Raw genomic sequence first — 144179 nt, forward strand, 5'->3', positions numbered from 1 at the left:
AGGTTCAAATCATAAAAAGTTAGAGTGTCAGTCCTCTTGTACTTAAGTCGGCATTGTGCCTTTTGAAATTAATTCCGATGCTATTTCTGTGTTTCATTGTCAATAAGAAGGTCCAAGGGATACAGTAAACCTGAAGTGAAGCATTGGAACCTAAACCTGGACTCACAGGAGAGATTCAAATCATAGAAAGTGAGAGTGTCAGTCCTCTTTTACTTAAGTCGGCATTGTCCGTTTTAAATTTAATTCCGATGCAATATCTGTGTTTCATCGCCAATAAGAAGGTCCAAGGGATACAGTAAACCTGAAGTGAAGCATCGGAATCTAGAACTGGACTCACAGGAGAAATTCAAATCATAGATAGTGAGGGTGTCAGTTCTCTTTTACTTAAGTCGGAATTGTGCCTTTCGTATTAAATTCGGTTGCAATTTCTGTGTTTCATCGTCAATAAGAAGGTGCAAGGTATACAGTAAACTAGAAGTGAAGCGTCGGAATCTAAAACTTGACTCACAGGAGAGGTTCAAATCATAGAAACTTGGAGTGTCAGTCCTCTTGTACTTAAGTCGGCATTGTGCCATTTGTATTAAATTCGGATGCAAACTCTGTGTTTCATCGTCATTAAGAAGAACCAAGGGATACAGTAAACCTGAAGTAAAGCATCGGAATCTAAAACTAGACTCACAGTAGAGGTTCAAATCATTGAAAGTGAGAGTGTCAGTACTCTTGTACTTAAGTCGGCATTGTGCCGTTTGTATTAAATTCGGATGCAATTTCTGTGTTTCATCGTCAATAAGAAGGTCCAAGGTATACAGTAAACCTGAAGTGAAGCATCGGAATCTAAAACTGGACTCACAGGAGAGGTTCAAATCATAGAAAGAGAGAGTGTCAGTCCTCTTTTACTTAAGTCGGCATTGTGCATTTTAAATTTAATTCCGATGCAATATCTGTGTTTCATCGTCAATACGAAGGTCCAAGGGATACAGTAAACCTGAAGTGAAGCATCGGAATCTAAAACTGGACTCACAGGAGATGTTCAAATCATAGAAATTGAGATTGTCAGTCCTGTTGTTCTAAAGTCGCCATTGTGATTTATGTATTAACTTCGGATGCAATTTCTGTGTTTCATCGTCAATAAGAAGGTCCAAGGGATACAGTAAACCTGAAGCGAAGCATCGGATTCTAAAACTGGACTCACAGGGGAGGTTCAAATCATAGAAAGTGAGAGTGTCAGTCCTCTTGTACTTAAGTCGACATTGTGCCTTTTGTATTAAATTCGGATGCAATTTCTGTTTTCATCGTCAATATGAAGGTCCAAGGGATGCAGTAAACCTGAAGTAAAGCATCGGAATCTAAAACTGGAATCACAAGAGAGGTTCAAATCATAAAAAGTTAGAGTGTCAGTCCTCTTGTACTTAAGTCGGCATTGTGCCTTTTGAATTTAATTCCGATGCTATTTCTGTGTTTCATTGTCAATAAGAAGGTCCAAGGGATACAGTAAACCTGAAGTGAAGCATCTGAACCTAAAACTGGACTCACAGGAGAGATTCAAATCATAGAAAGTGAGAGTGTCAGTCCTCTTTTACTTAAGTCGGCATTGTCCGTTTTAAATTTAATTCCGATGCAATATCTGTGTTTCATCGTCAATAAGAAGGTCCAAGGGATACAGTAAACCTGAAGTGAAGCATCGGAATCTAGAACTGGACTCACAGGAGAAATTCAAATCATAGATAGTGAGAGTGTCAGTCCTCTTTTACTTAAGTCGGCATTGTGCCTTTTGTATTAAATTCGGATGCAAACTCTGTGTTTCTTCGTCAATAAGAAGAACCAAGGGATACAGTAAACCTGAAGTGAAGCATCGGAATCTAAAACTAGACTCACAGTAGAGGTTCAAATCATAGAAAGTGAGAGTGTCAGTCCTCTTGTACTTAAGTCGGCATTGTGCCGTTTGTATTAAAGTCGGATGGAATTTCTGTGTTTCATCGTCAATAAGAAGGTCCAAGGTATACAGTAAACCTGAAGTGAAGCATCGGAATCTAAAACTGGACTCACAGGAGAGGTTCAAATCATTGAAAGTGAGAGTGTTAGTCCTCTTCTACTTAGGTCGGCACTGTGCCTTTTGAATTTAATTCCGATGCAATTTCTGTGTTTCATCGTCAATAAGAACGTCCAAGGGAAACAGTAAACCTGAAGTGAAGCATCGGAATCTAAAACTGGACTCACAGGAGAGGTTCGAATCATAGAAAGTGAGAGTGTCAGTCCTCTTGTACTTAAGTCGGCATTGTGCCATTTGTATTAATTCGGATGCAATTTCTGTGTTTCATCGTCAATAAGAAGGTCCAAGGGATACAGTAAACCTGAAGTGAAGCTTCGGAATCTAAAACTGGACTCACAAGGGGGGTTCAAATCATAGAAAGTGAGAGTGTCAGTCCTCTTCTACTTAAGTCGTCATTGTGCCTTTTGTATTAAATTCGGATGCAATTTCTGTTTTCATCGTCAATAAGAAGGTCCAAGGGATACAGTAAACCTGAAGTAAAGCATCGGAATCTAAAACTGGAATCACAGGAGAGGTTCAAATCATAAAAAGTTAGAGTGTCAGTCCTCTTGTACTTAAGTCGGCATTGTGCCTTTTGAAATTAATTCCGATGCTATTTCTGTGTTTCATTGTCAATAAGAAGGTCCAAGGGATACAGTAAACCTGAAGTGAAGCATTGGAACCTAAACCTGGACTCACAGGAGGGATTCAAATCATAGAAAGTGAGAGTGTCAGTCCTCTTTTACTTAAGTCGGCATTGTCCGTTTTAAATTTAATTCCGATGCAATATCTGTGTTTCATCGCCAATAAGAAGGTCCAAGGGATACAGTAAACCTGAAGTGAAGCATCGGAATCTAGAACTGGACTCACAGGAGAAATTCAAATCATAGATAGTGAGGGTGTCAGTTCTCTTTTACTTAAGTCGGAATTGTGCCTTTCGTATTAAATTCGGTTGCAATTTCTGTGTTTCATCGTCAATAAGAAGGTGCAAGGTATACAGTAAACTAGAAGTGAAGCGTCGGAATCTAAAACTTGACTCACAGGAGAGGTTCAAATCATAGAAACTTGGAGTGTCAGTCCTCTTGTACTTAAGTCGGCATTGTGCCTTTTGTATTAAATTCGGATGCAAACTCTGTGTTTCATCGTCATTAAGAAGAACCAAGGGATACAGTAAACCTGAAGTGAAGCATCGGAATCTAAAACTAGACTCACAGTAGAGGTTCAAATCATTGAAAGTGAGAGTGTCAGTACTCTTGTACTTAAGTCGGCATTGTGCCGTTTGTATTAATTCGGATGCAATTTCTTTGTTTCATTGTCAATAAGAAGGTCCAAGGGATACAGTAAACCTGAGGTGAAGCATCGGAATCTAAAACTGGACTCACAGGAGAGGTTCAAATCATAGAAAGTGAGAGTGTCAGTCCTCTTGTACTTAAGTCACCATTGTGACTTTTGTATTAATTTCGGATGCAATTTCTGTGTTTCATCGTCAATAAGAAGGTCCAAGGGATACAGTAAACCTGAAGTGAAGCATCGGAATCTAAAACTGGACTCACAAGGAGAGGTTCGAATCATAGAAAGTGAGAGTGTCAGTCCTCTTGTACTTAAGTCGGCATTGTGCCATTTGTATTAATTCGGATGCAATTTCTTTGTTTCATTGTCAATAAGAAGGTCCAAGGGATACAGTAAACCTGAGGTGAAGCATCGGAATCTAAAACTGGACTCACAGGAGAGGTTCAAATCATAGAAAGTGAGAGTGTCAGTCCTCTTGTACTTAAGTCACCATTGTGACTTTTGTATTAATTTCGGATGCAATTTCTGTGTTTCATCGTCAATAAGAAGGTCCAAGGGATACAGTAAACCTGAAGTGAAGCATCGGAATCTAAAACTGGACTCACAGGAGAGGTGCAAATCATAGAAAGTGAGAGTGTCAGTCCTCTTGTACTTAGGTCGCCATTGTGCCTTTTGTATTAAATTCAGATTCAATTTCTGTGTTTCATCGTCAATCAGAAGGTCCAAGGGATACAGTAAACCTGAAGTAAAGCATCGGAATCTAAAACTGGACTCACAGAAGAGGTTCAAATCATAGAAAGAGAGAGTGTCAGTCCTCTTTTACTTAAGTCGGCATTGTGCATTTTAAATTTAATTCCGATGCAATATCTGTGTTTCATCGTCAATACGAAGGTCCAAGGGATACAGTAAACCTGAAGTGAAGCATCGGAATCTAAAACTGGACTCACAGGAGATGTTCAAATCATAGAAATTGAGATTGTCAGTCCTGTTGTTCTAAAGTCGCCATTGTGATTTATGTATTAACTTCGGATGCAATTTCTGTGTTTCATCGTCAATAAGAAGGTCCAAGGGATACAGTAAACCTGAAGTGAAGCATCGGAATCTAGAACTGGACTCACAGGAGAAGTTCAAATCATAGATAGTGAGAGTGTCAGTCCTCTTTTACTTAAGTCGGCATTGTGCCTTTTGTATTAAATTCGGATGCAAACTCTGTGTTTCTTCGTCAATAAGTAGAACCAAGGGATACAGTAAACCTGAAGTGAAGCATCGGAATCTAAAACTAGACTCACAGTAGAGGTTCAAATCATAGAAAGTGAGAGTGTCAGTCCTCTTGTACTTAAGTCGGCATTGTGCCGTTTGTATTAAAGTCGGATGGAATTTCTGTGTTTCATCGTCAATAAGAAGGTCCAAGGTATACAGTAAACCTGAAGTGAAGCATCGGAATCTAAAACTGGACTCACAGGAGAGGTTCAAATCATAGAAAGTGAGAGTGTTAGTCCTCTTCTACTTAGGTCGGCACTGTGCCTTTTGAATTTAATTCCGATGCAATTTCTGTGTTTCATCGTCAATAAGAACGTCCAAGGGAAACAGTAAACCTGAAGTGAAGCATCGGAATCTAAAACTGGACTCACAGGAGAGGTTCGAATCATAGAAAGTGAGAGTGTCAGTCCTCTTGTACTTAAGTCGGCATTGTGCCATTTGTATTAATTCGGATGCAATTTCTGTGTTTCATCGTCAATAAGAAGGTCCAAGGGATACAGTAAACCTGAAGTGAAGCATCGGAATCTAAAACTGGACTCACAGGAGAGGTTCAAATCATAGAAAGTGAGAGTGTCAGTCCTCTTGTACTTAAGTCGCGATTGTGAATTTTGTATTAAATTCGGATGCTAATTCTGTGTTTCATCGTCAATAAGAAAGTCCAAGGGATACAGTAAACCTGAAGTGAAGCATCGGAATCGAAAACTGGACTCACAGGAGAGGTTCAAATCATAGAAAATTAGAGTATCAGTCCTCCTGTACTTAAGCCGGCATTGTACCTTTTGTATTAAATTCGGATGCAAACTCTGTGTTTCATCGTCAATTAGAAGGTCCTAGGGATACAGTAAACCTTAAGTGAAGCATCGGAATCTAAAACTGGACTCACAGGAGAGGTTCAAATCATAGAAAGTTAGAGTGTCAATCCTCTTGTCCTTCCGTCAGCATTGTACCTTTTGTATTAAATTCGGATGCCAACTCTGTGTTTCATCGTCAATTAGACGGTCCAAGGGATACAGTAAACCTGATGTGAAGCATCGGAATCTAAAACTGGACTCACAGGAGAGGTTCAAATCATAGAAAGTGAGAGTGTCAGTCCTCTTGTACTCAAGACGGCATTGTGCCTTTTGAATTTAATTCCGATGCAATTTCTGTGTTTCATCGTCAATAAGAAGGTGCAAGGTATACAGTAAACCTGAAGTGAAGCATCGGAATCTAAATCTGACCTCACAGGAGAGGTTCGGATCACAGAAAGTGAGAGTGTCAGTCCTCTTGTACTTATGTCGCAATTGTGCCATTTGTATTAAATTCGGATGCAATTTCTGTGTTTCGTCGTCAATAAGAAGGTCCAAGAGATACAGTAAACCTGAAGTGAAGCATCGGAATCTAAAACTGGACTCACAGGGGAGGTTCAAATCATAGAAAGTGAGGGTGTCAGTCCTCTTGTACTTAAGTCGACATTGTGCCTTTTGTATTAAATTCGGATGCAATTTCTGTTTTCATCGTCAATAAGAGCGTCCAAGGGATACAGTAAACCTGAAGTAAAGCATCGGAATCTAAAACTGGAATCACAGGAGAGGTTCAAATCATAAAAAGTTAGAGTGTCAGTCCTCTTGTACTTAAGTCGGCATTGTGCCTTTTGAATTTAATTAAGATGCTATTTCTGTGTTTCATTGTCAATAAGAAGGTCCAAGGGGTACAGTAAACCTGAAGTGAAGCATCGGAACCTAAAACTGGACTCACAGGAGAGATTGAAATCATAGAAAGTGAGAGTGTCAGTCCTCTTTTACTTAAGTCGGCATTGTGCGTTTTAAATTTAATTCCGATGCAATATCTGTGTTTCATCGTCAATAAGAAGGTCCAAGGGATACAGTAAACCTGAAGTGAAGCATCGGAATCTAGAACTGGACTCACAGGAGAAATTCAAATCATGGATAGTGAGAGTGTCAGTCCTCTTTTACTTAAGTCGACATTGTGCCTTTTGTATTAAATTCGGTTGCAATTTCTGTGTTTCATCGTCAATAAGAAGGTGCAAGGTATGCAGTAAGTCTGAAGTGAAGCATCGGAATCTAAAACTGGACTCACAGGAGAGGTTCAAATCATAGAATCTTAGAGTGTCAGTCCTGTTGTACTTAAGTCGGCATTGTGCCTTTTGTATTAAATTCGGATGCAAACTCTGTGTTTCATCGTCAATAAGAAGATCCAAGGGATACAGTAAACCTGAAGTGAAGCATCGGAATCTAAAACTGGACTCACTGGAGAGGTTCAAATCATAGAAAGTTAGAGTGTCAGTCCCCTTGTACTTAAGTCGGCATTGTGCCTTTTGAATTTAATTCCGATGCTATTTCTGTGTTTCATTGTCAATAAGAGGGTCCAAGGGATACCGTAAACCTGAAGTGAAGCATCGGAATCTAAAACGTGACTCACAAGAGAGGTTCAAATCATAGAAAGTGAGAGTGTCAGTCCTCTTTCACTTAAGTCGGCATTGTGCATTTTAAATTTAATTCCGATGCAATATCTGTGTTTCATCGTCAATACGAAGGTCCAAGGGATACAGTAAACCTGAAGTGAAGCATCGGAAACTAAAACTGGACTCACAGGAGATGTTAAAATCATAGAAAGTGAGATTTTCAGTCCTCTTGTACTAAAGTCGCCATTGTGATTTTTGTATTAACTTCGGATGCAATTTCTGTGTTTCATCGTCAACAAGAAGGTCCAAGGGATACAGTAAACCTGAAGTGAAGCATCGGAATCTAAAACTGGACTCACAGGAGAGGTTCAAATCATAGAAAGTTAGAGTGTCAGTCCTCTTGTACTTAAGTCGGCATTGTGCCTTTTGTATTACATTCGGTTGCAATTTCTGTGTTTTATCGTCAACAAGAAGGTCCAAGGGATACAGTAAACCTGAAGTGAGGCATCGGAATCTAAACCTGACCTCACAGGAGAGGTTCGAATCATAGAAAGTGAGAGTGGCAGTCCTCTTGTACTTAAGTCTGCATTGTGACATTTGTACTAAATTCGGATGCAATTTCTGTGTTTCATCGTCAATAAGAAGGTCCAAGAGATACAGTAAACCTGAAGTGAAGCATCGGAATCTAAAACTGGACTCACAGGAGAGATTCAAATCATAGAAAGTGAGAGTGTCAGTCCTCTTTTACTTAAGTCGGCATTGTGCGTTTTAAATTTAATACCGTTGCACTGTCTGTGTTTCATCGTCAATAAGAAGGTCAAAGGGATAAAGTAAACCTGAAGTGAAGCATCGGAATCTAGAACTGGACTCACAGGAGATGTTCAAATCATAGTAAGTGAGAGTGTCAGTCCTCTTGTACTTAAGCCGCCATTGTGATTTTTGTGTTATATTCGGATGCAATTTCTGTGTTTCATCGTCAATAAGAAGGTCCAAGGGATACAGTAAATCTGAAGTGAAGCATCGGAATCTAAAACTGGACTCACAGGAGAGGTGCAATTCATAGAAAGTTAGAGTGTCAGTCCTCTTGTACTTAAGTCGGCATTGTACCTTTTGTATTAAATTCGGAAGCAAACTCTGTGTTTCATCGTCAATTGGAAGGTCCAAGGGATACAGTAAACCTGAAGTGAAGCATCGGAATGTAAAACTGGACTCACAGGAGAGGTTCAAATCATAGAAAGTGAGAGTGTTAGTCCTCTTCTACTTAGGTCGGCACTGTGCCTTTTGAATTTAATTCCGATGCGATTTCTGTGTTTCATCTTCAATAAGAAGGTGCAAGGTATACAGTAAACCTGATGTGAAGCATCGGAATCTAAATCTGACCTCACAGGAGAGGTTCGAATCATAGAAAGTAAGAGTGTCAGTCCTCTTGTACTTAAGTCGGCATTGTGCCATTTGTATTAAATTCGGATGCAATTTCTGTGTTTCGTCGTCAATAAGAAGGTCCAAGGGATACAGTAAACCTGAAGTGAAGCATCGGAATCTAAAACTGGACTCACAGGAGAGATTCAAATCATAGAAAGTGAGAGTGTCAGTCCTCTTTTACTTAAGTCGGCATTGTGCGTTTTAAATTTAATACCGTTGCACTGTCTGTGTTTCATCGTCAATAAGAAGGTCAAAGGGATACAGTAAATCTGAAGTGAAGCATCGGAATCTAAAACTGGACTCACAGGAGAGGTGCAAATCATAGAAAGTTAGAGTGTCAGTCCTCTTGTACTTAAGTCGGCATTGTACCTTTTGTATTAAATTCGGAAGCAAACTCTGTGTTTCATCGTCAATTGGAAGGTCCAAGGGATACAGTAAACCTGAAGTGAAGCATCGGAATGTAAAACTGGACTCACAGGAGAGGTTCAAATCATAGAAAGTGAGAGTGTTAGTCCTCTTCTACTTAGGTCGGCACTGTGCCTTTTGAATTTAATTCCGATGCGATTTCTGTGTTTCATCTTCAATAAGAAGGTGCAAGGTATACAGTAAACCTGAAGTGAAGCATCGGAATCTAAAACTGGACTCACAGGAGAGGTGCAAATCATAGAAAGTTAGAGTGTCAGTCCTCTTGTACTTAAGTCGGCATTGTACCTTTTGTATTAAATTCGGAAGCAAACTCTGTGTTTCATCGTCAATTGGAAGGTCCAAGGGATACAGTAAACCTGAAGTGAAGCATCGGAATGTAAAACTGGACTCACAGGAGAGGTTCAAATCATAGAAAGTGAGAGTGTTAGTCCTCTTCTACTTAGGTCGGCACTGTGCCTTTTGAATTTAATTCCGATGCAATTTCTGTGTTTCATCGTCAATAAGAACGTCCAAGGGATACACTAAACCTGAAGTGAAGCATCTTAATCTAAAGCTGGACTCACAGGAGAGGTACAAATCATAGAAAGTTAGAGTGTCAGTCCTCTTGTACTTAAGTCGGCATTGTGCCTTTTGAATTTAATTCCGGTGATATTTCTGTGGTTCATTGTCAATAAGAAGGTTCAAAGGATACAGTAAACCTGAAGTGAAGCATCGGAATCTAAAACTGGACTCACAGGAGAGGTGCAAATCATAGGAAGTGAGAGTGTCAGTCCTCTTGTACTTAAGTCGCCATTGTGCCTTTTGTATTTAATTTGGATGCAATTTCTGTGTTTCATCGTCAATTAGAAGGTCCAAGGGATTGAGTAAACCTGAAGTAAAGCATCGGAATCTAAAACTGGACTCACAGGAGAGGTTCAAATCATAGAAAGTTAGAGTGTCAGTCCTCTTGTACTTAAGTCGGCATTGTGCCTTTTGTATTAAATTCGGATGCATACTCTGTGTTTCATCGTCAATAAGAAGGTCAAAGGGATACAGTAAACCTGAAGTGAAGCATCGGAATCTAAAACTGGACTCACAGGAGAGGTTCAAATCATAGAAAGTTAGAGTGTCAGTCCTCTTGTCCGTCCGTCAGCATTGTACCTTTTGTATTAAATTCGGATGCCAACTCTGTGTTTCATCGTCAATTAGACGGTCCAAGGGATACAGTAAACCTGAAGCGAAGCATCGGAATCTAAAACTGGACTCACAGGAGAGGTTCAAATCATAGAAAGTGAGAGTGTCAGTCCTCTTGTACTTAAGACGGCATTGTGCCTTTTGAATTTAATTCCGATGCTATTTCTGTGTTTCATCGTCAATAAGAAGGTGCAAGGTATACAGTAAACCTGAAGTGAAGCATCGGAATCTAAATCTGACCTCACAGGAGAGGTTCGGATCACAGAAAGTGGGAGTGTCAGTCCTCTTGTACTTATGTCGCAATTGTGCCATTTGTATTAAATTCGGATGCAATTTCTGTGTTTCGTCGTCAATAAGAAGGTCCAAGTGATACAGTAAACCTGAAGTGAAGCATCGGAATCTAAAACTGGACTCTCAGGGGAGGTTCAAATCATAGAAAGTGAGAGAGTCAGTCCTCTTGTACTTAAGTCGACATTGTGCCTTTTGTATTAAATTCGGATGCAATTTCTGTTTTCATCGTCAATAAGAGCGTCCAAGGGATACAGTAAACCTGAAGTAAAGCATCGGAATCTAAAACTGGAATCACAGGAGTGGTTCAAATCATAAAAAGTTAAAGTGTCAGTCCTCTTGTACTTAAGTCGGCATTGTGCCTTTTGAATTTAATTCCGATGCTATTTCTGTGTTTCATTGTCAATAAGAAGGTCCAAGGGATACAGTAAACCTGAAGTGAAGCATCGGAACCTAAAACTGGACTCACAGGAGAGATTGAAATCATAGAAAGTGAGAGTGTCAGTCCTCTTTTACTTAAGTCGGCATTGTGCGTTTTAAATTTAATTCCGATGCAATATCTGTGTTTCATCGTCAATAAGAAGGTCCAAGGGATACAGTAAACCTGAAGTGAAGCATCGGAATCTAGAACTGGACTCACAGGAGAAATTCAAATCATGGATAGTGAGAGTGTCAGTCCTCTTGTACTTAAGTCGGCATTGTGCCTTTTGTATTAAATTCGGATGCAAACTCTGTGTTTCATCGACAATAAGAAGAACCAAGGGGTTACAGTAAACCTGAAGTGAAGCATCGGAATCTAAAACTAGACTCACAGTAGGGGTTCAAATCATAGAAAGTGAGAGTGTCAGTCCTCTTGTACTTAAGTCGGCATTGTGCCGTTTGTATTAAATTCGGATGCAATTTCTGTGTTTCATCGTCAATAAGAAGGTCCAAGGTATACAGTAAACCTGAAGTGAAGCATGGGAATCTAAAACTGGACTCACAGGAGAGGTTCAAATCATAGAAAGTGAGAGTGTTAGTCCTCTTCTACTTTGGTCGGCACTGTTCCTTTTGAATTTAATTCCGATGCAATTTCTGTGTTTCATCGTCAATAAGAAGGTCCAAGGGATACAGTAAACCTGAAGTGAAGCATCGGAATCTAAAACTGGACTCACAGGAGAGGTGCAAATCATAGAAAGTGAGTGTGTCAATCCACTTGTACTTAAGTCGCCATTGTGCCTTTTGTATTAAATTCAGATGCAATTTCTGTGTTTCATCGTCAATCAGAAGGTCCAAGGGATACAGTAAACCTGAAGTAAAGCATCGGAATCTAAAACTGGACTCACAGGAGAGGTTCAAATCATAGAAAGTTAGAGTGTCAGTCCTGTTGTACTTAAGTCGGCATTGTGCCTTTTGTATTAAATTCGGATGCAAACTCTGTGTTTCATCGTCAATAAGAAGATCCAAGGGATACAGTAAACCCGAAGTGAAGCATCGGAATCTAAAACTGGACTCACAGGAGAGGTTCAAATCATAGAAAGTTAGAGTGTCAGTCCCCTTGTACTTAAGTCGGCATTGTGCCTTTTGAATTTAATTCCGATGCTATTTCTGTGTTTCATTGTCAATAAGAGGGTCCAAGGGATACCGTAAACCTGAAGTGAAGCATCGGAATCTAAAACTTGACTCACAAGAGAGGTTCAAATCATAGAAAGTGAGAGTGTGAGTCCTCTTTCACTTAAGTTGGCATTGTGCATTTTAAATTTAATTCTGATGCAATATCTGTGTTTCATCGTCAATACGAAGGTCCAAGGGATACAGTAAACCTGAAGTGAAGCATCGAAAACTAAAACTGGACTCACAGGAGATGTTAAAATCATTGAAAGTGAGATTTTCAGTCCTCTTGTACTAAAGTCGCCATTGTGATTTTTGTATTAACTTCGGATGCAATTTCTGTGTTTCATCGTCAACAAGAAGGTCCAAGGGATAACGTAAACCTGAAGTGAAGCATCGGAATCTAAAACTGGACTCACAGGAGAGGTTCAAATCATAGAAAGTTAGAGTGTCAGTCCTCTTGTACTTAAGTCGGCATTGTGCCTTTTGTATTAAATTCGGTTGCAATTTCTGTGTTTTATCGTCAACAAGAAGGTCCAAGGGATACAGTAAACCTGAAGTGGGGCATCGGAATCTAAATCTGACCTCACAGGAGAGGTTCGAATCATAGAAAGTGAGAGTGGCAGTCCTCTTGTACTTAAGTCGGCATTGTGCCATTTGTTTTAAATTCGGATGCAATTTCTGTGTTTCATCGTCAATAAGAAGGTCCAAGAGATACAGTAAACCTGAAGTGAAGCATCGGAATCTGAAACTGGACTCACAGGATAGGTTCAAAACAGTGAAAGTGAGAGTGTCTGTATTCTTGTACTTAAGACGGCATTGTGCCTTTTGAATTTAATTCCGATGCGATTTCTGTGTTTCATCTTCAATAAGAGGGTGCAAGGTATACAGTAAACCTGAAGTGAAGCATGGGAATCTAAATCTGACCTCACAGGAGAGGTTCGAATCATAGAAAGAAAGTGTGTCAGTCCTCTTGTATTTAAGTCGGCATTGTGCCATTTGTATTAAATTCGGATGCAATTTCTGTGTTTCGTCGTCAATAAGAAGGTCCAAGGGATACAGTAAACCTGAAGTGAAGCATCGGAATCTAAAACTGGACTCACAGGAGAGATTCAAATCATAGAAAGTGAGAGTGTCAGTCCTCTTTTACTTAAGTCGGCATTGTGCGTTTTAAATTTAATTCCGATGCACTGTCTGTGTTTCATCGTCAATAAGAAGGTCCAAGGGATAAAGTAAACCTGAAGTGAAGCATCGGAATCTAGAACTGGACTCACAGGAGATGTTCAAATCATAGAAAGTGAGAGTGTCAGTCCTCTTGTACTTAAGCCGCCATTGTGTTTTTTGTGTTATATTCGGATGCAATTTCTGTGTTTCATCGTCAATAAGAAGGTCCAAGGGATACAGTAAATCTGAAGTGAAGCATCGGAATCTAAAACTGGACTCACAGGAGAGGTGCAAATCATAGAAAGTTAGAGTGTCAGTCCTCTTGTACTTAAGTCGGCATTGTACCTTTTGTATTAAATTCGGATGCAATTTCTGTGTTTCATCGTCAATAAGAACGTCCAAGGGATACACTAAACCTGAAGTGAAGCATCGGAATCTAAAGCTGGACTCACAGGAGAGGTACAAATCATAGAAAGTTAGAGTGTCAGTCCTCTTGTACTTAAGTCGGCATTGTGCATTTTGAATTTAATTCCGGTGATATTTCTGTGGTTCATTGTCAATAAGAAGGTTCAAGGGATACAGTAAACCTGAAGGGAAGCATCGGAATCTAAAACTGGACTCACAGGAGAGGTTCAAATCATAGAAAGTGAGAGTGTCAGTCCTCTTGTACTTAAGTCGGCATTGTGCCATTTGTATCAAATTCGGATGCAATTTCTGTATTTCATCGTCAATAAGAAGGTCCAAGGGATACAGTAAACCTGAGGTGAAGCATCGGAATCTAATACTGGACTCACAGGAGAGGTGCAAATCATAGAAAGTTAGAGTGTCAGTCCTCTTGTACTTAAGTCGGCATTGTACCTTTTGTATTAAATTCGGATGCAAACTCTGTGTTTCATCGTCAATTGGAAGGTCCAAGGGATACAGTAAACCTGAAGTGAAGCATCGGAATGTAAAACTGGACTCACAGGAGAGGTTCAAATCATAGAAAGTGAGAGTGTTAGTCCTCTTCTACTTAGGTCGGCACTGTGCCTTTTGAATTTAATTCCGATGCAATTTCTGTGTTTCATCGTCAATAAGAACGTCCAAGGGATACACTAAACCTGAAGTGAAGCATCGGAATCTAAAGCTGGACTCACAGGAGAGGTACAAATCATAGAAAGTTAGAGTGTCAGTCCTCTTGTACTTAAGTCGGCATTGTGCCTTTTGAATTTAATTCCGGTGATATTTCTGTGGTTCATTGTCAATAAGAAGGTTCAAAGGATACAGTAAACCTGAAGTGAAGCATCGGAATCTAAAACTGGACTCACAGGAGAGGTGCAAATCATAGAAAGTGAGAGTGTCAGTCCTCTTGTACTTAAGTCGCCATTGTGCCTTTTGTATTTAATTTGGATGCAATTTCTGTGTTTCATCGTCAATTAGATGGTCCAAGGGATTGAGTAAACCTGAAGTAAAGCATCGGAATCTAAAACTGGACTCACAGGAGAGGTTCAAATCATAGGAAGTTAGAGTGTCAGTCCTCTTGTACTTAAGTCGGCATTGTGCCTTTTGTATTAAATTCGGATGCATACTCTGTGTTTCATCGTCAATAAGAAGGTCAAAGGGATACAGTAAACCTGAAGTGAAGCATCGGAATCTAAAACTGGACTCACAGGAGAGGTTCAAATCATAGAAAGTTAGAGTGTCAGTCCTCCCGTCCTTCCGTCAGCATTGTACCTTTTGTATTAAATTCGGATGCCAACTCTGTGTTTCATCGTCAATTAGACGGTCCAAGGGATACAGTAAACCTGAAGCGAAGCATCGGAATCTAAAACTGGACTCACAGGAGAGGTTCAAATCATAGAAAGTGAGAGTGTCAGTCCTCTTGTACTTAAGACGGCATTGTGCCTTTTGAATTTAATTCCGATGCTATTTCTGTGTTTCATCGTCAATAAGAAGGTGCAAGGTATACAGTAAACCTGAAGTGAAGCATCGGAATCTAAATCTGACCTCACAGGAGAGGTTCGGATCACAGAAAGTGAGAGTGTCAGTCCTCTTGTACTTATGTCGCAATTGTGCCATTTGTATTAAATTCGATTGCAATTTCTGTGTTTCGTCGTCAATAAGAAGGTCCAAGTGATACAGTAAACCTGAAGTGAAGCATCGGAATCTAAAACTGGACTCTCAGGGGAAGTTCAAATCATAGAAAGTGAGAGAGTCAGTCCTCTTGTACTTAAGTCGACATTGTGCCTTTTGTATTAAATTCGGATGCAATTTCTGTTTTCATCGTCAATAAGAGCGTCCAAGGGATACAGTAAACCTGAAGTAAAGCATCGGAATCCAAAACTGGAATCACAGGAGAGGTTCAAATCATAAAAAGTTAGAGTGTCAGTCCTCTTGTACTTAAGTCGGCATTGTGCCTTTTGAATTTAATTCCGATGCTATTTCTGTGTTTCATTGTCAATAAGAAGGTCCAAGGGATACAGTAAACCTGAAGTGAAGCATCGGAACCTAAAACTGGACTCACAGGAGAGATTGAAATCATAGAAAGTGAGAGTGTCAGTCCTCTTTTACTTAAGTCGGCATTGTGCGTTTTAAATTTAATTCCGATGCAATATCTGTGTTTCATCGTCAATAAGAAGGTCCAAGGGATACAGTAAACCTGAAGTGAAGCATCGGAATCTAGAACTGGACTCACAGGAGAAATTCAAATCATGGATAGTGAGAGTGTCAGTCCTCCTGTACTTAAGTCGGCATTGTGCCTTTTGTATTAAATTCGGATGCAAACTCTGTGTTTCATCGTCAATAAGAAGAACCAAGGGATACAGTAAACCTGAAGTGAAGCATCGGAATCTAAAACTAGACTCACAGTAGGGGTTCAAATCATAGAAAGTGAGAGTGTCAGTCCTCTTGTACTTATGTCGGCATTGTGCCGTTTGTATTAAATTCGGATGCAATTTCTGTGTTTCATCGTCAATAAGAAGGTCCAAGGTATACAGTAAACCTGAAGTGAAGCATGGGAATCTAAAACTGGACTCACAGGAGAGGTTCAAATCATAGAAAGTGAGAGTGTTAGTCCTCTTCTACTTAGGTCGGCACTGTTCCTTTTGAATTTAATTCCGATGCAATTTCTGTGTTTCATCGTCAATAAGAAGGTCCAAGGGATACAGTAAACCTGAAGTGAAGCATCGGAATCTAAAACTGGACTCACAGGAGAGGTGCAAATCATAGAAAGTGAGTGTGTCAATCCACTTGTACTTAAGTCGCCATTGTGCCTTTTGTATTAAACTCAGATGCAATTTCTGTGTTTCATCGTCAATCAGAAGGTCCAAGGGATACAGTAAACCTGAAGTAAAGCATCGGAATCTAAAACTGGACTCACAGGAGAGGTTCAAATCATAGAAAGTTAGAGTGTCAGTCCTGTTGTACTTAAGTCGGCATTGTGCCTTTTGTATTAAATTCGGATGCAAACTCTGTGTTTCATCGTCAATAAGAAGATCCAAGGGATACAGTAAACCTGAAGTGAAGCATCGGAATCTAAAACTGGACTCACAGGAGAGGTTCAAATCATAGAAAATTAGAGTGTCAGTCCCCTTGTACTTAAGTCGGCATTGTGCCTTTTGAATTTAATTCCGATGCTATTTCTGTGTTTCATTGTCAATAAGAGGGTCCAAGGGATACCGTAAACCTGAAGTGAAGCATCGGAATCTAAAACTTGACTCACAAGAGAGGTTCAAATCATAGAAAGTGAGAGTGTGAGTCCTCTTTCACTTAAGTTGGCATTGTGCATTTTAAATTTAATTCTGATGCAATATCTGTGTTTCATCGTCAATACGAAGGTCCAAGGGATACAGTAAACCTGAAGTGAAGCATCGGAAACTAAAACTGGACTCACAGGAGATGTTAAAATCATTGAAAGTGAGATTTTCAGTCCTCTTGTACTAAAGTCGCCATTGTGATTTTTGTATTAACTTCGGATGCAATTTCTGTGTTTCATCGTCAACAAGAAGGTCCAAGGGATAACGTAAACCTGAAGTGAAGCATCGGAATCTAAAACTGGACTCACAGGAGAGGTTCAAATCATAGAAAGTTAGAGTGTCAGTCCTCTTGTACTTAAGTCGGCATTGTGCCTTTTGTATTAAATTCGGTTGCAATTTCTGTGTTTTATCGTCAACAAGAAGGTCCAAGGGATACAGTAAACCTGAAGTGGGGCATCGGAATCTAAATCTGACCTCACAGGAGAGGTTCGAATCATAGAAAGTGAGAGTGGCAGTCCTCTTGTACTTAAGTCGGCATTGTGCCATTTGTTTTAAATTCGGATGCAATTTCTGTGTTTCATCGTCAATAAGAAGGTCCAAGAGATACAGTAAACCTGAAGTGAAGCATCGGAATCTGAAACTGGACTCACAGGATAGGTTCAAAACAGTGAAAGTGAGAGTGTCTGTATTCTTGTACTTAAGACGGCATTGTGCCTTTTGAATTTAATTCCGATGCGATTTCTGTGTTTCATCTTCAATAAGAGGGTGCAAGGTATACAGCAAACCTGAAGTGAAGCATGGGAATCTAAATCTGACCTCACAGGAGAGGTTCGAATCATAGAAAGAAAGAGTGTCAGTCCTCTTGTATTTAAGTCGGCATTGTGCCATTTGTATTAAATTCGGATGCAATTTCTGTGTTTCGTCGTCAATAAGAAGGTCCAAGGGATACAGTAAACCTGAAGTGAAGCATCGGAATCTAAAACTGGACTCACAGGAGAGATTCAAATCATAGAAAGTGAGAGTGTCAGTCCTCTTTTACTTAAGTCGGCATTGTGCGTTTTAAATTTAATTCCGATGCACTGTCTGTGTTTCATCGTCAATAAGAAGGTCCAAGGGATAAAGTAAACCTGAAGTGAAGCATCGGAATCTAGAACTGGACTCACAGGAGATGTTCAAATCATAGAAAGTGAGAGTGTCAGTCCTCTTGTACTTAAGCCGCCATTGTGATTTTTGTGTTATATTCGGATGCAATTTCTGTGTTTCATCGTCAATAAGAAGGTCCAAGGGATACAGTAAATCTGAAGTGAAGCATCGGAATCTAAAACTGGACTCACAGGAGAGGTGCAAATCATAGAAAGTTAGAGTGTCAGTCCTCTTGTACTTAAGTCGGCATTGTACCTTTTGTATTAAATTCGGATGCAAACTCTGTGTTTCATCGTCAATTGGAAGGTCCAAGGGATACAGTAAACCTGAAGTGAAGCATCGGAATGTAAAACCGCACTCACAGGAGAGGTTCAAATCATAGAAAGTGAGAGTGTTAGTCCTCTTCTACTTAGGTCGGCACTGTGCCTTTTGAATTTAATTCCGATGCGATTTCTGTGTTTAATCGTCAATAAGAACGTCCAAGGGATACACTAAACCTGAAGTGAAGCATCGGAATCTAAAGCTGGACTCACAGGAGAGGTACAAATCATAGAAAGTTAGAGTGTCAGTCCTCTTGTACTTAAGTCGGCATTGTGCATTTTGAATTTAATTCCGGTGATATTTCTGTGGTTCATTGTCAATAAGAAGGTTCAAGGGATACAGTAAACCTGAAGGGAAGCATCGGAATCTAAAACTGGACTCACAGGAGAGGTTCAAATCATAGAAAGTGAGAGTGTCAGTCCTCTTGTACTTAAGTCGGCATTGTGCCATTTGTATCAAATTCGGATGCAATTTCTGTATTTCATCGTCAATAAGAAGGTCCAAGGGATACAGTAAACCTGAGGTGAAGCATCGGAATATAAAACTTGACTCACAGGAGAGGTTCAAATCATAGAAAGTGAGAGTGTCAGTCCTCTTGTACTTAAGTCACCATTGTGACTTTTGTATTAAATTCGGATGCAATTTCTGTGTTTCATCGTCAATAAGAAGGTCCAACGGATACAGTAAACCTGAAGTGAAGCATCGGAATCTAAAGGTGGACTCACAGGAGAGGTTCAAATCATAGAAAGTGAGAGTGTCATTCGTCTTGTACTTAAGTCGCCATTGTGCCTTTTGTATTAAATTCGGATGCAGTATCTGTGTTTAATCGTCAATAAGAAGGTCCAAGGAATACAGTAAATCTGAAGTAAAGCATCGGAATCTAAAACTGGACTAACAGGAGAGGTTAAAATCATAGAAAGTGAGAGTGTCAGTCCTCTTGTACTTAAGTCGGCATTGTGCCTTTTGAATTTAATTCCGGTGATATTTCTGTGGTTCATTGTCAATAAGAAGGTTCAAGGGATACAGTAAACCTGAATTGAAGCATCGGAATCTAAAACTGGACTCACAGGAGAGGTTCAAATCATAGAAAGTGAGAGTGTCAGTCCTCTTTTACTTAGGTCGGCATTGTGCGTTTTAAATTTAATTCCGATGCAAAATCTGTGTTTCATCGTCTATAAGAAGGTCCAAGGGATACAGTAAACCTGAAGTGAAGCATCGTAATCTAAAACTGGACTCACAGGAGATGTTCAAATCATAGAAAGTGAGATTGTCGGTCCTCTTGTACTAAAGTCGCCATTGTGATTTTTGTATTAAATTCGGATGCAATTTCTGTGTTTCATCGTCAATAAGAAGGTCCAAGGGATACAGTAAACCTGAAGTGAAGCATCGGAATCTAAAACTGGACCCACAGGAGAGGTGCAAATCATAGAAAGTTAGAGTGTCAGTCCTCTTGTACTTAAGTCGGCATTGTACCTTTTGTATTAAATTCGGATGCAATTTCTGTGTTTCATCGTCAATAAGAAGGTCCAAGGGATACAGTAAACCTGAAGTGAAGCATCGGAATGTAAAACTGGACTCACAGGAGAGGTTCAAATCATAGAAAGTGAGAGTGTCAGTCCCCTTGTACATAAGTCGGCATTGTGCCTTTTGAATTTAATTCCGATGCAATTTCTGTGTTTAATCGTCGATAAGACGGTGCAAGGTATACAGTAACCCTGAAGTGAAGCATCGGAATCTAAAACTGGACTCACAGGAGAGGTTCAAATAATAGAAAGTGAGAGTGTTAGTCGTCTTCTACTTAGGTCGGCACTGTGCCTTTTGAATTTAATTCCGAAGCAGTTTCTGTGTTTCATCGTCAATAAGAACGTCCAAGGGATACAGTAAACGTGAAGTGAAGCATCGGAACCTAAAACTGGACTCACAGGAGAGATTCAAATCATAGAAAGTTAGAGTGTCGCTCCGCTTGTACTTAAGTCGGTAATGTGCCTTTTGTATTAAATTCGGATGCAATTTCTGTGTTTCATCGTCAATAAGAAGGTCCAAGGGGTACAGTAAACCTTAGGTGAAGCATCGGAATCTAAAACTGGACTCGCAGGAGAGGTTCACATCACAGTATGTTAGAGCGTCAGTCCTCTTTTACTTAAGACGGCATTGTGCTATTTGTATTAATTTCGGATACGATTTCTGTGTTTTATCGTCAACAAGAAGGTCCAAGGGATACAGTAAACCTGAAGTGAAGCATCGGAAACTAAATCTGACTTCACAGGAGAGGTTCGAATCATAGAAAGTGAGAGTGTCAGTCCTCTTGTACTTAAGTCGGCATTGTGCCATTTGTATTAAATTCGGATGCAATTTCTGTGTTTCATCGTCAATAAGAAGGTCCAACAGATACAGTAAACCTGAGGTGAAGCATCGGAATCTAAAACTGGACTCACAGGAGAGGTTCAAATCATAGAAAGTGAGAGTGTCAGTCGTCTTGTAATTAAGTCGGCATTGTGCCTTTTGTATTAAATTCGGATGCAATTTCTGTGTTTCTTCGTCAATAAGAAGGTCCAACAGATACAGTAAACCTGGGGTGAAGCATCGGAATCTAAAACTGGACTCACAGGAGAGGTTCAAATCATAGAAAGTGAGAGTGTCAGTCCTCTTGTACTTAAGTCACCACTGTGACTTTTGTGTTAATTTCGGATGCAATTTCTGTGTTTCATCGTCAATAAGAAGGTCCAAGGGATACAGTAAACCTGAAGTGAAGCATCGGAATCTAAAACTGGACTCACAGGAGAGGTGCATATCATAGAAAGTTAGAGTGTCAGTATTCTTGTACTTAAGACGGCATTGTGCCTTTTGAATTTAATTCCGATGCAATTTCAGTGTTTCATCGTCAATAAGAAGGTGCAAGGTATACAGTAAACCTGAACTGAAGCATCGGAATCTAAATCTGACCTCACAGGAGAGGTTCGAATCATAGAAATTAAGAGTGTCATTCCTCTTGTACTTAAGTCGGCATTGTGCTATTTGTATTAAATTCGGATGCAATTTCTTTGTTTCGTCGTCAATTAGAAGGTCCAACAGATACAGTAAACCTGAGGTGAAGCGTCGGAATCTAAAACTGGACTCACAGGAGAGGTTCAAATCATAGAAAGTGAGAGTGTCAGTCGTCTTGTAATTAAGTCGGCATTGTGCCTTTTGTATTAAATTCGGATGCAATTTCTGTGTTTCTTCGTCAATAAGAAGGTCCAACAGATACAGTAAACCTGGGGTGAAGCATCGGAATCTAAAACTGGACTCACAGGAGAGGTTCAAATCATAGAAAGTGAGAGTGTCAGTCCTCTTGTACTTAAGTCACCACTGTGACTTTTGTGTTAATTTCGGATGCAATTTCTGTGTTTCATCGTCAATAAGAAGGTCCAAGGGATACAGTAAACCTGAAGTGAAGCATCGGAATCTAAAACTGGACTCACAGGAGAGGTGCATATCATAGAAAGTTAGAGTGTCAGTATTCTTGTACTTAAGACGGCATTGTGCCTTTTGAATTTAATTCCGATGCAATTTCAGTGTTTCATCGACAATAAGAAGGTGCAAGGTATACAGTAAACCTGAACTGAAGCATCGGAATCTAAATCTGACCTCACAGGAGAGGTTCGAATCATAGAAAGTGAGAGTGTCAGTCCTCTTGTACTTAAGCCGCCATTGTGATTTTTGTGTTATATTCGGATGCAATTTCTGTGTTACATCGTCAATAAGATGGTCCAAGGGATACAGTAAACGTGAAGTGAAGCATCGGAATCTAAAACTGGAATCACAGGAGAGGTGCAAATCATAGAAAGTTAGAGTGTCAGTCCTCTTGTACTTAAGTTGGCATTGTACCTTTTGTAATAAATTCGGATGCAAACTCTGTGTTTCATCGTCAATTAGAAGGTCCAAGGGATACAGTAAACCTGAAGTGAAGCATCGGAATGTAAAACTGGACTCTTAGGAGAGGTTCAAATCATAGAAAGTGAGAGTGTCAGTCCTCTTGTACTTAAGTCGGCATTGTGCCTTTTGAATTTAATTCCGATTCAATTTCTGTGTTTAATCGCCAATAAGATGCTGCAAGGTATACAGTAAACCTGAAGTGAAGCATCGGAATCTGAAACTGGACTCACAGGAGAGGTTCAAATCATAGAAAGTGAGAGTGTTAGTCCTCTTCTACTTAGGTCGGCACTGTGCCTTTTGAATTTAATTCCGATGCAATTTCTGTGTTTCATCGTCAATAAGAACGTCCAAGGGATACACTAAACCTGAAATGAAGCGTCGGAATCTAAAACTGGACTCACAGGAGAGGTTCGAATCATAGAAAGTGAGAGTGTAAGTCCTCTTGTACTTAAGTCGGCATTGTGCCTTTTGTATTAAATTCGGATGCAATTTCTGTGTTTCATCGTCAATAAGAAGGTCCAAGGGATACAGTAAACCTGAGGTGAAGCATCGGAATCTAAAACTGGACTCACAGGAGAGGTTCAAATCATAGAAAGTGAGAGTGTCAGTCCTCTTGTACTTAAGTCACCATTGTGACTTTTGTATTAATTTCGGATGCAATTTCTGTGTTTCATCGTCAATAAGAAGGTCCAACGGATACAGTAAACCTGAAATGAAGCATCGGAATCTAAAACTGGACTCACAGGAGAGGTTCAAATCATAGAAAGTGAGAGTGTCAGTCCTCTTGTACTTAAGTCGCCATTGTGCCTTTTGTATTAAATTCGGATGCAGTTTCTGTGTTTAATCGTCAATAAGAAGGTCCAAGGAATACAGTAAACCTGAAGTAAAGCATCGGAATCTAAAACTGGACTAACAGGAGAGGTTCTAATCATAGAAAGTTAGAGAGTCAGTCCTCTTGTACTTTAGTCGGCATTGTGCTTTTTGTATTAAATTCGGATGCAAACTCTGTGTTGCATCGTCAATAAGAAGGTCCACGGGATACAGTAAACCTGAAGTGAAGCATCGGAATCTAAAACTGGACTCACAGGAGAGGTACAAATCATAGAAAGTTAGAGTGTCAGTCCTCTTGTACTTAAGTCGGCATTGTGCCTTTTGAATTTAATTCCGGTGACATTTCTGTGGTTCATTGTCATTAAGAAGGTTCAAGGGATACATTAAACCTGAAGTGAAGCATCGGAATCTAAAACTGGACTCACAGGAGAGGTGCAAATCATAGAAATTTAGAGTGTCAGTCCTCTTGTTCTTAAGTCGGCATTGTACCTTTAGTATTAAATCCGGATGCAATTTCTGTGTTTCATCGTCAATAAGAAGGTCCGAGGGATACAGTAAACCTGAAGTGACGCATCGGAATCTAGAACTGGACTCACAGGAGATGTTCAAATCATAGAAAGTGAGAGTGTCAGTCCTCTTGTACTTAAGCCGCCATTGTGATTTTTGTGTTATATTCGTATGCAATTTCTGTGTTTCATCGTGAATAAGAAGGTCCAAGGGATACAGTAAACCTGAAGTGAAGCATCGGAATCTAAAACAGGACTCACAGGAGAGCTGCAAATCATAGAAAGTTAGAGTGTCAGTCCTCTTGTACTTAAGTCGGCACTGTACCTTTTGTATTAAATTCGGATGCAAACTCTGTGTTTCATCGTCAATTAGAAGGTCCAAGGGATACAGTAAACCTGAAGTGATGCATCGGAATGTAAAACTGGACTCACAGGAGAGGTTCAAATCATAGAAAGTGAGAGTGTCAGTCCTCTTGTACTTAAGTTGGCATTGTGCCTTTTGAATTTAATTCCGATTCAATTTCCGTGTTTCATCGTCAATAAGATGCTGCAAGGTATACACTAAACCTGAAGTGAAGCATCGGAATCTAAAACTGGACTCACAGGAGAGGTTCAAATCATAGAAAGTGAGAGTGTTAGTCCTCTTCTACTTAGGTCGGCACTGTGCCTTTTGAATTTAATTCCGATGCAATTTCTGTGTTTCATCGTCAATTAAAACGTCCAAGGGATACACTAAACCTGAAGTGAAGCGTCGGAATCTAAAACTGGACTCACAGGAGAGGTTCGAATCATAGAAAGTGAGAGTGTAAGTCCTCTTGTACTTAAGTCGGCATTGTGCCATTTGTATTAAATTCGGATGCAATTTCTGTGTTTCATCGTCAATAAGAAGGTCCAAGGGATACAGTAAACCTGAGGTGAAGCATCGGAATCTAAAACTGGACTCACAGTAGAGGTTCAAATCATAGAAAGTGAGAGTGTCAGTCCTCTTGTACTTAAGTCACCATTGTGACTTTTGTATTAATTTCGCATGCAATTTCTGTGTTTCATCGTCAATAAGAAGGTCCAACGGATACAGTAAACCTGAAGTGAAGCATCGGAATCTAAAACTGGACTAACAGGAGAGGTTCAAATCATAGAAAGTTAGAGTGTCAGTCCTCTTGTACTTTAGTCGGCATTGTGCCCTTTGTATTAAATTCGGATGCAAACTCTGTGTTTCATCGTCAATAAGAAGGTCCAAGGGATACAGTAAACCTGAAGTGAAGCATCGGAATCAAAAACTGGACTCACAGGAGAGGTACAAATCATAGAATGTTAGAGTGTCAGTCCTCTTTTACTTAAGTCGGCATTGTGCGTTTTAAATTTAATTCCGATGCAAAATCTGTGTTTCATCGTCTATAAGAAGGTCCGAGGGATACAGTAAACCTGAAGTGAAGCATCGGAATCTAAAACTGGACTCACAGGAGATGTTCAAATCATAGAAAGTGAGAGTGTCAGTCCTCTTTTACTTAAGTCGGCATTGTGCGTTTTAAATTTAATTACGATGCAAAATCTGTGTTTCATCGTTTATAAGAAGGTCCGAGGGATACAGTAAACCTGAAGTGAAGCATCGGAATCTAAAACTGGACTCACAGGAGATGTTCAAATCATAGAAAGTGAGATTGTCGGTCCTCTTGTACTAAAGTCGCCATTGTGATTTTTGTATTAAATTCGGATGCAATTTCTGTGTTTCATCGTAAATAAGAAGGTCCAAGGGATACAGTAAACCTGAAGTGAAGCATCGGAATCTAAAACTGGACTCACAGGAGAGGTGCAAATCATAGAAATTTAGAGTGTCAGTCCTCTTGTTCTTAAGTCGGCATTGTACCTTTTGTATTAAATCCGGATGCAATTTCTGTGTTTCATCGTCAATAAGAAGGTCCGAGGGATACAGTAAACCTGAAGTGAAGCATCGGAATCTAGAACTGGACTCACAGGAGATGTTCAAATCATAGAAAGTGAGAGTGTCAGTCCTCTTGTACTTAAGCCGCCATTGTGATTTTTCTGTTATATTCGGATGCAATTTCTGTGTTTCATCGTCAATAAGAAGGTCCAAGGGATACAGTAAACGTGAAGTGAAGCATCGGAATCTAAAACTGGACTCACAGGAGAGGTGCAAATCATAGAAATTTAGAGTGTCAGTCCTCTTGTACTTAAGTCGGCATTGTACCTTTTGTATTAAATTCGGATGCAAACTCTGTGTTTCATCGTCAATTAGAAGGTCCAAGGGATACACTAAACCTGAAGTGAAGCATCGGAATGTAAAACTGGACTCACAGGAGAGGTTGAAATCATAGAAAGTGAGAGTGTCAGTCCTCTTGTACTTAAGTCGGCATTGTGCCTTTTGAATTTAATTCCGATTCAATTTCTGTGTTTCATCGTCAATAAGATGCTGCAAGGTATACAGTAAACCTGAAGTGAAGCATCGGAATCTGAAACTGGACTCACAGGAGAGGTTCAAATCATAGAAAGTGAGAGTGTTAGTCCTCTTCTACTTAGGTCGGCACTGTGCCTTTTGAATTTAATTCCGATGCAATTTCTGTGTTTCATCGTCAATAAGAACGTCCAAGGGATACACTAAACCTGAAGTGAAGCGTCGGAATCTACAACTGGACTCACAGGAGAGGTTCGAATCATAGAAAGTGAGAGTGTAAGTCCTCTTGTACTTAAGTCGGCATTGTGCCATTTGTATTAAATTCGCATGCAATTTCTGTGTTTCATCGTCAATAAGAAGGTCCACGGGATACAGTAAACCTGAGGTGAAGCATCGGAATCTAAAACTGGACTCACAGGAGAGGTTCAAATCATAGAATGTGAGAGTGTCAGTCCTCTTGTACTTAAGTCACCATTGTGACTTTTGTATTAGTTTCGCATGCAATTTCTGTGTTTCATCGTCAATAAGAAGGTCCAACGGATACAGTAAACCTGAAGTGAAGCATCGGAATCTAAAACTGGACTCACAGGAGAGGTTCAAATCATAGAAAGTGAGAGTGTCAGTCCTCCTGTACTTAAGTCGCCATTGTGCCTTTTGTATTAAATTCGGATGCAGTTTCTGTGTTTAATCGTCAATAAGAAGGTCCAAGGAATACAGTAAACCTGAAGTAAAGCATCGGAATCTAAAACTGGACTAACAGGAGAGGTTCAAATCATAGAAAGTTAGAGTGTCAGTCCTCTTGTACTTTAGTCGGCATTGTGCCTTTTGTATTAAATTCGGATGCAAACTCAGTGTTGCAGCGTCAATAAGAAGGTCCAAGGGATACAGTAAACCTGAAGTGAAGCATCGGAATCTAAAACTGGACTCACAGGAGAGGTACAAATCATAGAAAGTTAGAGTGTCAGTCCTCTTGTACTTAAGGCGGCATTGTGCCTTTTGAATTTAATTCCGGTGATATTTCTGTGGTTCATTGTCAATAAGAAGGTTCAAGGGATACATTAAACCTGAAGTGAAGCATCGGAATCTAAAACTGGACTCACAGGAGAGTTTCAAATCATAGAAAGTGAGAGTGTCAGTCCTCTTTTACTTAAGTCGGCATTGTGCGTTTTAAATTTAATTCCGATGCAAAATCTGTGTTTCATCGTCTATAAGAAGGTCCGAGGGATACAGTAAACCTGAAGTGAAGCATCGGAATCTAAAACTGGACTCACAGGAGATGTTCAAATCATAGAAAGTGAGATTGTCGGTATTCTTGTACTGAAGTCGACATTGCGATTTTTGTATTAAATTCGGATGCAATTTCTGTGTTTCATCGTCAATAAGGAGGTCCACGGGATACAGTAAACCTGAAGTGAAGCATCGGAATCTAAAACTGGACTCACAGGAGAGGTTCAAATCATAGAAAGTTAGAGTGTCAGTCCTCTTGTACTTAAGTCGGCATTGTGCCTTTTGAATTTAATTCCGGTGATATTTCTGTGGTTCATTGTCAATAAGAAGGTTCAAGGGATACATTAAACCTGAAGTGAAGCATCGGAATCTAAAACTGGACTCACAGGAGAGTTTCAAATCATAGAAAGTGAGAGTGTCAGTCCTCTTTTACTTAAGTCGGCATTGTGCGTTTTAAATTTAATTCCGATGCAAAATCTGTGTTTCATCGTCTATAAGAAGGTCCGAGGGATACAGTAAACGTGAAGTGAAGCATCGGAATCTAAAACTGGACTCACAGGAGATGTTCAAATCATAGAAAGTGAGATTGTCGGTCCTCTTGTACTGAAGTCGCCATTGTGATTTTTGTATTAAATTCGGATGCAATTTCTGTGTTTCATCGTCAATAAGAAGGTCCAAGGGATTCAGTAAACCTGAAGTGAAGCATCGGAATCTAAAACGGGACTCACAGGAGAGGTGCAAATCATAGAAGATTAGAGTGTCAGTCCTCTTGTACTTAAGTCGGCATTGTACCTTTTGTATTAAATCCGGATGAAATTTCTGTGTTTCATCATCAATAAGAAGGTCCCAGGGATACAGTAAACCTGAAGTGAAGCATCGGAATCTAAAACTGGACTCACAGGGGAGGTCCAAATCATAGAAAGTGAGAGTGTCAGTCCTCTTGTACTTAAGTCGCCATTGTGCCTGTTGTATTAAATTCGGATGCAATTTCTGTTTTCATCGTCAATAAGAAAGTCCAAGGGATACAGTAAACCTGATGTAAAGCATCGGAATCTAAAACTGGACTCACAGGAGAGGTTCAAATCATAGAAAGTTAGAGTGTCCGTCCTCTTGTACTTAAGTCGGCATTGTGCCTTTTGTATTAAATCCGGATGCAAACTCTGTGTTTCATCGTCAATAAGAAGGTCCAAGGGATACAGTAAACCTGAAGTGAAGCATCGGAATCTAACACAGGACTCACTGGAGAAGTTCAAATCATAGAAAGTTAGAGTGTCAATCCTCTTGTACTTAAGTCGGCATTGTGCCTTTTGAATTTAATTCTAATGCAATTTCTGTGTTTCATCGACAATAAGAAGGTCCAAGGGATACAGTAATCCTGAAGTGAAGCATCGGAATCTAAAACTGGACTCAAAGAAAGGTTCAAAGCAAAGAAAGTGAGAGTGGTAGTCATCTTTTGCTTAAGTCGGCATTGTGCGTTTTCAATTTAATTCCGATGCAATTTCTGTGTTTCATCGTCAATAAGAAGGTCCAAGGGATACAGTAAACCTGAAGTGAAGCATCGGAATCTAAAACTGGACTCACAGGAGAGGTGCAAATCATAGAAAGTTAGAGTGTCAGTATTCTTGTACTTAAGACGGCATTGTGCCTTTTCAATTTAATTCCGATGCAATTTCTGTGTTTCATCGTCAATAAGAAGGTGCAAGGTATACAGTAAACATGAAGTGAAGCATCAGAATCTAAATCTGACCTCACAGGAGAAGTTCGGTTCATGGAAAGTGAGAGTGTCAGTGCCCTTGTACTTAAGTCGGCATTGTGCCATTTGTATTAAATTCGGATGCAATTTCTGTGTTTCTTCGTCAATAAGAAGGTCCAAGGGATACAGTAGACCCGAAGTGAAGCATCGGAATCTAAAACTGGACTCACAGGAGAGGTTCAAATCATAGTAAGTTAGAGTGTCAGTCCTCTTGTAATTAAGTCGGCATTGTGCCTTTTGTATTAAATTCGGATGCAAACTCTGTGTTTCATCGTCAATAAGAAGGTCCAAGGGAAACAGTAAACCTGAAGTGAAGCATCGGAATCTAAAACTGGACTCACTGGAGAAGTTCAAATCATAGAAAGTTAGAGTGTCAGTCCTCTTGTACTTAAGTCGGCATTGTGCCTATTGAATTTCATTCCGATGCAATTTCTGTGTTTCATCGTCAATAAGAAGGTCCAAGGGATACAGTAAACCTGAAGTGAAGCATCGGATTCTAAAACTGGACTCACAGGAGAGGTTCAAAGCAAAGAAAGTGAGAGCGTCAGTCCTCTTTTGCTTTAGTCGGCATTGTGCGTTTTGAATTTAATTCCGATGCAATTTCTGTGTTTCATCGTCAATAAGAAGGTCCAAGGGATACAGTAAACCTGAAGTGAAGCATCGGAATCTAAAACTGGACTCACAGGAGAGGTGCAAATCATAGAAAGTTAGAGTGTCAGTATTCTTGTACTTAAGACGGCATTGTGCCCTTTGAATTTAATTCCGATGCAATTTCTGTGTTTCATCGTCAATAAGAAGGTGCAAGGTATACAGTAAACCTGAAGTGAAGCATCGGAATATAAATCTGACCTCACAGGAGAGGTTCGAATCATAGAAAGTGAGAGTGTCAGTCCTCTTGTACTTAAGTCGGCATTGTGCCATTTGTATTAAATTCGGATGAAATTTCTGTGTTTCGTCGTCAATAAGAAGGTCCAAGGGATACAGTTAACCTGAAGTGAAGCATCGGAATCCAAAACTGGACTCACAGGGGAGGTTCAAATCATAGAAAGTGAGAGTGTCAGTCCTCTTGTACTTAAGTCGCCATTGTGCCATTTGTATTAAATTCGGATGCAATTTCTGTTTTCATCGTCAATAAGAAGGTCCAAGGGATACAGTAAACATGAAGTAAAGCATTGGAATCTAAAACTGAACTCACAGGAGAGGTTCAAATCATAGAAAGTTAGAGTGTCAGTCCTCTTGTACTTAAGTCGGCATTGTGCCTTTTGAATTTAATTCCGATTCAATATCTGTGTTTCATCGTCAATAAGATGCTGCAAGGTATACAGTAAACCTGAAGTGAAGCATCGGAATCTAAAACTGGACTCACAGGAGAGGTTCAAATCATAGAAAGTGAGAGTTTTAGTCCTCTTCTACTTAGGTTGGCACTGTGCCTTTTGAATTTAATTCCGATGCAATTTCTGTGTTTCATCGTCAATAAGAACGTCCAAGGGATACACTAAACCTGAAGTGAAGCGTCGGAATCTAAAACTGGACTCACAGGAGAGGTTCGAATCATAGAAAGTGAGAGTGTAAGTCCTCTTGTACTTAAGTCGGCATTGTGCCATTTGTATTAAATTCGGATGCAATTTCTGTGTTTCATCGTCAATAAGAAGGTCCAAGGGATACAGTAAACCTGAGGTGAAGCATCGGAATCTAAAACTGGGCTCACAGGAGAGGTTCAAACCATAGAAAGTGAGAGTGTCAGTCCTCTTGTACTTAAGTCACCATTGTGACTTTTGTATTAATTTCGCATGCAATTTCTGTGTTTCATCGTCAATAAGAAGGTCCAACGGATACAGTAAACCTGAAGTGAAGCATCGGAATGTAAAACTGGACTCACAGGAGAGGTTCAATTCATAGAAAGTGAGAGTGTCAGTCCTCTTGTACTTAAGTCGCCATTGTGCCTTTTGTATTAAATTCGGATGCAGTTTCTGTGTTTAATCGTCAATAAGAAGGTCCAAGGAATACAGTAAACCTGAAGTAAAGCATCGGAATCTAAAACTGGACTAACAGGAGAGGTTCAAATCATAGAAAGTTAGAGTGTCAGTCCTCTTGTACTTTAGTCGGTATTGTGCCTTTTTTATTAAATTCAGATGCAAACTCTGCGTTTCATCGTCAATAAGAAGGTCCAAGGGATACAGTAAACCTGAAGTGAAGCATCGGAATCTAAAACTGGACTCACAGGAGAGGTACAAATCATAGAAAGTTAGAGTGTCAGTCCTCTTGTACTTAAGTCGGCATTGTGCCTTTTGAATTTAATTCCGGTGATATTTCTGTGGTTCATTGTCAATAAGAAGGTTCAAGGGATACATTAAACCTGAAGTGAAGCATCGGAATCTAAAACTGGACTCACAGGAGAGGTTCAAATCATAGAATGTGAGAGTGTCAGTCCTCTTGTACTTAAGTCACCATTGTGACTTTTGTATTAGTTTCGCATGCAATTTCTGTGTTTCATCGTCAATAAGAAGGTCCAACGGATACAGTAAACCTGAAGTGAAGCATCGGAATCTAAAACTGGACTCACAGGAGAGGTTCAAATCATAGAAAGTGAGAGTGTCAGTCCTCTTGTACTTAAGTCGCCATTGTGCCTTTTGTATTAAATTCGGATGCAGTTTCTGTGTTTAATCGTCAATAAGAAGGTCCAAGGAATACAGTAAACCTGAAGTAAAGCATCGGAATCTAAAACTGGACTAACAGGAGAGGTTCAAATCATAGAAAGTTAGAGTGTCAGTCCTCTTGTACTTTAGTCGGCATTGTGCCTTTTGTATTAAATTCGGATGCAAACTCAGTGTTGCAGCGTCAATAAGAAGGTCCAAGGGATACAGTAAACCTGAAGTGAAGCATCGGAATCTAAAACTGGACTCACAGGAGAGGTACAAATCATAGAAAGTTAGAGTGTCAGTCCTCTTGTACTTAAGGCGGCATTGTGCCTTTTGAATTTAATTCCGGTGATATTTCTGTGGTTCATTGTCAATAAGAAGGTTCAAGGGATACATTAAACCTGAAGTGAAGCATCGGAATCTAAAACTGGACTCACAGGAGAGTTTCAAATCATAGAAAGTGAGAGTGTCAGTCCTCTTTTACTTAAGTCGGCATTGTGCGTTTTAAATTTAATTCCGATGCAAAATCTGTGTTTCATCGTCTATAAGAAGGTCCGAGGGATACAGTAAACCTGAAGTGAAGCATCGGAATCTAAAACTGGACTCACAGGAGATGTTCAAATCATAGAAAGTGAGATTGTCGGTATTCTTGTACTGAAGTCGACATTGCGATTTTTGTATTAAATTCGGATGCAATTTCTGTGTTTCATCGTCAATAAGGAGGTCCACGGGATACAGTAAACCTGAAGTGAAGCATCGGAATCTAAAACTGGACTCACAGGAGAGGTTCAAATCATAGAAAGTTAGAGTGTCAGTCCTCTTGTACTTAAGTCGGCATTGTGCCTTTTGAATTTAATTCCGGTGATATTTCTGTGGTTCATTGTCAATAAGAAGGTTCAAGGGATACATTAAACCTGAAGTGAAGCATCGGAATCTAAAACTGGACTCACAGGAGAGTTTCAAATCATAGAAAGTGAGAGTGTCAGTCCTCTTTTACTTAAGTCGCCATTGTGCCTGTTGTATTAAATTCGGATGCAATTTCTGTTTTCATCGTCAATAAGAAAGTCCAAGGGATACAGTAGACCCGAATTGAAGCATCGGAATCTAAAACTGGACTCACAGGAGAGGTTCAAATCATAGTAAGTTAGAGTGTCAGTCCTCTTGTAATTAAGTCGGCATTGTGCCTTTTGTATTAAATTCGGATGCAAACTCTGTGTTTCATCGTCAATAAGAAGGTCCAAGGGAAACAGTAAACCTGAAGTGAAGCATCGGAATCTAAAACTGGACTCACTGGAGAAGTTCAAATCATAGAAAGTTAGAGTGTCAGTCCTCTTGTACTTAAGTCGGCATTGTGCCTTTTGAATTTCATTCCGATGCAATTTCTGTGTTTCATCGTCAATAAGAAGGTCCAAGGGATACAGTAAACCTGAAGTGAAGCATCGGATTCTAAAACTGGACTCACAGGAGAGGTTCAAAGCAAAGAAAGTGAGAGCGTCAGTCCTCTTTTGCTTTAGTCGGCATTGTGCGTTTTGAATTTAATTCCGATGCAATTTCTGTGTTTCATCGTCAATAAGAAGGTCCAAGGGATACAGTAAACCTGAAGTGAAGCATCGGAATCTAAAACTGGACTCACAGGAGAGGTGCAAATCATAGAAAGTTAGAGTGTCAGTATTCTTGTACTTAAGACGGCATTGTGCCCTTTGAATTTAATTCCGATGCAATTTCTGTGTTTCATCGTCAATAAGAAGGTGCAAGGTATACAGTTAACCTGAAGTGAAGCATCGGAATCCAAAACTGGACTCACAGGGGAGGTTCAAATCATAGAAAGTGAGAGTGTCAGTCCTCTTGTACTTAAGTCGCCATTGTGCCATTTGTATTAAATTCGGATGCAATTTCTGTTTTCATCGTCAATAAGAAGGTCCAAGGGATACAGTAAACATGAAGTAAAGCATTGGAATCTAAAACTGAACTCACAGGAGAGGTTCAAATCATAGAAAGTTAGAGTGTCAGTCCTCTTGTACTTAAGTCGGCATTGTGCCTTTTGAATTTAATTCCGATTCAATATCTGTGTTTCATCGTCAATAAGATGCTGCAAGGTATACAGTAAACCTGAAGTGAAGCATCGGAATCTAAAACTGGACTCACAGGAGAGGTTCAAATCATAGAAAGTGAGAGTTTTAGTCCTCTTCTACTTAGGTCGGCACTGTGCCTTTTGAATTTAATTCCGATGCAATTTCTGTGTTTCATCGTCAATAAGAACGTCCAAGGGATACACTAAACCTGAAGTGAAGCGTCGGAATCTAAAACTGGACTCACAGGAGAGGTTCGAATCATAGAAAGTGAGAGTGTAAGTCCTCTTGTACTTAAGTCGGCATTGTGCCATTTGTATTAAATTCGGATGCAATTTCTGTGTTTCATCGTCAATAAGAAGGTCCAAGGGATACAGTAAACCTGAGGTGAAGCATCGGAATCTAAAACTGGGCTCACAGGAGAGGTTCAAACCATAGAAAGTAAGAGTGTCAGTCCTCTTGTACTTAAGTCACCATTGTGACTTTTGTATTAATTTCGCATGCAATTTCTGTGTTTCATCGTCAATAAGAAGGTCCAACGGATACAGTAAACCTGAAGTGAAGCATCGGAATGTAAAACTGGACTCACAGGAGAGGTTCAATTCATAGAAAGTGAGAGTGTCAGTCCTCTTGTACTTAAGTCGCCATTGTGCCTTTTGTATTAAATTCGGATGCAGTTTCTGTGTTTAATCGTCAATAAGAAGGTCCAAGGAATACAGTAAACCTGAAGTAAAGCATCGGAATCTAAAACTGGACTAACAGGAGAGGTTCAAATCATAGAAAGTTAGAGTGTCAGTCCTCTTGTACTTTAGTCGGTATTGTGCCTTTTGTATTAAATTCAGATGCAAACTCTGCGTTTCATCGTCAATAAGAAGGTCCAAGGGATACAGTAAACCTGAAGTGAAGCATCGGAATCTAAAACTGGACTCACAGGAGAGGTACAAATCATAGAAAGTTAGAGTGTCAGTCCTCTTGTACTTAAGTCGGCATTGTGCCTTTTGAATTTAATTCCGGTGATATTTCTGTGGTTCATTGTCAATAAGAAGGTTCAAGGGATACATTAAACCTGAAGTGAAGCATCGGAATCTAAAACTGGACTCACAGGAGAGTTTCAAAGCATAGAAAGTGAGAGTGTCAGTCCTCTTTTACTTAAGTCGGCATTGTGCGTTTTAAATTTAATTCCGATGCAAAATCTGTGTTTCATCGTCTATAAGAAGGTCCGAGGGATACAGTAAACGTGAAGTGAAGCATCGGAATCTAAAACTGGACTCACAGGAGATGTTCAAATCATAGAAAGTGAGATTGTCGGTCCTCTTGTACTGTAGTCGCCATTGTGATTTTTGTATTAAATTCGGATGCAATTTCTGTGTTTCATCGTCAATAAGAAGGTCCAAGGGATTCAGTAAACCTGAAGTGAAGCATCGGAATCTAAAACGGGACTCACAGGAGAGGTGCAAATCATAGAAGATTAGAGTGTCAGTCCTCTTGTACTTAAGTCGGCATTGTACCTTTTGTATTAAATCCGGATGAAATTTCTGTGTTTCATCATCAATAAGAAGGTCCCAGGGATACAGTAAACCTGAAGTGAAGCATCGGAATCTAAAACTGGACTCACAGGGGAGGTCCAAATCATAGAAAGTGAGAGTGTCAGTCCTCTTGTACTTAAGTCGCCATTGTGCCTGTTGTATTAAATTCGGATGCAATTTCTGTTTTCATCGTCAATAAGAAAGTCCAAGGGATACAGTAGACCCGAATTGAAGCATCGGAATCTAAAACTGGACTCACAGGAGAGGTTCAAATCATAGTAAGTTAGAGTGTCAGTCCTCTTGTAATTAAGTCGGCATTGTGCCTTTTGTATTAAATTCGGATGCAAACTCTGTGTTTCATCGTCAATAAGAAGGTCCAAGGGAAACAGTAAACCTGAAGTGAAGCATCGGAATCTAAAACTGGACTCACTGGAGAAGTTCAAATCATAGAAAGTTAGAGTGTCAGTCCTCTTGTACTTAAGTCGGCATTGTGCCTTTTGAATTTCATTCCGATGCAATTTCTGTGTTTCATCGTCAATAAGAAGGTCCAAGGGATACAGTAAACCTGAAGTGAAGCATCGGATTCTAAAACTGGACTCACAGGAGAGGTTCAAAGCAAAGAAAGTGAGAGCGTCAGTCCTCTTTTGCTTTAGTCGGCATTGTGCGTTTTGAATTTAATTCCGATGCAATTTCTGTGTTTCATCGTCAATAAGAAGGTCCAAGGGATACAGTAAACCTGAAGTGAAGCATCGGAATCTAAAACTGGACTCACAGGAGAGGTGTAAATCATAGAAAGTTAGAGTGTCAGTATTCTTGTACTTAAGACGGCATTGTGCCCTTTGAATTTAATTCCGATGCAATTTCTGTGTTTCATCGTCAATAAGAAGGTGCAAGGTATACAGTTAACCTGAAGTGAAGCATCGGAATCCAAAACTGGACTCACAGGGGAGGTTCAAATCATAGAAAGTGAGAGTGTCAGTCCTCTTGTACTTAAGTCGCCATTGTGCCATTTGTATTAAATTCGGATGCAATTTCTGTTTTCATCGTCAATAAGAAGGTCCAAGGGATACAGTAAACATGAAGTAAAGCATTGGAATCTAAAACTGAACTCACAGGAGAGGTTCAAATCATAGAAAGTTAGAGTGTCAGTCCTCTTGTACTTAAGTCGGCATTGTGCCTTTTGAATTTAATTCCGATTCAATATCTGTGTTTCATCGTCAATAAGATGCTGCAAGGTATACAGTAAACCTGAAGTGAAGCATCGGAATCTAAAACTGGACTCACAGGAGAGGTTCAAATCATAGAAAGTGAGAGTTTTAGTCCTCTTCTACTTAGGTCGGCACTGTGCCTTTTGAATTTAATTCCGATGCAATTTCTGTGTTTCATCGTCAATAAGAACGTCCAAGGGATACACTAAACCTGAAGTGAAGCGTCGGAATCTAAAACTGGACTCACAGGAGAGGTTCGAATCATAGAAAGTGAGAGTGTAAGTCCTCTTGTACTTAAGTCGGCATTGTGCCATTTGTATTAAATTCGGATGCAATTTCTGTGTTTCATCGTCAATAAGAAGGTCCAAGGGATACAGTAAACCTGAGGTGAAGCATCGGAATCTAAAACTGGGCTCACAGGAGAGGTTCAAACCATAGAAAGTAAGAGTGTCAGTCCTCTTGTACTTAAGTCACCATTGTGACTTTTGTATTAATTTCGCATGCAATTTCTGTGTTTCATCGTCAATAAGAAGGTCCAACGGATACAGTAAACCTGAAGTGAAGCATCGGAATGTAAAACTGGACTCACAGGAGAGGTTCAATTCATAGAAAGTGAGAGTGTCAGTCCTCTTGTACTTAAGTCGCCATTGTGCCTTTTGTATTAAATTCGGATGCAGTTTCTGTGTTTAATCGTCAATAAGAAGGTCCAAGGAATACAGTAAACCTGAAGTAAAGCATCGGAATCTAAAACTGGACTAACAGGAGAGGTTCAAATCATAGAAAGTTAGAGTGTCAGTCCTCTTGTACTTTAGTCGGTATTGTGCCTTTTGTATTAAATTCAGATGCAAACTCTGCGTTTCATCGTCAATAAGAAGGTCCAAGGGATACAGTAAACCTGAAGTGAAGCATCGGAATCTAAAACTGGACTCACAGGAGAGGTACAAATCATAGAAAGTTAGAGTGTCAGTCCTCTTGTACTTAAGTCGGCATTGTGCCTTTTGAATTTAATTCCGGTGATATTTCTGTGGTTCATTGTCAATAAGAAGGTTCAAGGGATACATTAAACCTGAAGTGAAGCATCGGAATCTAAAACTGGACTCACAGGAGAGTTTCAAAGCATAGAAAGTGAGAGTGTCAGTCCTCTTTTACTTAAGTCGGCATTGTGCGTTTTAAATTTAATTCCGATGCAAAATCTGTGTTTCATCGTCTATAAGAAGGTCCGAGGGATACAGTAAACCTGAAGTGAAGCATCGGAATCTAAAACTGGACTCACAGGAGATGTTCAAATCATAGAAAGTGAGAGTGTCAGTCCTCTTTTACTTAAGTCGGCATTGTGCGTTTTAAATTTAATTCCGATGCAAAATCTGTGTTTCATCGTCTATAAGAAGGTCCGAGGGATACAGTAAACCTGAAGTGAAGCATCGGAATCTAAAACTGGACTCACAGGAGATGTTCAAATCATAGAAAGTGTGATTGTCGGTCCTCTTGTACTAAAGTCGCCATTGTGATTTTTGTATTAAATTGGAATGCAATTTCTGTGTTTCATCGTCAATAAGAAGGTCCAAGGGATACAGTAAACCTGATGTGAAGCATCGGAATCTAAAACTGGACTCACAGGAGAGGTGCAAATCATAGAAATTTAGAGTGTCAGTCCTCTTGTTCTTAAGTCGGCATTGTACCTTTTGTATTAAATCCGGATGCAATTTCTGTGTTTCATCGTCAATAAGAAGGTCCGAGGGATACAGCAAGACTGAAGTGAAGCATCGGAATCTAGAACTGGACTCACAGGAGATGTTCAAATCATAGAAAGTGAGAGTGTCAGTCCTCTTGTACTTAAGCCGCCATTGTGATTTTTGTGTTATATTCGGATGCAATTTCTGTGTTTCATCGTCAATAAGAAGGTCCAAGGGATACAGTAAACCTGAAGTGAAGCATCGGAATCTAAAACTGGACTCACAAGTGAGGTGCAAATCATAGAAAGTTAGAGTGTCAGTCCTCTTGTACTTAAGTCGGCATTGTACCTTTTGTATTAAATTCGGATGCAAACTCTGTGTTTCATCGTCAATTAGAAGGTCCAAGGGATACAGTAAACCTGAAGTGAAGCATCGGAATGTAAAACTGGACTCACAGGAGAGGTTCAAATCATAGAAAGTGAGAGTGTCAGTCCTCTTGTACTTAAGTCGGCATTGTGCCTTTTGAATTTAATTCCGATTCAATATCTGTGTTTCATCGTCAATAAGATGCTGCAAGGTATACAGTAAACCTGAAGTGAAGCATCGGAATCTAAAACTGGACTCACAGGAGAGGTTCAAATCATAGAAAGTGAGAGTTTTAGTCCTCTTCTACTTAGGTCGGCACTGTGCCTTTTGAATTTAATTCCGATGCAATTTCTGTGTTTCATCGTCAATAAGAACGTCCAAGGGATACACTAAACCTGAAGTGAAGCGTCGGAATCTAAAACTGGACTCACAGGAGAGGTTCGAATCATAGAAAGTGAGAGTGTAAGTCCTCTTGTACTTAAGTCGGCATTGTGCCATTTGTATTAAATTCGGATGCAATTTCTGTGTTTCATCGTCAATAAGAAGGTCCAAGGGATACAGTAAACCTGAGGTGAAGCATCGGAATCTAAAACTGGGCTCACAGGAGAGGTTCAAACCATAGAAAGTGAGAGTGTCAGTCCTCTTGTACTTAAGTCACCATTGTGACTTTTGTATTAATTTCGCATGCAATTTCTGTGTTTCATCGTCAATAAGAAGGTCCAACGGATACAGTAAACCTGAAGTGAAGCATCGGAATGTAAAACTGGACTCACAGGAGAGGTTCAATTCATAGAAAGTGAGAGTGTCAGTCCTCTTGTACTTAAGTCGCCATTGTGCCTTTTGTATTAAATTCGGATGCAGTTTCTGTGTTTAATCGTCAATAAGAAGGTCCAAGGAATACAGTAAACCTGAAGTAAAGCATCGGAATCTAAAACTGGACTAACAGGAGAGGTTCAAATCATAGAAAGTTAGAGTGTCAGTCCTCTTGTACTTTAGTCGGTATTGTGCCTTTTGTATTAAATTCAGATGCAAACTCTGCGTTTCATCGTCAATAAGAAGGTCCAAGGGATACAGTAAACCTGAAGTGAAGCATCGGAATCTAAAACTGGACGCACAGGAGAGGTACAAATCATAGAAAGTTAGAGTGTCAGTCCTCTTGTACTTAAGTCGGCATTGTGCCTTTTGAATTTAATTCCGGTGATATTTCTGTGGTTCATTGTCAATAAGAAGGTTCAAGGGATACATTAAACCTGAAGTGAAGCATCGGAATCTAAAACTGGACTCACAGGAGAGTTTCAAAGCATAGAAAGTGAGAGTGTCAGTCCTCTTTTACTTAAGTCGGCATTGTGCGTTTTAAATTTAATTCCGATGCAAAATCTGTGTTTCATCGTCTATAAGAAGGTCCGAGGGATACAGTAAACCTGAAGTGAAGCATCGGAATCTAAAACTGGACTCACAGGAGATGTTCAAATCATAGAAAGTGAGAGTGTCAGTCCTCTTTTACTTAAGTCGGCATTGTGCGTTTTAAATTTAATTCCGATGCAAAATCTGTGTTTCATCGTCTATAAGAAGGTCCGAGGGATACAGTAAACCTGAAGTGAAGCATCGGAATCTAAAACTGGACTCACAGGAGATGTTCAAATCATAGAAAGTGTGATTGTCGGTCCTCTTGTACTAAAGTCGCCATTGTGATTTTTGTATTAAATTGGAATGCAATTTCTGTGTTTCATCGTCAATAAGAAGGTCCAAGGGATACAGTAAACCTGATGTGAAGCATCGGAATCTAAAACTGGACTCACAGGAGAGGTGCAAAACATAGAAATTTAGAGTGTCAGTCCTCTTGTTCTTAAGTCGGCATTGTACCTTTTGTATTAAATCCGGATGCAATTTCTGTGTTTCATCGTCAATAAGAAGGTCCGAGGGATATAGCAAGACTGAAGTGAAGCATCGGAATCTAGAACTGGACTCACAGGAGATGTTCAAATCATAGAAAGTGAGAGTGTCAGTCCTCTTGTACTTAAGCCGCCATTGTGATTTTTGTGTTATATTCGGATGCAATTTCTGTGTTTCATCGTCAATAAGAAGGTCCAAGGGATACAGTAAACCTGAAGTGAAGCATCGGAATCTAAAACTGGACTCACAAGTGAGGTGCAAATCATAGAAAGTTAGAGTGTCAGTCCTCTTGTACTTAAGTCGGCATTGTACCTTTTGTATTAAATTCGGATGCAAACTCTGTGTTTCATCGTCAATTAGAAGGTCCAAGGGATACAGTAAACCTGAAGTGAAGCATCGGAATGTAAAACTGGACTCACAGGAGAGGTTCAAATCATAGAAAGTGAGAGTGTCAGTCCTCTTGTACTTAAGTCGGCATTGTGCCTTTTGAATTTAATTCCGATTCAATTTCTGTGTTTCATCGTCAATAAGATGCTGCAAGGTATACAGTAAACCTGAAGTGAAGCATCGGAATCTGAAACTGGACTCACATGAGAGGTTCAAATCATAGAAAGTGAGAGTGTTAGTCCTCTTCTACTTAGGTCGGCACTGTGCCTTTTGAATTTAATTCCGATGCAATTTCTGTGTTTCATCGTCAATGAGAACGTCCAAGGGATACACTAAACCTGAAGTGAAGCTTCAGAATCTACAACTGGACTCACAGGAGAGGTTCGAATCATAGAAAGTGAGAGTGTAAGTCCTCTTGTACTTAAGTCGGCATTGTGCCATTTGTATTAAATTCGGATGCAATTTCTGTGTTTCATCGTCAATAAGAAGGTCCAAGGGATACAGTAAACCTGGGGTGAAGCATTGGAATCAAAAACTGGACTCACAGGAGAGGTTCAAATCATAGAAAGTGAGAGTGTCAGTCCTCTTGTACTTAAGTCACCATTGTGACTTTTGTATTAATTTCGCATGCAATTTCTGTGTTTCATCGTCAATAAGAAGGTCCAACGGATACAGTAAACCTGAAGTGAAGCATCGGAATCTAAAACTGGACTCACAGGAGAGGTTCAAATCATAGAAAGTGAGAGTGTCAGTCCTCTTGTACTTAAGTCGCCATTGTGCCTTTTCTATTAAATTCGGATGCAGTTTCTGTGTTTAATCGTCAATAAGAAGGTCCAAGGAATACAGTAAACCTGAAGTAAAGCATCGGAATCTAAAACTGGACTAACAGGAGAGGTTCAAATCATAGAAAGTTAGAGTGTCAGTCCTCTTGTACTTTAGTCGGTATTGTGCCTTTTGTATTAAATTCAGATGCAAACTCTGCGTTTCATCGTCAATAAGAAGGTCCAAGGGATACAGTAAACCTGAAGTGAAGCATCGGAATCTAAAACTGGACTCACAGGAGAGGTACAAATCATAGAAAGTTAGAGTGTCAGTCCTCTTGTACTTAAGTCGGCATTGTGCCTTTTGAATTTAATTCCGGTGATATTTCTGTGGTTCATTGTCAATAAGAAGGTTCAAGGGATACATTAAACCTGAAGTGAAGCATCGGAATCTAAAACTGGACTCACAGGAGAGTTTCAAAGCATAGAAAGTGAGAGTGTCAGTCCTCTTTTACTTAAGTCGGCATTGTGCGTTTTAAATTTAATTCCGATGCAAAATCTGTGTTTCATCGTCTATAAGAAGGTCCGAGGGATACAGTAAACCTGAAGTGAAGCATCGGAATCTAAAACTGGACTCACAGGAGATGTTCAAATCATAGAAAGTGAGAGTGTCAGTCCTCTTTTACTTAAGTCGGCATTGTGCGTTTTAAATTTAATTCCGATGCAAAATCTGTGTTTCATCGTCTATAAGAAGGTCCGAGGGATACAGTAAACCTGAAGTGAAGCATCGGAATCTAAAACTGGACTCGCAGGAGATGTTCAAATCATAGAAAGTGTGATTGTCGGTCCTCTTGTACTAAAGTCGCCATTGTGATTTTTGTATTAAATTGGAATGCAATTTCTGTGTTTCATCGTCAATAAGAAGGTCCAAGGGATACAGTAAACCTGATGTGAAGCATCGGAATCTAAAACTGGACTCACAGGAGAGGTGCAAATCATAGAAATTTAGAGTGTCAGTCCTCTTGTTCTTAAGTCGGCATTGTACCTTTTGTATTAAATCCGGATGCAATTTCTGTGTTTCATCGTCAATAAGAAGGTCCGAGGGATACAGCAAGACTGAAGTGAAGCATCGGAATCTAGAACTGGACTCACAGGAGATGTTCAAATCATAGAAAGTGAGAGTGTCAGTCCTCTTGTACTTAAGCCGCCATTGTGATTTTTGTGTTATATTCGGATGCAATTTCTGTGTTTCATCGTCAATAAGAAGGTCCAAGGGATACAGTAAACCTGAAGTGAAGCATCGGAATCTAAAACTGGACTCACAAGTGAGGTGCAAATCATAGAAAGTTAGAGTGTCAGTCCTCTTGTACTTAAGTCGGCATTGTACCTTTTGTATTAAATTCGGATGCAAACTCTGTGTTTCATCGTCAATTAGAAGGTACAAGGGATACAGTAAACCTGAAGTGAAGCATCGGAATGTAAAACTGGACTCACAGGAGAGGTTCAAATCATAGAAAGTGAGAGTGTCAGTCCTCTTGTACTTAAGTCGGCATTGTGCCTTTTGAATTTAATTCCGATTCAATTTCTGTGTTTCATCGTCAATAAGATGCTGCAAGGTATACAGTAAACCTGAAGTGAAGCATCGGAATCTGAAACTGGACTCACATGAGAGGTTCAAATCATAGAAAGTGAGAGTGTTAGTCCTCTTCTACTTAGGTCGGCACTGTGCCTTTTGAATTTAATTCCGATGCAATTTCTGTGTTTCATCGTCAATGAGAACGTCCAAGGGATACACTAAACCTGAAGTGAAGCTTCAGAATCTACAACTGGACTCACAGGAGAGGTTCGAATCATAGAAAGTGAGAGTGTAAGTCCTCTTGTACTTAAGTCGGCATTGTGCCATTTGTATTAAATTCGGATGCAATTTCTGTGTTTCATCGTCAATAAGAAGGTCCAAGGGATACAGTAAACCTGGGGTGAAGCATTGGAATCAAAAACTGGACTCACAGGAGAGGTTCAAATCATAGAAAGTGAGAGTGTCAGTCCTCTTGTACTTAAGTCACCATTGTGACTTTTGTATTAATTTCGCATGCAATTTCTGTGTTTCATCGTCAATAAGAAGGTCCAACGGATACAGTAAACCTGAAGTGAAGCATCGGAATCTAAAACTGGACTCACAGGAGAGGTTCAAATCATAGAAAGTGAGAGTGTCAGTCCTCTTGTACTTAAGTCGCCATTGTGCCTTTTCTATTAAATTCGGATGCAGTTTCTGTGTTTAATCGTCAATAAGAAGGTCCAAGGAATACAGTAAACCTGAAGTAAAGCATCGGAATCTAAAACTGGACTAACAGGAGAGGTTCAAATCATAGAAAGATAGAGTGTCAGTCCTCTTGTACTTTAGTCGGCATTGTGCCTTATGTATTAAATTCGGATGCAAGCTCTGTGTTTCATCGTCAATAAGAAGGTCCAAGGGATACAGTAAACCTGAAGTGAAGCATCGGAATCTAAAACTGGACTCACAGGAGAGTTACAAATCATAGAAAGTTAGAGTGTCAGTCCTCTTGTACTTAAGTCGGCATTGTGCCTTTTGAATTTAATTCCGGTGATATTTCTGTGGTTCATTGTCAATAAGAAGGTTCAAGGGATACATTAAACCTGAAGTGAAGCATCGGAATCTAAAACTGGACTCACAGGAGAGTTTCAAATCATAGAAAGTGAGAGTGTCAGTCCTCTTTTACTTAAGTCGGCATTGTGCGTTTTAAATTTAATTCCGATGCAAAATCTGTGTTTCATCGTCTATAAGAAGGTCCGAGGGATACAGTAAACCTGAAGTGAAGCATCGGAATCTAAAACTGGACTCACAGGAGATGTTCAAATCATAGAAAGTGAGATTGTCGGTCCTCTTGTACTGAAGTCGCCATTGTGATTTTTGTATTAAATTCGGATGCAATTTCTGTGTTTCATCGTCAATAAGAAGGTCCAAGGGATACAGTAAACCGGAAGTGAAGCATCTGAATCTAAAACTGGACTCACAGGAGAGGTGCAAATCATAGAAAGTTAGAGTGTCAGTCCTCTTGTACTTAAGTCGGCATTGTAACTTTTGTATTAAATCCGGATGCAATTTCTGTGTTTTATCGTCAATAAGAAGGTCCGAGGGATACAGTAAACCTGAAGTGAAGCATCGGAATCTAGAACTGGACTCACAGGAGATGTTCAAATCATAGAAAGTGAGAGTGTCAGTCCTCTTGTACTTAAGTCACCATTGTGACTTTTGTATTAATTTCGCATGCAATTTCTGTGTTTCATCGTCAATAAGAAGGTCCAACGGATACAGTAAACCTGAAGTGAAGCATCGGAATCTAAAACTGGACTCACAGGAGAGGTTCAAATCATAGAAAGTGAGAGTGTCAGTCTTCTTGTACTTAAGCCGCCATTGTGATTTTTGTGTTATATTCGGATGCAATTTCTGTGTTTCATCGTCAATAAGAAGGTCCAAGGGATACAGTTAACCTGAAGTGAAGCATCGGAATCTAAAACTGGACTCACAGGAGAGGTGCAAATCATAGAAAGTTAGAGTGTCAGTCCTCTTGTTCTTAAGTCGGCATTGTACCTTTTGTATTAAATCCGGATGCAATTTCTGTGTTTCATCGTCAATAAGAAGGTCCGAGGGATACAGCAAGACTGAAGTGAAGCATCGGAATCTAGAACTGGACTCACAGGAGATGTTCAAATCATAGAAAGTGAGAGTGTCAGTCCTCTTGTACTTAAGCCGCCATTGTGATTTTTGTGTTATATTCGGATGCAATTTCTGTGTTTCATCGTCAATAAGAAGGTCCAAGGGATACAGTAAACCTGAAGTGAAGCATCGGAATCTAAAACTGGACTCACAAGTGAGGTGCAAATCATAGAAAGTTAGAGTGTCAGTCCTCTTGTACTTAAGTCGGCATTGTACCTTTTGTATTAAATTCGGATGCAAACTCTGTGTTTCATCGTCAATTAGAAGGTCCAAGGGATACAGTAAACCTGAAGTGAAGCATCGGAATGTAAAACTGGACTCACAGGAGAGGTTCAAATCATAGAAAGTGAGAGTGTCAGTCCTCTTGTACTTAAGTCGGCATTGTGCCTTTTGAATTTAATTCCGATTCAATTTCTGTGTTTCATCGTCAATAAGATGCTGCAAGGTATACAGTAAACCTGAAGTGAAGCGTCGGAATCTGAAACTGGACTCACATGAGAGGTTCAAATCATAGAAAGTGAGAGTGTTAGTCCTCTTCTACTTAGGTCGGCACTGTGCCTTTTGAATTTAATTCCGATGCAATTTCTGTGTTTCATCGTCAATGAGAACGTCCAAGGGATACACTAAACCTGAAGTGAAGCTTCAGAATCTACAACTGGACTCACAGGAGAGGTTCGAATCATAGAAAGTGAGAGTGTAAGTCCTCTTGTACTTAAGTCGGCATTGTGCCATTTGTATTAAATTCGGATGCAATTTCTGTGTTTCATCGTCAATAAGAAGGTCCAAGGGATACAGTAAACCTGGGGTGAAGCATCGGAATCAAAAACTGGACTCACAGGAGAGGTTCAAATCATAGAAAGTGAGAGTGTCAGTCCTCTTGTACTTAAGTCACCATTGTGACTATTGTATTAATTTCGCATGCAATTTCTGTGTTTCATCGTCAATAAGAAGGTCCAACGGATACAGTAAACCTGAAGTGAAGCATCGGAATCAAAACTGGACTCACAGGAGAGGTTCAAATCATAGAAAGTGAGAGTGTCAGTCCTCTTGTACTTAAGTCGCCATTGTGCCTTTTCTATTAAATTCGGATGCAGTTTCTGTGTTTAATCGTCAATAAGAAGGTCCAAGGAATACAGTAAACCTGAAGTAAAGCATCGGAATCTAAAACTGGACTAACAGGAGAGGTTCAAATCATAGAAAGATAGAGTGTCAGTCCTCTTGTACTTTAGTCGGCATTGTGCCTTATGTATTAAATTCGGATGCAAGCTCTGTGTTTCATCGTCAATAAGAAGGTCCAAGGGATACAGTAAACTTGAAGTGAAGCATCGGAATCTAAAACTGGACTCACAGGAGAGGTACAAATCATAGAAAGTTAGAGTGTCAGTCCTCTTGTACTTAAGTCGGCATTGTGCCTTTTGAATTTAATTCCGGTGATATTTCTGTGGTTCATTGTCAATAAGAAGGTTCAAGGGATACATTAAACCTGAAGTGAAGCATCGGAATCTAAAACTGGACTCACAGGAGAGTTTCAAATCATAGAAAGTGAGAGTGTCAGTCCTCTTTTACTTAAGTCGGCATTGTGCGTTTTAAATTTAATTCCGATGCAAAATCTGTGTTTCATCGTCTATAAGAAGGTCCGAGGGATACAGTAAACCTGAAGTGAAGCATCGGAATCTAAAACTGGACTCACAGGAGATGTTCAAATCATAGAAAGTGAGATTGTCGGTCCTCTTGTACTGAAGTCGCCATTGTGATTTTTGTATTAAATTCGGATGCAATTTCTGTGTTTCATCGTCAATAAGAAGGTCCAAGGGATACAGTAAACCGGAAGTGAAGCATCTGAATCTAAAACTGGACTCACAGGAGAGGTGCAAATCATAGAAAGTTAGAGTGTCAGTCCTCTTGTACTTAAGTCGGCATTGTACCTTTTGTATTAAATCCGGATGCAATTTCTGTGTTTCATCGTCAATAAGAAGGTCCGAGGGATACAGTAAACCTGAAGTGAAGCATCGGAATCTAGAACTGGACTCACAGGAGATGTTCAAATCATAGAAAGTGAGAGTGTCAGTCCTCTTGTACTTAAGTCACCATTGTGACTTTTGTATTAATTTCGCATGCAATTTCTGTGTTTCATCGTCAATAAGAAGGTCCAACGGATACAGTAAACCTGAAGTGAAGCATCGGAATCTAAAACTGGACTCACAGGAGAGGTTCAAATCATAGAAAGTGAGAGTGTCAGTCTTCTTGTACTTAAGATGCCATTGTGATTTTTGTGTTATATTCGGATGCAATTTCTGTGTTTCATCGTCAATAAGAAGGTCCAAGGGATACAGTTAACCTGAAGTGAAGCATCGGAATCTAAAACTGGACTCACAGGAGAGGTGCAAATCATAGAAAGTTAGAGTGTCAGTCCTCTTGTACTTAAGTCGGCATTGTACCTTTTGTATTAAATTCGGATTCAGTTTCTGTGTTTAATCGTCAATAAGAACGTCCAAGGGATACACTAAACCTGAAGTGAAGCGTCGGAATTTAAAACTGGACTCACAGGAGAGGTTCGAATCATAGAAAGTGAGAGTGTAAGTCCTCTTGTACTTAAGTCGGCATTGTGCCACTTGTATTAAATTCGGATGCAATTTCTGTGTTTCATCGTCAATAAGAAGGTCCAAGGGATACAGTAAACCTGAGGTGAAGCATCGGAATCTAAAACTGGACTCACTGGAGAGGTTCAAATCATAGAAAGTGAGAGTGTCAGTCCTCTTGTACTTAAGTCACCATTGTGACTTTTGTATTAATTTCGCATGCAATTTCTGTGTTTCATCGTCAATAAGAAGGTCCAACGGATACAGTAAACCTGAAGTGTAGCATCGGAATCTAAAACTAGACTCACAGGAGAGGTTCAAATCATAGAAAGTGAGAGTGTCAGTCCTCTTGTACTTAAGTCACCATTGTGACTTTTGTATTAATTTCGCATGCAGTTTCTGTGTTTCATCGTCAATAAGAAGGTCCAACGGATACAGTAAACCTGAAGTGAAGCATCGGAATCTAAAACTGGACTCACAGGAGAGGTTCAAATCATAGAAAGTGAGAGTGTCAGTCCTCTTGTACTTAAGTCGCCATTGTGCCTTTTGTATTAAATTCGGATGCAGTTTCTGTGTTTAATCGTCAATAAGAAGGTCCAAGGAATACAGTAAACCTGAAGTAAAGCATCGGAATCTAAAACTGGACTAACAGGAGAGGTTCAAATCATAGAAAGTTAGAGTGTCAGTCCTCTTGTACTTTAGTCGGCATTGTGCCTTTTGTATTAAATTCGGATGCAAACTCTGTGTTTCATCGTCAATAAGAAGGTCCAAGGGATACAGTAAACCTGAAGTGAAGCATCGGAATCTAAAACTGGACTCACAGGAGAGGTACAAATCATAGAAAGTTAGAGTGTCAGTCCTCTTGTACTTAAGTCGGCATTGTGCCTTTTGAATTTAATTCCCGTGATATTTCTGTGGTTCATTGTCAATAAGAAGGTTCAAGGGATACATTAAACCTGAAGTGAAGCATCGGAATCTAAAACTGGACTCACAGGAGAGTTTCAAATCATAGAAAGTGAGAGTGTCAGTCCTCTTTTACTTAAGTCGGCATTGTGCGTTTTAAATTTAATTCCGATGCAAAATCTGTGTTTCATCGTCTATAAGAAGGTCCGAGGGATACAGTAAACCTGAAGTGAAGCATCGGAATCTAAAACTGGACTCACAGGAGATGTTCAAATCATAGAAAGTGAGATTGTCGGTCCTCTTGTACTGAAGTCGCCATTGTGTTTTTTGTATTAAATTCGGATGCAATTTCTGTGTTTCATCGTCAATAAGAAGGTCCAAGGGATACAGTAAACCGGAAGTGAAGCATCTGAATCTAAAACTGGACTCACAGGAGAGGTGCAAATCATAGAAAGTTAGAGTGTCAGTCCTCTTGTACTTAAGTCGGCATTGTACCTTTTGTATTAAATCCGGATGCAATTTCTGTGTTTCATCGTCAATATGAAGGTCCGAGGGATACAGTAAACCTGAAGTGAAGCATCGGAATCTAGAACTGGACTCACAGGAGATGTTCAAATCATAGAAAGTGAGAGTGTCAGTCCTCTTGTACTTAAGTCACCATTGTGACTTTTGTATTAATTTCGCATGCAATTTCTGGGTTTCATCGTCAATAAGAAGGTCCAACGGATACAGTAAACCTGAAGTGAAGCATCGGAATCTAAAACTGGACTCACAGGAGAGGTTCAAATCATAGAAAGTGAGAGTGTCAGTCTTCTTGTACTTAAGCCGCCATTGTGATTTTTGTGTTATATTCGGATGCAATTTCTGTGTTTCATCGTCAATAAGAAGGTCCAAGGGATACAGTTAACCTGAAGTGAAGCATCGGAATCTAAAACTGGACTCACAGGAGAGGTGCAAATCATAGAAAGTTAGAGTGTCAGTCCTCTTGTACTTAAGTCGGCATTGTACCTTTTGTATTAAATTCGGATTCAGTTTCTGTGTTTAATCGTCAATAAGAACGTCCAAGGGATACACTAAACCTGAAGTGAAGCGTCGGAATCTAAAACTGGACTCACAGGAGAGGTTCGAATCATAGAAAGTGAGAGTGTAAGTCCTCTTGTACTTAAGTCGGCATTGTGCCACTTGTATTAAATTCGGATGCAATTTCTGTGTTTCATCGTCAATAAGAAGGTCCAAGGGATACAGTAAACCTGAGGTGAAGCATCGGAATCTAAAACTGGACTCACTGGAGAGGTTCAAATCATAGAAAGTGAGAGTGTCAGTCCTCTTGTACTTAAGTCACCATTGTGACTTTTGTATTAATTTCGCATGCAATTTCTGTGTTTCATCGTCAATAAGAAGGTCCAACGGATACAGTAAACCTGAAGTGTAGCATCGGAATCTAAAACTAGACTCACAGGAGAGGTTCAAATCATAGAAAGTGAGAGTGTCAGTCCTCTTGTACTTAAGTCACCATTGTGACTTTTGTATTAATTTCGCATGCAGTTTCTGTGTTTCATCGTCAATAAGAAGGTCCAACGGATACAGTAAACCTGAAGTGAAGCATCGGAATCTAAAACTGGACTCACAGGAGAGGTTCAAATCATAGAAAGTGAGAGTGTCAGTCCTCTTGTACTTAAGTCGCCATTGTGCCTTTTGTATTAAATTCGGATGCAGTTTCTGTGTTTAATCGTCAATAAGAAGGTCCAAGGAATACAGTAAACCTGAAGTAAAGCATCGGAATCTAAAACTGGACTAACAGGAGAGGTTCAAATCATAGAAAGTTAGAGTGTCAGTCCTCTTGTACTTTAGTCGGCATTGTGCCTTTTGTATTAAATTCGGATGCAAACTCTGTGTTTCATCGTCAATAAGAAGGTCCAAGGGATACAGATAACCTGAAGTGAAGCATCGGAATCTAAAACTGGACTCACAGGAGAGGTACAAATCATAGAAAGTTAGAGTGTCAGTCCTCTTGTACTTAAGTCGGCATTGTGCCTTTTGAATTTAATTCCGGTGATATTTCTGTGGTTCATTGTCAGTAAGAAGGTTCAAGGGATACATTAAACCTGAAGTGAAGCATCGGAATCTAAAACTGGACTCACAGGAGAGTTTCAAATCATAGAAAGTGAGAGTGTCAGTCCTCTTTTACTTAAGTCGGCATTGTGCGTTTTAAATTTAATTCCGATGAAATATCTGTGTTTCATCGTCAATAAGAAGGTCCAAGGGATAAACTAAACCTGAAGTGAAGCATCGGAATGTAGAACTGGACTCACAGGAGATGTTCAAATCATAGAAAGTGAGAGTGTCAGTCCTCTTGTACTTAAGCCGCCATTGTGATTTTTGTATTAAATTCGGATGCAATTTCTGTGTTTCATCGTCAATGAGAAGCTCCAAGGGATACAGTAAACCTGAAGTGAATCATCGGAATATAAAACTGGACTCACAGGAGAGGTTCAAATCATAGAAAGTTAGAGTGTCAGTCCTCTTGTACTTAAGCCGGCATTGTGCCTTTTGTATAAAATCCGGATGCAAACTCTGTGTTTCATCGTCAATAAGAAGGTCCAAGGGATACAGTAAACCTGAAGTGAAGCATCGGAATCTAAAACTGGATTCACAGGAGAGGTTCAAATCATAAAAAGTTAGAGTGTCAGTCCTCTTGTACTTAAGTCGGCATTGTGCCTTTTGAATTTAATTCCGATGCTATTTCTGTGTTTCATTGTCAATAAGAAGGTCCAAGGGATACAGTAAACCTGAAGTGAAGCATTGGAATCTAAAACTGGACTCACAGGAGAGATTCAAATCATGGAAGGTGAGAGTGTCAGTCCTCTTATACTTAAGTCGGCATTGTGCGTTTAAAATTTAATTCCGATGCAATATCTGTGTTTCATCGTCAATAAGAAGGTCCAAGGGATAAAGTAAACCTGAAGTGAAGCATCGGAATCTAGAACTGGACTCACAGGAGATGTTCAAATCATAGAAAGTGAGAGTGTCAGTCCTCTTGTACTTAAGCCGCCATTGTGATTTTTGTATTAAATTCGGATGCAATTTCTGTGTTTCATCGTCAATGAGAAGCTCCAAGGGATACAGTAAACCTGAAGTGAATCATCGGAATATAAAACTGGACTCACAGGAGAGGTGCAAATCATAGAAAGTTAGAGTGTCAGTATTCTTCTACTGAAGCCGGCATTGTGCCTTTTGAATTTAATTCCGATGCAATTTCTGTGTTTCATCGTCAATAAGAAGGTGCAAGGTATACAGTAAACCTGAAGTGAAGCATCGGAATCTAAAACTGGACTCACAGGAGAGATGCAAATCATAGAAAGTTTGAGTGTCAGTCCCCTTGTACTTAAGTCGGCATTGTACCTTTTGTATTAAATCCGGATGCAATTTCTGTGTTTCATCATCAATAAGAAGGTCCGAGGGATACAGTAAACCTGAAGTCAAGCATCGGTATCTGAAACTGGACTCACAGGGGTGGTCCAAATCATAGAAAGTGAGAGTGTCAGTCCTCTTGTACTTAAGTCGCCATTGTGCCTTTTGTATTAAATTCGGATGCAATTTCTGTTTTCATCGTCAAAAGAAGGTCCAAGGGATACAGTAAACCTGATGTAAAGCATAGGAATCTAAAAGTGGACTCACAGGAGAGGTTCAAATCATAGAAAGTTAGAGTGTCAGTCCTCTTGTACTTAAGTCGGCATTGTGCCTTTTGTATTAAATCCGGATGCAAACTCTGTGTTTCATCGTCAATAAGAAGGTCCAAGGGATGCAGTAAACCTGAAGTGAAGCATCGGAATCTAAAACTGGATTCACAGGAGAGGTTCAAATCATAAAAAGTTAGAGTGTCAGTCCTCTTGTACTTAAGTCGGCATTGTGCCTTTTGAATTTAATTACGATGCTATTTCTGTGTTTCATTGTCAATAAGAAGGTCCAAGGGATACAGTAAACCTGAAGTGAAGCATCGGAATCTAAAACTGGACTCACAGGAGAGATTCAAATCATGGAAGGTGAGAGTGTCAGTCCTCTTTTACTTAATTCGGCATTGTGCGTTTTAAATTTAATTCCGATGCAATATCTGTGTTTCATCGTCAATAAGAAGGTCCAAGGGATAAAGTAAACCTGAAGTGAAGCATCGGAATCTAGAACTGGACTCACAGGAGATGTTCAAATCATAGAAAGTGAGAGTGTCAGTCCTCTTGTACTTAAGCCGCCATTGTGATTTTTGTATTAAATTCGGATGCAATTTCTGTGTTTCATCGTCAATGAGAAGCTCCAAGGGATACAGTAAACCTGAAGTGAATCATCGGAATATAAAACTGGACTCACAGGAGAGGTGCAAATCATAGAAAGTTAGAGTGTCAGTATTCTTCTACTTAAGACGGCATTGTGCCTTTTGAATTTAATTCCGATGCAATTTCTGTGTTTCATCGTCAATAAGAAGGTGCAAGGTATACAGTAAACCTGAAGTGAAGCATCGGAATCTAAATCTGACCTCACAGGAGAAGTTCGAATCAAGGAAAGTGAGAGTGTCAGTGCCCTTGTACTTAAGTCGGCATTGTGCCATTTGTATTAAATTCGGATGCAATTTCTGTGTTTCATCGTCAATAAGAAGGTCCAAGGAATACAGTAAACCTGAAGTGAAGCATCGGAATCTAACACTGGACTCACTGGAAAAGTTCAAATCATAAAAAGTTAGAGTGTCAATCCTCTTGTACTTAAGTCGGCATTGTGCCTTTTGAATTTATTTCTGATGCAATTTCTGTGTTCCATCGACAATAAGAAGGTCCAAGGGATACAGTAATCCTGAAGTGAAGCATCGGTATCTAAAACTGGACTCAAAGGAGAGGTTCAAAGCAAAGAAAGTGAGAGTGTCAGTCCTCTTTTACTTAAGTCGGCATTGTGCGTTTTAAATTTACATCTGATGCAATATCTGTGTTTCAACGTCAATAAGAAGGTCCAAGGGATAAAGTAAACCTGAAGTGAAGCATCGGAATCTAGAACTGGACTCACAGGAGATGTTCAAATCATAGAAAGTTAGAGTGTCGGTCCTCTTGTAATTAAGTCGGCATTGTTCCTTTTGTATTAAATTCGGATGCAATTTCTGTGTTTCATCGTCAATAAGAAGGTCCAAGAGATACAGTAAACCTGAAGTGAAGCATCGGAATCTAAAACTGGACTCACAGGAGAGGTTCAAATCATAGAAAGTTAGAGTGTCAGTCCTCTTGTAATTAAGTCGGCATTGTGCCTTTTGTATTAAATTCGGATGCAAACTCTGTGTTTCATCGTCAATAAGAAGGTCCAAGGGAAACAGTAAACCTGAAGTGAAGCATCGGAATCTAACACTGGACTCACTGGAGAAGTTCAAGTCATAGAAAGTTAGAGTGTCAATCCTCTTGTACTTAAGTCGGCATTGTGCCTTTTGAATTTAATTCTGATGCAATTTCTGTGTTTCATCGACAATAAGAAGGTCCAAGGGATACAGTAATCCTGAAGTGAAGCATCGGAATCTAAAACTGGACTCAAAGAAAGGTTCAAAGCAAAGAAAGTGAGAGTGTCAGTCTCCTTGTACTTAAGTCGCCATTGTGCCTTTTGTTTTAAATTCACATGCAATTTCTGTGTTTCATCGTCAATAAGAAGGTCCAAGGGATACAGTAAACCTGAAGTGAAGCATCGGAATCTAAATCTGGACTCACAGGAGAGGTTCAAAGCAAAGAAAGTGAGAGCGTCAGTCCTCTTTTGCTTAAGTCGGCATTGTGCGTTTTGAATTTAATTCCGATGCAATTTCTGTGTTTCATCGTCAATAAGAAGGTCCAAGGGATACAGTAAACCTGAAGTGAAGCATCGGAATCTAAAACTGGACTCACAGGAGAGGTGCAAATCATAGAAAGTTAGAGTGTCAGTATTTTTGTACTTAAGACGGCATTGTGCCCTTTGAATTTAATTTTGATGCAATTTCTGTGTTTCATCGTCAATAAGAAGGTGCAAGGTATACAGTAAACCTGAAGTGAAGCATCGGAATCTAAATCTGTCCTCACAGGAGAGGTTCGAATCATAGAAAGTGAGAGTGTTAGTCCTCTTCTACTTAGGTCGGCACTGTGCCTTTTGAATTTAATTCCGTTGCAATTTCTGTGTTTCATCGTCAATAAGAACGTCCAAGAGATACAGTAAACCTGAAGTGAAGCATCGGAATCTAAAACTGGACTCACAGGAGAGGTTCAAATCATAGAAAGTTAGAGTGTCAGTCCTCTTGTAATTAAGTCGGCCTTGTGCCTTTTGTATTAAATTCGGATGCAAACTCTGTGTTTCATCGTCAATAAGAAGGTCCACTAGAAACAGTAAACCTGAAGTGAAGCATCGGAATCTAAAACTGGACTCACAGGAGAGGTTCAAATCATAGAAAGTTTGAGTGTCAGTCCCCTTGTACTTAAGTCGGCATTGTACCTTTTGTATTAAATCCGGATGCAATTTCTGCGTTTCATCATCAATAAGAAGGTCCGAGGGATACAGTAAACCTGAAGTCAAGCATCGGTATCTAAAACTGGACTCACAGGGGAGGTCCAAATCATAGAAAGTGAGAGTGTCAGTCCTCTTGTACTTAAGTCGCCATTGTGCCTTTTGTATTAAATTCGGATGCAATTTCTGTTTTCATCGTCAATAAGAAGGTCCAAGGGATACAGTAAACCTGATGTAAAGCATAGGAATCTAAAAGTGGACTCACAGGAGAGGTTCAAATCATAGAAAGTTAGAGTGTCAGTCCTCTTGTACTTAAGTCGGCATTGTGCCTTTTGTATTAAATCCGGATGCAAACACTGTGTTTCATCGTCAATAAGAAGGTCCAAGGGATACAGTAAACCTGAAGTGAAGCATCGGAATCTAAAACTGGATTCACAGGAGAGGTTCAAATCATAAAAAGTTAGAGTGTCAGTCCTCTTGTACTTAAGTCGGCATTGTGCCTTTTGAATTTAATTCCGATGCTATTTCTGTGTTTCATTGTCAATAAGAAGGTCCAAGGGATACAGTAAACCTGAAGTGAAGCATCGGAATCTAAAACTGGACTCACAGGAGAGATTCAAATCATGGAAGGTGAGAGTGTCAGTCCTCTTTTACTTAAGTCGGCATTGTGCGTTTTAAATTTAATTCCGATGCAATATCTGTGTTTCATCGTCAATAAGAAGGTCCAAGGGATAAAGTAAACCTGAAGTGAAGCATCGGAATCTAGAACTGGACTCACAGGAGATGTTCAAATCATAGAAAGTGAGAGTGTCAGTCCTCTTGTACTTAAGCCGCCATTGTGATTTTTGTATTAAATTCGGATGCAATTTCTGTGTTTCATCGTCAATGAGAAGCTCCAAGGGATACAGTAAACCTGAAGTGAATCATCGGAATATAAAACTGGACTCACAGGAGAGGTGCAAATCATAGAAAGTTAGAGTGTCAGTATTCTTCTACTTAAGACGGCATTGTGCCTTTTGAATTTAATTCCGATGCAATTTCTGTGTTTCATCGTCAATAAGAAGGTGCAAGGTATACAGTAAACCTGAAGTGAAGCATCGGAATCTAAATCTGACCTCACAGGAGAAGTTCGAATCATGGAAAGTGAGAGTGTCAGTGCCCTTGTACTTAAGTCGGCATTGTGCCATTTGTATTAAATTCGGATGCAATTTCTGTGTTTCATCGTCAATTAGAAGGTCCAAGGAATACAGTAAACCTGAAGTGAAGCATCGGAATCTAAAACTGGACTCACAGGATAGGTTCAAATCATAGAATGTGAGAGTGTCAGTCCCCTTGTACTTAAGTCGCCATTGTGCCATTTGTATTAAATTCGGATGCAATTTCTGTGTTTCACCGTCAATAAGAAGGTCCAAGAGATACAGTAAATCTGAAGTGAAACATCGGAATCTAAAACTGGACTCACAGGAGAGGTTCAAATCATAGAAAGTTAGAGTGTCTGTCCTCTTGTAATTAAGTCGGCATTGTGCCTTTTGTATTAAATTCGGATTCAAACTCTGTGTTTCATCGTCAATAAGAAGGTCCAAGGGAAACAGTAAACCTGAAGTGAAGCATCGGAATCTAACACTGGACTCACTGGAAAAGTTCAAATCATAGAAAGTTAGGATGTCAATCCTCTTGTACTTAAGTCGGCATTGTGCCTTTTGAATTTATTTCTGATGCAATTTCTGTGTTCCATCGACAATAAGAAGGTCCAAGGGATACAGTAATCCTGAAGTGAAGCATCGGTATCTGAAACTGGACTCAAAGGAGAGGTTCAAAGCAAAGAAAGTGAGAGTGTCAGTCCTCTTTTACTTAAGTCGGCATTGTGCGTTTTAAATTTACATCTGATGCAATATCTGTGTTTCAACGTCAATAAGAAGGTCCAAGGGATAAAGTAAACCTGAAGTGAACCATCGGAATCTAGAACTGGACTCACAGGAGATGTTCAAATCATAGAAAGTTAGAGTGTCAGTCCTCTTGTAATTAAGTCGGCATTGTTCCTTTTGTATTAAATTCGGATGCAATTTCTGTGTTTCATCGTCAATAAGAAGGTCCAAGAGATACAGTAAACCTGAAGTGAAGCATCGGAATCTAAAACTGGACTCACAGGAGAGGTTCAAATCATAGAAAGTTAGAGTGTCAGTCCTCTTGTAATTAAGTCGGCATTGTGCCTTTTGTATTAAATTCGGATGCAAACTCTGTGTTTCATCGTCAATAAGAAGGTCCAAGGGAAACAGTAAACCTGAAGTGAAGCATCGGAATCTAAAACTGGACTCACAGGGGAGGTTCAAATCATAGAAAGTTAGAGTGTCAGTCCTCTTTTAATTAAGTCGGCCTTGTGCCTTTTGTATTAAATTCGGATGCAAACTCTGTGTTTCATCGTCAATAAGAAGGTCCACTAGAAACAGTAAACCAGAAGTGAAGCATCGGAATCTAAAACTGGACTCACTGGAGAAGTTCAAATCATAGAAAGTTAGAGTGTCAGTCCTCTTGTACTTAAGTCGGCATTGTGCCTTTTGAATTTCATTCTGATGCAATTTCTGTGTTTCATCGTCAATAAGAAGGTCCGAGGGATACAGTAAACCTGAAGTGAAGCATCGGAATCTAGAACTGGACTCACAGGAGATGTTCAAATCATAGAAAGTGAGAGTGTCAGTCCTCTTGTACTTAAGTCACCATTGTGACTTTTGTATTAATTTCGCATGCAATTTCTGTGTTTCATCGTCAATAAGAAGGTCCAACGGATACAGTGAACCTGAAGTGAAGCATCGGAATCTAAAACTGGACTCACAGGAGAGGTTCAAATCATAGAAAGTGAGAGTGTCAGTCCTCTTGTACTTAAGCCGCCATTGTGACTTTGTGTTATATTCGGATGCAATTTCTGTGTTTCATCGTCAATAAGAAGGTCCAAGGGATACAGTTAACCTGAAGTGAAGCATCGGAATCTAAAACTGGACTCACAGGAGAGGTGCAAATCATAGAAAGTTAGAGTGTCAGTCCTCTTGTACTTAAGTCGGCATTGTACCTTTTGTATTAAATTCGGATTCAGTTTCTGTGTTTAATCGTCAATAAGAACGTCCAAGGGATACACTAAACCTGAAGTGAAGCGTCGGAATCTAAAACTGGACTCACAGGAGAGGTTCGAATCATAGAAAGTGAGAGTGTAAGTCCTCTTGTACTTAAGTCGGCATTGTGCCACTTGTATTAAATTCGCATGCAATTTCTGTGTTTCATCGTCAATAAGAAGGTCCAAGGGATACAGTAAACCTGAGGTGAAGCATCGGAATCTAAAACTGGACTCACTGGAGAGGTTCAAATCATAGAAAGTGAGAGTGTCAGTCCTCTTGTACTTAAGTCACCATTGTGACTTTTGTATTAATTTCTCATGCAATTTCTGTGTTTCATCGTCAATAAGAAGGTCCAACGGATACAGTAAACCTGAAGTGTAGCATCGGAATCTAAAACTAGACTCACAGGAGAGGTTCAAATCATAGAAAGTGAGAGTGTCAGTCCTCTTGTACTTAAGTCACCATTGTGACTTTTGTATTAATTTCGCATGCAGTTTCTGTGTTTCATCGTCAATAAGAAGGTCCAACGGATACAGTAAACCTGAAGTGAAGCATCGGAATCTAAAACTGGACTCACAGGAGAGGTTCAAATCATAGAAAGTGAGAGTGTCAGTCCTCTTGTACTTAAGTCGCCATTGTGCCTTTTGTATTAAATTCGGATGCAGTTTCTGTGTTTAATCGTCAATAAGAAGGTCCAAGGAATACAGTAAACCTGAAGTAAAGCATCGGAATCTAGAACTGGACTAACAGGAGAGGTTCCAATTATGGAAAGTTAGAGTGTCAGTCCTCTTGTACTTTAGTCGGCATTGTGCCTTTTGTATTAAATTCGGATGCAAACTCTGTGTTTCATCGTCAATAAGAAGGTCCAAGGGATACAGTAAACCTGAAGTGAAGCATCGGAATCTAAAACTGGACTCACAGGAGAGGTACAAATCATAGAAAGTTAGAGTGTCAGTCCTCTTGTACTTAAGTTGGCATTGTGCCTTTTGAATTTAATTCCGGTGATATTTCTGTGGTTCATTGTCAATAAGAAGGTTCAAGGGATACATTAAACCTGAAGTGAAGCATCGGAATCTAAAACTGGACTCACAGGAGAGTTTCAAATCATAGAAAGTGAGAGTGTCAGTCCTCTTTTACTTAAGTCGGCATTGTGCGTTTTAAATTTAATTCCGATGCAATATCTGTGTTTCATCGTCAATAAGAAGGTCCAAGGGATAAAGTAAACCTGAAGTGAAGCATCGGAATCTAGAACTGGACTCACAGGAGATGTTCAAATCATAGAAAGTGAGTGTGTCAGTCCTCTTGTACTTAAGCCGCCATTGTGATTTTTGTATTAATTTCGGATGCAATTTCTGTGTTTCATCGTCAATGAGAAGCTCCAAGGGATACAGTAAACCTGAAGTTAATCATTGGAATATAAAACTGGACTCACAGGAGAGGTTCAAATCATAGAAAGTTAGAGTGTCAGTCCTCTTGTACTTAAGTCGGCATTGTGCCTTTTGTATTAAATCCGGATGCAAACTCTGTGTTTCATCGTCAATAAGAAGGTCCAAGGGATACAGTAAACCTGAAGTGAAGCATCGGAATCTAAAACTGGATTCACAGGAGAGGTTCAAATCATAAAAAGTTAGGATGTCAGTCCTCTTGTACTTAAGTCGGCATTGTGCCTTTTGAATTTAATTCCGATGCTATTTCTGTGTTTCATTGTCAATAAGAAGGTCCAAGGGATACAGTAAACCTGAAGTGAAGCATCGGAATCTAAAACTGGACTCACAGGAGAGATTCAAATCATGGAAGGTGAGAGTGTCAGTCCTCTTATACTTAAGTCGGCATTGTGCGTTTTAAATTTAATTCCGATGCAATATCTGTGTTTCATCGTCAATAAGAAGGTCCAAGGGATAAAGTAAACCTGAAGTGAAGCATCGGAATCTAGAACTGGACTCACAGGAGATGTTCAAATCATAGAAAGTGAGAGTGTCAGTCCTCTTGTACTTAAGCCGCCATTGTGATTTTTGTATTAAATTCGGATGCAATTTCTGTGTTTCATCGTCAATGAGAAGCTCCAAGGGATACAGTAAACCTGAAGTGAATCATCGGAATATAAAACTGGACTCACAGGAGAGGTGCAAATCATAGAAAGTTAGAGTGTCAGTATTCTTCTACTTAAGACGGCATTGTGCCTTTTGAATTTAATTCCGATGCAATTTCTGTGTTTCATCGTCAATAAGAAGGTGCAAGGTATACAGTAAACCTGAAGTGAAGCATCGGAATCTAAAACTGGACTCACAGGAGAGATGCAAATCATAGAAAGTTAGAGTGTCAGTCCTCTTGTACTTAAGTCGGCATTGTACCTTTTGTATTAAATCCGGATTCAATTTCTGTGTTTCATCATCAATAAGAAGGTCCGAGGGATACAGTAAACCTGAAGTCAAGCATCGGTATCTAAAACTGGACTCACAGGGGAGGTCCAAATCATAGAAAGTGAGAGTGTCAGTCCTCTTGTACTTAAGTCGCCATTGTGCCTTTTGTATTAAATTCGGATGCAATTTCTGTTTTCATCGTCAATAAGAAGGTCCAAGGGATACAGTAAACCTGATGTAAAGCATCGGAATCTAAAAGTGGACTCACAGGAGAGGTTCAAATCATAGAAAGTTAGAGTGTCAGTCCTCTTGTACTTAAGTCGGCATTGTGCCTTTTGTATTAAATCCGGATGCAAACTCTGTGTTTCATCGTCAATAAGAAGGTCCAAGGGATACAGTAAACCTGAAGTGAAGCATCGGAATCTAAAACTGGATTCACAGGAGAGGTTCAAATCATAAAAAGTTAGAGTGTCAGTCCTCTTGTACTTAAGTCGGCATTGTGCCTTTTGAATTTAATTCCGATGCTATTTCTGTGTTTCATTGTCAATAAGAAGGTCCAAGGGATACAGTAAACCTGAAGTGAAGCATCGGAATCTAAAACTGGACTCACAGGAGAGATTCAAATCATGGAAGGTGAGAGTGTCAGTCCTCTTTTACTTAAGTCGGCATTGTGCGTTTTAAATTTAATTCCGATGCAATATCTGTGTTTCATCGTCAATAAGAAGGTCCAAGGGATAAAGTAAACCTGAAGTGAAGCATCGGAATCTAGAACTGGACTCACAGGAGATGTTCAAATCATAGAAAGTGAGAGTGTCAGTCCTCTTGTACTTAAGCCGCCATTGTGATTTTTGTATTAAATTCGGATGCAATTTCTGTGTTTCATCGTCAATGAGAAGCTCCAAGGGATACAGTAAACCTGAAGTGAATCATCGGAATATAAAACTGGACTCACAGGAGAGGTGCAAATCATAGAAAGTTAGAGTGTCAGTATTCTTCTACTTAAGACGGCATTGTGCCTTTTGAATTTAATTCCGATGCAATTTCTGTGTTTCATTGTCAATAAGAAGGTGCAAGGTATACAGTAAACCTGAAGTGAAGCATCGGAATCTAAATCTGACCTCACAGGAGAAGTTCGAATCATGGAAAGTGAGAGTGTCAGTGCCCTTGTACTTAAGTCGGCATTGTGCCATTTGTATAAAATTCGGATGCAATTTCTGTGTTTCATCGTCAATAAGAAGGTCCAAGGAATACAGTAAACCTGAAGTGAAGCATCGGAATCTAAAACTGGACTCACAGGATAGGTTCAAATCATAGAATGTGAGAGTGTCAGTCCCCTTGTACTTAAGTCGCCATTGTGCCATTTGTATTAAATTCGGATGCAATTTCTGTGTTTCACCGTCAATAAGAAGGTCCAAGAGATACAGTAAATCTGAAGTGAAGCATCGGAATCTAAAACTGGACTCACAGGAGAGGTTCAAATCATAGAAAGTTAGAGTGTCTGTCCTCTTGTAATTAAGTCGGCATTGTGCCTTTTGTATTAAATTCGGATTCAAACTCTGTGTTTCATCGTCAATAAGAAGGTCCAAGGGAAACAGTAAACCTGAAGTCAAGCATCGGAATCTAACACTGGACTCACTGGAAAAGTTCAAATCATAGAAAGTTAGAGTGTCAATCCTCTTGTACTTAAGTCGGCATTGTGCCTTTTGAATTTATTTCTGATGCAATTTCTGTGTTCCATCGACAATAAGAAGGTCCAAGGGATACAGTAATCCTGAAGTGAAGCATCGGTATCTAAAACTGGACTCAAAGGAGAGGTTCAAAGCAAAGAAAGTGAGAGTGTCAGTCCTCTTTTACTTAAGTCGGCATTGTGCGTTTTAAATTTACATCTGATGCAATATCTGTGTTTCAACGTCAATAAGAAGGTCCAAGGGATAAAGTAAACCTGAAGTGAAGCATCGGAATCTAGAACTGGACTCACAGGAGATGTTCAAATCATAGAAAGTTAGAGTGTCAGTCCTCTTGTAATTAAGTCGGCATTGTTCCTTTTGTATTAAATTCGGATGCAATTTCTGTGTTTCATCGTCAATAAGAAGGTCCAAGAGATACAGTAAACCTGAAGTGAAGCATCGGAATCTAAAACTGGACTCACAGGAGAGGTTCAAATCATAGAAAGTTAGAGTGTCAGTCCTCTTGTAATTAAGTCGGCATTGTGCCTTTTGTATTAAATTCGGATGCAAACTCTGTGTTTCATCGTCAATAAGAAGGTCCAAGGGAAACAGTAAACCTGAAGTGAAGCATCGGAATCTAACACTGGACTCACTGGAAAAGTTCAAATCATAGAAAGTTAGAGTGTCAATCCTCTTGTACTTAAGTCGGCATTGTGCCTTTTGAATTTAATTCTGATGCAATTTCTGTGTTTCATCGACAATAAGAAGGTCCAAGGGATACAGTAATCCTGAAGTGAAGCATCGGAATCTAAAACTGGACTCAAAGAAAGGTTCAAAGCAAAGAAAGTGAGAGTGTCAGTCATCTTTTGCTTAAGTCGGCATTGTGCGTTTTCAATTTAATTCCGATGCAATTTCTGTGTTTTATCGTCAATAGGAAGGTCCAAGGGATACAGTAAACCTGAAGTGAAGCATCGGAATCTAAAACTGGACTCACAGGAGAGGTGCAAATCATAGAAAGTTAGAGTGTCAGTATTCTTGTACTTAAGACGGCATTGTGCCTTTTGAATTTAATTCCGATGCAATTTCTGTGTTTCATCGTCAATAAGAAGGTGCAAGGTATACAGTAAACCTGAAGTGAAGCATCAGAATCTAAATCTGACCTCACAGGAGAAGTTCGGTTCATTGAAAGTGAGAGTGTCAGTGCCCTTGTACTTAAGTCGGCATTGTGCCATTTGTATTAAATTCGGATGCAATATCTGTGTTTCTTCGTCAATAAGAAGGTCCAAGGGATACAGTAGACCTGAAGTGAAGCATCGGAATCTAAAACTGGACTCACAGGATAGGTTCAAATCAAAGAAAGTGAGAGTGTCAGTCTCCTTGTACTTAAGTCGCCATTGTGCCTTTTGTTTTAAATTCAGATGCAATTTCTGTGTTTCATCGTCAATAAGAAGGTCCAAGAGATACAGTAAACCTGAAGTGAAGCATCGGAATCTAAAACTGGACTCACAGGAGAGGTTCAAATCATAGAAAATTAGAGTGTCAGTCCTCTTGTAATTAAGTCGGCCTTGTGCCTTTTGTATTAAATTCGGATGCAAACTCTGTGTTTCATCGTCAATAAGAAGGTCCACTAGAAACAGTAAACCTGAAGTGAAGCATCGGAATCTAAAACTGGACTCACTGGAGAAGTTCAAATCATAGAAAGTTAGAGTGTCAGTCCTCTTGTACTTAAGTCGGCATTGTGCCTTTTGAATTTCATTCTGATGCAATTTCTGTGTTTCATCGTCAATAAGAAGGTCCAAGGGATACAGTAAACCTGAAGTGAAGCATCGGAATCTAAAACTGGACTCACAGGAGAGGTTCAAAGCAAAGAAAGTGAGAGCGTCAGTCCTCTTTCGCTTAAGTCGGCATTGTGCGTTTTGAATTTAATTCCGATGCAATTTCTGTGTTTCATCGTCAATAAGAAGGTCCAAGGGATACAGTAAACCTGAAGTGAAGCATCGGAATCTAAAACTGGACTCACAGGAGAGGTGCAAATCATAGAAAGTTAGAGTGTCAGTATTCTTGTACTTAAGACGGCATTGTGCCCTTTGAATTTAATTCCGATGCAATTTCTGTGTTTCATCGTCAATAAGAAGGTGCAAGGTATACAGTAAACCTGAAGTGAAGCATCGGAATCTAAATCTGACCTCACAGGAGAGGTTCGAATCATAGAAAGTGAGAGTGTTAGTCCTCTTCTACTTAGGTCGGCACTGTGCCTTTTGAATTTAATTCCGTTGCAATTTCTGTGTTTCATCGTCAATAAGAACGTCCAAGAGATACAGTAAACCTGAAGTGAAGCATCGGAATCTAAAACTGGACTCACAGGAGAGGTTCGAATCATAGAAAGTGAGAGTGTCAGTCCTCTTGCACTTAAGTCGGCATTGTGCCATTTGTATTAAATTCGGATGCAATTTCTGTGTTTCATCGTCAATAAGAATGTCCAAGGGATACAGTAAACCTGAGGTGAAGCATCGGAATCTAAAACTGCACTCACAGGAGAGGTTCAAATCATAGAAAGTGAGAGTGTCAGTCCACTTGTACTTAAGTCACCATTGTGAATTTTGTATTAATTTCGGATGCAATTTCCGTGTTTAATCGGCAATAAGAAGGTCAAACGGATACAGTAAACCTGAAGTGAAGCATCGGAATCTAAAACTGGACTCACAGGAGAGGTTCAAATCATAGAAAGTGAGAGTGTCAGTCCTCTTGTACTTAAGTCGCCATTGTGCCTTTTGTATTAAATTCGGATGCAGTTTCTGTGTTTAATCATCAATAAGAAGGTCCAAGGGATACAGTAAACCTGAAGTAAAGCATCGGAATCCAAAAGTGGACTCACAGGAGAGGTTCAAATCATAGAAAGTTAGAGTGTCAGTCCTCTTGTACTTAAGTCGGCATTGTGCCATTTGTATTAAATTCGGATGCAAACTCTGTGTTTCATCGTCAATAAGAAGGTCCAAGGGATAAAGTAAACCTGAAGTGAAGCATCGGAATCTAAAACTGGACTCACACGAGAGGTACAAATCATAGAAAGTTAGAGTGTCAGTCCTCTCGTACTTAAGTCGGCATTGTGCCTTTTGAATTTAATTCCGGTGCTATTTCTGTGGTTCATTGTCAACAAGAAGGTCCAAGGGATACGGTAAACCTGAAGTGAAGCATCGGAATCTAAAACTGGTCTCACAGGAGAGGTTCATATCATAGGAAGTGAGAGTGTCAGTCCTCTTTTACTTAAGTCGGCATTGTGCGTTTTAATTTTATTCCGATGCAATATCTGTGTTTCATCGTCTATAAGAAGGTCCAAGGGATACAGTAAACCTGAAGTGAAGCATCGGAATCTAAAACTGGACTCACAGGAGATGTTCAAATCATAGAAAGTGAGATTGTCGGTCCTCTTGTACTAAAGTCGCCATTGTAATTTTTGTATTAAATTCATATGCAATTTCTGTGTTTCATCGTCAATAAGAAGGTCCAAGGGATACAGTAAACCGGAAGTGAAGCATCGGAATCTAAAACTGGACTCACAGGAGAGGTTCAAATCATAGAAAGTGAGAGTGTCAGTCCTCTTGTACTTAAGTCACCATTGTGACTTTTGTATTAATTTCGGATGCAATTTCTGTGTTTCATCGTCAATAAGAAGGTCCAAGGGATACAGTAAACCTGAAGTGAAGCATCGGAATCTAAAACTGGACTCACGGGAGAGGTTCAAATCATAGAAAGTTAGAGTGTCAGTCCTCTAGTACTCAAGTCGGCATTGTGCCTTTTGTATTAATTTCGGGTGCAAACTCTGTGTTTCATCGTCAATACAAAGGTCCAAGGGATACAGTAAACCTGAAGTGAAGCATCGGAATCAAAAACTGGACTCACATGAGTGGTTCAAATCATAGAAAGTTAGAGTGTCAGTCCTCTTGTACTTAAGTCGGCATTGTGCCTTTTGAATTTAATTCCGATGCAATTTCTGTGTTTCATCGTCAGTAAGAAGGTCCAAGGGATACAGTAAACCTGAAGTGAAGCATCAGAATCTAATACTGGACTCACAGCAGAGTTTGAAATCATAGAAAGTGAGAGTGTCAGTCCTTTTGTACTTAAGTCGGAATTGTGCCTTTATAATTTAATCCCGATGCAATTTCTGTTTTTCATCGTCAATAAGAAGGTTCAAGGTATACAGTAAACCTGAAGTGAAGCATCGGGATCTTAATCTGACCTCACAGGAGAAATTCGAAACATGGAATGTGAGAGTGTCAGTGCTCTTGTACTTAAGTCGTAATTGTGCCATTTGTATTAAATTCAGATGCAATTTCTGTGTTTCATCGTCAATAAGAAAGTCCAAGGGATACAGTAAACCTGAAGTGAAGCATCGGAAACTAAAACTGGACTCACTTGAGAGGTTCAAGTCATAGACAGTTAGAGTGTCAGTCCTCTTGTACTTAAGTCGGCATTGTGCCTTTTGAATTTAATGACGATGCAATTTCTGTGTTTCATCGTCAATAAGATGATGCAAGGGATACAGTAAACCTGAAGTGAAACATCGGAATCTAAAACTGGTCTCACAGGAGAGGTTCAAAACAAAGAAAGTGAGAGTGTCAGTCCTCTTTTACTTATGTCGGCATTGTGTGTTTTGAATTTAATTCCGATGCAATTTCTGTGTTTCATCGTCAATAAGAAGGGCCAAGCGATACAGTAAACCTAAAGGGAAGCATCGGAATCTAAAACTGGACACACAGGAGATGTTCAAATCATAGAAAGTGAGAGTGTCGGTCCTCTTGTACTTAAGTCGCCATGGTGATTTCTGTATAAAATTCGGATATAATATCTGTGTTTCATCGTCAATAAGAAGGTCCAAGGTATACAGTAATCTGAAGTGAAGCAAAGGAATCTAAACCTGGACTCACAGGAGAGGTTCAAATCATAGAATGTTAGAGTGTCAGTCCCCTTGCACTTAAGTCGGCATTGTACCTTTTGTATTAAATTCGGATGCAAACTCTGTGTTTCATCAATAATTAGTAGGTCCAAGGGATACAGTAAACCTGAAGTGTAGCATCGGAATCTAAAACTGGACTCAAAGGAGAGGTTCAAATCATAGAAAGTGAGAGTGTCAGTCCTCTAGTACTTAAGTCTTCATTGTGCCTTTTGAATTTAATTCCGATGCAATTTCTATGTTTCATCGTCAAAAAGAAGGTCCAAGGGATACAGTAAACCTGAAGTGAAGCATGGGAATCTAAAACTTGACTCACAGTAGATGTTCAAGTCATTGAAAGTGAGAGTGTCAGTCCTCTTGTACTTCAGTCGCCATTGTGATTTTTGTATTAAATTCGGATGCAATTTCTGTGTTTCATCGTCAATACGAAGGTCCAAGTGATACAGTAAACCAGAAGTGAAGCATCGGAATTTAAAACTGGACTCACAGGAGAGGTTCAAATCATTGAAAGTTAGAGTGTCAGTCCTTTTGTACTTAAGTCGGCATTGTACCTTTTGTATTAAAACCGCATGCAAACTCTGTGTTTCATCGTCAATTAGAAGATCCAAGGGTACAGTAAACCTGAAGTGAAGCATCGGAATCCAAAACTGGACTCACAGGAGAGGTTCAAATCATAGAAAGTGAGAGTGTCTGTCCTCTTGTACTTAAGTCGGAATTGTGCCTTTATAATTTAATTCCGATGCAATTTCTGTGTTTCATCGTCAATAAGAAGGTTCAAGGTATACAGTAAACCTGAAGTGAAGCATCGGAATCTAAATCTGACCTCACAGGAGAAGTTCGAATCATGGAAAGTGAGAGTGTCAGTGCTCTTGTACTTAAGTCGGCATTGTGCCATTTGTATTAAATTCGGATGCAATTTCTGTGTTTCATCGTCAATAAGAAGGTCCAAGGGATACAGTAAACCTGAAGTGAAGCATCGGAATCTAAAACTGGACTCACTGGATAGCTTCAAATCATAGAAAGTGAGAGTGTCAGTCCCCTTGTACTTAAGTCGCCATTGTGCCTTTTTTATTAAATTCGAATGCAATTTCTGTGTTTCATCGTCAATAAGAAGGTCCAAGGGAAACAGTAAACCTGAAGTGAAGCATCGGAATCTAAAACTGGACTCACTGGAGAGGGTCAAATCATAGATAGATAGAGTGTCAGTCCTCATGTACTTAAGTCGGCATTGTGCCTTTTGAATTTAATTTCGATGCAATTCCTGTGTTTCATCGTCAATAAGAAGGTGCAAAGGATACAGTAAACCTGAAGTGAAACATCGGAATCTAAAACAGGACTCACTGGAGAGGTTCAAAACAAAGAAAGTGAGAGTGTCAGTCCACTTTTACTTAAGTCGGCATTGTGTGTTTTGAATTTAATTCCCATGCAATTTCTGTGTTTCATCGTCAATAAGAAGGTCCAAGAGATACAGTAAACCTGAAGTGAAGCATCGGAATCTAAAACTGGACTCACAGGAGATGTTCTAATCATAGAAAGTGAGAGGGTCAGTCCTCTTGTACTTAAGTCGCCATTGTGATTTTTGTATAAAATTCAGATGTAATTTCTGTGTTTCATCGTCAATAAGAAGGTCCAAGGGAAACAGTAAACCTGAAGTGAAGCATCGGAATCTAAAACTGGACTCACTGGAGAGGTTCAAATCATAGAAAGTTAGAGTGTCAGTCCTCTTGTACTTAAGTCGGCATTGTGCCTTTTGAATTTAATTACGATGCAATTTCTGTGTTTCATCGTCAATAAGAAGGTCCAAGGGAAACAGTAAACCTGAAGTGAAGCATCGGAATCTAAAACTGGACTCACTGGAGAGGTTCAAATCATAGAAAGTTAGAGTGTCAGTCCACTTGTACTTAAGTCACCATTGTGAATTTTGTATTAATTTCGGATGCAATTTCTGTGTTTAATCGTCAATAAGAAGGTCAAACGGATACAGTAAACCTGAAGTGAAGCATCGGAATCTAAAACTGGACTCACAGGAGAGGTTCAAATCATAGAAAGTGAGAGTGTCAGTCCTCTTGTACTTAAGTCGCCATTGTGCCTTTTGTATTAAATTCGGATGCAAACTCTGTGTTTCATCGTCAATAAGAAGGTCCAAATGATACAGTAAACCTGAAGTGAAGCATCGGAATCTAAAACTGGACTCACACGAGAGGTTCAAATCATAGAAAGTGAGAGTGTCAGTCCTTTTGTACTTAAGTCGGAATTGTGCCTTTATAATTTAATTCCGATGCAATTTCTGTTTTTCATCGCCAATAAGAAGGTTCAAGGTATACAGTAAACCTGAAGTGAAGCATCGGGATCTTAATCTGACCTCACAGGAGAAATTCGAATCATGGAAAGTGAGAGTGTCAGTGCTCTTGTACTTAAGTCGTAATTGTGCCATTTGTATTAAATTCAGATGCAATTTCAGTGTTTCATCGTCAATAAGAAAGTCCAAGGGATACAGTAAACCTGAAGTGAAGCATCGGAATCTAAAACTGGACTCACTGGAGAGGTTCAAATCATAGACAGTTAGAGTGTCAGTCCTCTTGTACTTAAGTCGGCATTGTGCCTTTTGTATTAAATTCGGATGCAAACTCTGTGTTTCATCGTCAATAAGAAGGTCCAAATGATACAGTAAACCTGAAGTGAAGCATCGGAATCTAAAACTGGACTCACACGAGAGGTACAAATCATAGAAAGTTAGAGTGTCAGTCCTCTTGTACTTAAGTCGGCATTGCGCCTTTTGAATTTAATTCCGGTGCTATTTCTGTGGTTCATTGTCAACAAGAAGGTCCAAGGGATACGGTAAACCTGAAGTGAAGTATCGGAATCTAAAACTGGTCTCACAGGAGAGGTTCATATCATAGAAAGTGAGAGTGTCAGTCCTCTTTTACTTAAGTCGGCATTGTGCGTTTTAATTTTATTCCGATGCAATATCTGTGTTTCATCGTCTATAAGAAGGTCCAAGGGATACAGTAAACCTGAAGTGAAGCATCGGAATCTAAAACTGGACTCACAGGAGATGTTCAAATCATAGAAAGTGAGATTGTCGGTCCTCTTGTACTAAAGCGCCATTGTAATTTTTGTATTAAATTCATATGCAATTTCTGTGTTTCATCGTCAATAAGAAGGTCCAAGGGATACAGTAAACCGGAAGTGAAGCATTGGAGTCTAAAACTGGACTCACAGGAGAGGTTCAAATCATAGAAAGTGAGAGTGTCAGTCCTCTTGTACTTAAGTCACCATTGTGACTTTTGTATTAATTTCGGATGCAATTTCTGTGTTTCATCGTCAATAAGAAGGTCCAAGGGATACAGTAAACCTGAAGTGAAGCATCGGAATCTAAAACTTGACTCACGGGAGAGGTTCAAATCATAGAAAGTTAGAGTGTCAGTCCTCTAGTACTCAAGTCGGCATTGTGCCTTTTGTATTAATTTCGGGTGCAAACTCTGTGTTTCATCGTCAATACAAAGGTCCAAGGGATACAGTAAACCTGAAGTGAAGCATCGGAATCTAAAACTGGAATCACATGAGTGGTTCAAATCAAAGAAAGTTAGAGTGTCAGTCCTCTTGTACTTAAGTCGGCATTGTGCCTTTTGAATTTAATTCCGATGCAATTTCTGTGTTTCATCGTCAGTAAGAAGGTCCAAGGGATACAGTAAACCTGAAGTGAAGCATCAGAATCTAATACTGGACTCACAGCAGAGTTTCAAATCATAGAAAGTGAGAGTGTCAGTCCTCTTTTACTTAAGTCGGCATTGTGCGGATTGAATTTAATTCCGATGCAATTTCTATGTTTCATCGTCAATAAGAAGGTCCAAGGGAGACAGTAAACCTGAAGTGAAGCATCGGAATCTAAAACTTGACTCACAGGAGATGTTCAAATCATAGAAAGTGAGAGTGTCAGTCCTCTTGTACTTAAGTCGCCATTGTGATTTTTGTATTAAATTCGGATGCAATTTCTGTGTTTCATCGTCAATACGAAGGTCCAAGGGATACAGTAAACCAGAAGTGAAGCGTCGGAATTTAAAACTGGACTCACACGAGAGGTTCAAATCATAGAAAGTGAGAGTGTCAGTCCTTTTGTACTTAAGTCGGAATTGTGCCTTTATATTTTAATTCCGATGCAATTTCTGTTTTTCATCGTCAATAAGAAGGTTCAAGGTATACAGTAAACCTGAAGTGAAGCATCGGGATCTTAATCTGACCTCACAGGAGAAATTCGAATCATGGAAAGTGAGAGTGTCAGTGCTCTTGTACTTAAGTCGTAATTGTGCCATTTGTATTAAATTCGGATGCAATTTCTGTGTTTCATCGTCAATAAGAAAGTCCAAGGGATACAGTAAACCTGAAGTGAAGCATCGGAATCTAAAACTGGACTCACTGGAGAGGTTCAAATCATAGACAGTTAGAGTGTCAGTCCTCTTGTACTTAAGTCGGCATTGTGCCTTTTGAATTTAATGACGATGCAATTTCTGTGTTTCATCGTCAATAAGATGATGCAAGGGATACAGTAAACCTGAAGTGAAACATCGGAATCTAAAACTGGACTCACAGGAGAGGTTCAAAACAAAGAAAGTGAGAGTGTCAGTCCTCTTTTACATAAGTCGGCATTGTGTGTTTTGAATTTAATTCCGATGCAATTTCTGTGTTTCATCGTCAATATGAAGGTCCAAGCGATACAGTAAACCTAAAGGGAAGCATCGGAATCTAAAACTGGACTCACAGGAGATGTTCAAATCATAGAAAGTGAGAGTGTCAGTCCTCTTGTACTTAAGTCGCCATGGTGATTTTTGTATAAAATTCTTATATAATATCTGTGTTTCATCGTCAATAAGAAGGTCCAAGGTATACAGTAATCTGAAGTGAAGCAAAGGAATCTAAACCTGGACTCACAGGAGAGGTTCAAATCATAGAATGTTAGAGTGTCAGTCCTCTTGCACTTAAGTCGGCATTGTACCTTTTGTATTAAATTCGGATGCAAACTCTGTGTTTCATCAATAATTAGTAGGTCCAAGGGATACAGTAAACCTGAAGTGTAGCATCGGAATCTAAAACTGGACTCAAAGGAGAGGTTCAAATCATAGAATGTGAGAGTGTCAGTCCTCTAGTACTTAAGTCTTCATTGTGCCTTTTGAATTTAATTCCGATGAAATTTCTATGTTTCATCGTCAAAAAGAAGGTCCAAGGGATACAGTAAACCTGAAGTGAAGCATGGGAATCTAAAACTTGACTCACAGGAGATGTTCAAGTCATTGAAAGTGAGAGTGTCAGTCCTCTTGTACTTAAGTCGCCATTGTGATTTTTGTATTAAATTCGGATGCAATTTCTGTGTTTCATCGTCAATACGAAGGTCCAAGTGATACAGTAAACCAGAAGTGAAGCATCGGAATTTAAAACTGGACTCACAGGAGAGGTTCAAATCATTGAAAGTTAGAGTGTCAGTCCTCTTGTACTTAAGTCGGCATTGTACCTTTTGTATTAAAACCGCATGCAAACTCTGTGTTTCATCGTCAATTAGAAGGTCCAAGGGTACAGTAAACCTGAAGTGAAGCATCGGAATCCAAAACTGGACTCACAGGAGAGGTTCAAATCATAGAAAGTGAGAGTGTCTGTCCTCTTGTACTTAAGTCGGAATTGTGCCTTTATAATTTAATTCCGATGCAATTTCTGTGTTTCATCGTCAATAAGTAGGTTCAAGGTATACAGTAAACCTGAAGTGAAGCATCGGAATCTAAATCTGACCTCACAGGAGAAGTTCGAATCATGGAAAGTGAGAGTGTCAGTGCTCTTGTACTTAAGTCGGCATTGTGCCATTTGTATTAAATTCGGATGCAATTTCTGTGTTTCATCGTCAATAAGAAGGTCCAAGGGATACAGTAAACCTGAAGTGAAGCATCGGAATCTAAAACTGGACTCACTGGATAGCTTCAAATCATAGAAAGTGAGAGTGTCAGTCCCCTTGTACTTAAGTCGGCATTGTGCCTTTTTTATTAAATTCGGATGCAATTTCTGTTTTTCATTGTCAATAAGAAGGTCCAAGGGAAACAGTAAACCTGAAGTGAAGCATCGGAATCTAAAACTGGACTCACTGGAGAGGTTCAAATCATAGAAAGTTAGAGTGTCAGTCCTCATGTACTTAAGTCGGCATTGTGCCTTTTGAATTTAATTACGATGCAATTTCTGTGTTTCATCGTCAATAAGAAGGTCCAAAGGATACAGTAAACCTGAAGTGAAACATCGGAATCTAAAACTGGACTCACTGGAGAGGTTCAAAACAAAGAAAGTGAGAGTGTCAGTCCACTTTTACTTAAGTCGGCATTGTGTGTTTTGAATTTAATTCCCATGCAATTTCTGTGTTTCATCGTCAATAAGAAGGTCCAAGAGATACAGTAAACCTGAAGTGAAGCATCGGAATCTAAAACTGGACTCACAGGAGATGTTCAAATCATAGAAAGTGAGAGTGTCAGTCCTCTTGTACTTAAGTCGCCATTGTGATTTTTGTATAAAATTCAGATGTAATTTCTGTGTTTCATCGTCAATAAGAAGGTCCAAGGGAAACAGTAAACCTGAAGTGAAGCATCGGAATCTAAAACTGGACTCACTGGAGAGGTTCAAATCATAGAAAGTTAGAGTGTCAGTTCTCTTGTACTTAAGTCGGCATTGTGCCTTTTGAATTTAATTACGATGCAATTTCTGTGTTTCATCGTCAATAAGAAGGTCCAAGGGAAACAGGAAACCTGAAGTGAAGCATCGGAATCTAAAACTGGACTCACTGGAGAGGTTCAAATCATAGAAAGTTAGAGTGTCAGTCCTCTTGCACTTAAGCCGGCATTGTACCTTTTGTATTAAATTCGGATGCAAACCCTGTGTTTCATCGTCAATTAGTAGGTCCAAGGGATACAGTAAACCTGAAGTGAAGCATCGGAATCTAAAACTGGACTAAAAGGAGAGGTTCAAATCATAGAAAGTGAGAGTGTCTGTCCTCTAGTACTTAAGTCGGCATTGAGCCTTTTTAATTTAATTCCGATGCAATTTCTGTGTTTCATCGTCAATAAGAAGGTGCAAGGTATACAGTAAACCTGAAGTGAAGCATCGGAATCTAAAACTGGACTTACAGGAGAGGTTCAAATCATAGAAAGTGAGAGTGTTAGTCCTCTTCTACTTAGGTCGGCATTGTGCGTTTTGAATTTAATTCCGATGCAATTTCTGTGTTTCAGCGTCTATAAGAACGTCCAAGGGATACAGTAAACCTGAAGTGAAGCATCGGAATCTAAAACTGGACTCACAGGAGTGATTCAAATCATAGAAAGTTAGAGTGTCACTCCTCTTGTACATAAGTCAGTATTGTGAGTTTTGTATTAACTTCGGATGCAATTTCTGTGTTTCATCGTCAATAAGCAGGCCCAAGGTATACAGTAAACCTGAAGTGAAGCATCGGAATCTAAAACTGGACTCACAGGAGAGGTTCAAATCAGAGAAAGTTAGAGTGTCACTCCTCTTGTTCTCAAATCGGTATTGTGCCATTTGTATTAAATTCGGATGCAATTCCTGTGTTTCATCGTCAATAAGAAAGTCCAAGGGGTACAGTAAACCTGAAGTGAAGCATCGGAATCTAAAACTGGACTTACAGGAGAGGTTCAAATCATAGAAAGTTAGAATGTAAGTCCTCTTGTACATAAGACGGCATTGTGCCTATTGTATTAAATTCTGATGCAATTTTTGTCTTTCATCGTCAATAAGAAGGTCCAAGGGATACAGTAAACCTTAAGTCATGCATCGGAATCTAAAACTGGACTCGCAGGAGAGGTTCAAATCACAGAATGTTAGGGCGTCAGTCCTCTTTTACTTAAGACGGCATTGTGCTATTTGTATTAATTTCGGATGCGATTTCTGTGTTTTATCGTCAACAAGAAGGTCCAAGGGATACAGTAAACCTGAAGCGAAGCATCGGAATCTAAATCTGACCTCACAGGAGAGGTTCGAATCATAGAAAGTGAGAGTGTCAGTCCTCTTGTACTTAAGTCGGCATTGTGCCATTTGTATTAAATTCGGATGCAATTTCTGTGTTTCATCGTCAATAAGAAGGTCCAACAGATACAGTAAACCTGAGGTGAAGCATCGGAATCTAAAACTGGACTCACAGGAGAGGTTCAAATCATAGAAAGTGAGAGTGTCAGTCCTCTTGTACTTACGTCACCATTGTGACTTTTGTATTAATTTCGGATGCAATTTCTGTGTTTCATCGTCAATAAGAAGGTCCAAGGGATACAGTAAACCTGAAGTGAAGCATCGGAATCTAAAACTGGACTCAAATGAGTGGTTCTTATCATAGAAAGTTAGAGTGTCAGTCCCCTTGTACTTAAGTCGGCATTGTGCCTTTTGAATTTAATTCCGATGCAATTTCTGTGTTTCATCGTCAATAAGAAGGTCCAAGGGATACAGTAAACCTGAAGTGAAGCATCGGAATCTAATACTGGACTCACAGCAGAGTTTCAAATCATAGAAAGTGAGAGTGTCAGTCCTCTTTTACTTAAGTCGGAATTGTGCGGTTTGAATTTAATTCCGATGCAATTTCTATGATTCATCGTCAATGAGACGGTCCAAGGGATACAGTAAACCTGAAGTGAAGCATCGGAATCTAAAACTGGACTCACGGGAAATGTTCAAATCATAGAAAGTGAGAGTGTCAGTTCTCTTGTACTTAAGTCGCCATTGTGATTTTTGTATTAAATTCGGATGCAATTTCTGTGTTTCATCGTCAATACGAAGGTCCAAGGGATACAGTAAACCTGAAGTGAAGCATCGGAATCTAAAACTGGAGTCACAGGAGAGGTTCAAATCATCGAAAGAGAGAGTGTCAGTCCTCTTGTACTTAAGTCGGCATTGTGCATTTTGAATTTAATTCCGATGCAATTTCTGTTTTTCATCGTCAATAAGAAGGTCCAAGGTATACAGTAACCTGAAGTGAAGCAATGGAATCTAAATCTGGACTCACAGGAGAGGTTGAAATCATAGAAAGTTAGAGTGTCAGTCCTCTTACACTTAAGTCGGCATTGTACCTTTTGTATTAACTTCGGATGCAAACTCTGTGTTTCATCGTCAATTAGAAGGTTCAAGGAATACAGTAAACCTGAAGTGAAGCATCGGAATCTAAAACTGGACTCACAGGAGAGGATCAAATCATAGAAAGTGAGAGTGTAAGTCCTCTTGTACTTAAGTCGGAATTGTGCATTTTGAATTTAATTCCGATGCAATTTCTGTTTTTCATCGTCAATAAGAAGGTTCAAGGTATACATTGAACCTGAAGTGAAGCATCGGAATCTAAATGTGACCTCACAGGAGAAGTTCGAATCATGGAATGTGAGAGTGTCAGTGCTCTTGTACTTAAGTCGGCATTGTGCCATTTGTATTAAATTCGGATGCAATTTCTGTGTTTCATCGTCCATAAGAAGGTCCAAGGGATACAGTAAACCTGAAGTGAAGCATCGGAATCTAAAACTGGACTCACAGGATAGGTTCAAATCATAGATAGTGAGAGTGTCAGTCCCCTTGTAATTAAGTCGCCATTGTGGCTTTTGTATTAAATTTGGATGCAATTTCTGTGTTTCATCGTCAATAAGAAGGTCCAAGGGATACAGTAAACCTGAAGTGAAGCATCGGAATCTAAAACTGGACTCACTGGTGAGGTTCAAATCATTGACAGTTAGAGTGTCAGTCCTCTTGTACTTAAGTCGGCATTGTGCATTTTGTATTAAATTCGGATGCAAACTCTGTGTTCCATCGTCAATAAGAAGGACCAAGGGAAACAGTAAACCTGAGGTGAAGCATCGGAATCTAAAACTAGACTCACTGGAGAGGTTAAAATCATAGAAAGTTAGAGTGTCAGTCCTCTTGACCTTAAGTCGGCATTGTGCCTTGTGAATCTAATTACGATGCAATTTCTGTGTTTCATCGTCAATAAGAAGGTCCTAGGGATACAGTAAACCTGAAGTGAAGCATCGGAATCTAAAACTGGACTCACAGGAGATGTTCAAATCATAGAAAGTGAGAGTGTCAGTCCTCTTGTACTAAAGTCGCCTTTGTGATTTTTGTATAAAATTCGGATGTAATTTCTGTGTTTCATCGTCAATAAGATGGTCCAAAGTATACATTAACCTGAAGTGAAGCAATGGAATCTAAAACTGGACTCACAGGAGTGGTTGAAATCATAGAAAAGTAGAGTGTCAGTCCTCTTGCACTTAAGTCAGCATTGTACCTTTTGTATTAACTTCGGATGCAAACTCTGTGTTTCATCGTCAATTAGAAGGTCCAAGGGATACAGTAAAACTGAAGTGAAGCATCGGAATCTAAAACTGGACTCACAGGAGAGGTTCAAATCATAGAAAGTGAGAGTGTCAGTCCTCTACTACTTAAGTCGGCATTGAGCCTTTTGAATTTAATTCCGATGCAATTTCTGTGTTTCATCGTCACTAAGAAGGTCCAAGGTATACAGTAAACCTGAAGTGAAGCATCGGAATATAAAACTGGACTTACAGGAGAGGTTCAAATCATAGAAAGTGAGAGTGTTAGTCCTCTTCTACTTAGGTCGGCATTGTGCCTTTTGAATTTAATTCCGATGCAATTTCTGTGTTTCATCGTCAATAAGAAAGTCCAAGGGGTACAGTAAACCTGAAGTGAAGCATCGGAATCTAAAACTGGACTCACAGGAGAGGTTCAAATCATAGAAAGTTGGAATGTATGTCCTCTTGTACTTAAGTCGGCATAGTGCCTTTTGTATTAAATACAGATGCAATTTCTGTGTTTCATCGTCAATAAGAAAGTGCAAGGTATACAGTAAACCTGAAGTGAAGCATCGGAATCCAAAACTGGACTCACAGGAGAGGTTCAAATCATAGAAAGTGAGAGTGTCAGTCCTCTTGTACTTAAGTCGGCATTGTGCCATTTGTATTAAATTAGGATGCAATTTCTGTGTTTTATCGTCTATAAGAAGGTCCAAGGGATACAGTAAACCTGAAGTGAAACATCGGAATTTAAATCTGACCTCACAGGAGAGGTTCAAATCATAGAAAGTTAGAGTGTCAGTCCTCTTGTACTTAAGTCGGCATTGTGCCGTTTGTATTAAATTCGGATGCATTTTCTGTGTTTCATCGTCAATAAGAAGGTCGAAGGGATACTGTAAACCTGAAGTGAAGCATCAGAATCTAAAACTGGACTCACAGGAGAGGTACAAATCACAGAAAGTGAGAGTGTCAGTCCTCTTGTACTTGGGTCGGCATTGTGCCTTTTGAATTTAATTCCGATGCAATTTCTGTGTTTCATCGTCAATAAGAGGGTGCAAGGTATACAGTAAACCTGAAGTAACGCATCGGAATCTAAAACTGGACTCACAGGAGAGGTTCAAATCATAGAAAGTTAGAGAGTGGTCACTCTTTCACTTAAGTCGGCATTGTGCCTTTTGTATTAAATTCCGATGCAATATCTGTGGTTCATCGTCAGTCAGAGGTTGCAAGGTATACAGTAAACACGAAGTGAAGCATCGGAATCTAAAACTGGACTCACAGGAGGGATTCAAATCATAGAAAGTGAGAGTGTTAGTCCTCTTGTACTTTAGTCGGCATTGTGCCATTTGTATTAAATTGGGATGCAATTTCTGTGTTTCATCGTCAGTAAGAAGGTCCAAGATATAAAGTAAACCTGAAGTGAAGCATCGGAATCTAAAACTGGACTCACAGGAGAGGTTCAAATCATAGAAAGTTAAAATGTCACTCTTCTTGTACTTAAGTCGGTATTGTACCATTTGTATTAATCTCGGATGCAATTTCTGTTTTTCATCGACAATAAGAAAGTGCAAGGGATACAGTAAACCAGAAGTGAAGCATCGGAATCTAAAACTGGACTCTCAGGAGAGGTTCAAATCATAGAAAGTTAGAATGTCAGTCCTCTTGTACTTAAGTCGGCGTTTTGCCTTTTGTATTAAATTCAGATACAATTTCTGTGTTTCATAGTCAATAAGAAGGTGCAAGGTATACAGGAAACCTGAAGTGAAGCATCGGAATCTAAAACTGGACTCACAGGAGAGGTACAAATCATAGAAAGTGAGAGTGTAAGTCCTCTTCTACTTACGTCGGCATTGTACATTTTGAATTTAATTCCGACGTGATTTCTGTGTTTTATCGTCAATAAGAAGGTCCAAGGGATACGGTAAACCTGAAGTGAAGCATCGGAATCTAAAACTGATCTCACAGGAGAGGTTCGAACCATAGAAAGTGAGAGTGTCAGCCCTCTTGTACTGAAGTCTGCATTGTGCCGTTTGTATTAATTTCGGATGCATTTTCTGTGTTTCATCGTCAATAAGAAGGTCCAAGGGATACAGTCAACCTGAAGTGAAGCATCGGAATCTAAAACTGGACTCACAGGAGAGGTTCAAATCATAGAAAGTGAGAGTGTCAGTCCTCTTGTACTTAAGTCGGCATTGTTCCATTTGTATGAAATTAGGATGCAATTTCTGTGTTTTATCGTCTATAAGAAGGTCCAAGGGAAACAGTAAACCTGAAGTGAGGCATCGGAATCTAAATCTGACCTCACAGGAGAGGTTCAAATCATAGAAAGTTTGAGTGTCAGTCCTCTTGTACTTAAGTCGGCATTGTGCCTTTTGAATTTAATTCCGATGCAATTCGGTGGTTCATCGTCAACAAGAATGTCCAAGGGATACAGTAAACCTGAAGTGAAGCATCGGAATCTAAAACTGGACTCTCAGGAGAGGTTCAAATCATAGAAAGTTAGAATGTCAGTCCTCTTGTACTTAAGTCGGCATTGTGCCATTTGTATTAAATTCGGATGCAATTTCTGTGTTTTATCGTCTATAAGAAGGTCCAAGGGATACAGTAAACCTGAAGTGAAGCATCGGAATCTAAATCTGACCTCACAGGAGAGGTTCAAATCATAGATAGATAGAGTATCAGTCCTCTTGTACTTAAGTCGGCATTGTGCTTTTTCAATTTAATTTCGATGCAATTTCTGTGGTTCATCGTCAATAAGAAGGTCCAAGGAATACAGTAAACCTGAAGTGAAGTATCGGAAACTAAAACTGGACTCACAGGAGAGGTTCAAATCTTAGAAAGTGAGAGTGTCAGTCCTCTTGTACTTAAGTCGACATTGTGCCATTTGTATTAAATTCGGATGCAATATCTGTGTTTCATCGTCAATAAGAAGGTCCAAGGGATACAGGAAACCTGAAGTGAAGCATCGGAAACTAAACCTGGACTCACAAGAGAGGTTCAAATCATAGAAAGTTAGAGTGTCAGTCCTCTTGTACTTAAGTCGGCATTGTACTTTTGTATTAAATTCGGATGCAAACTCTGTGTTTCATCGTCAATTAGAAGGTCCAAGGGATACAGTAAACCTGAAGTGAAGCATCGGAATCTAAAACTGGACTCACATTAGAGGTTCAAATCATAGAAAGTGAGAGTGTCAGTCCTGTTGTACTTAGGTCGTCATTGTGCCTTTTGAATTTATTTCCGATGCAATTTCTGTGTTTCATCGTCAATACGATGGTGCAAGGTATACAGTAAACCTGAAGTAAAGCATCGGAATCTAAAACTGGACTCACAGGAGAGGTTCAAATAATAGAAAGTTACAGTATCACTCCTCTTGTACTTAAGTCGGTATTGTGCCATTTGTATTAAACTCGGATGCAATTTCTGTGTTTCATCGACAATAAGAAAGTCCAAGGGATACAGTAAACCAGAAGTGAAGCATCGGAATCTAAAACTGTACTCTCTGGAGAGGTTCAAATCATAGAAAGTTAGAATGTCAGTCACCTTGTACTTAAGTCGGCATTGTGCCTTTTGTATTAAATTCGGATACAATTTCTGTGTTTCATCGTCAATACGAAGGTGCAAGGTATACAGATAACCTGAAGTGAAGCATCGGAATCTAAAACTGGACTCTCAGGAGAGGTACAAATCACAGAAAGTGAGAGTGTCAGTCCTCTTCTACTTAGGTCGGCATTGTACATTTTGAATTTAATTCCGATGCGATTTCCGTGTTTTATCGTCAATAAGAAGGTCCAAGGGATACGGTAAACCTGAAGTGAAGCATCGGAATCTAAAACTGATCTCACAGGAGAGGTTCGAATCATAGAAAGTGAGAGTGTCAGCCCTCTTGTACTTAAGTCTGCATTGTGCCGTTTGTATTAAATTCGGATGCATTTTCTGTGTTTCATCGTCAATAAGAAGGTGCATGGTATACAGGAAACCTGAAGTGAAGCATCGGAATCTAAAACTGGACTCACAAGAGAGGTACAAATCATAGAAAGTGAGAGTGTCAGTCCTCTTGTAGTTAAGTCGGCATTGTGCCATTTGTATTAAATTAGGATGTAAATTCTGTGTTTTATCGTCTATAAGAAGGTCCAAGGGATACAGTAAACCTGAAGTGAAACATCGGAATCTAAATCTGACCTCACAGGAGAGGTTCAAATCATAGAAAGTTAGAGTGTCAGTCCTCTTGTACTTAAGTCGGCATTGTGCCTTTTGAATTTAATTCCGATGCAATTTCGGTGGTTCATCGTCAAGAAGAAAGTCCAAGGGATACAGTAAACCTGAAGTGAAGCATCGGAATCTAAAACTGGACTCTCAGGAGAGGTTCAAATCATAGAAAGTTAGAATGTCAGTCCTCTTGTACTTAGGTCGGCATTGTGCAATTTGTATTAAATTCGGATGCAATTTTTGTGTTTTATCGTCTATAAGAAGGTCCAAGGGGTACAGTATACCTGAAGTGAAGCATCGGAATCTAAATCTGACCTCACAGGAGAGGTTCAAATCATAGAAAGTTAGAGTATCAGTCCTCTTGTACTTAAGTTGGCATTGTGCTTTTTCAATTTAATTTCGATGCAATTTCTGTGGTTCATCGTCAATAAGAAGGTCCAAGGGATACAGTAAACCTGAAGTGAAGCATCGGAAACTAAAACTGGACTCACAGGAGTGGTTCAAATCATAGAAAGTGAGAGTGTCAGTCCTCTTGTACTTAAGTCGCCATTGTGATTTTGGTATTAAATTCGGATGCAATATCTGGGTTTCATCGTCAATAAGAAGGTCCAAGGGATACAGTAAACCTGAAGTGAAGCATCGGAATCTAAATCTGACCTCACAGGAGAGGTTCAAATCATAGATAGATAGAGTATCAGTCCTCTTGTACTTAAGTCGGCATTGTGCTTTTTCAATTTAATTTCGATGCAATTTCTGTGGTTCATCGTCAATAAGAAGGTCCAAGGAATACAGTAAACCTGAAGTGAAGTATCGGAAACTAAAACTGGACTCACAGGAGAGGTTCAAATCATAGAAAGTGAGAGTGTCAGTCCTCTTGTACTTAAGTCGCCATTGTGATTTTTGTATTAAATTCGGATGCAATATCTGTGTTTCATCGTCAATAAGAAGGTCCAAGTAATACAGGAAACCTGAAGTGAAGCATCGGAAACTAAACCTGGACTCACAAGAGAGGTTCAAATCATAGAAAGTTAGAGTGTCAGTCCTCTTGTACTTAAGTCGGCATTGTACTTTTGTATTAAATTCGGATGCAAACTCTGTGTTTCATCGTCAATTAGAAGGTCCAAGGGATACAGTAAACCTGAAGTGAAGCATCGGAATCTAAAACTGGACTCACATTAGAGGTTCAAATCATAGAAAGTGAGAGTGTCAGTCCTGTTGTACTTAGGTCGGCACTGTGCCTTTTGAATTTATTTCCGATGCAATTTCTGTGTTTCATCGTCAATACGAAGGTGCAAGGTATACAGTAAACCTGAAGTAAAGCATCGGAATCTAAAACTGGACTCACAGGAGAGGTCCAAATAATAGAAAGTTAGAGTATCACTCCTCTTGTACTTAAGTCGGTATTGTGCCATTTGTATTAAACTCGGATGCAATTTCTGTGTTTCATCGACAATAAGAAAGTCCAAGGGATACAGTAAACCAGAAGTGAAGCATCGGAATCTAAAACTGTACTCTCAGGAGAGGTTCAAATCATAGAAAGTTAGAATGTCAGTCACCTTGTACTTAAGTCGGCATTGTGCCTTTTGTATTAAATTCGAATACAATTTCTGTGTTTCATCGTCAATAAGAAGGTGCAAGGTATACAGAAAACCTGAAGTGAAGCATCGGAATCTAAAACTGGACTCACAGGAGAGGTTCAAATCACAGAAAGTGAGAGTGTCAGTCCTCTTCTACTTAGGTCGGCATTGTACATTTTGAATTTAATTCCGATGCGATTTCCGTGTTTTATCGTCAATAAGAAGGTCCAAGGGATACGGTAAACCTGAAGTGAAGCATCGGAATCTAAAACTGATCTCACAGGAGAGGTTCGAATCATAGAAAGTGAGAGTGTCAGGCCTCTTGTACTTAAGTCTGCATTGTGCCGTTTGTATTAAATTCGGATGCATTTTCTGTGTTTCATCGTCAATAAGAAGGTGCAAGGTATACAGGAAACCTGAAGTGAAGCATCGGAATCTAAAACTGGACTCACAAGAGAGGTACAAATCATAGAAAGTGAGAGTGTCAGTCCTTTTGTACTTAAGTCGGCATTGTGCCATTTGTATTAAATTAGGATGCAATTTCTGTGTTTTATCGTCTATAAGAAGGTCCAAGGGATACAGTAAACCTGAAGTGAAACATCGGAATCTAAATCTGACCTCACAGGAGAGGTTCAAATCATAGAAAGTTAGAGTGTCAGTCCTCTTGTACTTAAGTCGGCATTGTGCCTTTTGAATTTAATTCCGATGCAATTTCGGTGGTTCATCGTCAAGAAGAAAGTCCAAGGGATACAGTAAACCTGAAGTGAAGCATCGGAATCTAAAACTGGACTCTCAGGAGAGGTTCAAATCATAGAAAGTTAGAATGTCAGTCCTCTTATACTTAAGTCGGCATTGTGCCATTTGTATTAAATTCGGATGCAATTTTTGTGTTTTATCGTCTATAAGAAGGTCCAAGGGATACAGTATACCTGAAGTGAAACATCGGAATCTAAATGTGACCTCACAGGAGAGGTTCAAATCATAGAAAGTTAGAGTATCAGTCCTCTTGTACTTAAGTTGGCATTGTGCTTTTTCAATTTAATTTCGATGTAATTTCTGTGGTTCATCGTCAATAAGAAGGTCCAAGGGATACAGTAAACCGGAAGTGAAGCATCGGAAACTAAAACTGGACTCACAGGAGTGGTTCAAATCATAGAAAGTGAGAGTGTCAGTCCTCTTGTACTTAAGTCGCCATTGTGATTTTGGTATTAAATTCGGATGCAATATCTGTGTTTCATCGTCAATAAGAAGGTCCAAGGGATACAGTAAACCTGAAGTGAAGCATCGGAATCCAAACCTGGTCTCACAGGAGAGTTTCATATCATAGAAAGTTAGAGTGTCAGTCCTCTTGTACTTAAGTCGGCATTGTACTTTTGTATTAATTTCGGATGCAAACTCTGTGTTTCATCGTCAATTAGAAGGTCCAAGGGATACAGTAAACCTGAAGTGAAGCATCGGAATCTTAAACTGGACGCACGGGAGAGGTTCAAATCATAGAAAGTGAGAGTGTCAGTCCTCTTGTACTTATGTCGGCATTGTGCCTTTTGAATTTATTTCCGATGCAATTTCTGTATTTCATCGTCAATAAGAAGGTGCAAGGTATACAGTAAACCTGAAGTGAAGCATCGGAATTTAAAACTGGACTCACAGAAGAGGTTCAAATCATAATAAGTGAGAGTGTTAGTCCTCTTCTACTTAGGTCGGCATTGTGCGTTTTGAATTTATTTCCGATGCAATGTCTGTGTTTCATCGCCAATAAGAACGTCCAAGGGATACAGTAAACCTGAAGTGAAGTATCGGAATCTAAAACTGGACTCACAGGAGAAATTCAAATCATAGAAAGTTAGAGTGTCACTCCTCTTCTACTTAAGTCGGTATTGTGCCGTTTGTATTAAATTCGGATGCAATTTCGGTGTTTCATCGTCAATAAGAACGTCCAATGGATACAGTAAACGTGAAGTGAAGCATCGGAATCTAAACCTGGACTCACAGGAGAGGTTCAAATCATAGAAAGTTAGAGTGTCAGTCCTCTTGTACTTAAGTCGGCATTGTACCTTTTGTATTAAATTCGGATGCAGACTCTGTGTTTCATCGCCAATAGGAAGGTCCAAGGGATGCAGTAAACCTGTAGTGAAGCATCGGATTCTAAAACTGGACTCACAGGGAGGTTCAAATCATAGAAAGTGAGAGTGTCAGTCCTCTTGTACTTGGGTCGGCATTGTGCCTTTTGAATTTAATTCCGATGCAATTTCTGTGTTTCATCGTCAATAAGAGGGTGCAAGGTATACAGTAAACCTGAAGTAACCCATCGGAATCTAAAACTGGACTCACAGGAGAGGTTCAAATCATAGAAAGTTAGAGGGTCGGTACTCTTTTACTTAAGTCGGCATTGTGCCTTTTGTATTAAATTCCGATGCAATATCTGTGGTTCATCGTCAATCAGAGGTAGCAAGGTATACAGTAAACACGAAGTGAAGCATTGGAATCTAAAACTTGACTCACAGGAGGGATTCAAATCATAGAATGTGAGAGTGTTAGTCCTCTTGTACTTGAGTCGGCATTGTGCCATTTGTATTAAATTGGGATGCAATTTCTGTGTTTCATCGTCAGTAAGAAGGTCCAAGATATAAAGTAAACCTGAAGTGAAGCATCGGAATCTAAAACTGGACTCACAGGAGAGGTTCAAATCATAGAAAGTTAGAGTGTCAGTCCTCTTGTACTTAAGTCGTCATTGTGCCTTTTGTATTAAATTCGGATGCAAACTCTGTGTTTCATCGTCAATAAGAAGGTCCAACGGATACAGTAAACCTGAAGTGAAGCATCGGAATCTAAAACTGGACTCACAGGAGAGGTTCAAATCATAGAAAGTGAGAGTGTCAGTCCTCTTGTACTTAAGTCGCCATTGTGCCTTTTGTATTAAATTCGGATGCAGTTTCTGTGTTTAATCATCAATAAGAAGGTCCAAGGGATACAGTAAACCTGAAGTAAAGCATCGGAATCTGAAACTGGACTCACAGGAGAGGTACAAATCATAGAAAGTTTGAGTGTCAGTCCTCTTGTACTTAAGTCGGCATTGTGCCTTTTGTATTAAATTCGGATGCAAACTCTGTGTTTCATCGTCAATAAGAAGGTCCAAGGGATACAGTAAACCTGAAGTGAAGCATCGGAATCTAAAACTGGACTCACACGAGAGGTACAATTCATAGAAAGTTAGAGTGTCAGTCCTCTTGTACTTCAGTCGGCATTGTGCCTTTTGAATTTAATTCCGGTGCTATTTCTGTGGTTCATTGTCAACAAGAAGGTCCAAGGGATACGGTAAACCTGAAGTGAAGCATCGGAATCTAAAACTGGACTCACAGGAGCGGTTCATATCATAGAAAGTGAGAGTGTCAGTCCTTTTGTACTTAAGTCGGAATTGTGCCTTTATAATTTAATTCCGATGCAATTTCTGTTTTTCATCGTCAAGAAGAAGGTTCAAGGTATACAGTAAACCTGAAGTGAAGCATCGGGATCTAAATCTGACCTCACAGGAGAAATTCGAATCATGGAAAGTGAGAGTGTCAGTGCTCTTGTACTTAAGTCGTAATTGTGCCATTTGTATTAAATTCAGATGCAATTTCTGTGTTTCATCGTCAATAAGAAAGTCCAAGGGATACAGTAAACCTGAAGTGAAGCATCGGAATCTAAAACTGGACTCACTGGAGAGGTTCAAATCATAGACAGTTAGAGTGTCAGTCCCCATGTACTTAAGTCGGCATTGTGCCTTTTGAATTTAATAACGATGCAATTTCTGTGTTTCATCGTCAATAAGAAGATCCAAGGGATACAGTAAACCTGAAGTGAAACATCGGAATCTAAAACTGGACTCACAGGAGAGGTTCAAAACAAAGAAAGTGAGAGTGTCAGTCCTCTTTTACTTAAGTCGGCATTGTGTGTTTTGAATTTAATTCCGATGCAATTTCTGTGTTTCATCGTCAATAAGAAGGTCCAAGCGATACAGTAAACCTAAAGTGAAGCATCGGAATCAAAAACTGGACTCACAGGAGATGTTCAAATCATAGAAAGTGAGAGTGTCAGTCCTCTTGCACTTAAGTCGCCATTGTGATTTTTGTATAAAATTCGGATATAATATCTGTGTTTCATCGTCAATAAGAAGGTCCAAGGTATACAGTAATCTGAAGTGAAGCAAAGGAATCTAAACCTGGACTCACAGGAGAGGTTCAAATCATAGAATGTTAGAGTGTCAGTCCTCTTGCACTTAAGACGGCATTGTACCTTTTGTATTAAATTCGGATGCAAACTCTGTGTTTCATCAATAATTAGTAGGTCCAAGGGATACAGTAAACCTGAAGTGAAGCATCGGAATCTAAAACTGGACTCAAAGGAGAGGTTCAAATCATAGAAAGTGAGAGTGTCAGTCCTCTAGTACTTATGTCTTCATTGTGCCTTTTGAATTTAATTCCGATGGAATTTCTATGTTTCATCGTCAAAAAGAAGGTCCAAGGGATACAGTAAACCTGAAGTGAAGCATGGGAATCTAAAACTTGACTCACAGGAGATGTTCAAGTCATTGAAAGTGAGAGTGTCAGTCCTCTTGTACTTAAGTCGCCATTGTGATTTTTGTATTAAATTCGGATGCAATTTCTGTGTTTCATCGTCAATACGATGGTCCAAGTGATACAGTAAACCAGAAGTGAAGCATCGGAATTTAAAACTGGACTCACAGGAGAGGTTCAAATCATTGAAAATTAGAGTGTCAGTCCTCTTGTACTTAAGTCGGCATTGTACCTTTTGTATTAAAACCGCATGCAAACTCTGTGTTTCATCGTCAATTAGAAGGTCCAAGGGTACAGTAAACCTGAAGCGAAGCATCGGAATCTAAAACTGGACTCACAGGAGAGGTTCAAATCATAGAAAGTGAGAGTGTCTGTCCTCTTGTACTTAAGTCGGAATTTTGCCTTTATAATTTAATTCCGATGCAATTTCTGTGTTTCATCGTCAATAAGAAGGTTGAAGGTATACAGTAAACCTGAAATGGAGCATCGGAATCTAAATCTGACCTCACAGGAGAAGTTCGAATCATGGAAAGTGAGAGTGTCAGTGCTCTTGTACTGAAGTCGGCATTGTGCCATTTATATTAAATTCGGATGCAATTTCTGTGTTTCATCGTCAATAAGAAGGTCCAAGGGATACAGTAAACCTGAAGTGAAGCATCGGAATCTAAAACTGGACGCACTGGATAGCTTCAAATCATAGAAAGTGTGAGTGTCAGTCCCCTTGTACTTGGGTCGGCATTGTGCCTTTTGAATTTAATTCCGATGCAATTTCTGTGTTTCATCGTCAATAAGAGGGTGCCAGGTATACAGTAAACCTGAAGTAACGCATCGGAATCTAAAACTGGACTCACAGGAGAGGTTCAAATCATAGAAAGTTAGAGAGTGGGCACTCTTTCACTTTAGTCGGCATTATGCCTTTTGTATTAAATTCCGATGCAATATCTGTGGTTCATCGTCAATCAGAGGTTGCAAGGTATACAGTAAACACGAAGTGAAGCATCGGAATCTAAAACTGGACTCACAGGAGGGATTCAAATCATAGAAAGTAAGAGTGTTAGTCCTCTTGTACTTTAGTCGGCATTGTGCCATTTGTATTAAATTGGGATGCAATTTCTGTGTTTCATCGTCAGTAAGAAGGTCCAAGATATAAAGTAAACCCGAAGTGAAGCATCGGAATCTAAAACTGGACTCACAGGAGAGGTTCAAATCATAGAATATTAAAATGTCACTCCTCTTGTACTTAAGTCGGTATTGTACAATTTGTATTAATCTCGGATGCAATTTCTGTTTTTCATCGACAATAAAAAAGTGCAAGGGATACAGTAAACCAGAAGTGAAGCATCGGAATCTAAAACTGGACTCTCAGGAGAGGTTCAAATCATAGAAAGTTAGAATGTCAGTCCTCTTGTACTTAAGTCGGCATTGTGCCTTTTGTATTAAATTCAGATACAATTTCTGTGTTTCATCGTCAATAAGAAGGTGCAAGGTATACAGGAAACCTGAAGTGAAGCATCGGAATCTAAAACTGGACTCACAGGAGAGGTACAAATCATAGAAAGTGAGAGTGTCAGTCCTCTTCTACTTAGGTCGGCATTGTACATTTTGAATTTAATTCCGACGTGATTTCTGTGTTTTATCGTCAATAAGAAGGTCCAAGGGATACGGTAAACCTGAAGTGAAGCATCGGAATCTAAAACTGATCTCACAGGAGAGGTTCGAACCATAGAAAGTGAGAGTGTCAGCCCTCTTGTACTGAAGTCTGCATTGTGCCGTTTGTATTAAATTCGGATGCATTTTCTGTGTTTCATCGTCAATAAGAAGGTCCAAGGGATACAGTCAACCTGAAGTGAAGCATCGGAATCTAAAACTGGACTCACAGGAGAGGTCCAAATCATAGAAAGTGAGAGTGTCAGTCCTCTTGTACATAAGTCGGCATTGTGCCATTTGTATGAAATTAGGATGCAATTTCTGTGTTTTATCGTCTATAAGAAGGTCCAAGGGATACAGTAAACCTGAAGTGAAGCATCGGAATCTAAATCTGACCTCACAGGAGAGCTTCAAATCATAGAAAGTTTGAGTGTCAGTCCTCTTGTACTTAAGTCGGCATTGTGCCTTTTGAATTTAATTCCGATGCAATTTCGGTGGTTCATCGTCAACAAGAAAGTCCAAGGGATACAGTAAACCTGAAGTGAAGCATCGGAATCTAAAACTGGACTCTCAGGAGAGGTTCAAATCATAGAAAGTTAGAATGTCAGTCCTCTTGTACTTAAGTCGGCATTGTGCCATTTGTATTAAATTCGGATGCAATTTCTGTGTTTTATCGTCTATAAGAAGGTCCAAGGGATACAGTAAACCTGAAGTGAAGCATCGGAATCTAAATCTGACCTCACAGGAGAGGTTCAAATCATAGAAAGATAGAGTATCAGTCCTCTTGTACTTAAGTCGGCATTGTGCTTTTTCAATTTAATTTCGATGCAATTTCTGTGGTTCATCGTCAATAAGAACGTCCAAGGAATACAGTAATTCTGAAGTGAAGTATCGGAAACTACAACTGGACTCACAGGAGAGGTTCAAATCATAGAAAGTGAGAGTGTCAGTCCTCTTGTACTTAAGTCGCCATTGTGATTTTTGTATTAAATACGGATGCCATATCTGTGTTTCATCGTCAATAAGAAGGTCCAAGGGATACAGGAAACCTGAAGTGAAGCATCGGATACTAAACCTGGACTCACAAGAGAGGTTCAAATCATAGAAAGTTAGAGTGTCAGTCCTCTTGTACTTAAGTCGGCATTGTACTTTTGTATTAAATTCGGATGCAAACTCTGTGTTTCATCGTCAATTAGAAGGTCCAAGGGATACAGTAAACCTGAAGTGAAGCATCGGAATCTAAAACTGGACTCACATTAGAGGTTCAAATCATAGAAAGTGAGAGTGTCAGTTCTGTTGTACTTAGGTCGGCATTGTGCCTTTTGAATTTATTTCCGATGCAATTTCTGTGTTTCATCGTCAATTCGAAGGTGCAAGGTATACAGTAAACCTGAAGTAAAGCATCGGAATCTAAAACTGGACTCACAGGAGAGGTTCAAATAATAGAAAGTTACAGTATCACTCTTCTTGTACTTAAGTCGGTATTGTGCCATTTGTATTAAACTCGGATGCAATTTCTGTGTTTCATCGACAATAAGAAAGTCCAAGGGATACAGTAAACCAGAAGTGAAGCATCGGAATCTAAAACTGTACTCTCAGGAGAGGTTCAAATCATAGAAAGTTAGAATGTCAGTCACCTTGTACTTAAGTCGGCATTGTGCCTTTTGTATTAAATTCGGATACAATTTCTGTGTTTCATCGTCAATAAGAACGTGCAAGGTATACAGAAAACCTGAAGTGAAGCATCGGAATCTAAACCTGGACTCACAGGAGAGGTACAAATCACAGAAAGTGAGAGTGTCAGTCCTCTTCTACTTAGGTCGGCATTGTACATTTTGAATTTAATTCCGATGCGATTTCCGTGTTTTATCGTCAATAAGAAGGTCCAAGGGATACGGTAAACCTGAAGTGAAACATCGGAATCTAAAACTGATCTCACAGGAGAGGTTCGAATCATAGAAAGTGAGAGTGTCAGCCCTCTTGTACTTAAGTCTGCATTGTGCCGTTTGTATTAAATTCGGATGCATTTTCTGTGTTTCATCGTCAATAAGAAGGTGCAAGGTATACAGGAAACCTGAAGTGAAGCATCGGAATCTAAAACTGGACTCACAAGAGAGGTACAAATCATAGAATGTGAGAGTGTCAGTCCTCTTGTACTTAAGTCGGCATTGTGCCATTTGTATTAAATTAGGATGCAATTTCTGTTTTTTATCGTCTATAAGAAGGTCCAAGGGATACAGTAAACCTGAAGTGAAACATCGGAATCTAAATCTGACCTCACAGGAGAGGTTCAAATCATAGAGAGTTAGAGTGTCAGTCCTCTTGTACTTAAGTCGGCATTGTGCTTTTTCAATTTAATTTCGATGCAATTTCTGTGTTTCATCGTCAATAAGAAGGTGCAAGGTATACAGTAAACCTGAAGTGAAGCATCGGAATTTAAAACTGGACTCACAGAAGAGGTTCAAATCATAGAAAGTGAGAGTGTTAGTCCTCTTCTACTTAGGTCGGCATTGTGCCTTTTGAATTTATTTCCGATGCAATGTCTGTGTTTCATCGCCAATAAGAACGTCCAAGGGATACAGTAAACCTGAAGTGAATCATCGGAATCTAAAACTGGACTCACAGGAGAGATTCAAATCATAGAAAGTTAGAGTGTCACTCCTCTTGTACTTAAGTCGGTATTGTGCCTTTTGTATTAAATTCGGATGCAATTTCGGTGTTTCATCGTCAATAAGAAGGTAAAAGGGATACAGTAAACGTGAAGTGAAGCATCGGACTCTAAACCTGGACTCACAGGAGAGGTTCAAATCATAGAAAGTTAGAGTGTCAGTCCTCTTGTACTTAAGTCGGCATTGTACATTTTGTATTAAATTCGGATGCAAACTCTGTGTTTCATCGTCAATAGGAAGGTCCAAGGGATACAGTAAACCTGTAGTGAAGCATCGGATTCTAAAACTGGACTCACAGGGAGGTTCAAATCATAGAAAGTGAGAGTGTCAGTCCTCTTGTACTTGGGTCGGCATTGTGCCTTTTGAATTTCATTCCGATGCAATTTCTGTGTTTCATCGTCAATAAGAGGGTGCAAGGTATACAGTAAACCTGAAGTAACCCATCGGAATCTAAAACTGGACTCACAGGAGAGGTTCAAATCATAGAAAGTTAGAGGGTCGGTACTCTTTTACTTAAGTCGGCATTGTGCCTTTTGTATTAAATTCCGATGCAATATCTGTGGTTCATCGTCAATCAGAGGTTGCAAGGTATACAGTAAACACGAAGTGAAGCATCGGAATCTAAAACTTGACTTACAGGAGGGATTCAAATCATAGAATGTGAGAGTGTTAGTCCTCTTGTACTTTAGTCGGCATTGTGCCATTTGTATTAAATTGGGATGCAATTTCTGTGTTTCATCGTCAGTAAGAAGGTCCAAGATATAAAGTAAACCTCAAGTGAAGCATCGGAATCTAAAACTGGACTCACAGGAGAGGTTCAAATCATAGAAAGTTAGTGTGTCAGTCCTCTTGTACTTAAGTCGGCATTGTGCCTTTTGTATTAAATTCGGATGCAAACTCTGTGTTTCATCGTCAATAAGAAGGTCCAACGGATACAGTAAACCTGAAGTGAAGCATCGGAATCTAAAACTGGACTCACAGGAGAGGTTCAAATCATAGAAAGTGAGAGTGTCAGTCATCTTGTACTTAAGTCGCCATTGTGCCTTTTGTATTAAATTCGGATGCAGTTTCTGTGTTTAATCATCAATAAGAAGGTCCAAGGGATACAGTAAACCTGAAGTAAAGCATCGGAATCTAAAACTGGACTCACAGGAGAGGTTCAAATCATAGAAAGTTCGAGTGTCAGTCCTCTTGTACTTAAGTCGGCATTGTGCCTTTTGTATTAAATTCGGATGCAAACTCTGTGTTTCATCGTCAATAAGAAGGTCCAAGGGATACAGTAAACCTGAAGTGAAGCATCGGAATCTACAACTGGACTCACAGGAGATGTTCAAATCATAGAAAGTGAGATTGTCGGTCCTCTTGTACTAAAGTCGCCATTGTAATTTTTGTATTAAATTCGGATGCAATTTCTGTGTTTCATCGTCAATAAGAAGGTCCAAGGGATACAGTAAACCGGAAGTGAAGCATCGGAATCTAAAACTGGACTCACAGGACAGGTCCAAATCATAGAAAGTGAGTGTCAGTCCTCTTGTACTTAAGTCACCATTGTGACTTTTGTATTAATTTCTGATGCAATTTCTGTGTTTCATCGTCAATAAGAAGGTCCAAGGGATACAGTAAACCTGAAGTGAAGCATCGGAATCTAAAACTGGACTCACGGGAGAGGTTCAAATCATAGAAAGTTAGAGTGTCAGTCCTCTAGTACTCAAGTCGGCATTGTGCCTTTTGTATTAATTTCGGGTGCAAACTCTGTATTTCATCGTCAATACAAAGGTCCAAGGGATACAGTAAACCTGAAGTGAAGCATCGGAATCTAAAACTGGACTCACATGAGTGGTTCAAATCATAGAAAGTTAGAGTGTCAGTCCTCTTGTACTTAAGTCGGCATTGTGCCTTTTGAATTTAATTCCGATGCAATTTCTGTGTTTCATCGTCAGTAAGAAGGTCCAAGGGATACAGTAAACCTGAAGTGAAGCATCAGAATCTAATACTGGACTCACAGCAGAGTTTGAAATCATAGAAAGTGAGAGTGTCAGTCCTCTTTTACTTATGTCGGCATTGTGCGGATTGAATTTAATTCCAAAGCAATTTCTATGTTTCATCGTCAATAAGAAGGTCCAAGGGAGACAGTAAACCTGAAGTGAAGCATCGGAATCTAAAACTGGACTCACTGGAGAGGTTCAAATCATAGACAGTTAGAGTGTCAGTCCTCTTGTACTTAAGTCGGCATTGTGCCTTTTGAATTTAATGACGATGCAATTTCTGTGTTTCATCGTCAATAAGAAGATCCAAGGGATACAGTAAACCTGAAGTGAAACATCGGAATCTAAAACTAGACTCACAGGAGAGGTTCAAAACAAAGAAAGTGAGAGTGTCAGTCCTCTTTTACTTAAGTCGGCATTGTGTGTTTTGAATTTAATTCCGATGCAATTTCTGTGTTTCATCGTCAATAAGAAGGTCCAAGGGATACAGTAAACCAGAAGTGAAGCATCGGAATTTAAAACTGGACTCACAGGAGAGGTTCAAATCATAGAAAGTGAGAGTGTCAGTCCTTTTGTACTTAAGTCGGAATTGTGCCTTTATAATTTAATTCCGATGCAATTTCTGTTTTTCATCGTCAATAAGAAGGTTCAAGGTATACAGTAAACCTGAAGTGAAGCATCGGGATCTAAATCTGACCTCACAGGAGAAATTCGAATCATGGAAAGTGAGAGTGTCAGTGCTCTTGTACTTAAGTTGTAATTGTGCCACTTGTATTAAATTCAGATGCAATTTCTGTGTTTCATCGTCAATAAGAAAGTCCAAGGGATACAGTAAACCTGAAGTGAAGCATCGGAATCTAAAACTGGACTCACTGGAGAGGTTCAAATCATAGACAGTTAGAGTGTCAGTCCTCTTGTACTTAAGTCGGCATTGTGCCTTTTGAATTTAATGACGATGCAATTTCTGTGTTTCATCGTCAATAAGAAGATCCAAGGGATACAGTAAACCTGAAGTGAAACATCGGAATCTAAAACTAGACTCACAGGAGAGGTTCAAAACAAAGAAAGTGAGAGTGTCAGTCCTCTTTTACTTAAGTCGGCATTGTGTGTTTTGAATTTAATTCCGATGCAATTTCTGTGTTTCATCGTCAATAAGAAGGTCCAAGCGATACAGTAAACCTAAAGTGAAGCATCGGAATCTAAAACTGGACTCACAGGAGATGTTCAAATCATAGAAAGTGAGAGTGTCAGTCCTCTTGTACTTAAGTCGCCATTGTGATTTTTGTATAAAATTCGGATATAATATCTGTGTTTCATCGTCAATAAGAAGGTCCAAGGTATACAGTAATCTGAAGTGAAGCAAAGGAATCTAAACCTGGACTCACAGGAGAGGTTCAAATCATAGAAAGCGAGAGTGTCAGTCCTCTAGTACTTAAGTCTTCATTGTGCCTTTTCAATTTAATTCTGATGCAATTTCTATGTTTCATCGTCAAAAAGAAGGTCCAAGGGATACAGTAAACCTGAAGTGAAGCATGGGAATCTAAAACTTGACTCACAGGAGATGTTCAAGTCATTGAAAGTGAGAGTGTCAGTCCTCCTGTACTTAAGTCGCCATTGTGATTTTTGTATTAAATTCGGATGCAATTTCTGTGTTTCATCGTCAATACGAAGGTCCAAGTGATACAGTAAACCAGAAGAGAAGCATCGGAATTTAAAACTGGACTCACAGGAGAGGTTCAAATCATTGAAAGTTAGAGTGTCAGTCCTCTTGTACTTAAGTCGGCATTGTACCTTTTGTATTAAAACCGCATGCAAACTCTGTGTTTCATCGTCAATTAGAAGGTCCAAGGGTACAGTAAACCTGAAGCGAAGCATCGGAATCTAAAACTGGACTCACAGGAGAGGTTCAAATCATAGAAAGTGAGAGTGTCTGTCCTCTTGCACTTAAGTAGGAATTGTGCCTTTATAATTTAATTCCGATGCAATTTCTGTGTTTCATCGTCAATAAGAAGGTTCAAGGTATACAGTAAACTTGAAGTGGAGCATCGGAATCTAAATCTGACCTCACAGGAGAAGTTCGAATCATGGAAAGTGAGAGTGTCAGTGCTCTTGTACTTAAGTCTGCATTGTGCCATTTGTATTAAATTCGGATGCAATTTCTGTGTTTCATCGTCAATAAGAAGGTCCAAGGGATACAGTAAACCTGAAGTGAAGCATCGGACTCTAAAACTGGACTCACTGGATAGCTTCAAATCATAGAAAGTGAGAGTGTCAGTCCCCTTGTACTTAAGTCGCCATTGTGCTTTTTTATTAAATTCGGATGCAATTTCTGTGTTTCATCGTCAATAAGAAGGTCCAAGGGATACGGTAAACCTGAAGTGAAGCATCGGAATCTAAAACTGGACTCACTGGAGAGGTTCAAATCATAGACAGTTAGAGTGTCAGTCCTCTTGTACTTAAGTCGGCATTGTGCCTTTTGTATTAAATTCGGATGCAAACTCTGTGTTTCATCGTCAATAAGAAGGTCCAAGGGAAACAGTAAACCTGAAGTGAAGCATCGGAATCTAAAACTGGACTCACTGGAGAGGTTCAAATCATAGAAAGTTAGAGTGTCAGTCCTCTTGTACTTAAGTCGGCATTGTGCCTTTTGAATTTAATTACGATGCAACTTCTGTGTTTCATCGTCAATAAGAAGGTCCAAAGTATACAGTAAACCTGAAGTGAAACATCGGAATCTAAAACTGGACTCACAGGAGAGGTTCAAAACAAAGAAAGTGAGAGTGTCAGTCCACTTTTACTTAAGTCGGCATTGTGTGTTTTGAATTTAATTCCCATGCAATTTCTGTGTTTCATCGTCAATAAGAAGGTCCAAGGGATGCAGTAAACCTGAAGTGAAGCATCGGAATCTAAAACTGGACTCACAGGAGATGTTCAAATCATAGAAAGTGAGAGTGTCAGTCCTCTTGTACTTAAGTCGCCATTGTGATTTTTGTATAAAATTCAGATGTAATTTCTGTGTTTCATCGTCAATAAGAAGGTCCAAGGGCAACAGTAATCCTGAAGTGAAGCATCGGAATCTAAAACTGGACTCACTGGAGAGGTTCAAATCATAGAAAGTTAGAGTGCCAGTCCTCTTGTACTTAAGTCGGCATTGTGCCTTTTGAATTTAATTACGATGCAATTTCTGTGTTTCATCGTCAATACGAAGGTTCAAGGGAAACAGTAAACCTGAAGTGAAGCATCGGAATCTAAAACTGGACTCACTGGAGAGGTTCAAATCATAGAAAGTTAGAGTGTCAGTCCTCTAGTACTTAAGTCGGCATTGAGCCTTTTGAATTTAATTCCGATGCAATTTCTGTGTTTCATCGTCAATAAGAAGGTGCAAGGTATACAGTAAACCTGAAGTGAAGCATCGGAATCTAAAACTGGACTTACAGGAGAGGTTCAAATCATAGAAAGTGAGAGTGTCACTCCTCTTGTTCTCAAGTCGGTATTGTGCCATTTGTATTAAATTCGGATGCAATTTCTGTGTTTCATCGTCAATAAGAAGGTCCAAGTGATACAGTAAACCTGAGGTGAAGCATCGGAATCTAAAACTGGACTCACAGGAGAGGTTCAAATCATAGAAAGTGAGAGTGTCAGTCCTCTTGTACTTACGTCACCATTGTGACTTTTGTATTAATTTCGGATGCAATTTCTGTGTTTCATCGTCAATAAGAAGGTCCAAGGGATACAGTAAACCTGAAGTGAAGCATCGGAATCTAAAACTGGACTCACGGGAGAGGTTCAAATCATAGAAAGTTAGAGTGTCAGTCCTCTAGTACTTTAGTCGGCATTGTGCCTTTTGTATTAAATTCGGGTGCAAACTCTGTGTTTCATCGTCAATACAAATGTCCAAGGGATACAGTAAACCTGAAGTAAAGCATCGGAATCTAAAACTGGACTCAAATGAGTGGTTAAAATCATAGAAAGTTAGAGTGTCTGTCCTCTTGTACTTAAGTGGGCATTGTGAATTTTGAATTTAATTCCGATGCAATTTCTGTGTTTCATCGTCAATAAGAAGGTCCAAGGGATACAGTAAACCTGAAGTGAAGCATCGGAATCTAATACTGGAGTCACAGCAGAGTTTCAAATCATAGAAAGTGCGAGTGTCAGTCCTCTTTTACTTAAGTCGGCATTGTGCGGTTTGAATTTAATTCCGATGCAATATCTATGATTCATCGTCAATAACAAGGTCCAAGGGATACAGAAAACCTGAAGTGAAGCATCGGAATCTAAAACTGGACTCACAGGAGATGTTCAAATCATAGAAAGTGAGAGTGTCAGTCCTCTTGTACTTAAGTCGCCATTGTGATTTTTGTATTAAATTCGGATGCAATTTCTGTGTTTCATCGTCAATACGAAGGTCGAAGGGATACAGTAAACCTGAAGTGAAGCATCGGAATCTAAAACTGGACTCACAGGAGAGGTTCAAATCATAGAAAGTTAGAGTGTCAGTACTCTTGTACTTAAGTCGGCATTCAACCTTTTGTATTAAATTCGGATGCAAACTCTGTGTTTCATCGTCAATTAGAAGGTCCAAGGGATACAGTAAACCTGAAGTGAAGCATCGGAATCTAAAGCTGGACTCACAGGAGAGGTTCAAATCATAGAAAGTGAGAGTGTCAGTCCTCTTGTACTTAAGTCGGAATTGTGCATTTTGAATTTAATTCCGAAGCAATTTCTGTTTTTCATCGTCAATAACAAGGTTCAAGGTATACAGTAAGCCTGAAGTGAAGCATCGGAATATAAATCTGACCTCACAGGAGAAGTTCGAATCATGAAAAGTGAGAGTGTCAGTGCTCTTGTACTTAAGTCGACATTGTGCCATTTGTATTAAATTCGGATGCAATTTCTGTGTTTCATCGTCAATAAGAAGGTCCAAGGGATACAGTAAACCTGAAGTGAAGCATCGGAATCTAAAACTGGACTCACAGGATAGGTTCAAATCATAGAAAGTGAGAGTGTCAGTCCCCTTGTACTTAAGTCGCCATTGTGCCTTTTGTATTAAGTTCGTATGCAATTTCTGTGTTTCATCGTCAATAAGAAGGTCCAAGGTATACAGTAACCTGAAGTGAAGCAATGGAATCTAAAACTGGACTCACAGGAGAGGTTGAAATCATAGATAGTTAGAGTGTCAGTCCTCTTACACTTAAGTCGGCATTGTACCTTTTGTATTAACTTCGGATGCAAACTCTTTGTTTCATCGTCAATTAGAAGGTCCAAGGGATACAGTAAACCTGAAGTGAAGCATCGGAATCTAAAACTGGACTCACTGGAGAGGTTCAAATCATAGAAAGTGAGAGTGTCAGACCTCTTGTACTTAAGTCGGAATTGTGCATTTTGAATTTAATTCCGATGCAATTTCTGTTTTTCATCGTCAATAAGAAGGTTCAAGGTATACAGTAAGCCTGAAGTGAAGCATCGGAATCTAAATCTGACCTCACAAGTTCGAATCATGGAAAGTGAGAGTGTCAGTGCTCTTGTACTTAAGTCGGCATTGTGCCATTTGTATTAAATTCGGATGCAATTTCTGTGTTTCATCGTCCATAAGAAGGTGCAAGGGATACAGTAAATTTGAAGTGAAGCATCGGAATCTAAAACTGGACTCACAGGATAGGTTCAAATCATAGAATGTGAGAGTGTCAGTCCCCTTGTAATTAAGTCGCCATTGTGCCTTTTGTATTAAATTCGGATGCAATTTCTGTGTTTCATCGTCAATAAGAAGGTCCAAGGGATACAGTAAACCTGAAGTGAAGTATCGGATTCTAAAACTGGACTCACTGGTGAGGTTCAAATCATTGACAGTTAGAGTGTCAGTCCTCTTGTACTTAAGTCGGCATTGTGCCTTTTGAATTTAATGACGATGCAATTTCTGTGTTTCATCGTCAATAAGAAGATCCAAGGGATACAGTAAACCTGAAGTGAAACATCGGAATCTAAAACTAGACTCACAGGAGAGGTTCAAAACAAAGAAAGTGAGAGTGTCAGTCCTCTTTTACTTAAGTCGGCATTGTGTGTTTTGAATTTAATTCCGATGCAATTTCTGTGTTTCATCGTCAATAAGAAGGTCCAAGGGATACAGTAAACCAGAAGTGAAGCATCGGAATTTAAAACTGGACTCACAGGAGAGGTTCAAATCATAGAAAGTGAGAGTGTCAGTCCTTTTGTACTTAAGTCGGAATTGTGCCTTTATAATTTAATTCCGATGCAATTTCTGTTTTTCATCGTCAATAAGAAGGTTCAAGGTATACAGTAAACCTGAAGTGAAGCATCGGGATCTAAATCTGACCTCACAGGAGAAATTCGAATCATGGAAAGTGAGAGTGTCAGTGCTCTTGTACTTAAGTTGTAATTGTGCCATTTGTATTAAATTCAGATGCAATTTCTGTGTTTCATCGTCAATAAGAAAGTCCAAGGGATACAGTAAACCTGAAGTGAAGCATCGGAATCTAAAACTGGACTCACTGGAGAGGTTCAAATCATAGACAGTTAGAGTGTCAGTCCTCTTGTACTTAAGTCGGCATTGTGCCTTTTGAATTTAATGACGATGCAATTTCTGTGTTTCATCGTCAATAAGAAGATCCAAGGGATACAGTAAACCTGAAGTGAAACATCGGAATCTAAAACTAGACTCACAGGAGAGGTTCAAAACAAAGAAAGTGAGAGTGTCAGTCCTCTTTTACTTAAGTCGGCATTGTGTGTTTTGAATTTAATTCCGATGCAATTTCTGTGTTTCATCGTCAATAAGAAGGTCCAAGCGATACAGTAAACCTAAAGTGAAGCATCGGAATCTAAAACTGGACTCACAGGAGATGTTCAAATCATAGAAAGTGAGAGTGTCAGTCCTCTTGTACTTAAGTCGCCATTGTGATTTTTGTATAAAATTCGGATATAATATCTGTGTTTCATCGTCAATAAGAAGGTCCAAGGTATACAGTAATCTGAAGTGAAGCAAAGGAATCTAAACCTGGACTCACAGGAGAGGTTCAAATCATAGAATGTTAGAGTGTCAGTCCTCTTGCACTTAAGTCGGCATTGTACCTTTTGTATTAAATTCAGATGCAAACTCTGTGTTTCATCAATAATTAGTAGGTCCAAGGGATACAGTAAACCTGAAGTGAAGCATCGGAATCTAAAACTGGACTCAAAGGAGAGGTTCAAATCATAGAAAGTGAGAGTGTCAGTCCTCTAGTACTTAAGTCTTCATTGTGCCTTTTGAATTTAATTCTGATGCAATTTCTATGTTTCATCGTCAAAAAGAAGGTCCAAGGGATACAGTAAACCTGAAGTGAAGCATGGGAATCTAAAACTTGACTCACAGGAGATGTTCAAGTCATTGAAAGTGAGAGTGTCAGTCCTCCTGTACTTAAGTCGCCATTGTGATTTTTGTATTAAATTCGGATGCAATTTCTGTGTTTCATCGTCAATACGAAGGTCCAAGTGATACAGTAAACCAGAAGAGAAGCATCGGAATTTAAAACTGGACTCACAGGAGAGGTTCAAATCATTGAAAGTTAGAGTGTCAGTCCTCTTGTACTTAAGTCGGCATTGTACCTTTTGTATTAAAACCGCATGCAAACTCTGTGTTTCATCGTCAATTAGAAGGTCCAAGGGTACAGTAAACCTGAAGCGAAGCATCGGAATCTAAAACTGGACTCACAGGAGAGGTTCAAATCATAGAAAGTGAGAGTGTCTGTCCTCTTGTACTTAAGTAGGAATTGTGCCTTTATAATTTAATTCCGATGCAATTTCTGTGTTTCATCGTCAATAAGAAGGTTCAAGGTATACAGTAAACTTGAAGTGGAGCATCGGAATCTAAATCTGACCTCACAGGAGAAGTTCGAATCATGGAAAGTGAGAGTGTCAGTGCTCTTGTACTTAAGTCTGCATTGTGCCATTTGTATTAAATTCGGATGCAATTTCTGTGTTTCATCGTCAATAAGAAGGTCCAAGGGATACAGTAAACCTGAAGTGAAGCATCGGAATCTAAAACTGGACTCACTGGATAGCTTCAAATCATAGAAAGTGAGAGTGTCAGTCCCCTTGTACTTAAGTCGCCATTGTGCTTTTTTATTAAATTCGGATGCAATTTCTGTGTTTCATCGTCAATAAGAAGGTCCAAGAGATACGGTAAACCTGAAGTGAAGCATCGGAATCTAAAACTGGACTCACTGGAGAGGTTCAAATCATAGACAGTTAGAGTGTCAGTCCTCTTGTACTTAAGTCTGCATTGTGCCTTTTGTATTAAATTCGGATGCAAACTCTGTGTTTCATCGTCAATAAGAAGGTCCAAGGGAAACAGTAAACCTGAAGTGAAGCATCGGAATCTAAAACTGGACTCACTGGAGAGGTTCAAATCATAGAAAGTTAGAGTGTCAGTCCTCTTGTACTTAAGTCGGCATTGTGCCTTTTGAATTTAATTACGATGCAACTTCTGTGTTTCATCGTCAATAAGAAGGTCCAAAGTATACAGTAAACCTGAAGTGAAACATCGGAATCTAAAACTGGACTCACAGGAGAGGTTCAAAACAAAGAAAGTGAGAGTGTCAGTCCACTTTTACTTAAGTCGGCATTGTGTGTTTTGAATTTAATTCCCATGCAATTTCTGTGTTTCATCGTCAATAAGAAGGTCCAAGGGATGCAGTAAACCTGAAGTGAAGCATCGGAATCTAAAACTGGACTCACAGGAGATGTTCAAATCATAGAAAGTGAGAGTGTCAGTCCTCTTGTACTTAAGTCGCCATTGTGATTTTTGTATAAAATTCAGATGTAATTTCTGTGTTTCATCGTCAATAAGAAGGTCCAAGGGCAACAGTAAACCTGAAGTGAAGCATCGGAATCTAAAACTGGACTCACTGGAGAGGTTCAAATCATAGAAAGTTAGAGTGCCAGTCCTCTTGTACTTAAGTCGGCATTGTGCCTTTTGAATTTAATTACGATGCAATTTCTGTGTTTCATCGTCAATAAGAAGGTTCAAGGGAAACAGTAAACCTGAAGTGAAGCATCGGAATCTAAAACTGGACTCACTGGAGAGGTTCAAATCATAGAAAGTTAGAGTGTCAGTCCTCTAGTACTTAAGTCGGCATTGAGCCTTTTGAATTTAATTCCGATGCAATTTCTGTGTTTCATCGTCAATAAGAAGGTTCAAGGTATACAGTAAACTTGAAGTGGAGCATCGGAATCTAAATCTGACCTCACAGGAGAAGTTCGAATCATGGAAAGTGAGAGTGTCAGTGCTCTTGTACTTAAGTCTGCATTGTGCCATTTGTATTAAATTCGGATGCAATTTCTGTGTTTCATCGTCAATAAGAAGGTCCAAGGGATACAGTAAACCTGAAGTGAAGCATCGGAATCTAAAACTGGACTCACTGGATAGCTTCAAATCATAGAAAGTGAGAGTGTCAGTCCCCTTGTACTTAAGTCGCCATTGTGCTTTTTTATTAAATTCGGATGCAATTTCTGTGTTTCATCGTCAATAAGAAGGTCCAAGAGATACGGTAAACCTGAAGTGAAGCATCGGAATCTAAAACTGGACTCACTGGAGAGGTTCAAATCATAGACAGTTAGAGTGTCAGTCCTCTTGTACTTAAGTCGGCATTGTGCCTTTTGTATTAAATTCGGATGCAAACTCTGTGTTTCATCGTCAATAAGAAGGTCCAAGTGATACAGTAAACCTGAGGTGAAGCATCGGAATCTAAAACTGGACTCACAGGAGAGGTTCAAATCATAGAAAGTGAGAGTGTCAGTCCTCTTGTACTTACGTCACCATTGTGACTTTTGTATTAATTTCGGATGCAATTTCTGTGTTTCATCGTCAATAAGAAGGTCCAAGGGATACAGTAAACCTGAAGTGAAGCATCGGAATCTAAAACTGGACTCACGGGAGAGGTTCAAATCATAGAAAGTTAGAGTGTCAGTCCTCTAGTACTTTAGTCGGCATTGTGCCTTTTGTATTAAATTCGGGTGCAAACTCTGTGTTTCATCGTCAATACAAATGTCCAAGGGATACAGTAAACCTGAAGTAAAGCATCGGAATCTAAAACTGGACTCAAATGAGTGGTTAAAATCATAGAAAGTTAGAGTGTCTGTCCTCTTGTACTTAAGTCGGCATTGTGAATTTTGAATTTAATTCCGATGCAATTTCTGTGTTTCATCGTCAATAAGAAGGTCCAAGGGATACAGTAAACCTGAAGTGAAGCATCAAATCTAATACTGGAGTCACAGCAGAGTTTCAAATCATAGAAAGTGCGAGTGTCAGTCCTCTTTTACTTAAGTCGGCATTGTGCGGTTTGAATTTAATTCCGATGCAATATCTATGATTCATCGTCAATAACAAGGTCCAAGGGATACAGAAAACCTGAAGTGAAGCATCGGAATCTAAAACTGGACTCACAGGAGATGTTCAAATCATAGAAAGTGAGAGTGTCAGTCCTCTTGTACTTAAGTCGCCATTGTGATTTTTGTATTAAATTCGGATGCAATTTCTGTGTTTCATCGTCAATACGAAGGTCGAAGGGATACAGTAAACCTGAAGTGAAGCATCGGAATCTAAAACTGGACTCACAGGAGAGGTTCAAATCATAGAAAGTTAGAGTGTCAGTACTCTTGTACTTAAGTCGGCATTCAACCTTTTGTATTAAATTCGGATGCAAACTCTGTGTTTCATCGTCAATTAGAAGGTCCAAGGGATACAGTAAACCTGAAGTGAAGCATCGGAATCTAAAGCTGGACTCACAGGAGAGGTTCAAATCATAGAAAGTGAGAGTGTCAGTCCTCTTGTACTTAAGTCGGAATTGTGCATTTTGAATTTAATTCCGAAGCAATTTCTGTTTTTCATCGTCAATAACAAGGTTCAAGGTATACAGTAAGCCTGAAGTGAAGCATCGGAATATAAATCTGACCTCACAGGAGAAGTTCGAATCATGAAAAGTGAGAGTGTCAGTGCTCTTGTACTTAAGTCGACATTGTGCCATTTGTATTAAATTCGGATGCAATTTCTGTGTTTCATCGTCAATAAGAAGGTCCAAGGGATACAGTAAACCTGAAGTGAAGCATCGGAATCTAAAACTGGACTCACAGGATAGGTTCAAATCATAGAAAGTGAGAGTGTCAGTCCCCTTGTACTTAAGTCGCCATTGTGCCTTTTGTATTAAGTTCGTATGCAATTTCTGTGTTTCATCGTCAATAAGAAGGTCCAAGGTATACAGTAACCTGAAGTGAAGCAATGGAATCTAAAACTGGACTCACAGGAGAGGTTGAAATCATAGATAGTTAGAGTGTCAGTCCTCTTACACTTAAGTCGGCATTGTACCTTTTGTATTAACATCGGATGCAAACTCTTTGTTTCATCGTCAATTAGAAGGTCCAAGGGATACAGTAAACCTGAAGTGAAGCATCGGAATCTAAAACTGGACTCACTGGAGAGGTTCAAATCATAGAAAGTGAGAGTGTCAGACCTCTTGTACTTAAGTCGGAATTGTGCATTTTGAATTTAATTCCGATGCAATTTCTGTTTTTCATCGTCAATAAGAAGGTTCAAGGTATACAGTAAGCCTGAAGTGAAGCATCGGAATCTAAATCTGACCTCACAAGTTCGAATCATGGAAAGTGAGAGTGTCAGTGCTCTTGTACTTAAGTCGGCATTGTGCCATTTGTATTAAATTCGGATGCAATTTCTGTGTTTCATCGTCCATAAGAAGGTGCAAGGGATACAGTAAATTTGAAGTGAAGCATCGGAATCTAAAACTGGACTCACAGGATAGGTTCAAATCATAGAATGTGAGAGTGTCAGTCCCCTTGTAATTAAGTCGCCATTGTGCCTTTTGTATTAAATTCGGATGCAATTTCTGTGTTTCATCGTCAATAAGAAGGTCCAAGGGATACAGTAAACCTGAAGTGAAGTATCGGATTCTAAAACTGGACTCACTGGTGAGGTTCAAATCATTGACAGTTAGAGTGTCAGTCCTCTTGTACTTAAGTCGGCATTGTGCATTTTGTATTAAATTCGGATGCAAACTCTGTGTTTCATCGTCAATAAGAAGGACCAAGGGAAACAGTAAACCTGACGTGAAGCATCGGAATCTAAAACTGGACTCACTGGAGAGGTTAAAATCATAGAAAGTTAGAGTGTCAGTCCTCTTGACCTTAAGTCGGCATTGTGCCTTGTGAATTTAATTACGATGCAATTTCTGTGTTTCATCGTCAATAAGAAGGACCAAGGGATACAGTAAACCTGAAGTGAAGCATCGGAATCTAAAACTGGACTCACAGGAGATGTTCAAATCATAGAAAGTGACAGTGTCAGTCCTCTTGTACTTAAGTCGCCATTGTGATTTTTGTATAAAATTCGGATGTAATTTCTGTGTTTCATCGTCAATAAGAAGGTCCAAAGTATACAGTAACGTGAAGTGAAGCAACGGAATCTAAAACTGGACTCAAAGGAGAGGTTGAAATCATAGAAAGTTAGAGTGTCAGTCCTCTTGCACTTAATTCGGCATTGCACCTTTTGTATTAACTTCGGATGCAAACTCTGTGTTTCATCGTCAATTAGAAGGTCCAAGGGATACAGTAAAACTGAAGTGAAGCATCGGAATCTAAAACTGGACTCACAGGACAGGTTCAAATCATAGAAAGTGAGAGTGTCAGTCCTCTTGTACTTAGGTCGGCATTGTGCCTTTTGAATATATTTCCGATGCAATTTCTGTGTTTCATCGTCAATAAGAAAGTGCAAGGTATACAGTAAACCTGAGGTGAAGCATCGGAATCCAAAACTGGACTTACAGGAGAGGTTCAAATCATAGAAAGTGAGAGTGTCAATCCTCTTGTACTTAAGTCGACATTGTGCCGTTTGTATTACATTCTGATGCAATTTCTATGTTTCATCGTCAATAGGATGGTGCAAGGTATACAGTAAATCTGAAGTGAAGCATCGGAATTTAAAACTGGACTCACAGGAGAGGTTCAAATCATAGAAAATGAGAGCGTCAGTCCTCTTGTACTTAAGTTGGAATTGTGCCATTTGTATTAAATTCGGATGCAATTCCTGTGTTCCTTAGTCAATAAGAAGGTCCAAGGGATACACTAAACCTGAAGTGAAACATCAGAATCTAAAACTGGACTCACAGGAGAGGTTCAAATCATAGAAAGTTAGAGTGTAACTCCTCTTGTACTTAAGTCGGTATTGTGCGTTTTGTATTAAATTCGGATGCAGTTTCTGTGTTTTATCGTCAATAAGAAGGTCCAAGGGATACAGTAAACCTGAAGTGAAGCATCGGAATCTAAAACTGACTTCACAGGAGAGGTTCAAATCATAGAAAGTGAGAGTTTCAGCCCTCTTGTACTTAAGTCGGCATTGTGCCGTTTGTATTAAATTCGGATGCATTTTCTGTGTTTCATCGTCAATAAGAAGGTCCAAGGGATACAGTAAACCTGAAGTGAAGCATCGGAATCTAAAACTGGACTCACAGGAGATATTCAAATCATAGAATGTGAGTGTGTCAGTCCTCTTGTACTTAAGGCGCCATTGCGATTTTTGTATTAAATTCGGATGTAATTTCTGTGTTTCATCGTCAATAAGAAGGTCCAAGGTATACAGTAACCTGAAGTGAAGCAAAGGAATCTAAAACTGGACTCACAGGAGAGGTTCAAATCATAGAATGTTAGAGTGTCAGTACTCTTGCATTTAAGTCGGCATTGTACATTTTGTATTAAATTCGGATGCAAACTCTGTGTTTCATCGTAAATTAAAAGGTCTAAGGGATACAGTAAACCTGAAGTGAAGCATCGGAATCTAAAACTGGACTCACAGGAGAGATTCAAATCATAGAAAGTTAGAATGTAAGTCCTCTTGTACTTAAGTCGGCATTGTGCCTTTTGTATTAAATTCGGTTGCGATTTCTGTGTTTCATCGTCAATAAGAAAGTGCAAGGTATACAGTAAACCTGAAGTGAAGCATCGGAATCCAAAACTGAACTCACAGGAGAGGTTCAAATCATAGAAAGTGAGAGTGTCAGTCCTCTTTTACTTAAGTCGACATTGTGCCATTTGTATTAAATTCGGATGCAATTTCTGTGTTTCATCGTCAATAAGAAGGTCCAAGGGATACAGTAAACCTGAAGTGAAGCATCGGAATCCAAAACTGAACTCACAGGAGAGGTTCAAATCATAGTAAGTTAGAGTGTCAGTCCTCTTTTACTTAAGTCGGCATTGTGCGTTTTGAATTTAATTCCGATGCAATTTCTGTGTTTCATCGTCAATAAGAAGGTCCAAGGGATACATTAAACCTGAAGTGAAGCATCGGAATCTAAAACTGTACTCACAGGAGAGGTTCAAATCATAGAAAGTGAGAGTGTCAGTCCTCTTGTACTTAAGTCGCCATTGTGATTTTTGTATTAAATTCGGATGCAATTTCTGTGTTTCATCGTCAATAAGAAGGTCCAAGGGATACAGTAAACCTTAAGTGAAGCATCAGAATCTAAAACTGGACTCACAGGAGAGTTTCAAATCATAGAAAGTTAGACGGTCTGTCCTCTTCTACTTAAGTCGGCATTGTGCCTTTTGTATTAAATTCCGATGCAATTTCTGTGTTTCATCGTCAATCAGAAGGTGCAAGGTACACAGTAAACCTGAAGTGAAGCATCGGAATTTAAAACTGGACTTACAGGAAAGGTTCAAATCATAGAAAGTGAGAGTGTTAGTCCTCTTCTACTTAGGTCGACATTGTGCCTTTTCAATTTAATTCCGATGCAATTTATGTGTTTCATCGTCAATAAGAACGTCCAAGGGATACAGTAAACCGGAAGTGAAGCATCGGATTCTAAAACTGGACCCACCGGAGAGATTCAAATCATAGAAAGTTAGAGTGTCACTCCTCTTGTACTTAAGTCGGTGTTGTGAATTTTGGATTAAATTCGGATGCAATTTCTGTGTTTCATCGTCAATAAGAAGGTCCAAGGGAAACAGTAAACTTTAAGTGAAGCATCGGAATCTAAAACTGGACTCGCAGGAGAGGTTCAAATCATAGAATGATAGAGTGGCAGTCCTCTTTTACTTAAGACGTCATTGTGCCATTTGTATTACATTCGGATGCAAATTTCTGTGTTTCATCGTCAATAAGAAGGTCCAAGGGATACAGTAACCTGAAGTGAAGCATCAGAATCTAAAACTGGACTCACAGGAGAGGTTCAAATCATAGAAAGTGAGAGTGTCAGTCCTCTTGTACTTAAGTCGGCATTGAGCCATTTGTATTAAATTCCGATGCAATTTCTATGTTTCATCGTCAATAAGAAGGTGCAAGGTATACAGTAAACCTGAAGTGAAGCATCGGAATTTAAAACTGGACTCACAGGAGAGGTTCAAATCATAGAAAGTGAGAGTGTCAGTCTTCTTGTACTTAAGTCGGCATTGTGTCATTTGTATTACATTCTGATGCAATTCCTGTGTCTCATAATCTATAAGAAGGTCCAAGGGATACACTAAACCTGAAGTGAAACATCGGAATCTATAACTGGACTCACAGGAGAGGTTCAAATCATAGAAAGATAGAGTGTCACTCCTCTTGTACTGAAGTCGGTATTGTGCCTTTTGTATTAAATTCGGAGGCAATTTCTGTGTTTTATCGTCAATAAGAAGGTCCAAGGGATACAGTAAACCTGAAGTGAAGCATCGGAATCTAAAACTGACGTCACAGGAGTGGCTCGAATCATAGAAAGTGAGAGCGTCAGTCCTCTTGTACTTAAGTCGGTATTGTGCCAATTGTATTAAATTCGGATGCAATTTCTGTGTCTCATCGTAAATAAGAAGGTCCAAGGTATACAGTAAACCTGAAGTGAAGCATCGGAATCTAAAACTGGACTCACAGGAGGGGTTCAAATCATAGAAATTGAGAGTGTCAGTCCTCTTCTACTTAGGTCGGAATTGTGCCTTTTGAATTTCATTCCGATGCAATTTCTGTGTTTCATCTTCAATAAGATGGCTCAAGGCATACAGTAAACGTGAAGTGAAGCATCGGAATCGAAAACTGGACTCACAGGAGAGATTCAAATCATAGAAAGTGAGAGTTTCAGTCCTCTTCTACTTAGATCGGCATTGTACATTTTGAATTTAATTCCGATGCGATTACTGTGTTTTATCGTCAATAAGAAGGTCCAAAGGATTCGGTAAACCTGAAGTTAAGCATCGGAATCTAAACCTGGACTCACAGGAGAGGTTCAAATCATAGAAAGTTAGAGTGTCAGTCCTCTTGTACTTAAGTCGGCATTGTACCTTTTGTATGAAATTCGGATGCAAACTCTGTGTTTCATCGTCAATAAGAAGGTCGACGGGATACTGTAAACCTGAAGTGAAGCATCAGAATCTAAAACTGGACTCACAGGAGAGGTTCAAATCATAGAAAGTTAGAGGGTCGGTACTCTTTTACTTAAGTCGTCATTGTGCCTTTTGTATTAAAATCCGATGCAATTTCTGTGTTTCATCGTCAATCAGATGTTGCAAGGTATACAATAAACCTGAAGTGAAGCATCGGAATCTAAAACTGGACTCACAGGAGGGATTCAAATCATAGAAAGCGAGAGTGTCAGTCCTCTTGTACTTAAGTCGGCATTGTGCCATTTGTATAAAATTCGGATGCAATTTCTGTGTTTCATCATCAGTAAGAAGGTCCAAGATATGCAGTAAACCTGAAGTGAAGCATCGGAATCTAAAACTGGACTCACAGGAGAGATTCAAATAATAGAAAGTTAGAGTATCACTCCTCTTGTACTTAAGTCGGTATTGTGCCATTTGTATTAAACTCGGATGCAATTTCTGTGTTTCATCGACAATAAGAAAGTCCAACGGATACAGTAAACCAGAAGTGAAGCATCGGAATCTAAAACTGTACTCTCAGGAGAGGTTCAAATCATAGAAAGTTAGAATGTCAGTCACCTTGTACTTAAGTCGGCATTGTGCCATTTGTATTAAATTCGGATACAATTTCTGTGTTTCATCGTCAATAAGAAGGTGCAAGGTATACAGAAAACCTGAAGTGAAGCATCGGAATCTAAAACTGGACTCACAGGAGAGGTACAAATCACAGAAAGTGAGAGTGTCAGTCCTCTTCTACTTAGGTCGGCATTGTACATTTTGAATTTAGTTCCGATGCGATTTCCGTGTTTTATCGTCAATAAGAAGGTCCAAGGGATACAGTAAACCTGAAGTGAAGCATCGGATTCTAAAACTGGACTCACAGGAGAGGTTCAAATCATAGAAAGTGAGAGTGTCAGTCCTCTTGTACTTAGGTCAGCATTGTGCCTTTTAAATTTATTTCCGATGCAATGTCTGTGTATCATCGCCAATAAGAACGTCCAAGGGATACAGTAAACCTAAAGTGAAGCATCGGAATCTTAAACTGGACTCACGGGAGAGGTTCAAATCATAGAAAGTGAGAGTGTCAGTCCTCTTGTACTTATGTCGGCATTGTGCCTTTTGAATTTATTTCCGATGCAATTTCTGTGTTTCAACATCAATAAGAAGGTGCAAGGTATACAGTAAACCTGAAGTGAAGCATCGGAATCTAAAACTGGACTCACAGAAGAGGTTCAAATCATAGAAAGTGAGAGTGTTAGTCCTCTTCTACTTAGGTCGGCATTGTGCCTTTTGAATTTATTTCCGATGCAATGTCTGTGTTTCATCGCCAATAAGAACGTCCAAGGGATACAGTAAACCTGAAGTGAAGCATCGGAATCTAAAACTGGACTCACAGGAGAGATTCAAATCATAGAAAGTTAGAGTGTCACTCCTCTTGTACTTAAGTCGGTATTGTTCTTTTTGTATTAAATTCGGATGCAATTTCGGTGTTTCATCGTCAATAAGAAGGTCCAAGGGATACAGTAAACGTGAAGTGAAGCATAGGAATCTAAAACTGGACTCACAGGAGAGATTCAAATCATAGAAAGTGAGAGTATCAGTCCTCTTCTACTTAGATCGGCATTGTACATTTTGAATTTAATTCCGATGCGATTACTGTGTTTTATCGTCAATAAGAAGGTCCAAAGGATACGGTAAACCTGAAGTTAAGCATCGGAATCTAAAACTGACCCAAAAGGAGAGGTTCGAATCATAGAAAGTGAGAGTGTCAGCCCTCTTGTACTTAAGTCGGCATTGTACCTTTTGTATTAAATTCGGATGCAAACTCTGTGTTTCATCGTCAATTGGAAGGTCCAAGGGATACAGTAAACCTGAAGTGAAGCATCGGATTCTAAAACTGGACTCACAGGAGAGGTTCAAATCATAGAAAGTGAGAGTGTCAGTCCTCTTGTACTTAGGTCGGCATTGTGCCTTTTGAATTTAATTCCGATGTAAGTTCTGTGTTTCATCGACAATCAGATGTTGCAAGGTATACAATAAACCTGAAGTGAAGCATCGGAATCTAAAACTGGGCTCACAGGAGAGATTCAAATCATAGAAAGTCAGAGTGTCAGTCCTCTTCTACTTAGATCGGCATTGTACATTTTGAATTTAATTCCGATGCGATTACTGTGTTTCATCGTCAATAGGAAGGTCCAAGGGATACAGTAAACGTGAAGTGAAGCATCGGAATCTAAACCTGGGCTCACAGGAGAGGTTCAAATCACAGAAAGTTAGAGTGTCAGTCCTCTTGTACTTAAGTCGGCATTGTACCTTTTGTATTAAATTCGGATGCAAACTCTGTGTTTCATCGTCAATTGGAAGGTCCAAGGGATACAGTAAACCTGAAGTGAAGCATCGGATTCTAAAACTGGACTCACAGGAGAGGTTCAAATCATAGAAAGTGAGAGTGTCAGTCCTCTTGTACTTAGGTCGGCATTGCGCCTTTTGAATTTAATTCCGATGCAAGTTCTGTGTTTCAACGTCAATAAGAAGGTGCAAGGTATACAGTAAACCTGAAGTAAAGCATCGGAATCTAAAACTGGACTCACAGAAGAGGTTCAAATCATAGAAAGTGAGAGTGTTAGTCCTCTTCTACTTAGGTCGGCATTGTGCCTTTTGAATTTAATGCCGATGCAATGTCTGTGTTTCATCGCCAATAAGAACGTCCAAGGGATACAGTTAACCTGAAGTGAAGCATCGGAATCTAAAACTGGACTCACAGGAGAGATTCAAATCATAGAAAGTTAGAGTGTCACTCCTCTTGTATTTAAGTCGGTATTGTGCCTTTTGTATGAAATTCGGATGCAATTTCTGTGTTTCATCGTCAATAAGAAGGTCGAAGGGATACTGTAAACCTGAAGTGAAGCATCAGAATCTAAAACTGGACTTACAGGAGAGGTTCAAATCATAGAAAGTTAGAGGGTCGGTACTCTTTTACTTAAGTCGGCATTGTGCCTTTTGTATTAAAATCCGATGCAATTTCTGTGTTTCATCGTCAATCAGATGTTGCAAGGTATACAATAAACCCGAAGTGAAGCATCGGAATCTAAAACTGGACTCACAGGAGGGATTGAAATCATAGAAAGTGACAGTGTCAGTCCTCTTGTACTTAAGTCGGCATTGTGCCATTTGTATAAAATTCGGATGCAATTTCTGTGTTTCATCATCAGTAAGAAGGTCCAAGATATGCAGTAAACCTGAAGTGAAGCTTCGGAATCTAAAACTGGACTCACAGGAGAGATTCAAATAATAGAAAGTTAGAGTATCACTCCTCTTGTACTTAAGTCGGTATTGTGCCATTTGTATTAAACTCGGATGCAATTTCTGTGTTTCATCGACAATAAGAAAGTCCAAGGGATACAGTAAACCAGAAGTGAAGCATCGGAATCTAAAACTGTACTCTCAGGAGAGGTTCAAATCATAGAAAGTTAGAATGTCAGTCACCTTGTACTTAAGTCGGCATTGTGCCTTTTGTATTAAATTCGGATACAATTTCTGTGTTTCATCGTCAATAAGAAGGTGCAAGGTATACAGAAAACCTGAAGTGAAGCATCGGAATCTAAAACTGGACTCACAGGAGAGGTACAAATCACAGAAAGTGAGAGTGTCAGTCCTCTTCTACTTAGGTCGGCATTGTACATTTTGAATTTAATTCCGATGCGATTTCCGTGTTTTATCGTCAATAAGAAGGTCCAAGGGATACAGTAAACCTGAAGTGAAGCATCGGATTGTAAAACTGGACTCACAGGAGAGGTTCAAATCACAGAAAGTGAGAGTGTCAGTCCTCTTGTACTTAGGTCGGCATTGTGACTTTTGAATTTATTTCCGATGCAATGTCTGTGTTTCATCGCCAATAAGAACGTCCAAGGGATACAGTAAACCTGAAGTGAAGCATCGGAATCTTAAACTGGACTCACGGGAGAGGTTCAAATCATAGAAAGTGAGAGTGTCAGTCCTCTTGTACTTATGTCGGCATTGTGCCTTTTGAATTTATTTCCGATGCAATTTCTGTGTTTCAACATCAATAAGAAGGTGCAAGGTATACAGTAAACCAGAAGTGAAGCATCGGAATCTAAAACTGGACTCACTGAAGAGGTTCAAAACATAGAAAGTGAGAGAGTTAGTCCTCTTCTACTTAGGTCGGCATTGTGACTTTTGAATTTATTTCCGATGCAATGTCTGTGTTTCATCGCCAATAAGAACGTCCAAGGGATACAGTAAACCTGAAGTGAAGCATCGGAATCTAAAACTGGACTCACAGGAGAAATTCAAATCATAGAAAGTTAGAGTGTCACTCCTCTTGTACTTAAGTCGGTATTGTGCCTTTTGTATTAAATTCGGATGCAATTTCGGTGTTTCATCGTCAATAAGAAGGTCCAAGGGATACAGTAAACGTGAAGTGAAGCATCGGAATCTAAACCTGGACTCACAGGAGTGGTTCAAATCATAGAAAGTTAGAGTGTCAGTCCTCTTGTACTTAAGTCGGCATTGTACCTTTTGTATTAAATTCGGATGCAAACTCTGTGTTTCATCGTCAATAGGAAGGTCCAAGGGATACAGTAAACCTGTAGTGAAGCATCTGATTCTAAAACTGGACTCACTGGAGAGGTTCAAATCATAGAAAGTGAGAGTGTCAGTCCTCTTGTACGTGGGTCGGCATTGTGCGTTTTGAATTTCATTCCGAAGCAATTTCTGTGTTTCATCGTCAATAAGCGGGTGCAAGGTATACAGTAAACCTGAAGTAACGCATCGGAATCTAAAACTGGACTCACAGGAGAGGTTCAAATCATAGAAAAATAGAGGGTCGGTACTCTTTTACTTAAGTCGGCATTGTGCCTTTTGTATTAAACACCGATGCAATATCTGTGGTTCATCGTCAATCAGAGGTTGCAAGGTATACAGTAAACACGAAGTGAAGCATCGGAATCTAAAGCTGGACTCACAGGAGGGATTCAAATCATAGAAAGTGAGAGTGTTAGCCCTCTTGTACTTTAGTCGGCATTGTGCCATTTGTATTAAATTGGGATGCAATTTCTGTGTTTCATCGTCAGTAAGAAGGTCCAAGATATAAAGTAAAACTGAAGTGAAGCATCGGAATCTAAAACTGGACTCACAGGAGAGGTTCAAATCATAGAAAGTTAAAATGTCACTCCTCTTGTACTTAAGTCGGTATTGTTCCATTTGTATTAATCTCGGATGCAATTTCTGTTTTTCATCGACAATAAGAAAGTCCAAGGGAAACAGTAAACCAGAAGTGAAGCATCGGAATCTAAAACAAGACTCTCAGGAGAGGTTCAAATCATAGAAAGTTAGAATGTCAGTCCTCTTGTACTTAAGTCGGCATTGTGCCATTTGTATTAAATTCGGATGCAATTTCTGTGTTTTATCGTCTATAAGAAGGTCCAAGGGATACAGGAAACCTGAAGTGAAGCATCGGAATCTAAATCTGACCTCACAGGAGAGGTTCAAATCATAGAAAGATAGAGTATCAGTCCTCTTGTACTTAAGTCGGCATTGTACTTTTGTATTAAATTCGGATGCAAACTCTGTGTTTCATCGTCAATTAGAAAGTCCAAGGGATACAGTAAACCTGAAGTGAAGCATCGGAATCTAAAACTGGACTCACATTAGAGGTTCAAATCATAGAAAGTGAGAGTGTCAGTCCTGTTGTACTTAGGTCGGCATTGTGCCTTTTGAATTTATTTCCGATGCAATATCTGTGTTTCATCGTCAATAAGAAGGTGCAAGGTATACAGTAAACCTGAAGTGAAGCATCGGAATCTAAAACTGGACTCACAGGAGAGGTTCAAATAATACAAAGTTAGAGTATCACTCCTCTTGTACTTAAGTCGGTATTGTGCCATTTGTATTAAACTCGGATGCAATTTCTGTGTTTCATCGACAATAAGAAAGTCCAAGGGATACAGTAAACCAGAAGTGAAGCATCGGAATCTAAAACTGTACTCTCAGGAGAGGTTCAAATCATGGAAAGTTAGAATGTCAGTCACCTTGTACTTAAGTCGGCATTGTGCCTTTTGTATTAAATTCGGATTCAATTTCTGTGTTTCATCGTCAATAAGAAGGTGCAAGGTATACAGAAAACCTGAAGTGAAGCATCGGAATCTAAAACTGGACTCACAGGAGAGGTACAAATCACAGAAAGTGAGAGTGTCAGTCCTCTTCTACTTAGGTCGGCATTGTACATTTTGAATTTAATTCCGATGCGATTTCCGTGTTTTATCGTCAATAAGAAGGTCCAAGTTATACGGTAAACCTGAAGTGAAGCATCGGAATCTAAAACTGATCTCACAGGAGAGGTTCGAATCATAGAAAGTGAGAGTGTCAGCCCTCTTGTACTTAAGTCTGCATTGTGACGTTTGTATTAAATTCGGATGCATTTTCTGTGTTTCATCGTCAATAAGAAGGTGCAAGGTATACAGGAAACCTGAAGTGAAGCATCGGAATCTAAAACTGGACTCACAGGAGAGGTACAAATCATAGAAAGTGAGAGTGTCAGTCCTCTTGTACTTAAGTCGGCATTGTGCCATTTGTATTAAATTAGGATGCAATTTCTGTGTTTTATCGTCTATAAGAAGGTCCAAGGGATACAGTAAACCTGAAGTGAAACATCGGAATCTAAATCTGACCTCACAGGAGAGGTTCAAATCATAGAAAGTTAGAGTGTCAGTCCTCTTGTACTTAAGTCGGCATTGTGCCTTTTGAATTTAATTCCGATGCAATTTCGGTGGTTCATCGTCAACAAGAAAGTCCAAGGGATACAGTAAACCTGAAGTGAAGCATCGGAATCTAAAACGGGACTCTCAGGAGAGGTTCAAATCATAGATAGTTAGAATGTCAGTCCTCTTGTACTTAAGTCCTCATTGTGCCATTTGTATTAAATTCGGATGCAATTTTTGTGTTTTATCGTCTATAAGAAGGTCCAAGGGATACAGTATACCTGAAGTGAAGCATCGGAATCTAAATCTGACCTCACAGGAGAGGTTCAGATCATAGAAAGTTAGAGTGTCAGTCCTCTTGTACTTAAGTCGGCATTGTACTTTTGTGTTAATTTCGGATGCAAACTCTGTGTTTCATCGTCAATTAGAAGGTCCAAGGGATACAGTAAACCTGAAGTGAAGCATCGGAATCTTAAACTGGACTCACGGGAGAGGTTCAAATCATAGAAAGTGAGAGTGTCAGTCCTCTTGTACTTATGTCGGCATTGTGCCTTTTGAATTTATTTCCGATGCAATTTCTGTGTTTCATCGTCAATAAGAAGGTGCAAGGTATACAGTAAACCTGAAGTGAAGCATCGGAATCTAAAACTGGACTCACAGAAGAGGTTCAAATCACAGAAAGTGAGAGTGTTAGTCCTCTTCTACTTAGGTCGGCATTGTGCCTTTTGAATTTATTTCCGATGCAATGTCTGTGTTTCATCGCCAATAAGAACGTCCAAGGGATACAGTAAACCTGAAGTGAAGCATCGGAATCTAAAACTGGACTCACAGGAGAGATTCAAATCATAGAAAGTTAGAGTGTCACTCCTCTTGTACTTAAGTCGGTATTGTGCCTTTTGTATTAAATTTGGATGCAATTTCGGTGTTTCATCGTCAATAGGAAGGTCCAAGGGATACAGTAAACGTGAAGTGAAGCATCGGAATCTAAACCTGGACTCACAGGAGAGGTTCAAATCATAGAAATTTAGAGTGTCAGTCCTCTTGTACTTAAGTCGGCATTGTACCTTTTGTATTAAATTCGGATGCAAACTCTGTGTTTCATCGTCAATAGGAAGGTCCAAGGTATACAGTAAACCTGTAGTAAAGCATCGGATTCTAAAACTGGACTCACAGGAGAGGTTCAAATCATAGAAAGTGAGAGTGTCAGTCCTCTTGTACTTGGGTCGGCGTTGTGCCTTTTGAATTTAATTCCGATGCAATTTCTGTGTTTCATCGTCAATAAGAGGGTGCAAGGTATACAGTAAACCTGAAGTAACGCATCGGAATCTAAAACTGGACTCACAGGAGAGGTACAAATCATAGAGAGTTAGAGGGTCGGTACTCTTTTACTTAAGTCGGCATTGTGCCTTTTGTATTAAATTCCGATGCAATATCTGTGGTTCATCGTCAATCAGAGGTTGCAAGGTATACAGTAAACACGAAGTGAAGCATCGGAATCTAAAGCTGGACTCACAGGAGGGATTCAAATCATAGAAAGTGAGAGTGTTAGCCCTCTTGTACTTTAGTCGGCATTGTGCCATTTGTATTAAATTGGGATGCAATTTCTGTGTTTCATCGTCAGTAAGAAGGTCCAAGATATAAAGTAAAACTGAAGTGAAGCATCGGAATCTAAAACTGGACTCACAGGAGAGGTTCAAATCATAGAAAGTTAAAATGTCACTCCTCTTGTACTTAAGTCGGTATTGTTCCATTTGTATTAATCTCGGATGCAATTTCTGTTTTTCATCGACAATAAGAAAGTCCAAGGGAAACAGTAAACCAGAAGTGAAGCATCGGAATCTAAAACAAGACTCTCAGGAGAGGTTCAAATCATAGAAAGTTAGAATGTCAGTCCTCTTGTACTTAAGTCGGCATTGTGCCATTTGTATTAAATTCGGATGCAATTTCTGTGTTTTATCGTCTATAAGAAGGTCCAAGGGATACAGGAAACCTGAAGTGAAGCATCGGAATCTAAATCTGACCTCACAGGAGAGGTTCAAATCATAGAAAGATAGAGTATCAGTCCTCTTGTACTTAAGTCGGCATTGTACTTTTGTATTAAATTCGGATGCAAACTCTGTGATTCATCGTCAATTAGAAAGTCCAAGGGATACAGTAAACCTGAAGTGAAGCATCGGAATCTAAAACTGGACTCACATTAGAGGTTCAAATCATAGAAAGTGAGAGTGTCAGTCCTGTTGTACTTAGGTCGGCATTGTGCCTTTTGAATTTATTTCCGATGCAATATCTGTGTTTCATCGTCAATAAGAAGGTGCAAGGTATACAGTAAACCTGAAGTGAAGCATCGGAATCTAAAACTGGACTCACAGGAGAGGTTCAAATAATACAAAGTTAGAGTATCACTCCTCTTGTACTTAAGTCGGTATTGTGCCATTTGTATTAAACTCGGATGCAATTTCTGTGTTTCATCGACAATAAGAAAGTCCAAGGGATACAGTAAACCAGAAGTGAAGCATCGGAATCTAAAACTGTACTCTCAGGAGAGGTTCAAATCATGGAAAGTTAGAATGTCAGTCACCTTGTACTTAAGTCGGCATTGTGCCTTTTGTATTAAATTCGGATTCAATTTCTGTGTTTCATCGTCAATAAGAAGGTGCAAGGTATACAGAAAACCTGAAGTGAAGCATCGGAATCTAAAACTGGACTCACAGGAGAGGTACAAATCACAGAAAGTGAGAGTGTCAGTCCTCTTCTACTTAGGTCGGCATTGTACATTTTGAATTTAATTCCGATGCGATTTCCGTGTTTTATCGTCAATAAGAAGGTCCAAGTTATACGGTAAACCTGAAGTGAAGCATCGGAATCTAAAACTGATCTCACAGGAGAGGTTCGAATCATAGAAAGTGAGAGTGTCAGCCCTCTTGTACTTAAGTCTGCATTGTGACGTTTGTATTAAATTCGGATGCATTTTCTGTGTTTCATCGTCAATAAGAAGGTGCAAGGTATACAGGAAACCTGAAGTGAAGCATCGGAATCTAAAACTGGACTCACAGGAGAGGTACAAATCATAGAAAGTGAGAGTGTCAGTCCTCTTGTACTTAAGTCGGCATTGTGCCATTTGTATTAAATTAGGATGCAATTTCTGTGTTTTATCGTCTATAAGAAGGTCCAAGGGATACAGTAAACCTGAAGTGAAACATCGGAATCTAAATCTGACCTCACAGGAGAGGTTCACATCATAGAAAGTTAGAGTGTCAGTCCTCTTGTACTTAAGTCGGCATTGTGCCTTTTGAATTTAAATCCGATGCAATTTCGGTGGTTCATCGTCAACAAGAAAGTCCAAGGGATACAGTAAACCTGAAGTGAAGCATCGGAATCTAAAACGGGACTCTCAGGAGAGGTTCAAATCATAGATAGTTAGAATGTCAGTCCTCTTGTACTTAAGTCCTCATTGTGCCATTTGTATTAAATTCGGATGCAATTTTTGTGTTTTATCGTCTATAAGAAGGTCCAAGGGATACAGTATACCTGAAGTGAAGCATCGGAATCTAAATCTGACCTCACAGGAGAGGTTCAGATCATAGAAAGTTAGAGTGTCAGTCCTCTTGTACTTAAGTCGGCATTGTACTTTTGTGTTAATTTCGGATGCAAACTCTGTGTTTCATCGTCAATTAGAAGGTCCAAGGGATACAGTAAACCTGAAGTGAAGCATCGGAATCTTAAACTGGACTCACGGGAGAGGTTCAAATCATAGAAAGTGAGAGTGTCAGTCCTCTTGTACTTATGTCGGCATTGTGCCTTTTGAATTTATTTCCGATGCAATTTCTGTGTTTCATCGTCAATAAGAAGGTGTAAGGTATACAGTAAACCTGAAGTGAAGCATCGGAATCTAAAACTGGACTCACAGAAGAGGTTCAAATCACAGAAAGTGAGAGTGTTAGTCCTCTTCTACTTAGGTCGGCATTGTGCCTTTTGAATTTATTTCCGATGCAATGTCTGTGTTTCATCGCCAATAAGAACGTCCAAGGGATACAGTAAACCTGAAGTGAAGCATCGGAATCTAAAACTGGACTCACAGGAGAGATTCAAATCATAGAAAGTTAGAGTGTCACTCCTCTTGTACTTAAGTCGGTATTGTGCCTTTTGTATTAAATTTGGATGCAATTTCGGTGTTTCATCGTCAATAGGAAGGTCCAAGGGATACAGTAAACGTGAAGTGAAGCATCGGAATCTAAACCTGGACTCACAGGAGAGGTTCAAATCATAGAAATTTAGAGTGTCAGTCCTCTTGTACTTAAGTCGGCATTGTACCTTTTGTATTAAATTCGGATGCAAACTCTGTGTTTCATCGTCAATAGGAAGGTCCAAGGTATACAGTAAACCTGTAGTAAAGCATCGGATTCTAAAACTGGACTCACAGGAGAGGTTCAAATCATAGAAAGTGAGAGTGTCAGTCCTCTTGTACTTGGGTCGGCGTTGTGCCTTTTGAATTTAATTCCGATGCAATTTCTGTGTTTCATCGTCAATAAGAGGGTGCAAGGTATACAGTAAACCTGAAGTAACGCATCGGAATCTAAAACTGGACTCACAGGAGAGGTACAAATCATAGAAAGTTAGAGGGTCGGTACTCTTTTACTTAAATCGGCATTGTGCCTTTTGTATTAAATTCCGATGCAATATCTGTGGTTCATCGTCAATCAGAGGTTGCAAGGTATACAGTAAACACGAAGTGAAGCATCGGCATCTAAAACTGAACTCACAGGAGGGATTCAAATCATAGAAAGTGAGAGTGTTAGTCCTCTTGTACTTTAGTCGGCATTGTGCCATTTGTATTAAATTTTGATGCAATTTCTGTGTTTCATCGTCAGTAAGAAGGTCCAAGATACAAAGTAAACCTGAAGTGAAGCATCGGAATCTAAAACTGGACTCACAGGAGAGGTTCAAATCATAGAAAGTTAAAATGTCACTCCTCTTGTACTTAAGTCGGTATTGTGCCATTTGTATTAATCTCGGATGCAATTTCTGTTTTTCATCGACAATAAGAAAGTCCAAGGGATACAGTAAACCAGAAGTGAAGCATCGGAATCTAAAACTGGACTCACAGGAGAGGTTCAAATCATAGAAAGTTAGAATGTCAGTCCTCTTGTACTTAAGTCGGCTTTGTGCATTTTGTATTAAATTCAGATACAATTTCTGTGTTTCATCGTCAATAAGAAGGTGCAAGGTATACGGGAAACATGAAGTGAAGCATCGGAATCTAAAACTGGACTCACAGGAGAGGTACAAATCATAGAAAGTGAGAGTGTCAGTCCTCTTCTACTTAGGTCGGCATTGTACATTTTGAATTTAATTCCGATGTGATTTCTGTGTTTTATCGTCAATAAGAAGGTCCAAGGGATACGGTAAACCTGAAGTGAAGCATCGGAATCTAAAACTGATCTCACAGGAGAGGTTCGAATCATAGAAAGTGAGAGTGTCAGCCCTCTTGTACTTAAGTCTGCATTGTGCCGTTTGTATTAAATTCGGATGCATTTTCTGTGTTTCATCGTCAATAAGAAGGTCCAAGGGATACAGTCAACCTGAAGTGAAGCATCGGAATATAAAACTGTACTCACAGGAGAGGTTCAAATCATTGAAAGTGAGAGTGTCAGTCCTCTTGTACTTAAGTCGGCATTGTGCCATTTGTATTAAATTGGGATGCAATTTCTGTGTTTTTTTTTCGTCTATAAGAAGGTCCAAGGGATACAGTAAACCTGAAGTGAAGCATCGGAATCTAAATCTGACCTCACAGGAGAGGTTCAAATCATAGAAAGTTTGAGTGTCAGTCCTCTTGTACTTAAGTCGGCATTGTGCCTTTTGAATTTAATTCCGATGCAATTTCGGTGGTTCATCGTCAACAAGAAAGTCCAAGGGATACAGTAAACCTGAAGTGAAGCATCGGAATCTAAAACTGGACTCTCAGGAGAGGTTCAAATCATATCAAGTTAGAATGTCAGTCCTCTTGTACTTAAGTCGGCATTGTGCCATTTGTATTAAATTCGGATGCAATTTCTGTGTTTTATCGTCTATAAGAAGTTCCTAGGGATACAGTAAACCTGAAGTGAAGCATCGGAATCTAAATCCGACCTTACAGGAGAGGTTCAAATCATAGAAAGATAGAGTATCAGTCCTCTTGTACTTAAGTCGGCATTGTGCTTTTTCAATTTAATTTCGATGCAATTTCTGTGGTTCATCGTCAATAAGACGGTCCGAGGAATACAGTAAACCTGAAGTGAAGCATCGGAAACTAAAACTGGACTCACAGGAGAGGTTCAATCATAGAAAGTGAGAGTGTCAGTCCTCTTGTACTTAAGTCGCCATTGTGATTTTAGTATTAAATTCGGATGCAATATCTGTGTTTCATCGTCAATAAGAAGGTCCAAGGGATACAGGAAACCTGAAGTGAAGCATCGGAAACTAAACCTGGACTCACAAGAGAGGTTCAAATCATAGAAATGTTAGAGTGTCAGTCCTCTTGTTCTTAAGTCGGCATTGTACTTTTGTATTAAATTCGGATGCAAACTATGTGTTTCATCGTCAATTAGAAGGTCCAAGGGATACAGTAAACCTGAAGTGAAGCATCGGAATCTAAAACTGGACTCACATTAGAGGTTCAAATCATAGAAAGTAAGAGTGTCAGTCCTGTTGTACTTAGGTCGGCATTGTGCCTTTTGAATTTATTTCCGATGCAATTTCTGTGTTTCATCGTCAATAAGAAGGTGCAAGGTATACAGTAAACCTGAAGTGAAGCATCGGAATCTAAAACTGGACTCACAGAAGAGGTCCAAATCATAGAAAGTGAGAGTGATTGTCCTCTTCTACTTAGGTCGGCATTGTGCCTTTTGAATTTAATTCCGATGCAATGTCTGTGTTTCATCGCCAATAAGAACGTCCAAGGGATACAGTAAACCTGAAGTGAAGCATCGGAATCTAAAACTGGACTCACAGGAGAGATTCAAATCATAGTAAGTTAGAGTGTCACTCCTCCTGTACTTAAGTCGGTATTGTGCCTTTTGTATTAAATTCGGATGCAATTTCGGTGTTTCATCGTCATTAAGAAGGTCCAAGGAATACAGTAAACCTTAAGTGAAGCATCGGAATCTAAAACTGAACTCGCAATAGAGGTTCAAATCATAGAATGTTTGAGTGTCAGTCCTCTTTTACTTAAGTCGGCATTGTGCCTTTTGTATTAAATTCGGATGCAATTTATGTGTTTCATCGTCAATAAGAAGGTCGAAGGGATACAGTAAACCTGAAGTGAAGCATCAGAATCTAAAACTGGACTCACAGGAGAGGTTCAAATCATAGAAAGTTAGAAGGTCGGTCCTCTTTTACTTAAGTCGGCATTGTGCCTTTTGTATTAAATTCCGATGCCATTTCAGTGTTTCATCGTCAATTAGAAGTTGAAAGGTATACAGTAGACCCGAAGTGAAACATCGGTATCTAAAACTGGACTCACAGGAGGGATTCAAATCATAGAAAGTGAGAGTGTCAGTCCTCTTGCACTTAAGTCGGTATTGTGCCTTTTGTATCAAATTCGGATGAAATTTCTGTGTTTCATCGTCAGTAAGAAGGTCCAAGATATACAGTAAACCTGAAGTGAAGCATCGGAATCTAAAACTGGACTCACAGGAGAGGTTCAAATCATAGAAAGTTAGAGTGTCACTCCTCTTGTACTTAAGTCGGTATTGTGCAATTTGTATTAAACTCGGATGCAATTTCTGTGTTTCATCGACAATAAGAAAGTCCAAAGGATACAGTAAACCAGAAGTGAAGCATCGGAATCTAAAACTGGACTCTCAGGGGAGGTTTAAATCATAGAAAGTGAGAGTGTCAGTCCTCTTGTACTTAAGTCGACATTGTGCCATTTGTATTAATTTAGGATGCAATTTCTGTGTTTTATCGTCTATAAGAAGGTCCAAGGGATACAGTAAACCTGAAGTGAAGCATCGGAATCTAAATCTGACCTCACAGGAGAGGTTCAAATCATAGAAAGTTAGAGTGTCAGTCCTCTTGTACTTAAGTCGCCATTGTGCCATTTGTATTAAATTCGGATGCAATTTCTGTGTTTTATCGTCTATAAGAAGGTCCAAGGGATACAGTAAACCTGAAGTGAAGCATCGGAATCTAAATCTGACCTCACAGGAGAGGTTCAAATCTTAGAAAGTTAGAGTATCAGTCCTCTTGTACTTAAGTCGGCATTGTGCTTTTTGAATTTAATTTCGATACAATTTCTGTGGTTCATCGTCAATAAGAAGGTCCAAGGGATACAGTAAACCTGAAGTGAAGCATCGGAAACTAAAACTGGACTCACAGGAGAGGTCAAATCATAGAAAGTGAGAGTGTCAGTCCTCTTGTACTCAAGTCGCCATTGTGATTTTTGTATTAAATATGGATGCAATATCTGTGTTTCATCGTCAGTAAGAAGGTCCAAGGGATACAGTAAACCTGAAGTGAAGCATCGGAATCTAAACCTGGACTCACAGGAGAGGTTCAAATCATAGAAAGTTAGAGTGTCAGTCCTCTTGTACTTAAGTCGGCATTGTACTTTTGTATTAAATTCTGATGCAAACTCTGTGTTTCATCGTCAATTAGAAGGTCCAAGGGATACAGTAAACCTGAAGTGAAGCATCGGAATCTAAAACTGGACTCACAGGAGAGGTTCTAATCATAGAAAGTTAGAGGGTCGGTCCTCTTTTACTTAAGACGGCATGGTGCCTTTTGAATTAATTTCCGATGCAATTTCTGTGTTTCATCGTCAATAAGAAGGTGCAAGGTATCCAGTAAACCTGAAGTGAAGCATCGGAATCTAAAACTGGACTCACAGAGAAGGTCCAAATCATAGAAAGTGAGAGTGTTAGTCCTTTTCTACTTAGGTCGGCATTGTGCCTTTTGAATTTAATTCCGATGCAATGTCTGTGTTTCATCGCCAATAAGAACGTCCAAGGGATACAGTAAACCTGAAGTGAAGCATCGGAATATAAAACTGGACTCACAGGAGAGATTCAAATCATAGTAAGTTAGAGTGTCACTCCTCTTGTACTAAAGTCGGTATTGTGCCATTTGTATTAAATTCGGATGCAATTTCGGTGTTTCATCGTCAATAAGAAGGTCCAAGGGATACAGTAAACCTTAAGTGAAGCATCGGAATCTAAAACTGAACTCGCAATTGAGGTTCAAATCATAGAATGTTAGAGTGTCAGTCCTCTTTTACTTAAGTCGGCATTGTGCCTTTTGTATTAAATTCGGATGCAATATATGTGTTTCATCGTCAATAAGAAGGTCGAAGGGATACAGTAAACCTGAAGTGAAGCATCAGAATCTAAAACTGGACTCACAGGAGAGGTTTAAATCATAGAAAGTTAGAGGGTCGGTCCTCTTTTACTTAAGTCGGCATGGTGCCTTTTGTATTAAATTCCGATGCCATTTCTGTGTTTCATCGTCAATCCGAAGTTGAAAGGTATACAGTAGACCCGAAGTGAAACATCGGAATCTAAAACTGGACTCACAGGAGGGATTCAAATCATAGAAAGTGAGAGTGTCAGTCCTCTTGTACTTAACTCGCCATTGTGATTTTTGTATTAAATATGGATGCAATATCTGTGTTTCATCGTCAGTAAGAAGATCCAAGGGATACAGTAAACCTAAAGTGAAGCATCGGAATCTAATCCTGGACTCACAGGAGAGGTTCAAATCATAGAAAGTTAGAGTGTCAGTCCTCTTGTACTTAAGTCGGCATTGTACTTTTGTATTAAATTCTGATGCAAACTCTGTGTTTCATCGTCAATTAGAAGGTCCAAGGGATACAGTAAACAAGAAGTGAAGCATCGGAATCTAAAACTGGACTCACAGGAGAGGTTCAAATCATAGAAATTGAGAGTGTCAGTCCTCTTGTACTTAGGTCGGCATTGTGCCTTTTGAATTTATTTCCGATGCAATTTCTGTGTTTCATCGTCAATAAGAAGGTGCAAGGTATACAGTAAACAAGAAGTGAAGCATCGGAATCTAAAACTGGACTCACATAAGAGGTTCAAATCATAGAAACTGAGAGTGTTAGTCTTCTTCTACTTAGGTCGGTATTGTGCCTTTTGAATTTAATTCCGATGCAATGTCTGTGTATCATCGCCAATAAGAACGTCCAAGGGATACAGTAAACCTGAAGTGAAGCATCGGAATCTAAAACTGGACGTACAGGAGAGATTCAAATCATATTAAGTTAGAGTGTCAGTCCACTTGTACTTAAGTCACCATTGTGACTTTTGTATTAAATTCGGATGCAATTTCTGTGTTTCATCGTCAATAAGAAGGTCGAAGGGATACAGTAAACCTGAAGTGAAGCATCATAATATAAAACTGGAATCACAGGAGAGGTTCAAATCATAGAAAGTTAGAGGGTCGGTCCTCTTTTACTTAAGTCGGCATTATGCCTTTTGTATTAAATTCCGATGCAATTTCTGTGTTTCATCGTCAATCAGAAAGTGCAAGGTATACAGTACACCCTAAGTGAAGCATCGGAATCTAAAACTGGACTCACAGGAGGGATTCAAATCATAGAAAGTGAGAGTGTCAGTTCTCTTGTACTTAAGTCGGCATTGTGCGATTTGTATTAAATTCGGATGCAATTTCTGTGTTTCATCGTCAGTAAGAAGGTCCAAGATATACAGTAAACCTGAAGTGAAGCATCGGAATCTAAAACTGGACTCACAGGAGAGGTTCAAATCATAGAAAGTGAGAGTGTCAGTCCTCTTGTACTTAAGTCGGCATTGTGCCATTTGTATTAAATTCGGATGCAATTTCTGTGTTTTATCGTCTATAAGAAGGTCCAAGGGATACAGTAAACCTGAAGTGAAGCATCGGAATCTAAATCTGACCTCACAGGAGAGGTTCTAATCATAGAAAGTTAGAGTATCAGTCCTCTTGTACTTAAGTCGGCATTGTGCTTTTTCAATTTAATTCGATACAATTTCTGTGGTTCATCGTCAATAAGAAGGTCCAAGGGATACAGTAAACCTGAAGTGAAGCATCGGAAACTAAGACTGGACTCACAGGAGGGGTTCAAATCATAGAAAGTGAGAGTGTCAGTCCTCTTGTACTTAAGTCGCCATTGTGATTTTTGTATTAAATATGGATGCAATATCTGTGTTTCATCGTCAGTAAGAAAGTCCAAGGGATACAGTAAACCTAAAGTGAAGCATCGGAATCTAAACCTAGACTCACAGGAGAGGTTCAAATCATAGAAAGTTAGAGTGTCAGTCCTCTTGTACTTAAGTCGGCATTGTACATTTGTATTAAATTCTGATGCAAACTCTGTGTTTCATCGTCAATTAGAAGGTCCAAGGGATACAGTAAACCTGAAGTGAAGCATCGGAATCTAAAACTAGACTCACAGGAGAGGTTCAAATCATAGAAAGTGAGAGTGTCAGTCCTCTTGTACTTAGGTCGGCATTGTGCCTTTTGATCATATTTCCGATGCAATTTCTGTGTATCATCGTCAATAAGAAGGTGCAAGGTATACAGTAAACCTGAAGTGAAGCATCGGAATCTAAAACTGGACTCACAGAAGAGGTTCAAATAATAGAAACTGAGTGTGTTAGTCCTCTTCTACTTAGGTCGGTATTGTGCCTTTTGAATTTAATTCCGATGCAATGTCTGTGTATCATCGCCAATAATAACGTCCAAGGGATACAGTAAACCTGAAGTGAAGCATCGGAATCTAAAACTGGACGTACAGGAGAGATTCAAATCATATTAAGTTAGAGTGTCACTCCTCTTGTACTTAAGTCGGCATTGTGATTTTTGTATTAAATTCGGAATCAAACTCTGTGTTTCATCGTCAATAAGAAGGTCCAAGGGATACAGTAAACCTTAAGTGAAGCATCGGAATCTAAAACTGGACTCGCAATGGAGGTTCAAATCATAGAATGTTAGAGTGTCAGTCCTCTTTTACTTAAGTCGGCATTGTGACTTTTGTATTAAATTAGGATGCAATATCTGTGTTTCATCGTCAATAAGAAGGTCGAAGAGATACAGTAAACCTGAAGTGAAGCATCATAATATAAAACTGGACTCACAGGAGAGGTTCAAATCATAGAAAGTTAGAGTGTCGGTCCTCTTTTACTTAAGTCGGCATTGTGCCTTTTGTATTAAATCCCGATGCAATTTCTGTGTTTCATCGTCAATCAGAAGTTGCAAGGTATACAGTAAACCCTAAGTGAAGCATCGGAATCTAAAACTGGACTCACAGGAGGGATTCAAATCATAGAAAGTGAGAGTGTCAGTTCTCTTGTACTTAAGTCGGCATTGTGCCTTTTGTATTAAATTCGGATACAATTTCTGTGTTTCATCGTCAATAAGAAGGTGCAAGGTATACAGGAAACCTGAAGTGAAGCATCAGAATCTAAAACTGGACTCACTGGAGAGGTACAAATCATAGAAAGTGAGAGTGTCAGTCCTCTTGTACTTAAGTCGACATTGTGCCATTTGTATTAAATTCGAATGCAATTTCTGTCTTTCATCGTTAATAAGAAGGTCCAAGGGATACAGTATACCTGAAGTGTAGCATCGCAATCTAAAACAGGACTCACAGGAGAGGTTCAAATCATAGAAAGTTAGAGTGTCAGTCCTCTTGTACTTAAGTCGGCATTGGGATTTTTGTGTTAAATTCGGATGCAAACTCTGTGTTTCATCGTCAATAAGAAGGTCCTAGGGATACAGTAAACCTGAAGTGAAGCATCAGAATCTAAAACTGGACTTACAGGAGAGGTTCAAATCATAGAAAGTGAGAGTGTCAGTCCTCTTGTACTTAAGTCGCTATTGTGATATTTGTATTAAATTCGGATGCAATATCTGTGTTTCATCGTCAATAAGAAGGTCCAAGGGATACAGTAAACCTGAAGTGAAGCATCGGAATATAAACGTGGACTCACAGGGGAGGTTCAAATCATAGAAAGTTAGAGTGTCAGTCCTCTTGTACTTAAGTCGGCATTGTACCTTTTGTATTAAATTCGGATGCAAACTCTGTGTTTCTTCGTCAATTAGAAGGTCCAAGGGATACAGTAAACCTGAAGTGAAGCATCGGAATCTAAAACTGGACTCACAGGAGAGGTTCAAATCATAGGAAGTGAGAGTGTCAGTCCTCTTGTACTTAAGTGGCCATTGTGATTTTAGTATTAAATTCGGATGAAATATCTGTGTTTCATCGTCAATAAGAAGGTCCAAGGGATACAGTAAACCTGAAGTGAAGCATCGGAAACTAAACCTGGACTCACAGGAGAGGTTCAAATCATAGAAAGTTAGAGTGTCAGTCCTCTTGTACTTAAGTCGGCATTGTGCCTTTTGAATTTAATTTCGATGCAATTTCGGTGGTTCATCGTCAACAAGAAAGTGCAAGGGATACAGTAAACAAGAAGTGAAGCATCGGAAACTAAAACTGGACTCTCAGGAGAGGTTCAAATCATAGAAAGTTAGAATGTCAGTCCTCTTGTACTTAAGTCGGCATTGTGCCATCTGTATTAAATTCGGATGCAATTTCTGTGTTTTATCGTCTATAAGAAGGTCCAAGGGATACAGTAAACCTGAAGTGAAGCATTGGAATCTAAATCTGGCCTCACAGGAGAGGTTCAAATCATAGAAAGATAGAGTATCAGTCCTCTTGCACTTAAGTCGGCATTGTGCTTTTTCCATTTAATTTCGATGCAATTTCTGTGGTTCATCGTCAAAAAGAAGGTCCAAGGAATACAGTAAACCTGAAGTGAAGCATCGGAAACTTAAACTAGACTCACAGGAGAGGTTCAAATCATAGAAAGTGAGAGTGTCAGTCCTCTTGTACTTAAGTCGCCATTGTATTTTTGTATTAAATTCGGATGCAATATCTGTGTTTCATCGTCAATAAGAAGGTCCAATTGATACAGTAAACCTGAAGTGAAGCATCGGAAACTAAACCTGGACTCACAGGAGATGTTCAAATCATAGAAAGTTAGAAAGTCAGTTCTCTTGTACTTAAGTCGGCAATGTACTTTTGTATTAAATTCGGATGCAAACTCTGTATTTCATCGTCAATTAGAAGGTCCAAGGGATACAGTAAACCTGAAGTGAAGCATCGGAATCTAAAACTGGACTCACAGGAGAGGTTCAAATCATAGAAAGTGAGAGTGTCAGTCCTGTTGTACTTAGGTCGGCATTGTGCCTTTTGAATTTATTTCCGATGCAATTTCTGTGTTTCATCGTCAATAAGAAGGTGCAAGGTAGACAGTAAACCTGAAGTGAAGCATCGGAATCTAAAACTGGACTCACAGAAGAGGTCCAAATCATAGAAAGTGAGAGTGTTAGTCCTCTTCTACTTAGGTCGGCATTGTGCCTTTTGAATTTAATTCCGATGCAATGTTTGTGTTTCATCGCCAATAAGAACGCCCAAGGGATACAGTAAACCTGAAGTGAAGCATCGGAATCTAAAACTGGACTCACAGGAGAGATTCCAATCATAGAAAGTTTGAGTGTCACTCCTCTTGTACTTAAGTCGGTATTGTGCCTTTTGTATTAAATTCGGATTCAATTTCGGTGTTTCATCGTCAATTAGAAGGTCCAAGAGATACAGTAAACCTTAAGTGAAGCATCGGAATCTAAAACTGAACTCGCAATAGAGGGTCAAATCATAGAATGTTAGAGTGTCATTCCTGTTTTACTTAAGTCGGCATTGTGCCTTTTGTATTAAATTCGGATGCAATTTCTGTGTTACATCGTCAATAAGAAGGTCGAAGGGATACAGTAAACCTGAAGTGAAGCATCAGAATCTAAAACTGGACTCACAGGAGAGGTTCAAATCATAGAAAGTGAGAGTGTCAGTCCTCTTGTACTTAGGTCGGCATTGTGCCTTTTGAATTTATTTCCGATGCAATTTCTGTGTTTCATCGTCAATAAGAAGGTGCAAGGTATACAGTAAACCTGAAGTGAAGCATCGGAATCTAAAACTGGACTCACAGAAGAGGTTCAAATCATAGAAAGTGAGAGTGTTAGTCCTCTTCTACTTAGGTCGGTATTGTGCCTTTTGAATTTAATTCCGATGCTATGTCTGTGTTTCATCGGCAATAAGAACGTCCAAGGGATTCAGTAAACCTGAAGTGAAGCATCGGAATCTAAAACTGGACTCACAGGAGAGATTCAAATCATAGTAAGTTAGAGTGTCACTCCTCTTGTACTTAAGTCGGCATTGTGATTCTTCTATTAAATTCGGATGCAAACTCTGTGTTTCATCGTCAATAAGAAGGTCCAAGGTATACAGTAAACCTTAAGTGAAGCATCGGAATCTAAAACTGGACTCGCAATGGAGGTTCAAATCATAGAATGTTAGAGTGTCAGTCCTCTTTTACTTAAGTCGGCATTGTGCCTTTTGTATTAAATTCGGATGCAATATCTAAGGTTCATCGTCAATAAGAAGGTCCAAGGGATACAGTAAACCTGAAGTGAAGCATAGGAATCGAAAACTGGACTCACAGGAGAGGTTCAAATCATAGAAAATGAGGGTGTCAGTCCTCTTGTACTTAAGTCGCCATTGTGATTTTTGTATTAAATTCGGATGCAATATCTAAGTTTCATCGTCAATAAGAAGGTCCAAGGGATACAGTAAACCTGAAGTGAAGCTTCGGAATCTAAACCTGGACTCACAGGAGAGGTTCTAATCATAGAAAGTTAGAGTGTCAGTCCTCTTGTACTTAAGTCGGCATTATACATTTGTATTAAATTCGGTTGCAAACTCTGGAAATCATCGTCAATTAGAGGGTCCAAGGGATACAGTAAACCTGAAGTGAAGCATAGGAATCGAAAACTGGACTCACAGGAGAGGTTCAAATCATAGAAAGTGAGAGTGTCAGTCCTCTTGTACTTAGGTCGGCATTGTGCCTTTTGAATTTAATTCCGATGCAATTTCTGTGTTTCATCGTCAATAAGAAGATGCAAGGTATACTGGGAACCTGAAGTGAAGCATCGGAATCTAAAACTGGACTCACAGAAGAGGTTCAAATCATAGAAAGTGAGAGTGTTAGTCCTCTTCTACTTAGGTCGGCATTGTGCCTTTTGAATTTAATTCCGATGCAATGTTTGTGTTTCATCGCCAATAAGAACGTCCAAGGAATACAGTAAACCTGAAGTGAAGCAGCGGAATGTAAAACTGGACTCACAGGAGAGGTTCAAATCATAGAAAGTGAGAGTGTCAGTCCTCTTGTACTTAAGTCGCTATTGTGATATTTGTATTAAATTCGGATGCAATATCTGTGTTTCATCGTCAATAAGAAGGTCCAAGGGATACAGTAAACCTGAAGTGAAGCATCGGAATATAAACCTGGACTCACAGGGGAGGTTCAAATCATAGAAAGTTAGAGTATCAGTCCTCTTGTACATCATTCGGCATTGTACCTTTTGTATTAAATTCGGATGCAAACTCTGTGTTTTATCGTCAATTAGAAGGTCCAAGGGATACAGTAAACGTGAAGTGAAGCATCGGAATCTAAAACTGGACTCACAGGAGAGGTTCAAATCATAGAAAGTGAGAGTGTCAGTCCTCTTGTACTTAAGTCGCCATTGTGATTTTTGTATTAAATTCGGATGCAATATCTGTGTTTCATCGTCAATAAGAAGGTCCAAGGGATACAGTAAACCTGAAGTGAAGCATCGGAAACTAAACCTGGACTCACAGGAGAGGTTCAAATCATAGAAAGTTAGAGTGTCAGTCCTCTTGTACTTAAGTCGGCATTGTGCCTTTTGAATCTAATTTCGATGCAATTTCGGTGGTTCATCGTCAGCAAGAAAGTGCAAGGGATACAGTAAACAAGAAGTGAAGCATCGGAAACTAAAACTGGACTCTCAGGAGATGTTCAAATAATAGAAAATTAGAATGTCAGTCCTCTTGTACTTAAGTCGGCATTGTGCCATCTGTATTAAATTCGGATGCAATTTCTGTGTTTTATCGTCTATAAGAAGGTCCAAGGGATACAGTAAACCTGAAGTGAAGCATTGGAATCTAAATCTGACCTCACAGGAGAGGTTCAAATCATAGAAAGATAGAGTTTCAGTCCTCTTGTACTTAAGTCGGCATTGTGCTTTTTCCATTTAATTTCGATGCAATTTCTGTGGTTCATCGTCAAAAAGAAGGTCCAAGGAATACAGTAAACCTGAAGTGAAGCATCGGAAACTAAAACTAGACTCACAGGAGAGGTTCAAATCATAGAAAGTGAGAGTGTCAGTCCTCTTGTACTTAAGTCGCCATTGTGATTTTTGTATTACATTCGGATGCAATATCTGTGTTTCATCGTCAATAAGAAGGTCCAAGGGATACAGTAAACCTGAAGTGAAGCATCGGAAACTAAACCTGGACTCACAGGAGATGTTCATATCATAGAAAGTTAGAGTGTCAGTTCTCTTGTACTTAAGTCGGCAATGTACTTTTGTATTAAATTCGGATGCAAACTCTGTGTTTCTTCGTCAATTAGAAGGTCCAAGGGATACAGTAAACCTGAAGTGAAGCATCGGAATCTAAAACTGGACTCACAGGAGAGGTTCAAATCATAGAAAGTGAGAGTGTCAGTCCTGTTGTACTTCGGTCGGCATTGTGCCTTTTGAATTTATTTCCGATGCAATTTCTGTGTTTGATCGTCAATAAGAAGGTGCAAGGTATACACTAAACCTGAAGTGAAGCATCGGAATCTAAAACTGGACTCACAGAAGCGGTCCAAATCATAGAAAGTGAGAGTGTTAGTCCTCTTCTACTTAGGTTGGCGTTGTTTCCCCTTTTGAATTTAATTCCGATGCAATGTCTGTGTTTCATCGCCAATAAGAACGCCCAAGGGATACAGTAAACCTGAAGTGAAGCATCGGAATCTAAAACTGGACTCACAGGATAGATTCCAATCATAGAAAGTTAGAGTGTCACTCCTCTTGTACTTAAGTCGGTATTGTGCCTTTTGTATTAAATTCGGATGCAATTTCGGTGTTTCATCGTCAATAAGAAGGTCCAAGAGATACAGTAAACCTTAATTGAAGCATCGGAATCTAAAACTGAACTCGCAATACAGGGTCAAATCATAGAATGTTAGAGTGTCAGTCCTCTTTTACTAAAGTCGGCATTGTGCCTTTTGTATTATATTCGGATGCAATTTCTGTGTTTCATCGTCAATAAGAAGGTCGAAGGGGTACAGTAAACCTGAAGTGAAGCATCGGAATCTAAAACTGGACTCACAGGAGAGATTCAAATCATAGTAAGTTAGAGTGTCACTCCTCTTGTACTTAAGTCGGCATTGTGATTTTGCTATTAATTCGGATGCAAACTCTGTGTTTCATCGTCAATAAGAAGGTCCAAGGGATACAGTAAACCTTAAGTGAAGCATCGGAATCTAAAACTGGACTCGCAATGGAGGTTCAAATCATAGAATGTTAGAGTGTCAGTCCTCTTGTACTTAAGTCGGCATTATACATTTGTTTTCAATTCGGTTGCAAAATCTGGGTTTCATCGTCAATTAGAGGGTCCAAGGGATACAGTAAACCTGAAGTGAAGCATAGGAATCGAAAACTGGACTCACAGGAGAGGTTCACATCATAGAAAGTGAGAGTGTCAGTCCTCTTGTACTTAGGTCGGCATTGTGCCTTTTGAATTTAATTCCGATGCAATTTCTGTATTTCATCGTCAATAAGAAGGTGCAAGGTATACTGGGAACCTGAAGTGAAGCATCGGAATCTAAAACTGGACTCACAGAAGAGGTTCAAATCATAGAAAGTGAGAGTGTTAGTCCTCTTCTACTTAGGTCGGCATTGTGCCTTTTGAATTTAATTCCGATGCAATGTTTGTGTTTCATCGCCAATAAGAACGTCCAAGGGATACAGTAAACCTGAAGTGAAGCATCGGAATGTAAAACTGGACTCACAGGAGAGATTCAAATCATAGAAAGTTAGAGTGTCACTCCTCTTGTACTTAAGTCGGTATTGTGCCCTTTGTATTAAATTCGGATGCAATTTCGGTGTTTCATCGTCAATAAGAAGGTCCAAGGGATACAGTAAACCTTAAGTGAAGCATCGGAATCTAAAACTGGACTCGCAATAGAGGTTCAAATCATAGAATGTTAGAGTGTCAGTCCTCTTTTACTTAAGTCGGCATTGTGCCTTTTGTATTAAATTCGGATGCAATTTCTGTGTTTCATCGTCAATAAGAAGGTTGAAGGGATACAGTAAACCTGAAGTGAAGCATCAGAATCTGAAACTGGACTCACAGGAGAGGTTCAAATCATAGAAAGTAAGAGGGTCGGTCATCTTTTACGTAAGTCGGCATTGTGCATTTTGTATTAAATTCCGATGCAATTTCTGTGTTTCATCGTCAATCAGAAGTTGCAAGGTATACAATAAACCCAAAGTGAAGCATCGGAATGTAAAACTGGACTCACAGCAGGGATTCATATCATAGAAAGTGAGAGTGTCAGTCCTCTTGTACTTAAGTCGGCATTGTGCCATTTGTATTAAATTCGGATGCAATGTCTGTGTTTCATCGTCAATAAGAAGGTCCAAGTGATACAGTAAACCTGAAGTGAAGCATCGGAATCTAAACCTGGACTCACTGGGGAGGTTCAAATCATAGAAAGTTAGAGTGTCCGTCCTCTTGTACTTAAGTCGGCATTGTACCTTTTGTATTAAATTCGGATTCAAACTCTGTGTTTCATCGTCAATTAGAAGGTCCAAGGGATACAGTAAACCTGAAGTGAAGTATCGGAATCTAAAACTGGACTCACAGGAGAGGTTCAAATCATAGAAACTGAGAGTGTCAAACCTCTTGTACTTAGGTCGCCATTGTGCCTTTTGAATTTAATTCCGATGCAATTTCTGTGTTTCATCGTCAATAAGAAGGTGCAAGGTATACAGTAAACCAGAAGTGAAGCATCGGAATCCAAAACTGGACTCACAGAAGAGGTTCATATCATAGAAAGTGAGAGTGTCAGTCCTCTTGTATTTAAGTCGACATTATGCCATTTGTATTAGATTCGGATGCAATTTCTGTTTTTCATCGTTAATAAGAAGATCCAAGGTATACAGTATACCTGAAGTGAGGCATCGGAATCTAAAATCGGACTCACAGGAGAGGTTCAAATCATAGAAAGTTTTAGGGTCTGTCCTCTTTTACTTAAGTCGGCATTGTGCCTTTTGTATTAAATTCCGATGCAATTTCTGTGTTTCATCGTCAATCAGAAGTTGCAAGGTATACAGTATACCCGAAGTGAAGCATTGGAATCTAAAACTGGACTCACAGGAGGGACTCAAATCATAGAACGTGAGAGTGTCAGTCCTCTTGTACTTAAGTCGGCATTGTGCCATTTGTATTAAATTCGGATGCAATTTCTGTGTTTCATCGTAAATAAGAAGGTCCAAGATATACAGTAAACCTGAAGTGAAGCATCGGAATCTAAAACTGGACTCACAGGAGAGGTTCACATCATAGAAAGTTAGAGTGTCACTCCTCTTGTACTTAAGTCGGTATTGTGCCATTTCTATTAAACTCGGATGGAATTTCTGTGTTTCATCGTCAGTAAGAAAGTCCAAGGGATACAGTAAACCAGAAGTGAAGCATCGGAATCTAAAACTGGACTCTCAGGAGAGGTTCAAATCATAGAAAGTTAGAATGTTAGTTCTCTTGTACTTAAGTCGGCATTGTGCCATTTCTATTAAATTCGGATGCAATTTCTGTGTTTTATCGTCTATAAGAAGGTCCAAGGGATACAGTAAACCTGAAGTGAAGCATCGGAAACTAAACCTGGACTCACAGGAGATGTTCATATCATAGAAAGTTAGAGTGTCAGTTCTCTTGTACTTAAGTCGGCAATGTACTTTTGTATTAAATTCGGATGCAAACTCTGTGTTTCTTCGTCAATTAGAAGGTCCAAGGGATACAGTAAACCTGAAGTGAAGCATCGGAATCTAAAACTGGACTCACAGGAGAGGTTCAAATCATAGAAAGTGAGAGTGTCAGTCCTGTTGTACTTCGGTCGGCATTGTGCCTTTTGAATTTATTTCCGATGCAATTTCTGTGTTTGATCGTCAATAAGAAGGTGCAAGGTATACACTAAACCTGAAGTGAAGCATCGGAATCTAAAACTGGACTCACAGAAGCGGTCCAAATCATAGAAAGTGAGAGTGTTAGTCCTCTTCTACTTAGGTTGGCGTTGTGCCTTTTGAATTTAATTCCGATGCAATGTCTGTGTTTCATCGCCAATAAGAACGCCCAAGGGATACAGTAAACCTGAAGTGAAGCATCGGAATCTAAAACTGGACTCACAGGATAGATTCCAATCATAGAAAGTTAGAGTGTCACTCCTCTTGTACTTAAGTCGGTATTGTGCCTTTTGTATTAAATTCGGATGCAATTTCGGTGTTTCATCGTCAATAAGAAGGTCCAAGAGATACAGTAAACCTTAAGTGAAGCATCGGAATCTAAAACTGAACTCGCAATACAGGGTCAAATCATAGAATGTTAGAGTGTCAGTCCTCTTTTACTAAAGTCGGCATTGTGCCTTTTGTATTATATTCGGATGCAATTTCTGTGTTTCATCGTCAATAAGAAGGTCGAAGGGGTACAGTAAACCTGAAGTGAAGCATCGGAATCTAAAACTGGACTCACAGGAGAGATTCAAATCATAGTAAGTTAGAGTGTCACTCCTCTTGTACTTAAGTCGGCATTGTGATTTTGCTATTAATTCGGATGCAAACTCTGTGTTTCATCGTCAATAAGAAGGTCCAAGGGATACAGTAAACCTTAAGTGAAGCATCGGAATCTAAAACTGGACTCGCAATGGAGGTTCAAATCATAGAATGTTAGAGTGTCAGTCCTCTTGTACTTAAGTCGGCATTATACATTTGTTTTCAATTCGGTTGCAAAATCTGGGTTTCATCGTCAATTAGAGGGTCCAAGGGATACAGTAAACCTGAAGTGAAGCATAGGAATCGAAAACTGGACTCACAGGAGAGGTTCACATCATAGAAAGTGAGAGTGTCAGTCCTCTTGTACTTAGGTCGGCATTGTGCCTTTTGAATTTAATTCCGATGCAATTTCTGTATTTCATCGTCAATAAGAAGGTGCAAGGTATACTGGGAACCTGAAGTGAAGCATCGGAATCTAAAACTGGACTCACAGAAGAGGTTCAAATCATAGAAAGTGAGAGTGTTAGTCCTCTTCTACTTAGGTCGGCATTGTGCCTTTTGAATTTAATTCCGATGCAATGTTTGTGTTTCATCGCCAATAAGAACGTCCAAGGGATACAGTAAACCTGAAGTGAAGCATCGGAATGTAAAACTGGACTCACAGGAGAGATTCAAATCATAGAAAGTTAGAGTGTCACTCCTCTTGTACTTAAGTCGGTATTGTGCCCTTTGTATTAAATTCGGATGCAATTTCGGTGTTTCATCGTCAATAAGAAGGTCCAAGGGATACAGTAAACCTTAAGTGAAGCATCGGAATCTAAAACTGGACTCGCAATAGAGGTTCAAATCATAGAATGTTAGAGTGTCAGTCCTCTTTTACTTAAGTCGGCATTGTCCCTTTTGTATTAAATTCGGATGCAATTTCTGTGTTTCATCGTCAATAAGAAGGTTGAAGGGATACAGTAAACCTGAAGTGAAGCATCAGAATCTGAAACTGGACTCACAGGAGAGGTTCAAATCATAGAAAGTAAGAGGGTCGGTCATCTTTTACGTAAGTCGGCATTGTGCATTTTGTATTAAATTCCGATGCAATTTCTGTGTTTCATCGTCAATCAGAAGTTGCAAGGTATACAATAAACCCAAAGTGAAGCATCGGAATGTAAAACTGGACTCACAGCAGGGATTCATATCATAGAAAGTGAGAGTGTCAGTCCTCTTGTACTTAAGTCGGCATTGTGCCATTTGTATTAAATTCGGATGCAATGTCTGTGTTTCATCGTCAATAAGAAGGTCCAAGTGATACAGTAAACCTGAAGTGAAGCATCGGAATCTAAACCTGGACTCACTGGGGAGGTTCAAACCATAGAAAGTTAGAGTGTCCGTCCTCTTGTACTTAAATCGGCATTGTACCTTTTGTATTAAATTCGGATTCAAACTCTGTGTTTCATCGTCAATTAGAAGGTCCAAGGGATACAGTAAACCTGAAGTGAAGTATCGGAATCTAAAACTGGACTCACAGGAGAGGTTCAAATCATAGAAACTGAGAGTGTCAAACCTCTTGTACTTAGGTCGCCATTGTGCCTTTTGAATTTAATTCCGATGCAATTTCTGTGTTTCATCGTCAATAAGAAGGTGCAAGGTATACAGTAAACCAGAAGTGAAGCATCGGAATCCAAAACTGGACTCACAGAAGAGGTTCGTATCATAGAAAGTGAGAGTGTCAGTCCTCTTGTATTTAAGTCGACATTATGCCATTTGTATTAAATTCGGATGCAATTTCTGTTTTTCATCGTTAATAAGAAGATCCAAGGTATACAGTATACCTGAAGTGAGGCATCGGAATCTAAAATCGGACTCACAGGAGAGGTTCAAATCATAGAAAGTTTTAGGGTCTGTCCTCTTTTACTTAAGTCGGCATTGTGCCTTTTGTATTAAATTCCGATGCAATTTCTGTGTTTCATCGTCAATCAGAAGTTGCAAGGTATACAGTATACCCGAAGTGAAGCATTGGAATCTAAAACTGGACTCACAGGAGGGACTCAAATCATAGAACGTGAGAGTGTCAGTCCTCTTGTACTTAAGTCGGTATTGTGCCATTTCTATTAAACTCGGATGGAATTTCTGTGTTTCATCGTCAGTAAGAAAGTCCAAGGGATACAGTAAACCTGAAGTGAAGCATCGGAATCTAAAACTGGACTCACAGGAGAGGTTCACATCATAGAAAGTTAGAGTGTCACTCCTCTTGTACTTAAGTCGGTATTGTGCCATTTCTATTAAACTCGGATGGAATTTCTGTGTTTCATCGTCAGTAAGAAAGTCCAAGGGATACAGTAAACCAGAAGTGAAGCATCGGAATCTAAAACTGGACTCTCAGGAGAGGTTCAAATCATAGAAAGTTAGAATGTTAGTTCTCTTGTACTTAAGTCGGCATTGTGCCATTTCTATTAAATTCGGATGCAATTTCTGTGTTTTATCGTCTATAAGAAGGTCCAAGGGATACAGTAGATCTGAAGTGAAGCATCGGAATCTAAAACTGGACTCACAGGAGAGGTTCAAATCATAGAAAGTGAGAGTGTCAGTCCTCTTGTACTTAAGTCGCTATTGTGATATTTGTATTAAATTCGGAAGCAATATCTGTGTTTCATCGTCAATAAGAAGGTCCAAGGGATACAGTAAACCTGAAGTGAAGCATCGGAATCTAAACCTGGACTCACAGGGGAGGTTCAAATCATAGAAAGTTAGAGTGTCAGTCCTCTTGTACTTAAGTCGGCATTGTACCTTTTGTATTAAATTCGGATACAAACTCTGTGTTTCATCGTCAATTAGAAGGTCAAAGGGATACAGTAAACCTGAAGTGAAGCATCGGAATCTAAAACTGGACGCACAGGAGAGGTTCAAATCATAGAAAGTAAGAGTGTCACACCTCTTGTACTTTGGTCGCCATTGTGCCTTTTGAATTTAATTCCGATGCAATTTCTGTGTTTCATCGTCAATAAGAAGGTGCAAGGTATACAGTAAACCTGAAGTTAAGCATCGGAATCTAAAACTGGACTCACAGAAGAGGTTCATATCATAGAAAGTGAGAGTGTTAGTCCTCTACTACTTAGGTCGACATTGTGCATTTTGAATTTAATTCCGATGCAATGTCTGTGTTTCATCGCCAATATGAACGTCCAAGGGATACAGTAAACCTGAAGTGAAGCATCGGAATCTAAAACTGGACTCACAGGAGAGGTTCAAATCATAGAAAGTTAGAGTGTCACTACTCTTGTACTTAAGTCGGTATTGTGCCTTTTGTATAAAATTCGGATGCAATTTCGGTGTTTCATCGTCAATAAGAAGGTCCAAGAGATACAGTAAACCTTAAGTGTAGCATCGGAATCTAAAACTGAACTCGCAATAGAGGGTCAAATCATAGAATGTTAGAGTGTCAGTCCTCTTTTACTTAAGTCGGCATTGTGCCTTTTGTATTAAATTCGGATGCAATTTCTGTGTTTCATCGTCAATAAGAAGGTCGAAGGGATACAGTAAACCTGAAGTGAAGCATCAGAATCTAAAACTGGACTCACAGGACAGGTTCAAATCATAGAAAGTGAGAGTGTCAGTCCTCTTGAACTCTGGTCGGCATTGTGCCTTTTGAATTTATTTCCGATGCTATGTCTGTGTTTTATCGGCAATAAGAACGTCCAAGGGATACAGTAAACCTGAAGTGAAGCATCGGAATCTAAATCTGACCTCACAGGAGAGGTTCAAATCATAGAAAGTTAGAGAGTCAGTCCTCTTGTACTTAAGCCGGCATTGTGCCTTTTGAATTTAATTTCGATGCAATTTCTGTGGTTCATCGTCAATAAGAAGGTCCAAGGGATACAGTAAACCTGAAGTGAAGCATCGGAATCTAAATCTGGACTCACAGGAGAGGTTCAAATCATAGAAAATGAGGGTGTCAGTCCTCTTGTACTTAAGTCGCCATTGTGATTTTTGTATTAAATTCGGATGCAATATCTAAGTTTCATCGTCAATAAGAAGGTCCAAGGGGTACAGTAAACCTGAAGTGAAGCTTCGGAATCTAAACCTGGACTCACAGGAGAGGTTCTAATCATAGAAAGTTAGAGTGTCAGTCCTCTTGTACTTAAGTCGGCATTATACATTTCTATTAAAATCGCTTGCCAACTCTGGGTTTCATCGTCAATTAGAGGGTCCAAGGAATACAGTAAACCTGAAGAGAAGCATCGGAATCGAAAAGTGGACTCACAGGAGAGGTTCAAATCATAGAAAGTGAGAGTGTCAGTCCTCTTGTACTTAGGTCGGCATTGTGTCTTTTGAATTTAATTCCGATGCAATTTCTGTGTTTCATCGTCAATAAGAAGGTGCAAGGTATACTGGGAACCTGAAGTGAAGCATCGGAATCTAAAACTGGACTCACAGAAGAGGTTCAAATCATAGAAAGTGAGAGTATTAGTCCTCTTCTACTTATGTCGGCATTGTGCCTTTTGAATTTAATTCCGATGAAATGTTTGTGTTTCATCGCCAATAAGAACGTCCAAGGGATACAGTAAACATGATGTGAAGCATCGGAATGTAAAACTGGACTCACAGGAGAGATTCAAATCATAGAAAGTTAGAGTGTCACTCCTCTTGTACTTAAGTCGGTATTGTGCCCTTTGTATTAAATTCGGATGCAATGTCTGTGTTTCATCGTCAATAAGAAGGTCCAAGTGATACAGTAAACCTGAAGTGAAGCATCGGAATCTAAACCTGGACTCACTGGGGAGGTTCAAATCATAGAAAGTTAGAGTGTCCGTCCTCTTGTACTTAAGTCTGCATTGTACCTTTTGTATTAAATTCGGATTCAAACTCAGTGTTTCATCGACAATTAGAAGGTCCAAGGGACACAGTAAACCTGAAGTGAAGTATCGGAATCTAAATCTGGTCTCACAGGAGAGGTTCAAATCATAGAAAGTGAGAGTGTCAAACCTCTTGTACTTAGGTCGCCATTGTGCTTTTGAATTTAATTCCGATGCAATTTCTGTGTTTCATCGTCAATAAGAAGGTGCAAGGTATACAGTAAACCAGAAGTGAAGCATCGGAATCCAAAACTGGACTCACAGAAGAGGTTCATATCATAGAAAGTGAGAGTGTCAGTCCTCTTGTATTTAAGTCGACATTGTGCCATTTGTATTAAATTCGGATGCAATTTCTGTTTTTCATCGTTAATA

This window comes from Schistocerca americana, chromosome 9 (assembly GCF_021461395.2).
Source record: "Schistocerca americana isolate TAMUIC-IGC-003095 chromosome 9, iqSchAmer2.1, whole genome shotgun sequence".
NCBI classification, from domain to species: Eukaryota; Metazoa; Arthropoda; class Insecta; order Orthoptera; family Acrididae; genus Schistocerca; species Schistocerca americana.